This window comes from Cajanus cajan, chromosome 2 (assembly GCF_000230855.2).
Source record: "Cajanus cajan strain Asha chromosome 2, NIPB_CcT2T_4, whole genome shotgun sequence".
NCBI lineage: Eukaryota > Viridiplantae > Streptophyta > Magnoliopsida > Fabales > Fabaceae > Cajanus > Cajanus cajan.
Window position 1 is genome coordinate 57,356,369 of NC_138518.1, and position 144,179 is coordinate 57,500,547.

General features: G+C 32.4%; 9 protein-coding genes across 14 annotated transcripts; 6 read left to right on the forward strand and 3 right to left on the reverse strand.

Moving 5' to 3' along the window:
• The first annotated feature begins 25,403 nt into the window (after positions 1 to 25,403).
• LOC109811305 (aspartyl protease family protein At5g10770) lies at positions 25,404 to 31,838 on the forward strand. Its single transcript, XM_020375004.3, has 3 exons — positions 25,404 to 25,651; positions 29,881 to 30,330; positions 30,621 to 31,838. The coding sequence occupies exons 1-3, from the start codon at positions 25,480 to 25,482 to the stop codon at positions 31,448 to 31,450; spliced, it is 1,452 nt and encodes a 483-aa protein (XP_020230593.2). The 5' UTR covers positions 25,404 to 25,479; the 3' UTR covers positions 31,451 to 31,838.
• A 5,485-nt stretch (positions 31,839 to 37,323) lies between these two features.
• On the forward strand, positions 37,324 to 42,170 carry LOC109811309 (extracellular ligand-gated ion channel protein (DUF3537)). The gene is made up of 4 exons (XM_020375010.3): positions 37,324 to 37,835; positions 38,826 to 39,275; positions 40,468 to 40,789; positions 41,746 to 42,170. The coding sequence occupies exons 1-4, from the start codon at positions 37,425 to 37,427 to the stop codon at positions 41,880 to 41,882; spliced, it is 1,320 nt and encodes a 439-aa protein (XP_020230599.1). The 5' UTR covers positions 37,324 to 37,424; the 3' UTR covers positions 41,883 to 42,170.
• A 1,118-nt stretch (positions 42,171 to 43,288) lies between these two features.
• LOC109811265 (protein transport protein SEC13 homolog B) lies at positions 43,289 to 45,260 on the reverse strand. The gene is made up of 2 exons (XM_020374954.3): positions 45,098 to 45,260; positions 43,289 to 44,388 (listed from the first exon to the last, which is right to left on the reverse strand). Exon 2 carries the CDS (start codon positions 44,382 to 44,384, stop codon positions 43,479 to 43,481), a length of 906 nt encoding a protein of 301 aa, XP_020230543.1. The 5' UTR covers positions 44,385 to 44,388; positions 45,098 to 45,260; the 3' UTR covers positions 43,289 to 43,478.
• Positions 45,261 to 48,764: 3,504 nt separating this feature from the next.
• LOC109811322 (EH domain-containing protein 1) lies at positions 48,765 to 54,962 on the forward strand. Its single transcript, XM_020375026.3, has 16 exons — positions 48,765 to 48,980; positions 49,296 to 49,375; positions 49,699 to 49,767; positions 49,857 to 49,914; positions 50,068 to 50,120; positions 50,209 to 50,245; positions 50,339 to 50,394; positions 51,071 to 51,184; positions 51,618 to 51,720; positions 51,832 to 51,881; positions 52,779 to 52,907; positions 53,001 to 53,252; positions 53,353 to 53,432; positions 53,720 to 53,846; positions 54,317 to 54,460; positions 54,569 to 54,962. Exons 1-16 carry the CDS (start codon positions 48,896 to 48,898, stop codon positions 54,752 to 54,754), a joined length of 1,623 nt encoding a protein of 540 aa, XP_020230615.1. The 5' UTR covers positions 48,765 to 48,895; the 3' UTR covers positions 54,755 to 54,962.
• Positions 54,963 to 70,341: 15,379 nt separating this feature from the next.
• Positions 70,342 to 72,350, forward strand: LOC109811302 (SWIB/MDM2 domain superfamily protein). Of its 2 annotated transcripts, XM_020375001.3 has the most exons (3): positions 70,342 to 70,463; positions 70,582 to 70,802; positions 71,892 to 72,350. In XM_020375001.3, the coding sequence occupies exons 2-3, from the start codon at positions 70,629 to 70,631 to the stop codon at positions 72,018 to 72,020; spliced, it is 303 nt and encodes a 100-aa protein (XP_020230590.1). In that variant the 5' UTR covers positions 70,342 to 70,463; positions 70,582 to 70,628; the 3' UTR covers positions 72,021 to 72,350. The 2 variants fall into 2 exon arrangements, with proteins under 2 accessions (XP_020230590.1, XP_020230589.1); XM_020375000.3 differs by lacking the exon at positions 70,342 to 70,463 and having other exon boundaries at positions 70,470 to 70,802.
• A 3,913-nt stretch (positions 72,351 to 76,263) lies between these two features.
• On the forward strand, positions 76,264 to 79,724 carry AR192 (Co-chaperone GrpE family protein). The gene is made up of 6 exons (XM_020374992.3): positions 76,264 to 76,564; positions 76,836 to 76,995; positions 77,088 to 77,281; positions 77,397 to 77,564; positions 78,588 to 78,716; positions 79,061 to 79,724. Exons 1-6 carry the CDS (start codon positions 76,421 to 76,423, stop codon positions 79,145 to 79,147), a joined length of 882 nt encoding a protein of 293 aa, XP_020230581.1. The 5' UTR covers positions 76,264 to 76,420; the 3' UTR covers positions 79,148 to 79,724.
• Positions 79,725 to 82,636: 2,912 nt separating this feature from the next.
• LOC109811298 (uncharacterized) lies at positions 82,637 to 84,930 on the reverse strand. The gene is made up of 3 exons (XM_020374995.3): positions 84,569 to 84,930; positions 83,437 to 83,589; positions 82,637 to 83,061 (listed from the first exon to the last, which is right to left on the reverse strand). Exons 1-3 carry the CDS (start codon positions 84,824 to 84,826, stop codon positions 82,945 to 82,947), a joined length of 528 nt encoding a protein of 175 aa, XP_020230584.1. The 5' UTR covers positions 84,827 to 84,930; the 3' UTR covers positions 82,637 to 82,944.
• Positions 84,931 to 109,208: 24,278 nt separating this feature from the next.
• Positions 109,209 to 117,349, forward strand: LOC109811313 (65-kDa microtubule-associated protein 1). Of its 3 annotated transcripts, none has more exons than XM_020375016.3 (10): positions 109,209 to 109,616; positions 110,302 to 110,395; positions 110,637 to 110,840; positions 111,529 to 111,783; positions 112,445 to 112,660; positions 113,378 to 113,533; positions 113,846 to 114,157; positions 115,412 to 115,499; positions 116,344 to 116,492; positions 116,893 to 117,349. In XM_020375016.3, the coding sequence occupies exons 2-10, from the start codon at positions 110,324 to 110,326 to the stop codon at positions 117,181 to 117,183; spliced, it is 1,743 nt and encodes a 580-aa protein (XP_020230605.1). In that variant the 5' UTR covers positions 109,209 to 109,616; positions 110,302 to 110,323; the 3' UTR covers positions 117,184 to 117,349. The 3 variants fall into 3 exon arrangements, with proteins under 3 accessions (XP_020230605.1, XP_020230604.1, XP_082924621.1); XM_020375015.3 differs by having other exon boundaries at positions 109,210 to 109,500; XM_083068495.1 differs by lacking the exon at positions 113,378 to 113,533 and having other exon boundaries at positions 109,210 to 109,500.
• A 7,452-nt stretch (positions 117,350 to 124,801) lies between these two features.
• LOC109811319 (indole-3-acetate O-methyltransferase 1) lies at positions 124,802 to 132,567 on the reverse strand. Of its 3 annotated transcripts, XM_029273952.2 has the most exons (6): positions 132,424 to 132,567; positions 129,943 to 130,014; positions 129,481 to 129,563; positions 128,518 to 128,934; positions 126,845 to 127,120; positions 124,802 to 125,742 (listed from the first exon to the last, which is right to left on the reverse strand). In XM_029273952.2, the coding sequence occupies exons 3-6, from the start codon at positions 129,553 to 129,555 to the stop codon at positions 125,386 to 125,388; spliced, it is 1,125 nt and encodes a 374-aa protein (XP_029129785.1). In that variant the 5' UTR covers positions 129,556 to 129,563; positions 129,943 to 130,014; positions 132,424 to 132,567; the 3' UTR covers positions 124,802 to 125,385. The 3 variants fall into 3 exon arrangements, with proteins under 3 accessions (XP_029129785.1, XP_029129786.1, XP_020230611.1); XM_029273953.2 differs by lacking the exon at positions 129,943 to 130,014; XM_020375022.3 differs by lacking the exons at positions 129,943 to 130,014; positions 132,424 to 132,567 and having other exon boundaries at positions 129,481 to 129,797.
• Positions 132,568 to 144,179: the final 11,612 nt, after the last annotated feature.

Here is a 144,179-nt window from a genome sequence, read left to right on the forward strand (position 1 = left end):
ATCATCAAGCAGAGCATGGTAGACATCAGTCTCACAAAAGAGGAATTATGGATCTGAGCACAAATGATGCAATCTTAGCTCAAAACAAGTTGCTATCTCAACAAATTGAAGCCCTGACTAAGCAAATGGCCAAGATACCACAACAACTTCATGTTATTAATTCCCCTCCAGTTAAACCAAACCCTCCTCTTAGATGTGATTTTTGTGGGGGAGAGCACCCAAATGGTTATTGTGTAGAAAATTCTAATGAAGAAGTCAATTATTTGGGTAACCAACCAAAAGGAGGTAACTTTAATTCCCGCAATTACAATATTAACAATTATATGCAGGGAAACCAAGGCTGGAGAAACAATGCTAATAGCAACCAAGGTTATGGGTGGAGGAATGAAGCTGGACCATCTAATAGGCCACCACCACAACAACAACAACATCAAACTGCTTATCCCTCTATGCACGAGAGAGCTAGCAAATTGGAGGATACTTTGACTCAATTCATGCAGGTGTCCATGAACAATCAGAAAAATAGAGAGGCTTCTATTAAAAATTTAGAAGTTCAGGTTGGACAACTTGCTAAACAGCTAGCTGACATGTTTGGAGGCCCATTCTTAGCAAACACAAAGACAAATCCCAAGGAGCACTGTCAATCCATAACTACAAGAAGTGGGAAGGTGGTAGGTAGTGATGTTGGGGTGAGTGAAAAAAATGAGAGAGTGGAAGAAGAAGAAAATGATCAGTTGAGGGAGGTTGAGAAAAAGAATGAGAAGGAAGATGAAGAAAACAATAAAGATGAGAATGTAAATAAAAAGGAAGAGAGTGAAAAAGAAAGTGAAAAAGAAAAAGAACAAGAAAAAAATAGAGTAGAGAAAGGAAAGAATAAGAAGAAGGGCAAGGAGGTAATTTCTACGGTTCTTATCAAAGACTTACCTTACCCTCATGCTCCATCTAAGAAAGAGAAAGAAAAACAATTTGCAAGGTTTCTGGACATCATCAAGAAGCTCCAGATAAATATTCCCTTCACTGAAGCCATAGAACAAATGCCTACTTATGTTCGGTTCATGAAGGATCTCTTGACTAAGAAGAGAAGAATTCTTGAAGAAGAAACTGTGGAGCTTGAGGCTGGGTGTAGTGCCATCATACAAAAATCTTTGCCTCAAAAATCCAGAGATCCGGGTAGTTTTACTCTCCCCGTGTCTATTGGAAATCTTTCAGTGGGTAAAGCACTATTAGATCTTGGAGCCAGTATCAATTTAATGCCATTATCTATGCTGAAGAAGATTGGAGATGTAGAGGTACGACCCACAAGGATGACCTTGCAGTTGGCAGATAGATCAGTGAAGTTTCCACATGGTATAGTAGAAGATATGATTGTGAAAGTGGACAAGTTTATGTTTCCAGTGGATTTTGTAGTCATGGATATGGAAGAAGATGTAGAAGTTCCTTTGATATTGGGCAGACCCTTTATGAAAACAGCTAGAGTTATCATTGACATGGATGATGGAAAGCTGAAGGTTAGGGTCCAAGATGAGGAAGTGAGTTTCAACGTATTTGAAGAAATGAAGTTTCCAAAAGCCAACAAAGATTGCTTTAGAATTGATGTATTAGATGATGTGTACTTGGAAACCCAAAATGATTTCAAGAGTTCATCGCCATTAGAGAAGGCTTTGCTTATCTCTAATGAAGAATTGGATAAGGTCATTGGTAAAGCTTGTCACTTGCTTGTGAATTTGGAGCACAAGGCATTTTGGGCCTTGAAAGCCTTGAATTTTGATATGAAGGCAGCTGGTAAAAAGAGAAAAATTCAATTGCATGAACTAGAAGAAATGAGGTTGCAAGCTTATGAGTCTTGTAGATCTTACAAGCACAAAGCTAAGCTATACCATGACAAGAAAATTCTGAATAGGAACTTCCAACCTGGCCAACAAGTATTGCTATTCAATTCTAAAATGAAACTATTTCCGGGCAAACTCAAGTCTAAGTGGTCAGGCCCATTTGTAATTAAATCTGTCAAACCATATGGAGCAATTGAACTTGAGGAACCTGCCACTAGAAGAACATGGACAGTTAATGGTCAAAGACTCAAACCTTACTTGGGTGGTGAAGTTGAGAGGCTCACTACCATTACACATCTTCAAGAGATTTGATCATGAAAAAATGTCAAGCTAAAGACATTAAATTAGCATGTTTAGCATGTTCACATAATTAGTTATAGATTGAGTTTTAGTTTTTGCATGTTTGTGTTTTGCTAAGTTCATATCTTGGTTACTGTTTGTTGTGTTATTTTGGCTTCATGAGTAAATGGTATGATGTTACTAATGTATGTTTGAATATGTGGTATCCATGTTTCATTGCATGTTTTATGTTATATAGTGTCATGTTAGTTGCACTTGTTAATTGTGTGATTGTTTTGTTAATTGGGAGTTCATTATAGTTGTTAAAAATATAGGAGTGTAGGAACAAGTTCTAGAGAGGTTGAGAGTTATAAAAGAGTGAAAAGGAAGCAAAAATTTCGTGGTTCAAGTCTCAGAGCTGCAGCCTCATTCACGGCTGCAGCGGATTTAGCAGAAAAGCTTGAAATTTTTTTTTCTGATACGAGGGCTCAAGCCTCAGGTTCCAAGGCTCAAGCCTTCACTCTCTGTCTCACGTCCAGGGGTCCAGAGCTGCAGCCTCACCCAAGGCTGCAGCCTCAACTCTCTGCCAAGCTCCACATGAGAGCAAAAAAAAAAAAAAAAAAAAAAAAAAAAAAAACGTAGCTGCAGCTCTGATTTCCAAAGCCCAAGCTCAATATCTCTGCCACCATTGTAGGTGCAGCCCCGGGTTCAAATGCCTAATTTTTCCAAGTTATTTTAAGACCCGTTTTCCACTTCCAAGTTACGAATACACTTCTCGTCACTCTCTTTGCTCTCAACCTCTAAACCCTTCCCATTTTCTTCTACTCTCGTTCTCATTCTCACAAGTCTCTTTGCTAATAGAAGATCCTTATACATTTCTAAAAGTAAACTTTTCTTCTCTTGTCACCTCTTTAATCATAAAAACGTAAACTTTGCCATAGATTCTTCTCCTCTTCTTCACTCTCGCATTTCTTCTTCCTCTTGGAGGATAATGGGAGCCTTCATGTTTGCGTGTCTTGGTTGTTTAATGCTGATTGAATCTGTTCTTCATGCTTGTTGTGCGTTGGTGAACGAATATGGATGAGGCTTGATTCCAAGTGTTTTTGAAAATCTTCAAATTGAGAGTTGCATGCAAAGTGTTTGTGGAAATGTTTGCAATAACACCATGTGAAATTCAACTCCTTGTTATATTTTTTGGCACATTAATCTTTGCTTTTTGAAGTGCATATCATCCACATGGTTAATTGTGCTTGAAATAAACTGAAATAGGAGGTAGCCTCTATCCATGGCCTACTTTAGAAACCTTTGCTTACCAGATTTTATGGCCTGGGGACAGTCCTATTTCCTTAGGAGGGGGTGGAGTGCAACAGTCAGGAGTTCATAGTGCACAACCTGCTGATGAGCATGAGAAGGAAGAGGAAGTTGAGAGAGATGAAGAAGCAGAGGAAGAAGAGCAAGGAGAAGAAGAGGAATACGAGTCAGAGGATTTCTGAGACAGACTGTGGAGAAGAGTTCATTTTAATTTTCTGCAATTTTAAATTTTAGTATTTAAATATTGTGGTTTATTATTAGCTTGTTTAGTTTAAACTATCTGTTGTTTTGTGTTAATTAAGGTGCATGTTGTTGTTTTGACTTTTGGTGCTTAGGTCAAGTACTGGTGAACCTTTTGTGTTTTTTGTGGAAAGTCACTAGTTTGTGAATGATCACTGACTGTTGAAGCACTCAGTTCTTTTTGAAAGACAAGTTAGAGTAAAGTCTTGTATATAGTTAATATGATGACAACAGATGATAACAATTTTTTGGGAAATAGGTGGCAATTTTTGGGAATCATTAGATAATCATTCTTGGATAGTCAAGTTGTTTCAAATCAACAAGAAGAAAATTTTCATCTTTAAATTCACCGGAAAAAAAAAAGTGTTGTTAATACTCATTTTATGGTTGCCCTGTATCATTTATGCATGATCTTAGAATTCATGAGCATCTCTTTAGCTTGACATGAAAGGTCGGTGGTTGGATTTATTGAACCAAGCCAGTGAGTGAGAGCACCCAATACATACACTTATATGTTTGAGAGTCACCATCATAGCATATGTGTTTGCATTGATTGATTCTTGAAATTGTTGCTCTTGTATGAAATTTTGGAAAAGATCAAGGCATTGTATTGTTCATATTGAAAATCTGTTGAGCCTAGAACCAAACAGCTAACCTTCATTTGAGAAAAATCTTTGTTAAACCCATTTGAGCATTACCCTTTATTCAACCCTTAAGCCTATACCAACTGTAAATCCCTCACCCTGACCAAACCTTAGAGAGCATGATGAAAATGAATGTGGGTTAAGTTGGGGGGAGTGAAAATTGGCAAGGTTGAAGAAAAAGAAAAGAAATACCATGTTGTGAAGTGTTAAAGTGAGAATTACCTCTCTAATGTTATCATTGTTCTGTACAACTCCATTCAAAATAGCTTCTTAAAAAGTTTGCAAAAAAAAAAAAAAAACAAAAAAAAACAAAAAAAAAACAAAAAAAAACAAAAAAAAAAATCAAGAAAAGAGAAGAAGAAGCTAAGTTAATGTACAAAAAGTCTCAAAAGAGGTGGGATTCTTACAATTGAGTCAATAAATTATGAGGGTAAATATGGGAAAAGTGAAGGTAGAAATTGGGCTGAGAGATGTGGTTGGAGTTGAAAATTGAAGAGTGAACAAATTTTGAGTCTTGTTGCTTATGTTCATTGTGCTCTCTAGAGTTTGAACCTTGTTTAACCAGAAAAACCATATTTCTTTGTTAACTAAGACCCATTACAGCCCTCAAAAGACCTTGTGATCCTTCATCTTCTTTTCAAGAGTGGCAACGGAGAGATGATATCAATGCTTATGTTCATAGAAATGATGTGTGTAGTTGAGAGAAACACTCACCCAAGGAGAGAAACACTAGTGAGGAGTATTTATTCAATCACTGATTCATAGTGCTCAAGTTAGTGATTTGTTTGTGAATTCTTTGATTAAGTATGCTTGAAAGTGTGGGCACCTCAAGTGAGTAGGAATTAATTTGATGAAGGTGAATTGATTGATGATTTATTCTCTGGTTGATATAGAAGCAATTTGTGAATTGGAAAGTGTTGTCAGTTTGCAGTCACAGTGGAACCTTTGTTTGGGGACAAACAAATGAGTAAGTTGGGGGGAGTTGATAAGTGCTCAAATTGCATATTTTTATGCTTAATTTGACACTCTTTTTGGGAGAGATGTAAGTAATTTTGGTTGTGTTTGACCCTCCAAATAGATGAACTGAGATTAATCTAAGGAGTTACAAGAGTGTAGTTTCTTTGGTTGAAAATATTTCCTTTTTGTGTAGATTTTGATGAAGTTGGAAATCCAAGGCTATAGCTCCAAAGCCAACGCTGCAGCCATGAAGCCTAAACCAAAATGAAGTGTTCCAGAGAGTTAAGGCTATAGCTCCAGATTCAAAGCTGCAGCCACGAAGCCTGAACCAATTCCAGAGACTTGAAGCTTCAGCCATGAAAACCAGAGCCCCAGCCTTAGAACATTGGGCAGTCCAGAAATTCAGAGCTACAGCCCCCATTCCAGAGCTGCAACCTTGGGTTAAAAATCCCAACTTTCCCTTGGACAGGACGTATTTGAGGGCACGAAAGGGAGGAAAAAGGGGGACCGAACAGAAACAGAAAAATGAAAAGAAAAATAGAGAGAAAGATCACCCAGGAGAAGAGAAGAGCTTGAAGATTAGACTTGAAGATTGGCTTGCTTGGGAACGAGGATCCATCTTCATTTCTTCTCTTCTATTGTGTAATCTCAACTTGTTATTTGCTATGGCCCTCACCATGAGTGGCTAGTTTCTCTTGGGTTGGATTCAATGTAACTACTAACTCTATTTCTTCTTAGATCTATATGATATTCAGTTCTATTACTTGTGTTTGATTCTTCTCTTAATGCTTAATCCGGTTTGATCACCCGTTTTATGATTTTAGGTTTTTGAACTTTGTTGGGAAACATTTTCAAAACCCGAACTGAATCATTCACCTAATAATCTCTTGTTCTAGGAATAGACTTGATTTTATTAGCCATTTTGGTTCAAGTTATTGTCTTAATGCAAGGTGTTAATCTTAAATCATAGAGGAATCATGTTTAGGGTTAACCACCTTAGGGCTCAATTTTGAGGAATCTGGTTGAGCTAATTATTGAACATGGAAGTGATAGAAGTGGAATCATATTTATCTGATGAAGATTAAAAGAATTAGAAAGTACATTTGAATCCAATCTCTTTCTCATATAAGGTTTTTTGTTACATTCATTCTGTTATTTTAATTGCTCTAATTCAAACTTAAATCAATACTTCACTCATGTTCTCTGCAAACAAGAAAGGAAATTACTAGTATCACCAAATCCCTGAGGACGATATCAAATTACTATAACGAAGCTTAGTCCGCTTGCCAAGAGTGAAAAATCCTTCACCAGGGGATAGCTCGGTTTGGAAGTCCCAGTCTCGCCCATTGTGTGATGGGATGTATCTTGCGCGGCTTAGCTATCCCGACGAGACTCTGGTAGTATATCCTTCTAGTGAGAGTGCGCAGAGGGTGTGACCCGGCATGTACTCCTAGACTACTCTTCGTGTATTGCTAGCGGCAATATGCCATGTGATGTTTTACTGGCGCCACATGCATGATAATGTGAAGTCCGTGTCCATGCATGTGCATCCTTATTATTAAATGATGATAAATTACTATTTGTCTGACTTGGATGATTGAATAAACTATTGTTGTTGATTGATCTATGAGGAAACTGTATTGTTTGTGTTTGGCTATCCGGTGTGCGTTCCTACACCGTGAGCCAGAGTGAGATGTTTCTCACTCCCTTCTTTTGTGTTGTTTCTCTTGTTTGATATACAGGTGATCATCAGCGTGAGGTTGAGGATGTTGGTGATGAAACTTAGGCTTCTATGTTGGGTTTTGCTCTGATAGGACATGTGACATCGAGACATAGATAAGATTAGTTTAAAATGTTCTTATTAAATTATTTTGGAAAATTCAGTTTTATTTCTTTGTAATTTTACTGGCATGTTATTTGGATTAAGTTTATGAATGTGAACTCTTTACCCTTACGTGGTTGGAAATTTGATTTTTATTGATGAAAAATTCTATTTTTTTTATAATTACTGTATACGTATGTTGGGGTAGAGGGTGTCACGTAAAACAAAAAAATCCTGAAATCAGTTGGTGTGTGTTTGAGATATCAGTAAAAATTAGATTATTTTAATGATTATTTATAATGATTTTTTTGATTAATTAGTTGAAAACTAATTTTAAAATATTTAATTTTATTTCGATACAACAAAAATATTCAATTTTTTTGCATAGTAAAACAATTTTAGAAATTATTGAAAACTAATTATAAGTTTCAAATTTCTAGATACATGATGTCAACTTATTTTTTGAAAGAATTTTTTTTTACAAATTAATTTCAACTATTATTCCAAATACATAATTTATTTTACAAACAAGTTTTTCTTATTAAAAGCTTTTTTTTTTACTAAAAACTTTCTGAAATACACTCAGAATAAAGGTGTGATTAGAAACCTATTTGATTCGTGTTAAATAGAAATTTTATACATTTTAATTTAAAAATTATATAAGTATGACACTCTCTACCTCGACATACATATACAATAATTATAAAAACATATTCTCGAAGTAAATAAAATCTTTTGAATTAAAACAATAATTCCACTAACATAAGAGTAGAGAATTCACATTTGTAAACGTAAATCATGGTCAAATGTAGAATTTACAAGAAAATGAAAAATGGGTTTTTCCAAAACAAAATAACAATAATGAAATTCTAAACTAAGCCTAGTTATGCCCTGATGTCACATATCCTATCAGAGCACATCCAACTGAAACCTAAGCCTTATCACCAACATCGTCATGTTGATGATCACTTGCAACATAATTTAAACACATACAAAGAGCAACAGGGGAGTGAGAAACATCTCACTTAGGTTCAAGTGCAGAAATAAATGCTAGACAATACACACACAACAAACATAATACAAGTCACAAGCACAAATCACATATAAACAATACGCATACACAATCAGTATCACATGTACAATCAATTATTATGCAATGATGTCATGGATTCAACTCACAAATGCATGCATATGGCGCTAGTCACGTATTTCATAATCACATAACATGTGGTATTCTACCGAAGTAACATACCTGGAGTAGTCTAAGAGTACATGCTGGCTCAACCGCACACTCTCAACTAGAAGGATGTATTGCTAGGGTCTCGTTGGGATAGCAAATTCGTGCAAAATACGTGCCATGCACACAAGAAAGAAGAACTGAGCCTTCCAAACCGCGCTATCCCCTGGGACTCCTCCGAGATGTTTCACCTAAAGGACCTTCCCTAACGATGTACTCCATATCGTACCCCGTCACATAGATACATATGATGCATGTCACACATTCACATGTTCATGGACTCAACATTTCACTTCTCATATCTCATCATGTCACATGTTCTCATATCACATTATTGTACTCATAGTCACAAGGTCACATATAAGAGATTTTTATCCTTATCATGCTTATAAAAATAAACCACTTGCATCAACACCATAATAAGACAATTCTCACCCCATTAACACCTTCAAACATAGCTTAAAACTTATATGTTTAATTTCAAAATTATCTATTCCTCATAGGTTTCCCATAGGAACCCACATAACACCCTAATTCATATAAAAACTTATCTATTTTTGAAATTAAACACATATTCACATTCAGTAAATATTAAGAAAAACAACAGAAACTTAGAAGCCAAAACAGAAAACATTCAAAATTTATTTATTTCTAATAGGATTTCCCGCAAGAACCCATAGGACACTATAATTCATATCAAAACTTATCTAATCTTGAAATTGAACACATATATGCACACTTAGAACCACACAAGGAACACAATAGAAGAATCAAAAAACAACACATAAAACTTTTATAAAAAGTGTCTATTCCTATACGCATACATCAGGCAAGGAATTGGGGGTCAATTCGATTACCCAACAATTATTTCCACACCCTTGAGTGAGGTTTCTCACTCTCCCTTATGTTGATGAGTAGAAGACAAAGCGCGTACGGTTCCCGGTGACCTCCTCATGCTTCTTTTGAGTCTTCAGAGCATAGCGCGTAGAAAAGAAGGAGAAAGTGAGAAATGTGAAAATAACTTCTGACAACCTCCTTTCTTAAAAATAATAAAATAAATAATAATAATAATAATAATAATAATACTATTTAGCAAAATACCACTACGTCCCTCCTTCCCTTCTCATAAAATAATTAAAATAATTTAAAATATTTTCTCCTTTTAATAAATAACATAAATATAATTCTTGATAAAACATATTTCCATAAAAATAGTCTTATAGTAAATAATCTAAATATTAATTAAAAATCATGTTTTATATTAAAATAGAGCTCACATAAAATTGATAAATAATACAAAATATACTTCTCTCTTTTAGTAAAAATAACATGCGTTTTATATAAAAATAGAACCCATATCTACTAGCTAAATAATATTGAAAATCTTTCTAATAAACACTCTAAAATATTAAAATAAATGCAAACATATTATTAATAAAATACATTTCATAAAAGTTACCTATATATTACTAATCAAATTAATCATTATAAATCATGTTTCATAAATAAAATAAAGCTCATATAATTAATTAAATAATATCATAACTCTAAAATAACTATATTAAATATCAAAATAATTTTGAAAATATTATTTATATAAAGTATGAAAAATCAGGGTGTTACAATAAACAAGGTGAGTATTGAATTGGCATTGGATAAGGATTTAATTAAACTTTAAACCCAATTGATATCTAAATACACACTAAGCAAGGATAGACCTTCTTGATAACACGGGGAGCCACGGCTCCCTCAAAATTTTCTATAAAAAAATTATATATATATATATATTATATTTGTATAATTATTTCATGAAATAACTAGTGAATGATAATATTTTGTTAGATTTCATTATCACGTATGTTTATTTTGAGTAGAAAAAAATAAGAAATTTTGTTATTTTTTTAATTAGTAAAATATTTAATTTATATATAAAAAAATTAATTTGACACTCTCAAATTTTTTATTCAAGTTCTGTCACTGACACTGAGTATGCATGGTCAAAACCTGTTAGACTGCCTCATATTATCATATATCATATATTAGTAACTAAAATTAGGCTTCATATATATTTTTCCGAGCCTTTATTCAATAAAATTGTCTTTTAAATATCAATGAATTATCATATTATTTTAGTTTTTATTATAAAATGAGATCCTCATCACTTATTTAGTTGGAACGCACTTGTGGGTCAGCAGTTATAAGTACTGAAATCATGATTTAGGCTATTTTGCTAACTAAAACATAACATCTTAGTTGAATTAACCAAGTTTTTGATTGGTGATAAATTGATAATGAAACTATGGCCATGGACATTGATGGCCACTGCTTCTTATAGATGTTGGAACGCAAACAGACACCACAAAAACCTGTGAGTCACGCAACCTTGAAAAATGACGCATGAACAACCATGTTCAAAATATAGTTATCAACATAAACACGACGATGTCACATAACTGTACATATATGGCCCATGAGTGTGAATCAAGTCTTAATTTGCATGTTCATCATATATTGCCTTTATATGAGACTAACGAATCACACACGATTCATGAAATGATAATCACGATAACTAATTATTGGTGATTCAAGTTGCCATGATAGCAACATTCTTGGAAGTTCACTCCAAAACCAGATACCTGTCATTTTCTTCTCTGTATATATATTGAGGTATACTAGTTATCCTGATTCACATGTTACTCTGATTAAATATTTGTCATCGTGCATGATTTGTTATGTGATGAGTAAATAGGTTTAACATCTGTTAAAAAAATGTTTAATACATATATTTAAATTAATTTTTTAATATATATGATTTTAAAGATATTATCCGAGCAAAAGTAAAAATATGCTTATTATTGTAATAAATATAATAGAAATTATATTCATATTTTAATTTTAATAAAATTATCATCTAATTTGATTGTTTATTTTTGAAATACAATCAAAGTCTCATATTATTAAAATAAAATGATAAACATGAATTTATGTATATACAATTATTTTCATTAGTTAGAAATTTTTTCAATAATTACCAAAATTAAAATTATGAGAACTTTGATTCAACGTAGAAATATCCAATGTATAACATCTATATTCAAATTAAAATTCAATTCACGAGAGAATGTGAGATGAACAAAATAAAATATATAAATGAGAAATAATTATCACCTAAGACCCTTTACATGCAAAATCTATTTTATAACTAGAAAAGTGAGAGGATAAAAATAATGAATTAATGAGAGGATAAGAAAAATAAGAATCTTAATTAGATTATGAAAATAAACTTAATTAATTAGAAGTACATTTACATTAGCTTTAAATTATGCTAAACTTAGAGATATTTGGTTTTCCATTTTAATATTTTAAAATGGACTTTCACATATTTCGATGCTCCAAATAATAAAATAACTATACTCATGAATTAAAAAAAATGTGAGTTATGTTCAACCTAACATTTTTCCAAACACACCATTAGTTGTATGAAGTGCAAGGCCATTAAGGCAATTATTTTGTTTTAACTAATTAGTGTGTATTAGTTGGAAGTGTAAGTTTGTAAAATTAACGTGTTGATGGAAAGTCGTATAGTAAGTTTCCAATGACTCTTTTCAAATGTAAAATGTATCAAATATTTCTATAAATAGTATATATTAATCTTTATTATTATTGAGATTCAATTTGAATAATTTTAGTTTTTTTTTAATATGAAACCGTGCATTTTTTATTTTATAATTTTGAATGTAATTTTTTTTAAAACTTTAGATAAAAATAAATTATAAAATATTATATTAATTTTGTTTTTTTTTTTTTTAAATTTAGTAAACATTTTAATATTGATGGCCCTTGATTTACTTCTAGAATTGAAAGTATTCTAACAAAAATATTAAACTATATCCATAATATTAAATTCTTTTGTAAATGCATGCATTGCGTATATTTTATTATTGAAACTATTTCTAACAATTGTTATTGTTCAGAAGCTTTTCAAAATTTAAATTATTTGAATTTATCTAAAATCAATGTTATAAAATACATATTAAATGAATTAGTCATTTTATCAATCGAATGATATATTAAAATTACTTGATTTTAGATTTTGATGTCATATATGATTAAATCTACTTTTAATCCGACAATTTTATGATCGTGGTAATTTTAGTAAAAAAAAAATTTATTCATTTGATTTTGATATTTTTTTAACGGAGTAATATTAGTTCATTATTAATTTATGATCAATTTTGTAATAAAAATCATTGACGTAACATGATGTTAGTAAAGATATGACATTTATATTTTAATGTGATACTTATAATTTTTTTTAGAGACTAAAGTTAAACAACTATAAAATTATATGCATCGAAAGTAAATTGAAATTTAAATAATTTTACAATTCCACAAGATAATAGATTAATATAAGGATCGATAATTTATAATACACTAAATATCAAAAAATTTATAGGTAAGTTTATACGAGTCAAATGTTTTTGTTTTTAAATTTATTTAGGATGTATTGGTAAAACAAATTAGTTAAAAACTTATAAATTAGCTGAAAAATTATAAGATATTTGTTAAGAGTTCAAAGGTTGAAAACTTATAAGTTAATTGATTAAATTGAAAGTATTTAATTAGTAAGATTAATCAACAAGTGAGAGTTGGTTAATGTAAATTAAAATAAAATAAAATTTATTTATTTGATAATAAGAGTGAGAGAATGACTAGTAGGTAAAAGGATTTTTGTAATACAAAAGTGTTTGATTAATTATTATCTTTTAGCAATAATTGTGTAAATTGGTGTTTTGAGGTGTACTGTTGAAAGATTCTGGGAGTTAAGAAATTCCTTAGAAGTCTTTAAGTGTTTTAAAGGATTTCTCCAGACAGAGATCCAATTTAACCTTGATGAGAGAAATTTATAAGCTTGTTTTAGAATTGAGTTTCATAAGTTAATTTTCAAGTTTCCTAGTAAGATAAAGTAGAGAGAAGTGCTTTGGGATTATTCTGATTCTTCCTTTCTTGTTTTTAGGCTTCCCAAAAGCGTAGGAGATCACCATTAATTCGTGGTGAGTGTTGATTCAAAACTTCTTACTAAGAATCAAGGTGTGTTGTGTAGAGTTCTCAGCGAAGCCACCTTTTTTCTTTTTTCCCCTTCCTTTTTATTGCTTGGAGTTGAGGTAAAGGAAGCTAGAAATGATTTGTTGTTGGTTTGTAGAGTTACATTTGTCTGATTATTATTAAAAACATATTTATTTTGATGGATTTTAGGATGGTATGATGAAAATGTTGAACATAGGTGGTTTGGGTTCATGAATGTGAAATTTGGTGAATTACTTGAGTTGTGATTGCATGTGGCTATTTTGGTGTGAAATGGGTTGTGGATGATGTATATAGATGGTTTATAGTAATGCATGCTTGAGATTCTCTATTTTTTAGGTGATGATGATCCAATTCGCGAGTCTATAAGTGCAGAACTCAACATCCTATTGGACGCACCTTCAAGGCGTTGAGTGTGGTTTCAATAAGAGATCTTTGTCTTGCTCACATCATACACGAGATTGTTGACACTAAGCATGAGGAGAGAGAGAATTACCTCAGGTTGAAACCACATTGGGAGGGGTTCGAGTGACATCTAAGGTGAGAAAATTGCCTCGAGTTGGATTGGTGTTGGGTGCCAAAGGAGTGACATCGAGTGTAAGGAGAGAGAATTGTCTTGGGTTGGCCTGAGGTCGAGTGTGGTATTTTTCCACATTAGGCGTAAGGGCCCAGGGGTTCCTTACCTTAGCCATGCTAGTGTAAGTTGTTTGGCGTCGGATATGGATGAGACAAAGAACTCTTTGCCTTAATGGTGTTGTGAACAAGTTGTGTGGCACCGGGTGTGGATTGTTTTGAAAATACTTGTTATTTATATGATTACTTGGTGAACATAAACATGTTAGGTGAATCTATTGAATATTGTACATGGATTGGTGATGATGTTCTATGTATATTGATCTAGGATGACATATCTAGATGATTGTATGGTTGATTAGTTGATATGCATTAGTATGTTATAAATTGATGATGTTAGATCTATATATTCATTGACCTAGGATAGTGCATATAAATGATGACTGTAGAGGTGTTGATGCTAAGAATGTTGTAAGCATAAAAACATGTTGATTGACATAAAATTAGAGGGGACGATGTTTTTTTTTTAAGTTGAATATCCGATAGTATGGATATTGGTATGATGCTTTAGGAGGCCATTTGTTGAAAATCCCCCTTAAGTAGGTGATAACTCTTAGAATGGATTGTAGAATCTCCTCTAGGTCCAATGTTGGAGTAAGATATGAAGTTAAAGGCTAAAACTCTTAACTGATTACTGGAGAGGTGTGTGGTATTACGAGGATAGTTAGTGAGTTAATCTCACAAGTAACTTGGTTGATGCATGTCAGGGTCATGGTAGGTCTATACCTAAGCTATATTAGATTTAATAATGGTACTGGTGTTTCTTAGTTTAAGTAGTGATACTCGAAAAATCTGATGATAGAAATTGGTATCCCAAATTAGCTATCAATTTAATGGGCGCTTAAGGCATGAAAATAATCGTATTGGTTTGGTAAGATCAAGTCACTTAGACTAGTCAGGTATTATAGGAGATCTCCATAAGTGAATTCGAATGCGTTACAACACATTAGTCAAGATGTAGACATATGATGTGGTGTTTTTTGGTGTTGTTTATATGTGTTGAATTGCTTATTCATGTGAGGTGTTGAATGCCATGTTGAGATGATTGATAATATATATGCTTTTACTTCTATACTTACTATATGTTGTTCATTTTAAAATCTAATTTACCCTTACATGTTTCTTTGTGATTGGACTATGATAATTATGATTATTCATGATAGCAGAACAAGGCTAACTAGAGGCAGGTTCCTATTTTGATGACCATGCAGTGGGTGTGTGGCCCAGTGCTACTTGAGTAAATTAATAAAGATAAAAAAAATGAAAGAGAAAAATAAATTAGGAAGTTATAAGTTATAAACTACTTTAATTAACTCATAAAAATAAGCTATAAACTCTTATACTAAATAAACATTTTTTTAGTTAAACTAATTTATAAATTAGTTTAAAAAGGCTTATAAATATTTTAAATATATTGAGACAAACATTCTTACTCGAAAAGACTACAGACTAAATTATTTTTTTAAAACATCTTAAAAATAAATAAATTGACTTATTTAAATAACATAAATAATATTATAATATTATAATAGTTATAATATTATATTTTTATTATGATACTTTGAAATTATACAAGAATTAGTTTATTTAAAATAGTATATTAGTTGATTTACGTATAGACTTTGAATTTGAAATAAACTTTTAAATAATCTTTCAATTATATATATTACTTTTAAAAAAAGGAAAAAGGTTCAAACCTGTAAGCAAATCAAAGTTCCTTAAGACAAATAACATAATAGTATAGGTTAGAGTAATATTTATACAATCTTAAATTTGAATTTAATTATTGTGATTATAATTCTTATGAATTAAAAAAATTAAATATAAATAACCTAATATGGCCCATTTTCATCCCGGTAAAAGTAAATAGGACTTACACATTTTTCAGTTTTTATGTGTTGCAGTTTCAGGACTTAAAAAATGGAATAATATATTCTCGTTACACATCCCACAATTCTATCAACAATATTATTTGAAGGAAACTGTTTTTTAATTCTTATGAAGAAAATTTTAATATTAAAATTAAAAGGAAAACATTTTTATAAGCAAAATAATAGCATTTTAAACGTATCTTACTAATAAATGTTTTTATAATAATGCAGGTATCTTTTTAATATATTAAAAATAAAAAATCTGATTGTGGTTTTTTAAAAACGAAAACAAAAGATTAAGAAGATGAAAATTCAATAAAAACAAGTATAAAAAATACATTATTTTTATAAAAAAAAATGGGTTGCCATAATAGTCGAAGAACTTTTAGATTGACTAGTGCCGGATTATTTATTTATTTTATTGCCGTCCTGTTATTTCTAATTTTTAATAAGTACCTAATCAGAAGTATCATTATTAATAAGATTAAGATGTTGCTGCCATTTATTGTTTTACTCAACATTTCATTAATTTGTTGTTTTCTTCACTACATTATGGGCTACACAAAAAAGCATACGCCCACACACATTTTTAAATAGCATGTACAAGAAAATAAATAACTAAGACACGTTATCACTTACAAAGAATCACATGATATTTAATGAGATCTTTTATCTTAATCATTTTTTTTTATTTTACAAATTTAAATTCGGTCAGTCAATTCTAATACCATTTGAAAAATAAGGTAATTTTATATTTGTTTAAAAGACAAATAACAAAATTGGTTTTTTCTTTTTTTGCACTCAATATTAAGCGTGTCAAAGTACTTGAATTTATGTAGAGTTATTACATAATTTTGTTCATCTCTTTTGCATTCAACACAAATTTCATGCCTTTCCTCAAATCCAACTTATTATTAGGCAGATGATCACGCCACAATCAATGGTTTGTAAGCAATTTGTTGCTTTTCATCTCATTCAAAGTCCAATCAAAGCTTTTATGATTTGTTGATTGCCAACAAGTTGGAGCCATCAGGCATCAATATTCATGGAAGTTTCTTTGAGATCCAGTTAGAACATAGAAAACGTTAAAGGGATGATAAAACACATGGTAATGGACCCTCTTATAGAAAAAGTGACAAGGGTAACATAACTAATGTCAATTCCTCTCTTCTTTCTATCAAACTTGGTTCTTCACTTCTTCGTTTAGGTTACAGCTTTCTTCCACTACTCCAAGAAAGTTCATGTGTATTGTGGCCTACATCCAACGAAATCACATTCATGTATTATTATATATCACACTCAAGAGATTCCGGCTAATTTGCACTAATTCACCATACAATAATATTTGAAAACATAAACTAATTGTGGTCCACAAGCAATAGCAATTAGCAAGATTCCAATAATATATAGCACAAGTATGAATGGGGGCCTGTGGGGTCGACCACCTTTGCCCTGCCTATCAGAAGAGCATGCTTGTAGATAAGGACAAGTAAGACACACAAGTCCCTTGAAATCCTCAACTTGCATATGAACTATAAAGATATAGTACAACTTATGTATAACAAAGTGCAATGCTGTCCCTCAGTGATTATCTTATTAGGTATTGCAAAAATAGTTGCAATGATTGAGAAAATCCATTTAAAAGAAAATTGAAAGTTTTAATTATGATCCATTTTTGATACAATGTATGTCTTATTACATTGTAAATTTTCTCTCACACACACAAACAATAATATATATATATATATATATATATATATATATATATATATATATAATATTGATATAACTTTTATCAACTATTATATCATTTAATAATTTTATATTAAAAAAGAATTTTGTGATTTATCAATTTAATTGTTGATTAAATTTATGCTAAATCTTATTAAAATTGAATAATTAAAAATATTCAAATCATTTATATTTTAATATATTTTAAAACATTTATATATTACGTCAAGTTTGATTTATATGAATATGGTATCAAATTATTCATATTCCTCGACACACTCTACTCCACACACCTCCTAAACCAATAACTATAGCACAAAGACTCTCATCATGTATACTTCATGTACAAGATTTTGTGTGGCACTTTATCTCATGGATTCAACTCATATTCATCTCATTCTTTTAACATAGCATCTTCTTGTAAATCTCATGTACAAACATCATCATTGTTTCCTTTTTGGGTGATTTTAACAGAATTGTAAGGCTAACATCAAAGGCTAAAATTATCATGAAAGTTACAAAACCTAATTTGGTCATTTGAGTCTTCTTACAATGCTTATAACATACGCAAGTTACATTTTACACACAGAACAATAGGTAATTCATCTTGTAACTCACATAACTCTATTAATCTTTAACATTTTTTTTTTGTAATTTTTGAGTCTAAACTATCTCTCCAAATGTATACTTTCTAACTTAATAATTGGAACTCAATTTGATTAATCTTACATATAAATTACACAAATACCAAAGTATGTTCATATTAGAATTTTTAGATCAAAGCACAACTCACACCCAAACTCACTACTCTTAATCCAATTGGTAAAAACATATATTAAGGACTAAAATTACTATATTATACTATCAATTACTCAATTTCAACATTAATTTCAATTTTTCATACAATTAACATCAATCTTCGCCTTACTCTATAAATCAATGGTTTCCTATAGAAACTACAGATTCCCAAACAATTCAAATTATATGAAATTAATTATACATATAATTCAAACATCACATATAATGCATATAATTACATACTCATCAACTTCTCATTCTATCACCAAAAATGCATTCTCTCCATTGGAACCCACGAACAATCCAAGATTCATAAAATTAGTTTGATACTCAAAAGTAAACATACATGTACTTTCAAGACATTAATTAGAGTACTAAAAAATCACATGGAAGACAAAAATATAGTACAAATCACAATTTGAGATTTTTCCTTCGTTTCATCATACAGCAGAAAAGAGATTGAGACTCAATCTCAGTATCCAACAATTATCCTACACCTAAAATGAGATTACTCACGATTCCTTACCTTGATGGATGTCAAATGTTGGGTGCGAATCTCTGAGATTGTCTCTAGTTGCCTCTGGCTCTCCCTCCTCGTTAGATCACAAGAGCACACGATAATGAGTAATGTGAGATAACCCTAGCCTTACTAATGTATTTATATAAGGAAATACCAAACCCTATCGCATATGTAACATGTTAGTAAAAGTCTGATATACGCTATCAATTATTCCTCTCTTGAAATTCAAACAATTATCTATAATGATTAAACTAGAAAATATTCTTTTATCAATGACTCTCATTATCAGCATAATTCAAATTAATTAAATTAAAAATCTAATAGATAAATACATAAGATAATATCTCTTTAAATAAAATGATTCTGAAATCTTTATTTTTCTTATCTAGAAACATTCTTATCAATAAAATCTCTCCATTAATCAAATTTTAATATTTGTACTTATAATTGTTTGTTGTAGGTAAGATCTACAAAGATCATTCATGAGTAAATTATTTTTCTCACTTACATGAGAGGCTTTTTTTAATTAACAAATCTTGTTTAAACGTGAAATTATAAATAATTGTTTGTTGTAGGTAAGATCTACAAAGATCATTCACGAGTAAATTATTTTTCCCACTTACATGAGAGGCTTTTTTTTAATTAACAATCTTGTTTAAACGTGAAATTATAAAGAAACTTAGTGTAAACAATACTTCTTTTGAACTTAATTGTGAAAGGGTTATGGTCTATATAAGAGGCAGTAAAAATATTTGTACAAGTGTTTGGTGATTTAGTGAAAATCCTTCTAATGTAAGAAATAGACGTAGTTCTTAGATTTAAGAGTGAATTGGGTTATTTGTTGGCTATTCTTCTTCAACCCTTTTGATTCAATTATTGTCTTTTATTTTTAAAATTCGTTTTGTTTCTATTTTTTTCAATAAACTTGATTTAAATCACATTTTTAAACAATTTAAAAAAAAAATCAAAAGTTATTGCGAGCAAAAATCAACTCCCTACTGTGTCTACCTTATTTATTTCACCTAAATCACCAAATTTGTACGTAATAATTAAAAGAAAAATGGTAAAATTAAATTCTCATTTAAAGCTTGAAGATATAATATCAAATGAACTATTTTTTTTACATAAATAGACAAAATATGATTTTATTGTTGCGTTATTATGCTTTGAAATTAATTAATTGTATGGTTGTATATATAAATGTAATTAATTAAATATATTATTCTTGTGAAGTAGGTAAGTACTCTTATAGTTTTCGAGAAGTTAGGATAATATTAAGGAGGATTTCATTCACTATTAATATTTTTCATCATTTCTTCTTGTTTCCATTCCTTAGGACTTGTTAATTAGGAAGCTTTAACACCAGTTGGACTAATTATGGCTCATCATTAATCTTAAAAAGTAGAATATAAGTAGTTATATGAAAAAGTAATTACATGTTATTCTTAATATTTATGTTATCTATTAATTCACTTTCTTGTTAGTTATTTATCACAATGTTTGTAGGTCCTCATTCAAGATTACGGGAGGATGAGTTAGTGGAACTAACTTGTTTTCTGCAAAGATACACATGCATTTGGAAATCATGGATTTTTTTTATATACCCTTTAACTTGTTTATAACCCTTAATGTAGGACTTATTCTTCAATTCCCTTCTAAAAATTTGAATTAATGAAATTATGTACCAAATGAAGTATTTTAATTTTTCTTATAATAATCGTTTCTTTAAATATTATATAGTAGCCTCAAGTGGTAGACGGAAATACATAATCTTTCCAATTGAAAAATATGGAAGGTGACATAATTGCATCATGGGATAAAAATATTGGATTTAAAAAAAACAAAAAAGAATGCAATTAAAATACGATATATTATAATAAAATAAAATTCACATTATGCAGATAAATGGACTTGGCACCTGCATAATTGGATCTAGCAGAAGAACTTTAGCAAGAATTAAGATGATAACTAGATTCTTTAAACCGTGTTTATCTTAAAAGAATCTTCAGATTTAGATGACTAGGACAGGAAAAGTTGAATTTTAAAATGTATCTAGATAAAACGTAAAAAAGGTTTGTTGCCTACTAAATAAGCATGATCGAGTATCAAATATTCACAAACTAAACTATTAATTAAAATTTTTAGTGGACATGATCCAGTATTACTCAATGAATTAATATTGGAGTGTGTACATATAAATGCAAATTTATGGCCAGTATCATTACTCGAGTTATTTTGTTTATACATTTACTCAAGTTATTTAAATAAACTGATTAAGTGTCTAATTAAAGTTATTCCGGTGCTCTATAGAATAAGATCAATAAATAAAAAGATAGTGAGTTCAATGAGGTTAATGGCATCATAAATAAATAAAAAAGAGTTCATGACTAGAACCCAGCAAAAAATAATATTGGATTGAGATTTTATATAATTTTTTTAAAGTATAAAAAAGTCTTATAAATTTTAAAATACTTTGTAAAAATATAATAATTTTAAAGATTTTTTTAAAAGAATTTTTAATCAAATTTTTTTAATATAAATCTTAATAGGTTTGTATATTACAAATTTATAAGATTTTAAAGGACAATATGAGTTTTTAAAAAATGATACAATTTCTCTAAATACATAAATAACAAGTTTAAATAAGAAAAATAAAATAAATAAATTTTTCAATCTTTTAATAAATACTTTATTCTAGTTTCATATTCTCTTAGTAATAACATTTCTCTACATATAGTTTTTTATGTATTTATATTTTCTTATTAGTACTATTAAATTTGAATAATATGTTCAAATTTATGATATTTATTAATGGATATAATTGTTAAAATATATTTTTAATATATGTTTAAAAAATGATATTTAGTATTAAATTTTATTAAAAATAAACCTTTTTTAAATTTAAATTATTTTAAAATTTAACAATATATATTATTTAATAATTCAAAAATAATTTTAAATATTTAATAATTAAAAAAATATTCATAATGATACATCGATTGATAGATAAAAGGTTAACCAAAAATATTGATAGATATAAAAGGTAGGAGAAAAAATAGAGAGAAAAAGAAATAAATGATAATGATAGAGATGAACACAAAGAAAATAAATATGAGATAGAGAAGACATGAGAAGAGAGAAAGAGAAAGAGAAAAAGAAATAGAGAGAAGAAGAAGAAGAGATAGGGAAGAGACAAGGAGAGTGAGAGAGAGGGAAAAAAGATTGAGAAGCAAAAAAGGTGAGAAAGAAAAAAAATAAATGAGAAAATAGTTATATGAAGTCTCAATAGTTTTTGTGAGATTGTTGTTGAGTGAGTGAATTATATATGAAAAAAAAGTCTCACAAAATCTATCTATTAAAGTAATTCATTAAAATCTTTATACTTTTGAATATCAACAAACATTTTTAAGTAAAAAAAAGAATCTTACTTAATATCACTAGATTTTAATGTATTCTTAAAAAATCTTAATTATTTTAATTGAATACTATTATATTTTAATGTAGCCTAAAAATATTATATTTATGTTTAAAAAAAATATAATTCTCTTTTTGATAAATATAAATATTACATTTATGTTTAAAAGAATATAATTCTGTAAATTTAAATAAAATGAAGAGTGGTTAATGAGATATAAAATAGGGGAGGAAGAGATGAAAGAAGAAGAATATATAAAAATAATAATTTTTCAAGTAAAATTTGTTTAAAAGAAAATAAATCAAATGAATATTTAGAACTTTTTGTATTTGAGAAATAAAAGATTAAGGAGACATGTATATATATATATATATATATATATATATATATATATATAATTTGTCAAATAAGTTAAAAACTTTTAAAATAAACTATCACATCAAATAAATCTATTTCATCAAATACTTGACAAACATACTTTACCAAAATAAAATAGAAGTTAGACAAGTAATATTTTTGTATCTTAGAAAATGGTTTATTTTTTTTCACATAATTATTCTTAAACGATTTTTCTTAAGATGATGGATCAAATAAATATAATTATTTTAATTTTTATTCCGATAGTAGTATGTACATAAATTTATATTTAAAATCTATGACGTCATTGTATAAAATTAAAAAAAATAAAATAAAAAAACTTATCGCAGGCGTTTGACGTGTTGAGATTCATGAAGCTAGTTGGGTTGCTTGCAAACAAGGCAATGAACTTGTAATTACTAATTACTAATTACTAATTACTAATTACTAATTACTAATTACCTAACTTATCTTAACCTGCACTTAATTAGCCTTCCAACTTCTGTAACAGCCACCTCCTTCACAATCTACTTCATGTCTCTTTCCTTCATACCCTCTCTCCTATTTATTTTATTGCCTCTCCGTGTGTAACCAAGACACTAAATAATAATAAATTAATCAAATTATGTATTATAAAAACACACGTTATTCTTTTGTGTGCCTATAGATAAAAAGAAAGTTTTAGATAATACAAGTTTATTAAATTATTCTTAGAATAATAAATTTGAACTTAATTCAACTTTACAAAATTCATTTATAAAAAGAGAATTATTTTTTATTTATATATTTTTAATTATTTTATTTTTAATCGATAAAAGAATTAAATTTTTTTAATATATTCTCTCACTCTGCGTTCCGAGAAGGAAATTTCTATGCAAAGATAATAATTAACATGAAAGTCATCATTACCACAAACCCATTAACCCTCCAACACAAATCCCACATCCACAACCAATAACACATTACTACCAATGGAGTACAAGCCCTCGAATGTCGTTGCCTTGTGGTTGGACAATATGTTACATGTTTAAAATTAAATCCATGTAAAAAATTGTTTTTATATCATTTCAAATTAAAATCAATATAAAATGGGTGTCTACGTACCATCACATATTTTAGAAACCAAGTTACTTTAAATTTCACAATATAATCCCCAACTATCATAAACTTAAAAAAATTTATTAAAAAAAAGTATAGTCGAAGAGATTTAGCTCAAGCAATATATCAATATACGATTCATTCTATAGGCTATAGCCATAGTACCTAATAACCAAATTAATCAAATAGTTATGTACTCCCCTATAATCTTACTAGCATGATATATAATCCAAAAGTAGTGGCTAAAGACTCTAGGTGGGTACAGTGAGATATTTCTTTCATTGATAATAACATGTGTCATTCTCATTAACAGGTATAACCAGAATCCTTTTATTAAGCAGTTAAGTTGATCATGAAACCCCCTTTTAGTTTTTCTCCTTTTACCAAATTGGTTCTTTTTGCATCCTACTCAATAATATATATGTAGACCCGGGAAATTAAAGGCCATGAAACTATGGACCTTATTCCTCAACATTAACTCGAACTTGCATAAAAATCTGCGTTGTAAAAGAAAGAATAGGAGGGATATCTTAATTATGAGTTCATTTCGTTGAAGGTTCTTAAAAGTGAGTGAGAGAAAAATTGAGCATTAACTAACTTCATTGTGTTCCAAATGATAATAATATTCGTGAAGAACGGAATTATTTAAAAGGATGTTGTTTTGTCAATATGTCTCCATTCTCGTGAAGGTAGATATATAGATAGGAGGAGGGTCACGAGTGCTGCACTTCGATTCAACATAGTGGATTCTACGTAGGACAAATAGAATTCTATATTGGCAACTAAGTAAATAAATAAAAGACAATTTTTATATAATTTATAGCTGTATAATTTTCTCTCTTTTTCTTTAACAATTTATATACTATTTCAATAAAACGTACCCCATTCTTTTAATTTGGAAAACCCACAGTGTTATTTTTATTTCATCTCTTAGAGAGCAGTATGTGAACTTAATCATGTGTGGATAATATTAATATTCTTTTCTTCCAATCAGCAAAATAGTTTATTGATCATAATAGAAGTCAACTGTACTCACAAGAAGTGCCATATACATAGATTAGCAATAGAAAGTCTGAACATAAGAAAATGCATGCCTCTAGGCAAGTCCCAATTAAGATTGTTTTTTTTTTTCTTGTACAAATGTATCTTTTTACGAAAGATAATTATGTTCAAGTGAGATAGAAGTATTATATAATTCAGATTTTCTCTTTTATAACATCACTAATTAAGATAAAACGATCATGTACTAATTGGTGAATGCCATCCATGGTAAATTCCATTAGCATTAATGTTCCTAGTTCCACTCATGGCACCAAAATGCGGGCCAGCACTTGAAATGACAAAAATACTCTCTGTATGATGTGTTTTTGTTTGGTCAATTTCGTCAAATTCTGTCTTCATGATGCCAAGCAATAGTGCATGTTGACATTTGACAAGGAATGAGAAGCTGATGAATATGAATGAATGAAATAGTGCATAGTAATTTGTTATATAGTATTTAATAAGTGGCGTGCAAGAATTGATAATCTATTGGACCCCCATGGATGGAATTGGCCTATAAAGGCAAAGCATAAGGACAGAGAGTGCATTGTGTAGCTAGCTAGGCTTAGCTATTTATCTTCACTCAATTTCTTTCTCATCACCTCTTTGGCATGGCCTCCCAAATCTCTTCTTTTCTCTTAGCTTCTCTTGCTGTTTTCTTCTTCCTTTGTTCCTTGGACAAAAGCTTTGCAACAAGGGAGGACAAGGAAAGAAGCAACAATCTTCATCTTGTTCATCTCAGCTCTCTCCTTCCATCATCTTCTTGCAGCTTTTCCACCAAAGGTCGTTTCAATTTTCCCTCTCCTGTCTCTCTCTCATCTCATCAAATTGATATCAACTTGTAGTATCTTGAATATTTTGGTAGTGTTTTATCATCAAAATTAAGATTTAATGTAAATTTTTGTTACATTGATTATCAAGATTCAAGTGTGTGAAAAATTGTACTAGTTAAGCTTAATTTCTTTGCTTTAATAGCATAAAAAAATTATGCACGATGTATAACGTAATTGATAGATACCTGAGTTTAACTTTTAATTTGGTCAAGTTTGTAGAGAAAAACTTTGTTAAAAAAGATAAAAATCTATTTTGATGATTTTCACGGATAAACTAAAATTTATCTCAACTATCAATGAAGGATATTTTATATGAAAACAATCGAAAAATAGAATAACTTTTTTTTTTTACACATTCAAGAAATTAAATATTAAGATAAAAATATCTTTTAGGTTTTTTTTTTAGTATAAAATTGTATGATACTTTTGATTAGTTGGTTGGGCTAAAATTGTTTATATTATTAGTGTAATATATTATTTTCTCGATCATCTAGTTTTGTCTGATTGGATATAGTAAGCTTTATGGAGTATATTTTGACATGCATGCATGATAGCTACTCTAAACCATTTTATATGTGTATAAATGGTATATAGCACAAAACATTAATCCCATATTCTAGGCATTTTGATGTTCAAGAAAATTAAATCCTGCAATAGCTTTGACTTTGGGTGGTGAAAATGGGAAATTTTTGGAAGAAAAATAGAACAAATGAGTAATTGGGAATTGATTAAATTACTGTATATTTGCCTTTGGGTTGTGGCACGAGTAGTTTCTTTCAAGTTTCGGCGATGGGTCACATAATTGTCACAGAGAATATTCACATGGAACCCCACCATACCACACATGGTCACATATTCGAGATAGAGAGGGATAAAGGAAAAGAAAAACCAGCAACCACTCACATTTTTCAATAATCGATTATTATAGCAAAATATCTTGTATATCATGTGAATATTTTATATCAATTCATGTTTTTAAATTTCTGAAATTAATTAAAAAAAATTAGATTAAATTTAGAGTTAAAAAATAAATTTTAAAGAGATGAAAAAATTTGATTTCAGGTTAAGTGATTGAGGTTTCAAGTAAAAACTGATATTTAATATAAAAAGTAATAAATGGTATTTTAAAAATAAACTTTAATATAAAATAAAATTTTAAAAATATTATTCTAAACTTAAGTGATATGATATTTGAAGATAAATTTTTTTTTAGAAAAATATAAATAAAATTTATTAATGAAATAAATACCAATCACTCATTAAAATATATACAAAATAATTATATATTATTTATTTTTATTTTTATTCTTCATATCACGTCAATAAATATTTGTTATTTCATAATATCAAAATTTAATGATTAATAAATATTAAAGTGTTTTTTGAATTAAATTTCATATTAATAAAAATAAAAAAGATTAAACGTTTCAATTTTAAAAATAAAAAATTAAAATTATGGATTAAAATAAATAAAGAAAAAAGTGTAGTTTAACTATTATTTTATTATCACTTACATATTTATATTCTGTTGAATATTTAGATGCTTTAATCACACAAGTATATATTTATAAATTTATCATATTTTTTTATTTGAATCTATAATGATACTTTTACGCCAAAATTAAATTAAATTAAAAATTTTAATGGGCATGTTTAATAAGGCAAATACGTTAGTTTTTAATTTATTTACTAATTTAAAGTTTGTTTGACCAAATAACTATTTTTGTAAAGAAGTTAAATTTTCTAAATTTTAGTATTTTTGGCTGTAAAAAAACACTTGTAGTATTTTTAAAAAAAAATGTTAATTTATGTAGCACTTAATCCTACGCTCCTGAATTGTTATAATTTGTTTTTTGATTGAACACGCTCCTAAATTATTGTTATTTATTTTCACTGCATTACTATAATTTCTTCTTTATCCTTTTTATGTTCATGAACTCTTAACATCTATCTTTTAAATTTACTCTCATATTATTCATTCTCATTCTCATCAAACAACATGTTTTTTTTATCAAATTTATAATATTTTTTTTATATTATTTATTTTTAACTAATAAAAATATTTTTAAAATATAATGAAATTAAAAAATTATTATTCTTACTTTCAAGATAATTAATCAATTAAAACAAACTATAGTACGAAAAGTCATTGTAATTTAAATATATATTTGTGTATGTTTATTTAGTTAGTTATTTAGTAATATAATTTTCAAGTTATACTCATGTGATGTATGTCCTTTATCATTCTACACTTATGAATTTGTTCGATAACTAATTTTAGGAAATATTTTTAATTCAATTAATTACCTTACAAGACAACCTTTCAATTTTCAATTTTCAATTTTCAATTACGGAATTACCTTTTCAGTGTGGAAAGATTTGTTTAATCTATTGTCACGGGTCAGCAATCATATACTACTCAATGAGACTCATATTGTCACGGGTCAGAAAATCATTATTATTACTTAACCATGTGACTATGAAAGATTATGAAATTTCCGCAACAATTTGTGGACTTTGTATTTTGTTGTTTTGTTTACAAGAAAATCATTTTCATTCACGGTTGGCACTTCCCCAAACCCATTATTATAAATTAAAAAGGAAAAAAAAAAAAAAAAAGTGGTGAAGTTTACTTGTAGAACATCATGTTTTTCTACCCAACCATCTCCTTTGTCAAACTTTTGTACTGCTTAAGAAATTGACAAAATTTTGGCCAAAAATACCTTCATGAAGACCAAAGATGGAATCTTAACAAGTTTTTCCTATTTCAATAGCGTAAAAAGAAAAAGAAAACCTAAAGGTTTGGTCAATGATTTAATTAACATGATGGGGACACAACAGGGTCAGAATTGGATCTTGCTTTATTTCTCTGATGAATCTAATTTAAATCAAAGAACTTATACCATATATCAGCTTGAATTCAATTTAACCATATGTTTTAATAAAATACAAGTGACCTTTTTGCGTTGAATTAATTACTAGGTTTAAGAGAGAAATAACAAAATATAGTATGAGCATATATATGTAATGAAAAATTAGTTAGGCCTTAATTATATATATAAGTGCATGCATGTTTCATGGTACCCACAAACTATATATGATAGCCAAAAAATTTAGGTGATATGTTGCTGTCTGAAAATATGATTACTTGGACGTGTAGCACTCGTGACCCATGAACTCCTTGAATTAATTAAAGAATTTAACTGTATTTGAGTGCTTATCCCAACAATAGAATATGGGTCAGAAGTTTTTTTTTCTCATTTGTACGAAATTAATATTAATTCAATTAAGTTGTATTTTACTATTTTAGTTCTCTGTGTGGCCGTACCTAACTAATAATAGAGCATAACTATGTACATATAAATAACTACACCCACTAATTGAGATAGTGCTTGTTAACCAACCCTAGATGGGATTTTGTCATGAGACATTACTTCCAATATATGTAGCTTTCCCTTTAAAATTATTCAGTTGGTTGGCATTTTATACACACTCTTCTAGATAAAAGCACTCAATTATGAAGTATATATTCACTAATGTAAGAATTTGAATCTTAGGAGTGATGGGTGGGCTTGAAAGAAACGAAGAATTATATTTATTGAAAGAAATTGATATTATAGTTATAATGAAAGCTTAAATATGTTCCTCAAAATTTTGGAGTAAATTTATATTTTTTCTTAAATTTTAAAAAGTTTGTTTTAGTCCCTCCTAATCACATGTAGTATCATTGTCAAAGACAAATTAGATTAATTATATAATATTAATTAAATTTAATGTAATATTTTTACTAATAAAAATACTGGTGAGTGGATTTTGTGTTATAAGTTGAATATTAGATTAATTTTATTTGTTAAATTCATTGACAATATTTGAGTATAGTAATTGAATTAAGATTTTTAATTTTCCTCAAATTACATAAACTAAAATTCAATTTTTAAATTAAATTTTTTTTTTACATATTTTAGAAATCAAAAATATATTTAAACTTATGTATAAACATGTAATAAATTATAAATGATTAAAATTTGGTGTCCTTCAATTTTTCATTCCATATCCTCTTGGGCACTTTCTCTTCAAGTCAAATCTTTATGTTAAATCAAATTTATTATTCCCTTCACCACTATAGTTAGCCTTAACCATCCATGATTTGACACCACCAATTCTCCAATTATTCTTCAGGTCCCAAAAGAAAAGCATCACTGGAAGTGGTACACAAACATGGGCCATGCTCCCAAGATGATGGCAAAGCAAAGGCCACAGCAACACCACACAGTGACATTCTGAATCTAGACAAAGAGAGGGTCAAGTACATTCACTCCAGGCTCTCCAAGGAATTGGGCCAGGCCCAAGACGTTGGGGTGAAGGAACTGGACTCAGCCTCCCTACCAGCCAAGTCTGGGAGCCTTATCGGGTCCGGAAACTACTTCGTGGTTGTGGGCCTTGGCACGCCCAAGAGGGAGTTGTCACTGATTTTCGACACTGGCAGTGATCTCACTTGGACTCAGTGTGAACCCTGTGCTCGCTCTTGCTATGAACAGCAAGATGCAATCTTCGATCCATCCAAGTCTACGTCCTATTCCAATATCACATGCACTTCTCCTCTATGCACTCAGCTCACTTCTGCCACAGGTAAACCGTTAATCAAATTTCATGCACGACATCAAAAACTTAACCACAAAAAAATTAGGAGTTAATCACGTATATACTGTCAGTGTAAAGTTTTTTTACATCGACAATCAATCATATCTTTTAACAGTGTCATGTCATTTACTTATTTAATCAAATAAAAATAAAATAAAATAATTTAAAAATATAATTTTTTTACACTCGTTATTTATGAATAATTAACTCCAAAGTTAAACTATTATTTTATTTAATATTTTTTTTCATTTTATATTGAGATTTCACTATCCATGCAGGAAATGACCCGGGGTGCTCAGCATCGACAAAGGCATGCATCTACGGCATACAATATGGCGACCAATCCTTTTCCGTCGGCTACTTCAGCCGTGAGCGCCTCAGCGTCACCGCCACCGACGTCGTCGACAACTTCCTCTTCGGCTGCGGCCAAAACAACCAGGGCCTCTTCGGCGGCTCCGCCGGCCTCATCGGCCTCGGCCGCCACCCCATCTCCTTAGTTCAGCAAACCGCCTCCAAGTATGGCAAAATCTTCTCCTACTGCCTCCCCTCCAGCTCCAGCTCCGTCGGCCACCTCACCTTCGGCGCCGCCGCACGCGGCAGTTATCTCAAGTACACCCCCTTCTCCACCATCTCCCGCAGCTCCTCCTTCTACGGCATCGACATCGCCGCCGTTTCCGTCGGCGGCACCCGCCTCCCCGTCTCCTCCTCCACCTTCTCTGCCGGTGGCACCATCATTGACTCCGGCACCGTCATCACGCGCCTCCCGCCCACCGCTTATGCAGCTCTCCGGGCGGCATTCCGCAAGGGCATGGCCAAGTACCCCACCGCCCCCGAGCTGTCTATATTAGACACGTGTTATGACCTTAGTGGCTACAAAGTGGTTGCCATTCCCAAGATAGATTTTTCTTTCGCCGGCGGTGTTCAAATTGAACTCTCACCGACGGGGATACTCTATGTGGCAAGCGCCAAACAAGCATGTTTGGCGTTTGCCCCCAATGGAGATGATAGCGATATTACTATCTTTGGAAACGTGCAACAAAGAACCCTAGAGGTTGTGTATGATGTTGGAGGTGGAAAAATAGGGTTTGGTGTTAATGGATGTAAGTAATATATTTTCTAACATAGTTCTTTTAACACACTTTTAATCATGAGTGAAACTTGTGATTGAGAATATGTTTTAAAGAGTGTGTTAAAAAATTATGTGATTGAGCTAATTAGAAAGAAATGAATTTTAATTAGCTCAAATTATTATTATTGTTATAGCAAAGTGTAATAGTTGAAATAGAAATGGAAAAACAATAATGTTGGAAAAATAGTGATTACTTGGAGACGGATATGTGGGAAATATGATGTAGCATGTAGAATGGAGGGAATGTTATGACTTTCAAACTGTGCGATTGCTTGCAATTGTACATATAAAGATGTGTAAAGTGACATAAATGTAAACTTATATTACAGGTTTGTTGAATAAATAAATAAAATGTCTTGACTTAAAATATTTGATATTTGATTTAGTTTGGTCATGATTAAATTTTTCTTTATGAGATTATAGTTCTGAGTATAAAATTATTTTATATTATCATTCGACATGACAAATTATATAATATAGTAAATTTGTAGATTTTTATTAAAAATAACTAAAATATTGAGTTAATAATAATTTTTAGTTGTTTGATAGTATAAAAATGTTTTGATTGATAGTGCATGATGCTTATTATTTTTTGTTGATATTTTTAAAATTAACCATGAGGTGTGTGTTATAAAAGAAAACTATATGCATTTCATAAATGTATACAAGATAATATATATCACATGAACCAATTAACAAGTCTATTGTCTGTGTGACTAAACTTGTTGTCTCTAAATAATGTCTCCAATTTAAGTCTTGTACATTAAAAAAAATAAAAAAAAAATATGCTGTTAAAAATGATGATATCACGTGAACTAATTAACTAACAAGGTTGAGGATTTTAAAGCTTCCCAAAGTTCGGAATCTGTATGGGCCTATTCACTTTTTTTATTGTTATTGGGCTAGCTAGGGATTGCAATATACCAAAGTTGCTACTTGCTACGCCACTTTCGAACATGGGCCTCTACATAGAATTTTGTAGCTGTCCTGAATTTTTGGTTCTTCAGCATGCCAAGATGGAAGGAAGGTTACATAAGCATGAATTACAATTTACAAGAATGAGGAACTGCACTTCGAATTTCCAAGCATGCCCATGAGAAGAGAGAAATCAAACGACTAAATTTAAAATCATAAATATCATCTTTATAAATAAATCAGAATATGAAAATATTTTTAAAGATTTTTTTTAACAAAAGTATTTTTATGAACTTTTTCTTTCACGACAGTCCTTTGAGAGATTGTTCTGAATTACAGTTAACCCTTTCGATTTATCTTCTATCTTTAAATTAAGTTTTAATATTTTAAAAATTATTAATAATTAAAAATAACTTTGTAGCACAGTGTAAAATATTTATCATAAATATAAATATAAGATATAATTTATATGTTTAAAAGTATTTAATTATTGCAAAATTTACTTATAATATAATTTATATATTCAAAATATTTATTTATGATATTTAAATATATAAAATAAGGTTAAATTATAATTTTAATCCTTCTATTTTTGTTACTTTACATTTTTTGTCTCTCCATTTTAAAATAAAGGCACTTAATCTCTTATTTTTTAAAATATAAAATTTTGATCTACCGTTAATTTTATGTTCATTATCATTAAAATTGATATTTTTAAGTAAGTGTCAACACTTAAGTAATATTTAGTAACATGATAAGTAGGAATAACAATTAAATATATCATATACCTCTATTTGTATTTACTTTAACGAGTAATTAATATTTATTTTATTAATAAATTTTATTTACACATTTTTTTTTAATTTCTAAATGTCATGTTACATCATATTACTTTAAGTATATATGTATAAATGTTAAAACTTAACAATTGATGGATGTTAATTTAACAAGAGGACCAAAATTTTATATTTTTAAAATTAGAGAGATTTAATATCTTTATTTTAAAATAAAAAGATAAAAATTACAAATTAATGAAAATAGAAAAAAAAATACAATTTAACCTAAAATTTATACTTATCATATGCGTTATCATAACATATTTATGATAAATCTCCTCCAAATTAAATAAATCCAGTCCCAACCAGGGGAATAATGATAAGTAATGAATCTCAATTGATTCTGTAAAACTTTCGGAATATATGCTCTTTTACAAGTTACAACTATTAAAGTAAAGCAACATAATATAATAATAATAATAATAATTACTATCATTGTTATTTTGAAAATATTTACTAAATTTTTAAAATTATATATTTCACTATTAAACTTACAAATTTTACATATTTTATTAGTTAATCATTTAATATCATCAATTGATTGTTAACGAGATATATGAACTGTTAATATAAAGTACTGACATGATCGATATATAAATAATAATATATTATAACATGTTATATGAATAATAAATATGATAAGTTAATAACCAATATTTTAATTAGCAATCAACTAAAGTAATTAGATGATCAACTAATATAATATAATATTAAAATGTTAAAATTTGAAAATTGAATAAGAAAATATACAATTTCAAAAATAAGATGGAAAGACTTACAAAATCATAAAACTTAAGTGAAAAAATGTAATTAAACTTAAAAAAAAGTGTAATTAAAAATAAAAAATTATATCTAAATATGTAATTGGATTAAATATTCTAAAAAAATTATTTATTTATAATAGTCTTACTCTATTTGAACAAAATTATAAGGAAAAAAAAATTAAAACTTGGGAGTAAAAACTGTCTTTATCATACATTATTTTGTTTTGAGTGCAATTATACCAAAATTTTACCACTTTTGTATAATTATACACGCTAATATATATTAACTTTAAAGTTAACTAACATTTCATTATAGTGATTATTATGACATTAACCATGTCACTGATGTACACAACAAAAGTGACAAAGAAAGAACATATCCACATGGCACAAGACTAGTAATTAATTCAGACTTTAACCTTTAAGGCAGCTATCATCCACAATCATATCTCTAAAATTTATATTTGGTGTAGTAGGTGTTTGTCATGATCAATTTTTTTAAATTTTTTCTATTTGATACTTCCTAAGAATGTGTTTTTGGTTAGCACAACACAACCACTTTCAAACATCCCAGTTGACAATCACAAAACGGCTCTAATCTAACCTGGCACCTTAGCTATAATGCATTATAATTTTGGGGGAATTAATGGAATGGCTCCAAAAGAAGCAAATCTTGCAAATGAGATTGATCCAAGTTTCAGCTTCATTGCTTTGTTTATTGCTTGTGATCTCATCATTTGCACACACAAGGAATCTCAGCTTACACAGTAACACGTATCAAATGTTTGTGTCCAAATATTAATATAAATTAATTGTTTGTATCCAAATGGTTGCATTCTATTGGTTCTCCTCATTCTTACTCTACACCTCCCATGTGGTGGTCCCACCACCAGCTGGTCGCTTATGTCATTTTTACTACAAAATTTATGTGATTCCGATGATTGAGGGGATGTGTTCAATACAATGATACATGTATCCCAATATCACCCAATCCTATATTTCATCAAGCATATGATTTGATTTTACTTGTTTTGAAAATACTTGAATCTACTTTTAACCACCCTATAATTTTGGTATCCAAATTTAATATCTTAATTTTTAAAATTCATCAATATGGTTTCACTTTTAACATGTTGTTTAAAATTAAATAAATAACGTTGAGGAGGATTCATGATTGTTATTGTTTCCGATTAGTTGGTCATGTAAAAAAATAGTAGTATTAAAATTAAAAATATTTTTTTTAAAAGGACTATAAATTTTAATTAAAATACAATAGAAACATAATATATTTGTAGAAAAGAATAATGTTTCTTACATAGAAACTAACATGACTAAATAATTATTAGATAATATTAGAAGTAGAAATAAATCAAACGACTTATCAAAACATGTGGTTTGATCTATTTAAAATCTAATCTATCATAATTTATTTATTAACGAAACTAAAGTTAAACTTTTTAGAAAGTTTTTTTAACTAGAAAATTTAGGTTTTAAACTTTTACAAAGGTTTAATAAATTTGATACACGGACCTATTTAAAATATAAAATAATATTATATATTAATTTATAATATATATATATATATTAATAATATGTTTAATATTTAAATTTATTAGCCTATTTATATGTCTTGTATAAAACAAATAATATAAATAGGCTTTTAAGTTAAGTAAAACTTTTAAACAAACTAAATCAAACATTAAAATAAAATACTTATAATAAATAAACAAATCAGGTTTAAACTTTGATAATTTTAATATATGTCCAACTTAAGTCTTCCAAACTTTGTCTCATCCTAACCTGTTTTTACTTTTAGGTACTGTTATTCACAAATACATCAACATATTTTTAAAAAAAATTTAGATGATACGTTAATGATGAATCAATATGTCTAGTTTTAAAAATAAGAAACTAAATTTACAATAAAAAAACTAGGGATTAAAATTGTATTTTCATAAAATTATAAGAATTAAAAAATAGGTCTAAAATCTTTTACAAAATAACGCGAGAGAGAAAAAATGAAGATATATATACAAATTTATAGGGTTAAATATTTTAATGTAAAAGAAGTGAAAAATGTCATATAAACAAGTTAAATTAAAGTCGGAAACCCAATAATAAAACTCATTACCCAATCTAAAATAACAGCCTATTTTAAATACTCAATCTAAATTGAGTTGTGTTGTGTTCAAATAATTCATATCAATAAACCAAATATTTGATTTGAGTTGCTTTCATTAATTTGACTTTGTAAATAACTATAATCATAAAATCTAAGTCATTCTAGTTTAATTATTATTATCGATTTCAAATTCTGAATATATAACTATTTTAAATACTCAAATATATTTTTTTCTCATACATAGCAACCTTATGACTCAAATATGATTATATCTAACGATGAATACTAACAATTTTTTTTAAAAAAATACGTATATCCATATAAACACCATGTCATGATATTATCACTCCAAATGGGAAATCACATTAAACATATGTAAAGATGCATAAAGCCCCGTATTTTGGTTGCTTATTCATTCGAAAATAGGCTATATTTGTATAATAACATATATTACACTCTCCTTTTCTTTACCACGTATATATATTTTCTCATACTTCTCCATCATATTTTCCTATCCATCGTTGTCTTAATAAAAAAATAAAATAAAATTGGTGTGTCCAAAATTGGTAGGTCCAGGAATTTGATAATTTAACCTTTTTATCAACTATCATATTCTCTTATCTCTCTTTTCATCACATTATATTACCTATTAATTTTTATTTTTTTGCTTATATTTTCTTCTTTTACCGATGTCATGTAGGAACTAGGAAGTGTAGCAGTCAAAGAAAAAAAATTGAAAAGGGAAAAGGGCAAACAGGACAAACCAACATATGTAAAGATACATAAAGCTAAAGCACTTAAGCACCTTCTTTTGGTTACTAAATGCTACTTCTTTCGCAAAATAGATGGGTTAAATATATTTTAAATTTCTTAAATTTAAATAAATTTATTTTTAATTTTTAAATTTTAAATTTTGATTTTAATTTTATAATATTTTAAAATCTAATTTTAATTTCTTAATCATCAATAATATATTTAAAGATAACAATAATTATATAATATCAACTAAATTTAACATAATATTTTTACTAAAAAAAATCAATAAATAAATTTTATATGATAATATTTAATGAATTCTATAATAAGATTTAAATATAAAAATTAACACATTTTTTTAAAAAATTATAAATATTAAAAAATGTTAATTTAAACATTAACAAACTATAAATAAGTTTATCATGATTAAAATATTTTAAAGCTTAAATTATTTGCATAATAACTTATGTTACACTTTTGTTTACCTCTTAATGATATGACTTGTATATATTTTTGGTCTTTGAAGCCCTCCACGGCAGAAGAAAGCATTTCCCTTCCCCATGGCCGACACCACCGCCGGCGCGACGGCGCTGTTGGAGCGGCGAGGGAAGTTTAGCCGCAGCGTGTCGCACGTGAACGACGAGTTCCACACGTTCCGCTCCTACCTCCGGTGGATGTGCGTGGACCAGTCCAACCCCTTCACGGCGGTGGTGTCCTGGTCGGTCTTCCTCCTCCTGGCGGTGGCCGTCCCCGCCGCCTCCCACTTCCTCCTCGCCTGCCCCTCCTGCGACGGCCGCCACTCCCGCCCCTACAACGCCGTCGTGCAGCTCTCCCTCACCGCCGTTTCCACCCTCTCCTTCCTCTGCCTTGCCGCCTTCGTCCGCCAGTACGGCCTCCGGAGGTTCCTCTTCTTCGACAAGCTTTGCGATGAGAGCGAAACTGTCAGAACCAACTACATGGCACACCTCAATGTATGTCACTCCTTATTTCCTTTTTTTTTTAATAAAAAAATATTATTTTTTATATGTTAATTATGTATACCTATCTTCTAAATTATATTATTTATTATGAATCATGATCACTTTTATTTTTACGTCATTATGATGTTTGTTTTTCTTTTGGATTACTCATTTTTGTCGCAACCAAGTTGTGGAAACAGGAACTTGTCTCTTTTGATTTTGTACGCTGTTTTACAATTCGGAGATCTTGATTTTGTTACCTTAGTAGAAATCTGATTTGGTCGCGTAATTTAGAACCATTCCTTCATTTTCCAACCACAAGAATATTTTGATGACCAACAATGGAAAATTGTGGAACTTCAACATCGACATAGCTTCTAAAAGAATGAGTTCTGATTAAGCTTTGGTTCTAGAAAACAACAGCTTTAACTATTAAACACTCATAATCACTGGTTCAAAAGAAAATCTACTATCCCACTATTAGCAAAATGAAACAGCTCTAATGCTAAATTAATTATTCTGAGCTTCAAGAACACATCTTCTGAAATAGTAATTTTCTTTTTTTATTTTAGATGAAAATGGTATAAAATATTGACCATCCTATTTGTTACATAACCTTATAACTATTAAAGTATCAAAATCACAGACACTAGAACAATCTATAGAGTATTGATTCTCAATTATAAAAAGAGATGAGAAAAGGGTCATCAATGGGTTTGTCCAGCCATAGAATCCACTAGAAATTTGCAAATGGTAAAGGAAACTGTTCTTTAAGAGCTTTAAATTTTACTCCACATTGATCCCAATACAATGAATGAGAATTGGATCGATCGGAAATAGAAACAGAGTCCTCCTATGTTCGGTGCTATCATTATAATTTTAATAGATAAAAGTAAAAATCAATGAAACAAAATTTGAGACTTGCAAGCTAAACTTAAATAAAAAGAATGCAAATATAAAGTGACGTATCCTTAAGTTGTGAAGCTTTTGTGTGGAATACAGAGGTCATTGAAGATTATTTCGGTGTTTGTGGGGCCATGTTTCGTGGCGGAGGGTGCATACAAGATATGGTGGTACGCATCTGGAGCCTCGCAAATCCCATTCCTGGGGAACGTGTACGTCAGCGATTCGGTAGCGTGCATACTGGAACTGTGGTCGTGGCTGTACCGGACGACGGTGATCTTCATCGTGTGCGTTCTGTTCCGTCTGATCTGTCACCTCCAGATCCTGCGGCTGCACGACTTCGCGAGATTCTTCCACGTGGACTCGGACGTGGCTTCTGTGATGTCGGAGCACCTTAGGATCAGGAGGCACCTGCGAATCATTAGCCACAGGTTCCGCGCGTTCATCCTACTCGCGCTGCTATTGGTCACTGGAAGCCAGTTGGCGTGCCTCCTGGTCACAACCAAGCATCCACACGATATGAACATCTACAAAACCGGTGAGCTGGCGGTATGTCCCTACTCCCTACCCTACCCTTTAGCTTTTTATTTTTTTTAGTATTGTTATTATTTTGTTAAAAATATAATTTATTGACTTAAGATAAATTTATTTTTTGTTTATCAAATTTAAAATTATTATTTTTAGTCTCTGTAATTTTTAAAAATCTTGTTTTAGTCATTTAGATCACCAATAATATATCTGAAAAATGATAAATTAAGATAATTATGCAATATTAATTAGATTTAATGCGATATTTTTACTAATAAAAATACTAATAGATAAATTTTATATAATAATATTTTATTAATTTTGTTAACAAAATTTGAATATAAAGATTAAGATAAGATTTTTTAAAATTACAAGAACTAAAAAAAATAATTTTAAATTTAAGAGATAAATTTTTTTTATCTTAAATTTGAGAGACTAAAAACATATTTAAACTTAATTTATTTGATTTTTTGATTGATTACATATATTGGCATTTTATTTTGTGTAATGTATTAGATAATTATTTATTTTATATAACTAAATTATATTAATTGAATTATTCTTTTTTCTTTTCTACAAGTCAATTAAAAAATCTTATATTTTGATTACTTGATTCCATTTATAATTTGATCAGAACTAATCTGCCATGGTTAACTAGATTAAGTAGCGAACAAATATTTTTGGGGTGTGATTTTTTAAGAAGTAATTTAAATATATTAACAATATAGATATTTTTTTACCTTGCTATACAATCATCGATTGTCCTATATAATATGAATATTAACTTTTCTAATAACAATCGATTTAAAAACTACTTTTAGAGTAATTTAATTAGATAATACCATAAAATTTATCAAGAAGGTTTGATAATTGATAAATAATTGAGTTTCTTAAACATGCTTTTACATGTTAAATTGAATTAGACTTAATTGTAGGGACCGACCTCTTAGCTGTAGATATACAAGATTTCATCAAGCACAATAAATAAAAATTTATGGGATTGAAATCATTGTTACTAAAACGAAGACGTGTCCAATTTGATGCAATTGTAACTTGCTCCATGTTCCCTTGGTCAAGTTAGACATTGGAACATTATCGTATTATTAAAATAATACCGAAAAAGACAGGAGCAAAACATTTATTAATGAAGGGAAACAAGGGAAACCAAAACAAACGGGACCTAACTTAATGTGGGGGTTATATTCCGGTGCAGCTGTGCTCAGTGACGCTCCTTTCGGCGCTGTGCATCTTGTTGCGGAGTGCGACGAAGATAACGCACAAGGCGCAAGCGATCACAGGGCTTGCTGCCAAGTGGCACGTGTGTGCGACGTTGGATTCTTTTGATGGAGTAGCGATGGAAGGTGAGACACCAATGGCTCCTCAGAGTTCCCATGAAACAGTTTTTCCTAATGTGGGAACAGATGGGGAATCGGAGACCGATGAAGCAGGTGATGAAGAAGATGAAATTGATGATACCAAGTTCATCCCATCCTATGCTTATAGCACCATATCATATCAGAAGAGACAAGCTCTTGGTAAATTTCTCACATTTTCTTATATCTTTTTTTATACAATTTAGTAATATATCAAGAATTTAATTTTTCCCTACTATGTGTGTTTCAAAATTTGTTCGGTTAATCTAGGCTTCTCTTTACTCGTATGTTTCTGCATGGAATATAGTAGTAAACTTCATATTGAAATGATGCCAAACCCACTCTAAATAGAAGGATTGAAATCAAATTAATAACATCGAACACATTATGATAGAAATCACAGTTAATATATTATATGACATGATAGCCCGTTGACTATAGTAGTACTTTAGTCGCAATACGGAATGCCAATGTGTCAAGACTCAAGAGCGAATCACTCTCATAGAATATATTATATACACCTGTGTTTATTCTATAAGCAAGTAACCTAAAATATAAGGTGCTAATGTTACTGCTTACGAACATCAAAAGATGTTCCAAGACAATTTCAAGAATTTTTATACTATATATATTTTATTCTTTTTTTAAAATAATGATGATTTGTACTCAGTCTTAGTGTAAATCTGGAAAGAAGTTTTACAGTGTTATGAAATAATGTGTTATTGTAGACCACAATTAACCCTTTTTGAATTAAAGATTCAACACATATTTAGATATAGCTTCATTTTGGAAGAAGAAAAAAAAAGTATTTTTAAACTTTTAGGAAAATAGAAAAACGACTGTTTATATAAAATAAATTAGACTAATTCAAGGATAAATGATACATCTATCTTTTGATGAATAGCTCATCCTTTCTCCTTTTGTTTTAGTTAGATTTTAATTAATACTAGTAAAAAGATATGAAAAAGGGACTAGCATATTCTACTATACATGTAACCCAATAAATTGTGAAGTAATATTTATATAGAGAGTAAAAAAATGTTTTTCATCTATCAAAATATTTCAGAATGTTTTTAGTCAAAGTTTAATACGTTTATAATTTCTACATTTTTTTGCAGTAAATTACTTTGAGAATAACAGAGCAGGGATTACGGTATATGGATTCATGTTGGATAGGAGTACGCTCCACACGATATTCGGCATTGAAATGTCACTAGTTCTTTGGCTTCTCGGGAAAACCATTGGCTTCTCTTGAAGAGTCTTATTTGGTTTATTTCATTATAATGCATCAAGCAGAGCCCCAGAAAAGAAGAAAGATAGCTTGTGATTTGTGAATCCCTTATCTTTGATCTATTGATCCCAGTTGCCTGCTGCTCGCACTTTAAATTGGATGACAAGTTTGTCGTGCATTCGTTTTGTAATTCTATTTATATTTTGATTATTTTATGATATTTTATTTTATTTTAAAAATAATAGAGTCAGAATGTCATCATTTCTATAATTATGAATTAAAAATAATAAATAACATATTATTGCCTTATAAGTGTCTAATATATTCTCGCTTTGGTTTTCCCTTGCTCGTATGCATGTAAACCATAATTATGTTTCTTCAACGTTTGAACGTAAACACAAGATTTTTTTTTTTTTTTTTGTGTGTGGTATCTATACTCAATTAAAACATATTAAAGAAAACCTTTAATTGTCAGTTTAGAATATCACTAAAAATTGGATAAAAATCTGCATGAATTCGTAGTATACATCCAACAGTTTTGTCACATGTGAATTCGTAACTCGTTTACAAACCGAAGAGTATTTCCCTAAAAAGAGTTAAGAGCAAAAAATCATATGGAATTTTGCTTTAAAAGCTCCTCACTTAAATTTTCACATCTAGTTTTTAAGGGTATGGCTGTACCAAAGTGGTTAATGTGCATGCTGCGGCATCTACTAAAGATAGAAATTAGTCCTATGAATAAACAAAAACGGGAAGTTTTCTTCTAATGCATAGAGAAAACCAAACAATCTTGCCTTAACAATCATATAATTCCTAGAGCAAACAACAGGCATGAATTTGTTCACTCGCTTGAGAGATATCTGAGGAAAAATTCATTATATCATTCTTTTACCATACATCAAACTCAGTTCTGGGAGCTAAGGATCCTTGCAAAGAGCATAATGTGTTATTAATTTATGAAGTACTAGATGAGCTGACGCACTTCGTGCCTCTATTAGTTACACATAGACAAATATTAGAAGTTACGTAATATTATTCAAAAAGGATATAATTTTTTTTTTACATCCAAGGAACATAACAATCCACTAAAAAGTGAAAATCAAAAGAGTGATTACCAAAATATATTCCTTTTATAGATATAGAAGATATAGATTAGCCATATATATTGTAAATAGAAGATATGATTTTTACCTTGATATCCACTGGCAACAACAATAAAAATACCCTAATCCCACCAGCTAAGTATGATTACATGGATCATGTGATATTATTAGGCTTGGTTAAAAACCAAATTCTCCATGGGATTACACACTAATGGTGATTGATTAATCACACGAGCAACCAAATTAGATGCAACAGCCATTGATTTATGCAACTCCCAGAATAGAAGATATTATCACATTATATACTTGCAAAACATTCTTCTGATCTTAAAACAACTCAAACTAATCAACTTCATTCTTTCACGCACAAAATACTCAATGGATCACAAACGTCGAGAAACTAATGTATTATGAAGCACAATTAATCAACTGTATAATATGCAAAGAAACAAGATGTCAACTATATTTCAAAACGAAAACTCTAACCATTTTCAAATTAATCCTGAAAAATGACATTCTACGGCTCCACTGTTGACACCTGTTGCCATTCCCCATCTACTGCTTCCTTCCACAATGTCACATTGTTGTTCCCATCAGCCACAGCCAGTATGTTTCCTGTCAATGACCATGAGACCCTCCAAACAGGTGTCTTGAAATCATTCAAAACCTTGCCTTCCCACTGATCCCCCTCTTTTGCCACGGTCCATATAATCACTTTACCGTCCTGTGATGCACTAGCGATGGTGGATTTAGGAAGCCCTAAATTCGGTGCCCAAGCAACATCTCGAACCCAATCTGTGTGCATATTAAGAGCAGGGAAGCAGTCCATCTTCCAGGTTCCATTGGTGAGCTTCCATACCTTCACAGTGTTATCACAACCAGCAGAGCACAGCTTCTGTACAGGATCAAGCAATCCTGCACCGACAAGGGCACCGGGTGCCATTGAGGGTGCCCATGACACCGAAGTAACACCAACTGGGTGAGCTTGATCAATCCTCGCTGTGTCCCAGCCACCGTCTGTTCTTACAGTGAAAACAGATATATTCCCATCAGATGAGCCACAAGCCAAGCAGAGACCCAACTCATGCGGCGCCCAAGCAACTGAATTCACAGATGACTTGTGGTCATCAAACACATGAGCTTGAGTCCATTCATTTGGGTTACCCTCCTTCCAAACAATGACGCGCCCGTCAAAGGAACACGAAGCAAGTAGAGAACCGAACTTAGGGTGAGCCCACGCCACTTGCCAAACAGGTCCTTGGTGACCAGTCAAAGTTGCTAGATGCTGAGAGGCCGTGTTGCTCACCCCAATTATCTTAATTGTGTGATCCGATGATGCCGTGGCCAGCCTCTTACCATAGTAATCCATCGCAACATCATGGACCGTGTCTTGATGACCCGTTTCAACCTTTTGAGAAGGCATATTTCTGCAATCAACACACACAGCATATAGCAAACAGTTAGTTACAAACAACCATTTGCAAATGAAACAAACCAACCTAAATTAAACTAAACTAAACTAAACCCTTTGTTAACTAGTCACTTCAAATGTTAAAAAGGCATAACAAATCGTAAATAAAAAATATCGAAGGGTCAACGAAAGCATAAGCGAAAGATTCAATACATCATACAGAAATAAATAAATATATAACATTTTCCAAGTAAACAACTTACTCAAGTCTCAAACAACAATTTACTTTACATAGTTATGAACCCATCAACAAGAACATCATACCCAAAAGTAAAACCCTATTATTCACAAGCAGATGAAAAACAGAAAACCCGGCAAAGGTTTTTAATTATACACAAAATTTCACCGAATTTCACATTGGGAAAAGTGAAAAGAAGATTCGTGCGAATCATGATCGATGAATGATTACAAAACCGCAAGAAATTCGCACAATTAAAAGCACCAAACACCCTAAAAAATGAGAATGAAAACAAGTTCTTTGGAAAAACAGCATCTGGCGAAAAATTGGGGAAATCCGCGTAACAAAGCTTAAGTGAGAAAATCAGCCCTAAAAGAGAGAGCTTTAAAATGAATATGAAGAAGCGCGAAATGGGTACGAAATCTGAAGATCTAAGTTGAAATTTTAACAGATCGAGAGAAAGAGAGAGAGAGAATCGAGAAGGGACCTGTGAAGAAGAGAGAGGAAGTGAGGGAACAAAAGGCGGTGGCCGGAGCTTCGGTCGACGGTGGGGCGAGATGGACTCGCCGGTGAGTGAAAGATGAGATCTAACGAAGAAAAAAAAACATGAGAAACTGAAAAACGGGAGAGAAGAAAAAGAACAAGCGTTACCGTTTCGTTCTTTTTCTTTTGTTTTTATTGGGCTCTCACTGTCCGAATCATTTGGGCTTTCGGCCCAATTACACCACTATTTTTTGGCTGGTGATAAACACACCTCCATTTTTATGTAAATACACCCTTTTTTTTTTTTTAAATATATGAAATCCTTAAATTATCCTTATTTGCACCTCTCTTCTTCTTCCTTCTCCGCACGCACACCTCTCTTCTTCTTTCTCCTCCGCACACCTCTCTTCTTCTTTTTTTCAAACTTGTGCCAATCTGTAAACCTGGAGCAGTAGACCCAGGATCCATTATTCCGAATTAAAAACATAAGTAGACGGAAATTGCTTGAGGTCATACATAACAACAAGTTGGCATTTAATTTTTGGTATATTTCAAGAATACCCCATGAATGAAAAACAATTACATTATTGAATAAACGAAGCTTCCAACACTACTTCGACCACCGCCAATCAAGCAGAAAACCAACATCCAATAAAATAAATTAAAAATACAGAAAAAAAAACTTGCAGAGAACCTTATGATTTGGAGGGAAAATCTCACAAACGGCCCACATTGCGCCTAAAAAGTCAAATGTTACAGCCGAGGGTAATGAGAAAAAGCAGACCCACATAGTCATTTGAACAATAAGGAAAGATAATGAAGTTGTTATCTCAACACTGGGTTGAAAGCAATGTGTCTAACTTGCTTATATTCTTGTTGCAGAAAAGGGGAATAATAGGAAAAATTTGTTGCAGAAAGTACTTTCTGGAATAATCAAGTTTTTATTATGAAAAGAATTTTCTGGAATAATAAAATTTTTGAGAAGAGAGGTGTAAAAAAAAGAAGAGAGGTGCAGGGAGGAAAAAGAAGAGAGGTGTGCAGAGAAGAAAGAAGAAGAGAGGTGTGCGTGCAGAGGAGGAAGAAGAAGAGAGGTGCACAGAGGAAAAAAGAAAAAGAGAGGTGTAAATAAGGGTAATTTAAGGATTTCATATATTTAAAAAAAAAGGGGCGTATTTATATAACAATGGAGGTGTGTTTATCACCAGCCCTATTTTTTTTCTTCGCACCCATTTGTTTTTGGTGTTTAACTTTTTTTTTTTTTTTTAACAAATTACTTGTCCAAAAATTAATTTTCATGACATACTTTGAAAAGTTGTGATGTTACCAAAATAAAAATCTTACAATATAACTATTTTTAGTATATTATATAAATTAGTTTTGTAAGATTATTGAAAAGTGAAAAGAAAATATTCACGAAAAATGATGAAAACAAAGCAAGAGAAATTGAGGAAAGGTGCATATTCGGACATCAAAAAATGATTTCTTTCATGAAGATATTGCCGAGTTAGAGAAGGAATGTAATGACATGGGTTGATTTTTGTAATGACAATTTCTTGTTTGCTTATCAGGTTTTGTTGTAATATAATTAATTTTTGGTGATTGGGTTTTTCTGATTGCTACAAATGATATTTGACATAGGTTAATTGCTCATTATATTGGGCTATGTTGCAATATAATGAAACAAATTTTTGTTTGAGTAAACCATCAAATAATGATATTTCAAAATAATAGGCATTTGTTCTCTCTTTGTCTTATGTTGTTGAGCTTCATCAACAAATAATAAAATTTGACATTAGTAATTTATTTTCTAATAAAATTTTTTATTTTACCAGCCAAAAAATAACTTTCATTAATTAAGGATACCAATTATGCCCAATACAAAAAGGATAAGAAAAAAAATTATATCTTCTATGTGCTTATTTCATATTAAATGTTACCTAATGATTTGCACAAATCTCCTTTTGAATTTTAGGAGTTGTGTATATGGAATTTTGAGGGAGTATTTTCTAAGATACTTTGCAAACTTTTTCATTATAACTAGCTAAAAGCTTTAAAAGCTCAATAAAATTATTTTTATTTTAATAATCAAATGTAAAGTGATGTCTAAATTTGGAATTGAATAAAAGTAAATGTTTGGCCCTATTTTTTTTTTGACATATAATAAACAGGTGAGAAAGGACAAGAAATGTCTAGAAAAAAAGAACCTTGATGGAGAAGAAAAAACTCATTGATTTATTTTTGTCATAATGTTAGAAAAATGTTGCATGATTACATAAATAGAGTATGAATGATGAGAATTATTTTAAATATACGATATACAATTAGTTCATCAAGTGTGTTTATCACATGGTAGCAACTAACAATATTTAGTTTCATGTATGATTTTTGTCAGATTAGTTTATCAATCATTGAGTTTTTTCCTTTTGAATTATTTACAATTCTTTTTGTCCTCTAACACCTTAAGAAGCAACTAGCTACCTTACTATTTGGTACAAGTATTGTTATATGCAAAAGGCACCCTAATATCACTCTTAAAGAATGAATACAAGACTTGTAATCTTCTTAGTTCAATATGTGAGCTTCTACATATAGAATCCATCGTTTTATAAACACAAAGTATAAACTCATTACAATGGCACAAATGAAGAGCATTATGTTAATATCTTGATGGACAATTAATGGGAGGAAACAAATAATCAAAATCTAAAAGTTTAAAGGCATAAATTGCAAGAAAAATTATTTAGTGGCAAAATTTTCCCAAAAGAAAAAGTTTGAGGACATAGTGCAATTAAGCCTCTATTAGACATGCTATGCCATTCATATTATCCACGTCAAGCATGTCGTATTAACACTTCGTTAGTATTTTGACTGACAATTAATGGAAGGAAACAAATTGCTAAAATTTAAAAGTTTGATGGCAAAATCCACAAGAAAAGAACATAGGGATAAAATTGGCTAAAAATGTGAGAGTTTGGAGCACAAAGTGCAATTAAGTCAAATGGAAAAAAAAATTACTCACATTTATAATTAAATACTACATTTGTCTCTATATATAAGACTCTTTTCACTTTTTTACCTGTTCCTTTATATAAGATTTATTTTTAATTATAAGTTATATTAATTATATATTCTTTAAACACCCTTATTTAATTAACAATTTTTTTAAATAAAGATAATAAATGCTTAAAATTAATTAGATAAAAACCTTCTTTCTCTTATTAGGATTTGAGAAGATAAATAGACACACAGATATCTCTTTTTTCAAAATATTAATTAATTAAGTGGAAAATGATTAGGTCAAAAGAGAAGTTAAGGGTAATTTTGGAAAATTATTTTGATAATTTTAATATTATTAACTAAATTAACTAATTTTCATAAAGGATGTAATTTAGTTGAAAGGGTCTTATAATAAGGGACGAGGGTAATAATAAAATCAAATGAATATTGGGATAAGTGTCATTATGATTGGGTGTCACACAATGCATGTTTAAACCTTGTTTCTAGTGGTGATGTGGTTCCCATTTCTAATTTTAAGAAAACACCAACACTATTCCCTTTTTTATCGCATTCATCTCTAGTTATTAACGAAAATTTAAACTCTTGATTTTCAACACGTTATATTTTGATGGTCAACATAAACATCAACATTACCAATATAAAAGCCCCAAATTTGTGCCAATTCTAGTTTTCAACACCAATGGAATCCCCTCTCATGTAACCAACCCTCTGCATGCATCTGTAGCCCCTCTTTCTCTCTTACCCCAAATTGTAAAAGGGAAAAAATTGCTTTATTATTCACATCATGGAACTTGCCATAGTACCGTTCGACTCAAGTTCCAAAGAGAATCAAACACTTTATCAAGAGTGGTTCAATTATGCAGATGCAGGTTGTTCTTTCAAACAAATTTGTAATCCTTGTTATCCTTTTATGAAAGTTGAAATTTATGGGGTATTAATTTTAGGATATATTTGCATTCACAATTTTTCAAGGGATTGATTCCATTCCAATCTCTTTTACAAAGAAAAAAGACAAATGTACATAAAAATAAAATGTTAAAATTTTTGTTCTTGTGTATAAAATGGTGATTAAGATTTTATTATTAATTATCTCCTTCATCCCTTTATGTGTTTTTTATGCAAAATAAAGTTGTTTGTATAAATTACTCTTTTGTAAGTAATGTTATTCATTTGGATGTCTTTAGATGGGGATGGTCGTTTTACGGGGAATGAAGCTATCAAGTTTTTTACCATGTCAAACTTGTCTCGACAAGACCTAAAACAGGTTTTCTATTTGATCTATTTTGTGCATTGGAGCAAGGTGTAGATATAAATAAGAAAAATGTATTTGCCAATTAAGGTTAAGGTACAATATTTTGTTAACTAGTGATAATTATTTTATCAGTAGCCAATCAATTATGAACTCTTAAAAAAAATCATCATATCTAGTCTGTTATGTTGCCATTTGTCTCTATTGTATATGATTAGGTATAAATTATGGATGGATTATTTATAATTGTCAAGTTTGATATTTTTTATAATTTTTTTCTTAATCTTTTTTTTGTTATAACTAAAGTATTGCTTTGTTGCGTCTTTTACCAAAATAAGGTATGGGCCATTGCAGATTCAAGACGAGAAGGATATCTTGGTTTCAAAGAATTTGTCATAGCTATGCAAGTAAAAAAAACACATTTATTTTTAAGAAAGTGTGTTTTTTTAAGCATGATTCTCATAAATTAACAAAATCTAATTCATTTGAATTATAGCTCATTTCTTTAGGACAATCTGGATACTCAATAACACATGACTTGCTAGATAGTGAAGGTATGTTATACACAATTATGTTTGTTTTTCTATTATTTGGTTTAATAATTGTATTTTCTGTATCATTTAAAGATTTTACAACGCACATTTTTGTTGCTAGTTATAGTGTTTTTTGTAGAAGCTATATAACATATATTAATTTATTTATTTTAGTTATGGAAATTGTAAAACCACCCCAAATGGAAGGTTTGGATGCACAACTTGCTGTAAGTTTTTATTTTTTATTTTTTATATGTCAATACTTTGTATTCATTTATTGAAAAGAGTTATTAATACTTGGTTTTATGTGTGCAGAAGAAAAAACGCAAACAAAAAGATAAAGAATTAAGTGGTAATATATGCTCACTTTATTGACTAAGGAAATTTATATTTCTTTTCTTTTTTTGTCTTGAGATTCTAAATTTATTCACCAGTAATCATACAGTTAGTCCTCAACCATCACCTGCAAGTTATTGGTTTTCTACAAAATCAGTAAAAAAAGTAAGTCATTTTCTACTATTAGCATATGTGTTTGTGCACATTTTGCATTAGTATGATTTGAGAATGATAAGGATAATATTTTTAAAAAAAAAATCTTCATATTTTTCAAGTTTTAGAATATATATAATAGCTTAATCATGTTCATTTTTACTATCTTTTATTTTTAATATTTTTATATAAATATTTAGAACCTAACATGTCACATTGACGAATATCTAGAGGAATCAATTAAATGATTTATTTGATCTATGAATTGCGTATTATATTGTTGCAATTTTTACTTGGTATGAGAGCTTTAAAATTTATTTTGAACTTTAGTTAGTTATTTTATGATTGCTTTTGAATTGAGCTAAAAGATATCAATATTGAAAATTGACATGACAATAGGAATTTTTTTTGAAATGTTCATGCTTCATTTACTTTGGGTTAAGGTTTGTTAGTGGAGGACTAAAATCATTGGTGTCATTGTACTTATATCTATGTAAGCAACACAAATCATTTCTAGATTTTTTTTTATAATTAACAAAAAAGATTCGATGTATCAACAAAGAATTGTATATACTTTATTTTGGACTAATATGTTTTCTTTTCTCACACTCGTCTTATTTGTTTAAAAATATTTTTGTAAATGTTTTAATTTGGTTTTGCTACTTCCTTATTATGCATGTGTTCATAGGTGTCAGCTTCATCAGTGACATCAATTATAGATGGTTTAAAGAGACTTTACCTTCAAAAGTTGAAACCGTTAGAAGTTGCTTATCGCTATAATGATTTTGTTTCTCCTATATTGGTAAGTGGGTGACTTTATTTGTTTTATTTAATTGAGAAATATAACTAACTACTATAGATTCAAATCCATTTTTTTATCCAATCACCACAAAAAAAATCATGAAGTAATACATACTTAATAGTGATACATCACTAAAAAATACTTTTACATATACTATAGATACAATGTATGTTAGTATATTGTTAAAAATGTATGTATAGACTATAGTAACACACAATATATGTTATTAAATATTATTTAAAATAAACATTAAAATTGTGTGTAACTTTATGTTAAATAGATTTATGTCTATATATATTGATTTATAGGGACATTTATTATATCATTGCATGTAACCTTTTTTTTTAGTAAATCGTGTAGTTACTATGATTTTTATATTCTTAACAATGTGTAATTAAGTTTTTTATTGATTGTTATTCCTTACTCTTTATAGACAAATAGTGACTTTGATGCCAAACCTATGGTTCTGCTTTTGGGCCAATACTCAACTGGGAAAACAACATTTATTAAACATATGCTTAAAAGTAATTATCCAGGCAAGTGATTCTCCAACATCAACTTTAATACGTGTAATATATATGTGGTATTGCTCACACTTGTTGTGTAATATATTTTATTGATTTTTCTTTTTTAATAAATGTCACTAGGAGCTCATATTGGACCAGAGCCAACAACTGATAGGTTTGTTGCTGTAATGGTATGTATTAAAATAGTTAATCTACATTACTACTAATATGAATTTGAATATCTCAAGACTTCATAGGTCTCCTATTTTTGAATTTACATATTAAATTTTATTGATTCTTACACAATAACATATTTTTAATAATTTATTATTGTTGATGAAAACAATAATTTGTTTTTTTTTTTGTATTTTTAAAGCTTTAGTTAGTGATCGCAAACTTGGTATGACCATTCTAAATTAAAGTGAAAATTATGATGCATAATTGTATGTTCAAATAGAATGTGGAAACTTATTATTATAATTAAAGTCTATAAATGTATTACAATGGTAGATTGAGAAATAGTAAAACTTAGAGATACTAAGTAGGATGTAAGAAAAAGAAGATTTATTGTGCATATAAGTTTTTGACTTGTGAATATGAAAATGTTGTTAGGAATATCTTTTTCCTTAAAGAGTTTTCTTTTTAGGGAATAAATTTTTACATTGTCTCGTGTTATTTGTTAGAAGAATAAGAAGAATACGTGTGTGTGTTTTCCATGCAATGTAGTGAAAACTCCATGATAAAAGAGAACTTAGAGAAGGATATATATTTTAAAATTATTTCATGAAATTTTTTGTAGGCATACATTTAAGTCCTTGATCTTGAATATAATTTTGTTTCAAAGATATTATATTTTGAAATAAAAATATTTGAAATATATACTGTTAAACTTACTAATTATTTACTGAGTTGATAAATTAAAATGCTAAGGCTGCTAATAAGATTATTAGGCACTTTGTGATAAGTGTATGGTACATAGTTTGCACATTAACATTAGTGTTGAGATTGATATCTTGAAATGATGGTTATTTACGAAAATTGGTTGTTGTGGTGGTTTTAAAGGACTTATGGTTGTTTTATTTACATAGTCTGGACCAGATGAAAGAAGCATTCCTGGCAATACTATTGCTGTCCAAGCAGATATGCCATTTTCAGGCCTTACAACTTATGGCTCAGCATTTTTATCCAAATTTGAGTGTTCTCAAATGCCTCATCCTGTAAGTTTTTTTGCATCAAATTAAAACAAAATTAAGAGATTTTCCCTTTAAAACACGTGAAGCTTACCTACTTTTTAAATCAATTTTTCGAAGCTATTGGATCACATTACATTTGTTGATAGCCCTGGAGTTTTATCTGGAGAAAAGCAAAGGACACAAAGACAATATGATTTTACAGGTGTAACATCTTGGTTTGCCGCTAAATGTGATTTAATACTTCTTCTATTTGATCCTCACAAACTTGATGTTAGTGATGAGTTCAAACGTGTGATATCATCCCTTAAGGGACATGATGACAAAATTCGAGTGGTTTTGAACAAGGCAGACCAAGTTGACACTCAACAAGTAAAGACTTACGTTACTCATTATTTGTTCTTGACAAATTTATTGTAACATTCTTAAACAAAAACCCTAACTTGTATATCTGTGTAATCTAATGTTGCAGTTAATGAGAATATATGGTGCATTGATGTGGTCACTTGGGAAAGTGTTAAATGTTCCCGAAGTCATGCGAGTATATATTGGGTACACTACTTACATTAGTTGTATGCGTATGATTGTCAATCTTAAAAAAATTGTCTCTAACAAGAAGAATTGATTTCTATTTGCTTTTTTTTTTTGCATTTACATTTTTTGAGTTTAGTTTTTGGCATATCATGAAGTTTTATTATTTATGCTAATTAGAAGGACTTTTTCTTTTGATTTTACTATACATTGTACACATTTTTGTGTAATTTAGATATGATTTCATTTTCTTTGCCTTGGTTATTATATGGGATTGTCTTTTTTTTATATTAATTTTATTTTGGCAGCTCCTTCAACGACAAGTCTATAAATGATTCTGTTAGTGGTCCACTTGGTAATGAGCTCTTCCAAAAAGAACAAGAGGACCTTCTTTCAGATTTGAAAGATATACCAAAAAAAGCTTGTGATCGTAAAGTAAGCTTTTAATTACATTATTTTTTTATCATATATAATTTATTGTTTCAACTAAATTATGATTACTTGTGCTTTAATATTCATATATTCTAGCAAAACTTTTCATTGAGAACTATTTTGAAGTTTATCATTTAAAATTAAAAATTAATTTGATGAAAATATAAACACAAGGAATCATTTTTTATATTTGAGAGTGTGAAGTTTTTTTTACAAACTTTATTTTTAATGTATTTGAAGGAAATATTATTTTGGCATAAAACTAACATTCTTAGCAGTACTAATGTCATATCATGCATACAAAAGTTTCATACAATATAATCTTACTTTTTGTTTTGTTATTAATTTTATAACTGTTATCATAGGCTATTATATGATCTCTTGAATTTTAGTATCAAGTTAATAATTAATTATGTTTTATTTATTAAAGTTATTTCTTTTCATAATTAAGATATCATCTATTTACATTGTAGATCAATGAATTCGTAAAACGAGCCCGAGCTGCAAGGATACATGCTTATATCATCAGTCATCTTAAAAAGCAAATGCCTGCTATGATAGGCAAAGCTAAAGCTCAACAACGACTCATAGATAATTTAGATGCTGAGTTCGTAAAGGTATGACTTTTGACTCTATATTCTTTCAATCACATGCATTTATATTTGTATAAACTATGATAATGCTAGAAAATCAAAATGCTTATGTGTAATTCAAATTTGAAACAGGTACAAAAAGAGTATCATCTACCACCTGGTGACTTCCCAAATGTTGAACATTTTAAGGAGATCTTGAGTGGTTACAACATTGACAAGTTTGAGAAATTGAACAAAAAAATGATACAAACAGTGGATGACATGCTTGCTTACGATATTCCTAACCTTTTGAAGACATTTAGAAATCCATATGGTTAAGTTCACAAGCAACTTTTGAAAGGAGAAATGATTCAAAAAAATGTGCATGCCAATGAGATCTTGTGTATGTATATTATTATAAATATGCTTCACCACTTAAAAAAATGCAATGGCTCATCGATGTGGCTCTACTTGATTAGATGAAAGTCTGTAAAACATGTTATAATTTGGTACATTTTAATGAGTAGAAGGGAATTTTGTTGTTCAATGATGGTGTATTTTTCACTCTTTAGCAATTAAATGTAAAAATTTTAAAATGAAAGAAAAAGTAAAAAAAATATAGTTGTTTTCCTCATAGAAGTTTTGTGTTGCCTGTAGCTAAGTATAATGTAATACATAACCTAGCTATTTACAATTTAGCAAATCTTGTTAGCAATGATGATGCATAAAGAAATAGGGAATGAGGATTGTAAAATTACTTTTATCTTTGTCATTTCTTTCTTATTGTAAAATGTTTCCTTTAGACTTGGATTGGTTAATAGGTAAAGTGTAATTGATTGAATGAATTAGCATAGGATTTACTACATTGATATAAAAAAAAAATAATCACAAGTGATAAGTTGATTTTCAAAATTAAAATAAGTCAAGTACAACATAAGGATGAAAATAGAAGAGTATTTAAAATAGGGTAATCAATTACTATATTTATGTAATTTATTACATAGGGAAAAAATGTTTTACTAGATAAACCAACCGTTATGTTTTAATTGATTACAAAAATCTGGAATCGCTTACTTTTTATTATATTTTCAAATATTTTAATCAATTACAAAGACTTTCTTCATTTTGGAAAAATAATGTTCTTCCTATGTTATTTGATTACGAGGAAATTGCTTTCAATTACAAAGACTTGATAGGTTATATAAAAATATGAGGTCTCATGTTTTAATTGATCACAAAAAAATCAATTGATTACACGGTGTGTTTGTGAAAATATGACATCTTGTTTTAATTGATTACAAGAAATGTATAATCTATTACAACTATTGTTTCTACTAGTCTAAAAGAATTAAAAACTCGTAGTAATCAATTATCATATAGATATAATCGTTTACCATATAGATGTAATCAATTACATGTTGTCATGAAAATTTTGTTATAAATACTTTTGAACCTCTCATTTGTAAAACAAGTCAAAAATTATTTTTCAAAGTTTTAGATATCTGAAAAAGAGTATTTTCGTGACATCACAATAAACCATCTACCTTAGGAAAATAAAATTTTTCAAAGAAGATTAAGATCTCAAGGTAAAAGAGCAACGCAAGTTGGAACATTTGCATTTTTCTAGTGTTTTCTTTTTCATTCCTTTGGTGTAAAAGGTGTATGGAACATCCATGGAAAGTTTGAAGCACTTGCAAAATTTTGTTGGTGTGACCAAGAAGCAAGTTCAAAGTCTACTAATGGGGTTTTAGTAGCATTTTCTTGAATAGTCTTGTTCCGAACTGGAACCATTGTAAGAGATATTCAAGATTTATAGAATCTTAGTGGTTAGTTGGGAAATTGGATGCGATTCTTAGTGGTAGATAGTGAATCAATATAAAATCATTGTCTCTTATCTCTTTAGATACCTTATTTATTACTATGATATTGCTTCCCACATTTAAGATTAGTAAATAATAGATATTTGATTGTTGTTTATGACATGTTAGATCAATAAAGTCTAAAAAGATTCATTATGGTCTTCATTAGAAGTTTTTAAAGATCCATTGGACAAATTTTTTTTGTACTAAGTTAATTCACTCCCATCTAGATTTTGTTATCTATGTCAACAAATCTTACTTAGAAAAAATGTAATGGCATCTTAAGTCATTTTTTTTTGCTTTAATATCACCCAAAGAAACATTTGATCAATCACATTTAAGCCTAAACTGGTTTCAAAAATTTCAAAAATTATAATTAATTAATTATTACTTATTAATTATTCAAGATAAACATATTTTAAATCCCATTTCTAATTCTCAAGTTATCTTACTTTATCAAATCCTATTTTTTCAAATAATTCAATTACAAAAATCACATTTTAAAAAATATAATGAGTTATCTAGTTGAACTATATTACAAATATATTATCTCTTATTTTAATAAATTCAACATAATACTACATATAAACCTATAAGAATCTTGACAAACCACCTCCAATTGATTTTGAAAAAGTAGTGCTTGGAATCTATCTAGGCATGGTGCCTTGAAGCTTCCTAAATACTTGATCGTTTGATAAGTTTCCACATATGAAACCTACCTATCCAAATCATGATATCATCATCATCTAACACAGGATAGACATTAGACAAACAAAATCTCAAATGATTCTCTTCCTCAAAATAAAGCTTTTTATAGAAGTTAGTAACTAGCTCCTCCAACTTTTGGTGATCAAATACCTATATACCTTCCTCATTCTATAAGAGATCATATTTATTTTTCGTCTATTGAAATAGTTGTAAGAGTATGGATGTTTTTTGTATTTCAATCGCCCAAAAACCATCTATTTGGAACGGGGCTTTGGTACATTAATTCTTCTTACGCAAGTATCTTTCTGTACTCTTCTTGCACCCTTTTATAATTAGCATGGCACTTGAGAAGGGGTACAAACTCCTTTGACGATCCAATAATTCCAACCTACACATCAAGGTTCTCTTCTTTTTTTAATGCATCCAAATGAAAATATTTAGAAAGTTTTTTTTTATTTGTATGATTATCTTCTTCATTATAGTTTGTGCATGAGTCTACGTTAGTATACATAAGTATGCATGAGTTGTACCTTAATTAATTTTTTATTTTTTACTTTAAACTCTAAATTTTAATAATCATAGAGTATATTTTTTATCATGCAAATTAAAAAAGATTCATCATGCAAATTAAACAAAGACTCGTAATATATTTAAAAATATAATGGTTGACTTATTTAAAATTAAATTTATTGACTTATTTAACATTGTCAATGCAAAATAGACTTTTAAATAAACTAATTGCAAAGTAGGTTTTTAAATATGCTAGTAGGTCATGCCAAGCTTTAAAAAGGTCAAGCTTGACCTATTCCCACCCCTATCCACCACCTAACATGTCCAAACATCTACACCACAACAAGCCCTACCAACACCATTAAGCCAAACACAAACCCAAACACCTACCTTCCCACCAAAAACAGAAAATAAAAATCATTCAATCTCACTAAACACCATATTCCATCACTATACATGACTCATCATCAGACTCTAATGGTAAACCTATTTCATTTTATCTTTCACAACCATAAACCACTTTTTCTTATCCACCTAGACTGACCTTAGAAGCTCCCTAACCTCCAAAATCCAAAAGACCTTGTCTAGTGCATGGGCTCCCTATGCCCAAGATGAAGCTTCACGAGGACCAAGGTTTGAAATATGCAAAGCGTCTCTCATAGCAAGAAGAGAAACAAATGCAACTGAAGAGGGCCAAGATGGTCATTAAGGAAGAATGACTCTTGTAAGAAGCACTTTAAGCATCTATTGTTGAAGCTACTAAAAAGCAACAAGAACCGGAGCTGGAATAAATGTTGGGAGACTTGCCAATGGAGGGCCACAAAACTGTTTTTGTGCGTAAGGCATTCTCTAAGGTGACATACGACATGCAACATCCTAGGACAATGAAGAAAGCTCAACATCCTCTCACCATAAAGGCTTTTGTAGCCATGTATTCTTCCTCCCTTCTTCCTTTAACTCTACGATCATTACATACCAGAGCATTTATTGTTGCTAAAAATGTTTCTGGAGTTCCTTCAACACCCTTCAAGCCCAAGAAATCTCACCAGCACCATCTACATCGTCTGTTGAAACTATCATTCCATATGTAGAATAATTTGTTGAATGAACAGGTATTGAAGAAGTCTCGCTAATTGAAGAAGAGACTGTTGGAACAACCAATGCCATTGCACCACTCTCTACTATTCTAGTGCAATTGAGGTTGAACTACTAAATATGGTCATATCATTGGTAGAGTTAGACCTAAGAAGTCTGGTAGACTATGCCTAGATGATTCCACATAGCAAGGCCCATGAAGCAACATGTTTTGCCTTTGTAGATATGGAGCATTTGATAGAGGAGATTACATATGAGGATAATAGTCCAAACTTCATCCTTGTAAGCGATGCTCCTCGAAGATCATCTTACTACAACATAGAGGAGTACTTATAGCTCTGCCATAAAGAAGGGTGTATGGTTGCTTTCTATCCTCGCATTGAAGAAGTGTTAGAGATCTAGCCCTTTGATATGACTGGTTCACATTGTCCAAATGACCAAACCATGGAGATATTTAAACAACTCAACTTTAAGCATGAAGAAACTTGTCAAACATAGGTCACCATGGAACTAGGTTTGAAGGTACATCTTACAACCTTTCCATCATGTTTGGTACACCTAAAAGACTATGTCAAATTGAGCCTGGACCAAATTCTTTCAAGTCAAGTCAAGACTCAAGGATGTGTAGCATTTCATTTGCAAAGGGAAAGAAAAACATGCCATACATGTCAAGTACATAAGGTATTTGAGTTATGTTAGAGCTCATCAGTCTAGAGCCTTTAGAGTTAACAAAGATTACCCATCATCACCATGGGACGTGACGTTCTTCAATCTCCAATACATTTATCTACCAAGTCTTCTGCTCACAATGCTCTCTACCAACCATGCTGCCATTATGTTTATTCATATCTTTTTTATTTTCATTTTATTATTATTTATAAATATGTGTTTCATGTATACATATATTGCCCCTACCTTTGCTCATGTTGCATCTCCCTCTACTACATAGGAAGAGCAAGTGTCACCACTTTCTTTTGTTGAAATCTCTAAAGTGCTAGAGATAGTCTTGAAACTGAACATATTGGGCACTAAACTAGTCACAACACTCCAACAATCTATTTTTCAACAACATCACTCTAACGGGAAATATTAAAAGTTGCTTAACAAACTCTATCTGGAAGTTAGCTTTAATGATGAGTCATCCCTGGACTAGTGGCTCTGATATGTTACTTTGGTCGCAACTTTTTCTAGTACTAAAATGGGGAGTAGTATTCAGTTTTTGAACTTATATATTTTATTTATGCTCCATCTCAAGGGGATTATACAAAACACTTGAATTATTTTTTTTTTCTCTGATAATTTTTGAAGCTATGCCCTGATATTTATTTATGCCCTAATAATTTTACTCTACTCATGCTTTAACAATTTTTTTCCTTGAGTAAAACATATGCTTTGATATATATGCTTTACTTTTGCTCTGGTTGACTGTGTGAAAAAGATATATAGTTTGTCTTAACATGTCATAAAATCCTTTTGCTTTGATATATTGCTTATTCGTCTTAGAATCAAAATCGACTAAATCTGATACACTTAGAAACTTATTCTTTTCAAAAATATGTTTGTCATCATCAAAAAAGGGGAGATTGTTAGATCAAAAGATGATCTTAGATCTCTTAGAACATAAGTTTTAATGCTAATAAACTTAGACTTTTTGTTAAAGAAATGTTTTTCAAATCACATATTACGAGGAATCCAAATAGACAATTGGTTTTGATGATGTATAGTCTCTCAAATGAATTACTTTGTCTGTCTAAGGCAAATGTATTGAATATGTATATCATTTAGGATGTCTGATAACTAAATCATATTTGTCTATATTATTCATTAACAAGTCGAATGAATAAAAGTTTCTTTAGTACTCGAACTTCAGAAAAAATTGGAGATATGTTTTTTTTTTTCAGTGAAAGGATAAGTAGATATCTCAAAATGTGTGAAGTCTTGAATAAAGTCATTGTCAACTGTCGCATGCAACAATTCCTCCCATTTTATATATTAAAGGTGATAGTAGCCTTCTTGCTTAGATAATAAGTGATAATTTGGTGAAATGCATTTAATACACCAACAAACACTTCTTTTTACAAGGAAGAAAGACGAAGAAAGACAAAGCAAGCCTGTGAGAGAAGCTCAAGGAATTGCAATGGTCATCTTTATGAAACAACTATATAAAGAATCTTGGAGACTTAAAAAGAAAAAGGATAAAAATATATTGAAAAAATTCTATTCATTCTTGTTAAGTAAAAAAAATGATCTTGGATTGCTGAAGCTTTCAAAATTTTAATGATCACAAATGGAACTATACCGTATGGTGGCTGACTAGGCTGAATACCCGAGTTCGTGGCCGACTAGGCCGAATACCCGAGTTCGTGGCCGATAAGGCCGAATACCGAGTTCGTGGCCGTCTAGGCCGAATACCCGAGTTCGTGGCTGACTAGGCTGAATACCGAGTTCGTGGCCGACTAGGCTGAATACCCGAGTCCGTGGACGACCAGGTCGAATACCCGAGCCCGCCGACCACTCACAATCTGAATGGAACGTGTCGGTGTGCTCGGCCAAGTCACGAATTTACGCCAGGGGTTGTATACCGTATGGTGGCTGACTAGGCCGAATACCCGAGTTCGTGGCCGACTAGGCCGAATACCCGAGTTCGTGACTGACTAGGCCGAATACCGAGTTCGTGGTCGACTAGCCGAATACCCGAGTCCGTGGACGACCAGGTCGAATACCCGAGCCCACCGACCACTCACAATCTGAATGGAACGTGTCGGTGTGCTCGGCCAAGTCACGGATTTACGCCAGGATAATTATGGAGAGGTTAATTTATGTAATGCACCAGATTAGCCCCCTAATTTCTCGGGGCCCAGTCCTTAATCGCGGCCCAATAAAATCACTATAAATAGGACCCCAACGAGGTACGTAACTAACTTTCAACTACCGCATTTATTACGTCGAGCACTTACTTGAGTGTTGGAGTGTCTTTGCAGGCACACCCCCCTCACATCGGACTACCCGGATAGAAATGAGAAGACCGAGACCCAGGATCAGACCCGCTACAACAAGGATAAGTGAAGTGTGTATCCTAACACAGGAACATTTGGCGCCCACCGTGGGGCCGAGGAGACGTTTTCAGCCCCTTTTAACTCTACAACTGAGACCGAGATATGGTAGTAACACGCAAAGGACCATCGACATCGACTCAACCGATCCCCAACCCCAAGAACAATCCCGTCATGACCGACCAAGAACGATACCATACGGAATGCCTCAGACACAACCAGAGCCTGTGATACAAGAGGTCCGGCCGAACGCCGACGGAGCCTAGCCCGACCTCCACGATGACTTGCGCGCATTGCGCGAGGAAATGGCAGCCTTCCGAAGACAGAGAGAAGCCGATGCTAGGGATTTGGCCGAACTGCGCCGACAAAACGCCGAGCTCCAAAGTCTAAACCAAACCTACATGCCGTCAACTCCCACACTCCTAGAGGAGTCGGCCTATCATGCCCCCACCGACCATGTAACCCGAACACCGGTTACTTCTTTGATTGGTGGCAAGATCGACACCACCACCCACTAGTTGAGACACCCCTTCTCCCGAAGGATAATGGAGGCAACCCTGTTAAACCATTGGAAGAGCATGTCGATCGAGAACTATGACGGGTCCACCGACCCCGAGGAGCACTTGAACGTTTTCCTGACACAAGCGTCCCTCTCTACTCAAGATGACTCGACCTTGTGCCGGATATTCCCCACATCGTTGAAAGGGAGGGCTCTGAGCTGGTTCACGCGTTGCCAAGCTCTTCCATTGACTCGTTTAGCGAGCTGTCGTCCCAATTCGCTCTTCAGTTCACGACGAGCAAACCGTACAGGACGACCTCACTAGCATTGGCGGGGGTTCATCAGGAGAAGAAGGAAAGTTTGAGAAGCTTCATGGACTGATTCAACAAGATCGCCATGGAGATCGACGACCTTAACCCAGCCGTGGCAATGGATCGGCTGAGCACTGCCCTCAGGCTGGGGCCATTTGTGAATAGCTTGTGTAAGAAACCGCCCGGTGATATGAACAATCTCTGACGCCGAGCCAAGAAGTACATGCAAATGGAAGAATTAGAGGAGACTAGAAATCAGGCTAGAGCCGAGGAGGGATATGGACGAAAAGAACCGGGTCGAGACCCGATGAGAAAGGCGAATGCCGAGCCCTCAAATGCTCGTCCCCCAAGAGGACCACGTTACACAATGTATACAAGACATTTTTAAATATTTGTCATGTCGTTCCTTATTTTAATATATATATATATATATATATATATATATATATATATATAGATTTAGGTCGCGCTCATGCAGGTCCAATCTCGAATAACGCACACGCCGACGCCGAGTAATCCTCGGCTGATCACTCAAAAAGTACGCTCGAGCTCGACAGGTTTCCCTCCCGAGTAACCTCCTCGGCTAAGGATGTACCTAGGCCGAGCATTACGCACATACGCCGACGCCAAGCAATCCTCGGTCGATCACTCAAAAAGTGCACTCGAGCCCGACAGGTTTCCCTCCCGAGTACCCTCCTCGGCTAAGGTTGTACCTAGGCCGAGCATTACGCACATCTGCCGATGTCGAGCAATACTCGGCCGATCACTCAAAAAGTGCGCTCGAGCCCGACAGGTTTCCCTCCCGAGTACCCTCCTCGGCTAAGGATATACCTAGGCCGAGCATTACGCACATATGTCGATGCCGAACAATACTCGGCCGATCACTCAAAAAGTGCGCTCGAGCCCGACAGGTTTCCCTCCCAAGTACCCTCCTCGACTAAGGATGTACCTAGGCCGAGCACTACGCACGAACATGCGCCGACGCCGAGCAATCCTCGGCCGATCACTCAAAACGTATATTCGAGCCCAACAGGTTTCCCTCCCAAGTACCCTCCTCGGCTAAGGATGTACCTAGGCCAAGCACTACGACACGCGGCGAGGCCGAGCACGCTTAGACCGAATACTCTCAAGTCGAGCACTCTCGCGGATCAAATACACCGCGTATCAAATCGCGTGATCCGACTCCGAGGCTGAGCATGCTTCGGCCGAACACTCTCAAGCCGAGCACTCTCGCATGCTCCAACACACTTCGCGCATCAAATCGCGTGACCCAACATTCCGGGGCCGACCACGCTTAGGCCGAACAAGCTCAAGCCGAGCACTCTCGCAGATTAAATACATCGCGTACGAAATCGCGTGATCCGACTCCGAGACCGAGCACACTTCGGCCGAACACTCTCAAGCCGAGCACTCTCGCAGATCAAATACACTTCGCGTATCAAATCGCATAATCTGACTCCGAGGCTGAGCACGCTTAGACCAAATACTCTCAAGTCGAGCACTCTCGCGGATCAAATACACCGTGTATCAAATTGCGTGATCCGACTCCGAGGCCGAGCACGCTTCGGCCGAACACTCTCAAGCCGAGTACTCTCGCGGATCAAATACACTTCGCGTATCAAATCGCATGATCCGACTCCGAGGCCGAGGACGCTTCGGCCGAAGACGCTCAAGCCGAGCACTCTCGCGGATCAAATACACCGCGTATCAAATCGCGTGATCCGACTCCGAGGCCGAGCACGCTTCGGCCGAACACTCTCAAGCCGAGTACTCTCGCAGATCAAATACACTTCGCGTATCAAATTGCATGATCCGACTCCGAGGCCGAGCACGCTTCGGCCGAACACACTCAAGCCGAGCACTCTCGCGGATCAAATACATCGCGTATCAAATCGCATGATCCGACTCTGAGGTCGAGCACGCTTTGGCTGAACACTCTCAAGAAGAGCACTCTCGCGGATCAAATACACCGTGTATCAAATCGCATGATCTGACTCCAAGGCCGAGCACGCTTTAGCCGAACATGCTCAAGCCGAGCACTCTCGCGGATCAAATACATCGCATATCAAATCGCATGATCCGACTCCGAAGTCGAGCACGCTTCGGCCGAACACGCTCAAGCCGAGCACTCTCGCGGATCAAATACATTGCGTATCAAATCGCATGATCCGGCTCCGAGGCCGAGCACGCTTCGGCCGAACACTCTCAAGACGAGCACTCTCACGGATCAAATACATCTCATACCAAATCGCATGATCCGACTCCGAGGCCGAGCACGCTTCGGCCGAACACGCTCAAGCCGAGCACTCTTGCGGATCAAATACATCGCGTATCAAATCGCATGATCCGACTTCGAGGCCGAGCACGCTTCGGCCGAACACTCTCAAGACGAGCACTCTCGCGGATCAAATACACTTCGCGTATCAAATCGCATGATCTGACTCCGAGGCCGAGCACGCTTCGATCGAACACTCTCAAGCCGAGCACTCTCGCGTGCTCCAACACACTTCGCGCATCAAATCGCATGACCCAACATTCCGGGGCTGACCACGCTTAGGCCGAACATGCTCAAGCCGAGCACTCTCGCAGATTAAATACATCACGTCTCAAATCGCGTGATCCGACTCTGAGACCGAGCACGCTTCGGCCGAACACTCTCAAGCCGAGCACTCTCGCAGATCAAATACACTTCGTGTATCAAATCGCATGATCTGACTCCGTGGCCGAGCACGCTTCGGCCGAACACGCTCAAGTCGAGCACTCTCGTGGATCAAATACATCGCGTATCAAATCGCATGATCCGACTCCGAGGCCGAGCACGCTTCGGCCGAACACTCTCAAGACGAGCACTCTCGCGGATCAAATACACTTCCGCGTATCAAATCGCATGATCCGACTCCGAGGCCGAGCACGCTTCAGTCGAACACTCTCAAGCCGAGCACTCTCACGTACTCCAACATTTCGAGGCCGAGCACGCCTAGGCAGAGCACTCCTGAGCCGAACTCACACCAAGCATTAATCCGCGATAAACATGAATTTAACCCCCCTTCGGCCTAGCATACCATTCGGTTGTGTTTATATTACTAGGCGTTAATGAATATGACAAAAAATTGGAAAGTAAAATATTTCATTAAAGTATGGCCGATCAGTACGGCTACTTACACAAAAAATCATCTTTGTCCACGACGCCAATGGCCGATCACAAAAGGCACTAATGGTCTGATTACAAGCAAGCAAAAAATCCTAACCTTAACCTACTACCACGAGAGTCAACCTCTTACATTGCGGCTGAGTCCTCTGGATTCCTATCGTCGACCACATCAATGATCGGCTCCTCCTCCCTTGCCGGTGGGGCCTCTTCGTCAGGCAGGGCACCTTGAGGGAACTCGGCGTAACTTATGAACTTTCCACTGTAGAAATCCTGACTAACATCAAAATTGAAGTTAGCCGGGACCTCACAAAAGTAGAAGACCTGTCGCATAGCATGTTGGAAGCCGGCATCGTGCTGGTCGAGAATTTTTCTCGGTGGCCTCGGCTTCGAACTTGGTAGCGGCCTCATTTAACCGAGCAATCTCGGTAGCTACAGCGGTGGCCTCGGCTTTCATTTTCTGGACCGTCAACTTCAAGTCGTCGGCCTCTCTCTTATGGGCGTCGGCTGCCCTCTTCAGTTCTTCGGCCGACTCGGTGACCTTTGCATTGGCGGTCAATGCCTCCTTCAACGTCGCCTCAGCCTCCTTAAGTCGCCCCTACAACCTCTCCTCGGAGACAACCGACCTCATCATAACATGCTTAGCAATTAGGGAGGACGTTTGACACATGGAAATTCGAACCGGCCACGACCACCGAGGTTAGCAAAACCGACTACACTAGGAACATGCACACTACTACTAGCGATCGGAAGCAACATCTGCCATTCCACACCGAGAACCACAACCCTATACAATTAAAACGTCTTCGTCTTTCCCATCCTCGACGCTGCGGGGGTTGTATACCGTATGGTGGCTGACTAGGCCGAATACCCGAGTTCGTGGCCGAGTAGGCCGAATACCCGAATTTGTGGCCGACTAGGCCGAATATCGAGTTCGTGGCCGACTAGGCCGAATACCCGAGTCCGTGGACGACCAGGTCGAATACTCGAGCCCACCGACCACTCACAATCTGAATGGAACGTGTCGGTGTGCTCGGCCAAGTCACGGATTTACGCCAGGATAATTATGGAGAGGTTAATTTATGTAATGCACCGGATTAGCCCCCTAATTTCCCGGGGCCCAGTCCTTAATCGCGGCCCAATAAGAATCACTATAAATAGGACCCCAGCGAGGTACGTAACTAACTTTCAACTACCGCATTTATTACGCCGAGCACTTACTTGAGCGTTGGAGTGTCTTTGCAGGCACAACCCCCCTCACATCGGACTACCCGGATAGGAATGAGAAGACCGAGACCCAGGATCAAACCTGCTACAACAAGGATAAGTGAAGTGTGTATCCTAACACAGGAAGAGGAACATTTTTCTAACAAAAAATGTTTTTGAGAAATACAAATAAGATGAAACATAAGACACAAATCATTAGACAAATGATGTGTCATTAGATGAAGCATATTGTTTGTCTTTATATAGTCATAAATGCCTAACATTTATAAAGACTAATGACTACTTGTTGCATGTCTCAGTGATTCCTTAATAGATCAAACTAAGAAAACTCTTTGGAACTCACAAATCTATTAAAGAAAAATAAGTCATGCTTTATGCCAGAAACAAGAAACAAACGAATCCCATAAATCACAGAGAAAGTTAGTAAAAATTGATGTAGAACTTATTCCTTGTTGACACACGTTATAAATAGTCTATTTAGTATCTTAAAGATGATAAGTAGCTTACTTGATCAGATAAGAAGTGAAACACATTTAATGCATCAATGAACATTTCTCACATCAAGGAACCTATAACAAAGATAGGCGAAACAAGCTTGTGAGGAATCCTCAAGATTTTGCAATTGTCATCTTCATCTAGGCTACTATATAAGAAGCTTCACAATAAGAAAAACATGATAAGAAAAATAGGGAGAGATATACATATAGAAGAACTTAATTTTGTAATAAACATATTCTTTCTGTAAAGCTCTTATACTTAATTTGTTGTATCACGTCTTGATAAGAAGACGAAACAACTTTGTAAACCTTAGTAACTGTAAGTTATTGGGTTTGAGCTTAAAGAGGCTTATCTGTAAAAGAATACTTATTGTTTGAGCCTGGAGAGGCTTATCTATAAAATAATACTTGTTGTTTGAGTCTAGAGAGACTTGTTTGTAAAGAATACTTGTTGCTTGAGCTTGGAAAGGCTTGACTGTAAAAGAATATTTGATTTTGAAGCTTGAAGAGGCTTTGTGTGAAAAGAATACTTGGGTAGGTTGCTTGAAGATGCAATTCAAAGAACACTTAGGTTTGAGCAAAAAATGACTTGATGAAATAATACTTGTATCTTATTTAAGGTAGTAAAACTCAATCTGGTTGGATTAAGAATTGGACATAGTCTCGATAGTTAAGACAAACCAATATAAAAATATCTTTTATTTCATCTGCTTTCTCTTCAACATTGTTAACTGTTAGCATTACTTCTTCACTACTTGAAAAAATGCGAGTTTTTGATTGACACTATTCAACCCCCTTCTAATGTTTATCTTTTCTCTACAATTTTTTATGTAAAAACTTTGTACTCAAATTGGTTGTATCACGTATTAAAAATAAGACTAAACAAGTAATTTTTCAACTTTAACTTTGTATTATTGATTGAAGCTGAAGTGACTTTGTTGTAAAGAATACTTAGTTGTTGAAACTTATTGAGACTATTGTTTAAAAAATACTTGTTGCTTGAAAAGGTAAGTAAAAGAGCACTTAGGTTGAGCTAGAAATGGTTTGTGAAATAATATTTGTTGTATATTTATGAAAGATAGTTAAACTCAATCAGGTTAATCAAAAACTGGACGTAATTTTCGTGATTGAGATGGACTAGTATTAAAAATATCTTGTGTACTTTATAATCTTCTTTTCGTCAATTCTCTTACATTCTCATTACCAATTCATAATTTAAAAAAAGTGTTGAATTTTTAATTAATACTATTCAACCCCTTCTAGTGTTTTTCTTTTCTCCATATGTTAAAATAAAAGTTTTCTTATTATATATACAATTGTTAACATTTAGAGTAGTTTTTTTGTCAAAAACTTTGTCCAAATAGAGAATAATTAAGGAAATTTTTGTTTGCTAAAAAATTAATATATAAAGAGAATATCCTTTTAGTAATTATTTGATCTCCACATTTATTAGATCATTATACTCTTTTATTATTAATTTTTTTTAATTTTTTTTTTTCAAATTTGAGACTTGAACTTTAATTAAACCAGCATACATTTATTACTTAATCTTAATTTTTTATTCTATTTTTAATAAAGACACAAAGTGTCTCAACCCTACTAATATAATATAAAAAAAATTATCATGTAAATTCCACATTAAATTACTAGTTAAACAAAATTTTTTTAAAAAAAAAACTTAAACAAATTGGCTTTAAAATGAGGCGCTTACTACGATGGGCTACTTCAACGTATGGGTCAAGACATTGTAACTCTCTTCTTCTTCTACACCATGACTTTATTTCGAGGTTTTGGCCTTATGGAGTTTGATTTAGTGAGGATTCATATTAAAGACTTTTCTTTTATTCTTTTGGAGTAACCTCTCTCTCGCGTAGTGATTTGTGAACTGAAATGCTTATAGTTAGTTGTTCATACCAAACAGGGATCCATCTCTACTCATTGTTGTTGCTTTCTACTTTTATTTTTCGACTTATGACAAATCTAGATGTTTCCCTTCAATTTTTTCTTCCCACATGACAATAGAGTTTCTTCAAAGCATCGCCAAAAAACACATTTTTCATTCCTCTTTAAACGAGGGCAACTTAGAAATTTACGTTAAAAACAATTACTAAAAGCATAAAAATCAAATACAAATAACATTGGTAAGTGGTAAATGATAATTCATCCGAACCATTTTTTTATTTATCTAAAGATCTAACGGTGTACACAAGGTTCACAAGAGTGAACCACGTATTTGACGGATTTTTATTTATCTAAATATTCTCTTCAATTTTTTCTTCCCACATATTAATAGAATTTTTATGAAGTATTGCCAAAAAATACATTTTTCTTTTCTTTTTAAATAAGGGTAACTTAAGAATTTATGTTAAAAACAATTACTAAAATATAAAAATTAAATATAAATAACACTAATAAATGATAATTCATCCAAATCATTTATTTATTTATCTAAACATCTAACCCTATACACAAATTTCACAAGAGTGAACTAGGGATGACAACGGGACGGGACAGGTACGGGTTTCATGATACCCGTTCCTGTTCTCGTAAGTCAAACACATTCCTGTCACCCGTTTCCGTACCTGTCGGGTATGTGATTTTCATCCCTATCTCCATCCTTGTCGGGTATCGAGTATACTCGTACCTGTACTCGTACCCGTCAATTTTTTTATTTATTTTTTTTTGTAAAAAAATATGATATTTTTAAAATTTTTTTATTATATTATAATTATAATTAAATTATTTATCTATCTCATATTATAATAAATAATCAAACATAAAAAGATATTAAAATTCTTTAATATAATTAAATTGAAAGTGAGTATTAAATTAAAAGTGAGAATATGGAAACGGGTACGGGTACGGGTACGGGGCGGGTAAGTATATACCTGTACTCGTACTTGATTTCATATATTAGATTTTACCCTTATCTATACCTGTATTCAGTTAAATCAAGTATTTCCTGTCAAAATTGGGACAGATTTGAGTATTATCCGCGAGTAAGAGTATATTTACCATCAGTTAACCGTGACTTTGAGGGGCTGAATGTGATAGTAGATAGTGCCTTGAAATGATTTTACCCTCTTATCCTTTTCAGTTTTCGTGTGACTCAATAATCAATACTCTGTTCTACAAGTTCAAGTTCAGACTTCAAATCCCTTCTTTTTTACTTCTGCCATTTTCATTCATTTGGTTGCATCTTTCAAAACCCATCCACGCGACCCGTTTCTCTTTCTTCATCAAGCTTTGTTTTTGATAGGTGCCCAACTTTGCTTAGGCATTGGATTTCAGGGATTCAAAGCGAAAATGCTTCCTCAGCGCATGAAGAAAGCAATCACTGATAACCCTAAGAAGCTTGCCAACTTGATTGACCTCATCAACCTTCCATCCACGCTCAGAGAATTCGTGGGTCAGTCTCAGATTTCTCGCTTGGGCTGTTTCAAGTGCGTTTGGTCCTACATCAAAACCAATAATCTTCAGGTTCCCCGTTGTTTTTTTGTATATAAAAAAATGTTTTTTTGCTTGTTTGTTTAAGTTACATTCAATTTTATCTTGTTACGATGTTGGATTTTGCCATGCTTTTGAAATTTTGCAAAATTTATGTCAAGGTTACTTGTAATGACAGAATGATATGAATTGTTTGTTACTTTGTTTAGTGTTTATTGAAGAGGGAGCGTAAGATGTGAGTTTTGAGCCAAGTGTTTTTCTAAACCATTCAAGGGGTTTTGGTTTGTGACCTTGTATTGGATCAGATTAAGTACTGTGTTCTCTCCTTTGTGGAGAGTAGTAGTGATGCAATAAGGTAGGAAGTAGAAATAGTGAATGATTGGAATGGAACCCTTACACGGTAGTTGAGCAATTCAATATTGATATACCAAGGCTATTTTTTAACATGTAACGGTAAATGGAATGGATTGGAATAAATTATGGTTCTATTGGTTGGATATTTTTACAATGAAATGGGAAAAAAAAAAAGGTGGTAATCTATGTCCCCCAAATTGAAAGGGAAGAGAAGGGTATTTGATTGAATGGAACGGAATGTATTCTTTTATGTTCCATTCGATTTCATCCTATTTTAAACATGCAATTCGTAAACAATGGAACCTAGTATTATTTCATTTCGCTTTTTACTCCATTTCATTATTTTCCATTAATTTAAACAGTAAACATAGACCTATAGTTGATCTTTAGGTGTTAATTTGGCTAAGATATGCTCCCTTGCAGTTCTAATGATATAGTACAACTTAGGAAAATGTTGTGCACTTGTTGTATGCATGGGTTGAGGTAAGACAAAAAATGACTAGTTTGTGTTCCGAGTCTTGGTTGAGTTATACGCACTATCAACATATGATTCCAAATTAAGATCTCCTGATGTTTTTGAACTGTTATATGATCTTGTATGATACTTACATTTTTCTAATTATATAAATGTAAGTTATAAATTTGTAAAATGCATGTATGCAGTTGTTAAGTTGGCTGTGATGTTTTATGGTTGGGTATATTTATTTTGATATATTGATATGCAGCCCTCATGGACTGACTAAGATGAGTTGCGTCTTCATTGAGCAGGATCCGAACAACAAGAATGTGGTCAACTGTGATGAGAAGTTAAAAAGTATTTTGTTGGGGAAACCTCAGGTTGACTTAGCAGAACTTCCTGCACTTATCAAGATGCATTTTCCAAAAGAGCCCAAATGATGTGTGATTAAATTAAGATGTCTGTCTTATTGGAGAGCATAGCCTTCCTCGAGATGAGTCTCTGAATTTATTTCCTTTTTCACTTCCCCCTTCAAACTGTAATGACATAAGTGTAGGAACCTAGCTATTGAACCTCCAAATTGGCAGTTTTCTTTATGCTGTATGGATGGATTAATCTTATTACATGTAATCCATCGTAAAAGGTCTTGTTTCACGGCATGCTTTTGCCACTTTCTAAATTTTGTAATTAAGAATTTTGTCTGTTAGAGTTTTGATTTTGTATGCATAAATACTATGTTTTATCATTTATAGCAAGTTATTTTATGAGTCCTTAGAATTGTTTTTCTGAAAAGAACTCCAAAAAGTTACTTTATCAGAAAGGTAGCCTCTATCAATGGAAGTAGTGATGCTGTTATTTACCAAAATCATTGCTAAGATAAATATTGTCATGTCATGATTGGTTTAAAGTGAGCACTGATGTGGCTGCAAAATGGAATTCACATAATGCAGTTGTGGTGGTGTCATTTGAGGTTAGCATTGTGAATGAATTAAAAAACCAGACTTGTTAGTTAAAATAATGGTTTTTTTGTTTTCATTACACATGATTATAATAATTTTTAGTATCCATCTTGCTGTATAAACCATCTTCAGCGGAATGTTTTTCATATAATGATTATATTAGTTATTGCTTACTCAATGTTCACAGTCAGGTGATTAGCTTTGTGATGGCTGAAGCACATTTAAGTTATGAACATTTTTACTGGGAAATTTTGTGTTTTCATTCATTTTTGCTAGGTTCTCTTCTTGTAGGCTTAAGGAAGGAAAACAAAAACTAGTTGGGTCCATCTTTTTATTCATTTTAAGTAATGAACATTTTTCCCTTCCCTTTTTTGAATTTAATGAAAATAAAATTAATCATTCCTATACTGCCCGTGTAAAGTTTTTTACACTGGCAACCAATCATATCTTTTAAAGTTACTTATTTTATTATTATTTCATTAAATAAACAACTGACATGTCACTATTAAAAAATATGAATGGTTGTCAGTGTAAAAAGACTTTACACTGACAGTGTATAGTGATTAACTCAATAAAAAATATCCCTAATTGGATTTATTTTCCCATGCTTTTATCTATTGTGACTCCTCACTGTTCAACTAACACCCACCCATCTTCGTCAGTATTTCTAGCATTAGCCACCTTCTATTCTCTTATCTACTTTGCATTTTGAATCATCTCTGTGTTCTAAACTGTGAACCATCAACCTCTTTTGTTCTTTTCTTTCTGCAACACCCACCCTTTCTTTTTATTGAATGTTTAAGATGTCTTATATTTGAATTTTGAAATATGATTATGCCTTTAATTTTGTTTGTTTTCTTCACATCTATTGTTATTTACTTGTATGTTTTGATTAAAACATATGACCTTTTATTGTTAATTAAGAATACGTCATGAATGTTATGTATTTTCTTTTTAAATTAGCATTTATATGTATATAGTATAAATTATTTAATCTGCATAAAAAATCAAAATAGTGGTCATCTCGCTATTTGCTACACTGCTATAGCATTATTTGGGGTCAGTTGCTACAGGTTGTTATCCGAAATTAATAACTGTGTGGCGGCTATTTGGATGGAGCTTATCTACTGGGGTAAGTAGTTTTGTTTTTTAAAGCTAAAGGTAGTGTTTGGATTAGTTTCTTATGTCAACTTTGAAAGCTCTTAGAAGTGCTTATTTACTAGCTATTTTGGTTTGTGCTTTTCATGATGATTTTTTTGGTTTTGCACTAGTGTTCTAAGAGTTGTTTTTGTTAAGGATCAAACTCGAACACTGTCCGAACAATTCAACCTTAAGTTCAGTACATTAACTATTTGTGTCTAACTTCTTGAATGTGTTTTTCATGATGATATTAGAACTATGTACATTAACTATTTGTGTCTAACTTCTTGAATGTGTTTTTCATGATGATATTAGAACTATGTTCGAACAAAAATAACCCTATCAGAATTTCAAAATTCCTAATGCATGCTCATAAAAAACTGAGCAATGTGCTTCTATGGGATAGAACATGGATATCTTCTAGTTTCTACTTCTCATCTTGAATTTTGGTTCCTTTGATGTTTTATTTCTGCTTTTGTGAAATTTGCTTCCATTTTTCTTTGTTTGATTTCTGCTTTTGAAGATGGAAGAAACTTGTGATCGTTCATTTTCAACCTTTTCATCAACAACATATTTTTTCCCATCTTAAATGTTAATCTATCTATTTACTCTTACTTGTACAACTAAGAATAAATAGATGGAGGTTACCATAGTCTACCTTGATAGGTGATCTATGGTGATCAATCATTTTTAACCGTTATATTAATCTCCTAAATATAGATTATACTATACGTGAATCATATACATCAGATTATACTCTCTTCCTCTTCAACCATTCCTCAATAGCCCCTGCTCTTACTGTAGCATATTGTTGGTCGCAATGCTTAATCCATGGCTTCCTCTACCTTCCGTTCCACATGATGTTGTTCCCCTCCCACTCATCACTTCCTCTAACCTAACCTCACCAAGAACAATTAATATCCTAGCCTCCATCAAATAAATATCCTTTTACTTTTTACTGTTCACATATGATGGGATATTAATAAAATACTAAATCTTGCTAATGTGAAATTTTACTAATTAGTGGTTAGGTTAATGATATATTTTTTTTGTTAAAATATTTTTAAATTCTACATTAAAAATAACACTGACATTTAGTTAATAAGTTTGCAGGAAATAACTGTTTAGTAGTTCTTCGTTTACTCTCTAAAATTATAATGGTTGGTCAAATTGATCACTTAAATTAATAGTTAATATTTGTGTTTAAGTATTTCGTACGATTTTAATCTGATTACAAATTGGGTACAGTAATATCTAAAAGCAATATTTTTTTTAAAGATATATAGTTAAAATTTAAATAATTTATAATTTTAAAGATAATATTTAATTATCGATAAATTATTATATGTGTATATTTCTCTCTCATATAGACACAACATTTTTTTAAGATAAATTAAGATATCTCTGTTGAAAATAAAAAATTAATCTTCTGAAGTAATTAGATCTATTTAAAAGGAATTAACATATTTCGATAAATATCTTTTATACGTATTTAGAAATCAAACTCTTAAATACATGCTTAATATACAAGTTTATCTATGATAAACCTTGTTAGTAACATATCATAACATTAAAACTAAAAAAAAATAAAAAGTAGGACGGCTTTGTAATTTCTTACATCACATGTGCATTTATCTTTTTCGATCTACTTAGTTTTGTCTTAATTTCTAAAATAGATTTTAATAACTTTTTAAAAATTATCAGTAGTTTAAAATTACAATTTAAATGGTTTTGCTTATAATTTTAAATGTAATATATATACATATATTTATTATTATAAATTTTAGATATAATATTTTATATTTTAAAAATACTTATGTATCGTAAATTTTAATTATTTAAAATAAACATTTGTTTTAAATAATGTACATCTTAGAATGTTAATCAACAATAAAGATTAATGTGAGGTTTTATTTATAAAAATTGTTTATTTATACGATTGTTCAAATATGCACGATCTTTAATCTTAAGTGTGTGGTTCAACGGTAGGGGTTGATCCACCCTTAAATAAGGTCAGGGGTTCGAATCTTGTTTTATGTATGCAGTCGCGTTAAATCTTGGGACTAACTATCTCAACTATCCCATCTTTTGAAATACCTTAAAAAATATGCTCGATGTTTGATTCTCACCCTTATGTCATGTACTTATTTAAAAACCTCCGTAGTACGTTTTTTTTCTCCTTCCTATGTTCCATTGTTCCAGACTAAATCCAAAGAAATGGAGTAGCATATAAGATCTTAGCCTAAAAAATTGGATAATTATGGTCTTATCATAATTTTCACTGAATAAAAAAAATCTAAAATGAAACTAAACCTTTTCAATAAAATTATGATATGAATCATTTCAAATTCTTTTTATAATAGACTAAAGTTTATAAAAAAAAGTACACATTTTTATAAATTTCGCCATATTTAATGAGGTGGATAATAAATTTAACAAATCATGTTAGACATAGAATATCGAAGAAAGTGTCCCCCATTATAGTTCTCTTATTAATTTTTCTCCAGATCATAATGATAAAAGAAAACACTAGATTCCAAATTCCAAACCCAAAATAACAAGGGCAATATCGTCAACAAAGAAATATTCCCCATAAACCCTAACCCCAAACTCCCCAACCTAAGACAAAAGCACTTGTTTTCTTTCTGTCCAAGCAAATTTTCCACCATATATTTTCCTCAGAAATCATTTCCGCTCTTCAATCCCAATCCAAATCCCTTCTCCATCAATTCTCTTCCGTCATGTTCGCTCACAGGGTCTTGTCCCGTTCCTCTGCCACCCTTTCTCGAAGCTTCACCCTTTTCTCTGTTTCACGAAATTCCCAACCTTCATCCACCACCCTCTCCAATCATTTCCATTCCCTCCTTCACCCATCACCCAACAAGGTAATCCCACTTCGAAAACCTGATCAAAATTTGATTTTTCGCTAATTTCATTTGTGGGGGTTTAACTAGGGTTTTAGGGTATATTGAAAACTTTGCAGTTTTGGCGTTTTTTATTCCATGTATGAGTTTAGTGTATTCTGGTATATTTTTTGACTATGAATTATGTCAATTTTATGATTGTTCCATATTGCTTCTTACAATTTTGTGGAGTAAATTTAGTTTTGGTTGATATAATTTCTCATTGAGTTTCGTGTGTTCTCTGATATTTCAGCTGATTCCAGTTCAAGCCAGTTTGCTGAATCCAATGAATTCATCTTTGACTTCGAGATTCGGATTTTCTTCAACAGCCTCACCCGAACCTGCAAGTGAAGAAGCAAAGGTAACTGATCAGTCTGAACAAGCCAAAGCTGCGGATCAAACCAAAGAATCAGGTTCTATTTCAGAATCACAGTCTCAACCTTGATTGGTTAAAAGAAATATTAAGGAATAAGGAGTTTTGAATGAACTGCATTTTCTGATTCAGATATAGAGAGTGAATGTGATCTATCCAGGGATGACTTGATAAAGCTTGTTGCTGAGAAGGAACAACTTTTGAAGTTGAAGCACAAGGAAATTGAGAAAATGCAGGATAAAGTTCTGCGAACTTATGCAGAGATGGAGAATGTCATGGACAGGACAAGGCGCGAAGCAGGGAATTCGAAAAAATTTGCTATACAGGTCTGAGTTTTAACCTTTTGTTTTTAATTCTTATTTTGTGATTCAGACCCTTTGGCTCTTGCTCCATTGTCAAATGCTTTTCAATTGGTGCTGACTGGCTTCATATTTGATGTAGAATTTTGCGAAGAGTTTACTAGATGTTTCTGACAATTTAGGAAGAGCTTCCTCAGTTGTAAAGGACAGCTTTTCGAAAATTGAAACTCCTAAGGAGTCTTCTGAAGCAGCACAACTCCTGAAAACACTTCTAGAAGGTGTTGAAATGACAGAGAAACAACTTGCAGAGGTAGACTGTTCTACTTTATGGTGTGGTTGTTTATTGTAATTGTCAATGCTAATATAGTGACCTATCATGTATACGGTTATGTTTCAAATTTGTATGGCTGTTTTTCCTCTTGTTGCAATGTTCAGCATTTATATGGGTAAATGATAGGGGCTGGGGGAGTTGATTTACCAGAAAATAGGTGGTTTTTGGCCTGGCTGGTGGCTGTCAGGGTGTTGTTCATACTTTCTAAGACTAAGATTGGTTTTAGTTAGGGAATCTTAAAACAGGAATGAATTTGGCTAAATTGGTTTTGGTGGGGTGAATTGTTCAGATTGTCTGCGAGGAAAGTAGCTTTAGTTGTAAAGAAAATTAAAGGAAACACGGTAGAAGTGAATCGAAGAGAAGTAAGGAATCACACCTTGGGTTCGCTCGTGCATACATCATCTAGAAGATAAAAATTGTTGTGAATTGTAATAACTTGCAAGTCAATTAGTGTGGTTGGATTTTTGTTTGCAATACTCCATATGTCTATTCAAGTGTTCCAAGACTTAAAACGAAGTAAATATATCGATGGATTGAAAAAAAATAGATTATGTTCAACCTAAAATTTTCCAAATACACCCTTATTCTATATAAGGAAAATCATTCCCATTACTTATTATGATTAGAATCTTACTGTTATGGTCCAATTTATTTAAAATCATAATAGAAACTTGGACACAAATTAAAGAACACATTAAAACCCAAGATAAGCCCAGTCCAAGAACAAACCAATACAAGAAAAGTGAATGCATAGTTAAGCTAATACGTAAGTAACAAATAACAATGATCTAGTAAAATTGATGGAATTTTAACGTCAACCCCATAACAATAGGTTCATGTTTAGGAGAGTAAAGTGGAGTATAGTGGTTCATAATGGTGCGGAAGTGAGACTGGGAACATTTTATATTCTTTGCATCTTTTTTTTTGCTTGATTTAATGTGCTTCAAAGGATAGTTCCCATGTTTAATCTTATTCATTTTGGTTAACAACTGCTGCTTACAGGTACTTAAAAAGTTTGGTGTAGAAAAATTTGATCCTACAAATGAGCCATTTGATCCACACAGGCACAATGCCATCTTCCAAATCCCTGATGCTTCCAGGGCCCCGGGCACTGTTGGACTTGTTCTGAAGGTATTCTACATGTTTATTCGAAATTGTAATTGTAATACCATGTATGACCCCCCGAATGTCAACATTTGCTTTGTCCTTCAAAACTGTTTATATTATTCAGCCATTCTGATTGTTTCCATTGATGATTATCAGAAAGGGCTTTACTTTCTAAATTCTTAGTTTTGTTTCTCCTTATGTTGGAATAAATTTGGTCTTGCTCTTGGTTTTGCTTGATGGTTCACTCTTAAACATTCAAGCAATGCCACCATTTGTTACTTCCTTCTTTTCCATCCCTTTACATCAAAATTCCAACATGACATAAAGATTGAGCATGGATTAAAACAATACTATGGTCATATTTGCAGGCAGGATATATGCTCTATGATCGAGTTCTTCGTCCAGCCGAAGTTGGTGTCACTCAAGAAGTGGAGGATAACAAAGCATCTGAGTGATGATGGCATGAAGAAATGCTTGAGTAGTGGGTTCTTATTGGATACCATTCAATGTTTTTCGCAACATGCTTTTTCTCAACACTAGTTCTCTTTTGCTGGACTCTATTTTGTCCTGCACGGGAAGGAATTCTTTTCTCCTACTATTGTTCGGAATTTTAGTTTTCAATAACTAAATACCATGTACGATGAGCTTGATTCCATGAGATTTTGGTAGTTGTATACATGCTATTTGCATGTTCATTATAGTAACATCTTTTGTAGTGGGACCTCTTCATACCCGCACTCAATTCAGGAGTTCTAGTTCCTTTCTCTTTGCAAATCATAATTTACATGTGGTGAAGAACACTCAATTATAAGATTTGAAGATAGTCAACAGGATGCAGCTGCTTTTTCTCCTATACACACACACACACACACACACATATATATATATATATATATATATATATATATATTAGATTTTGTTTGTTTTTTTGCATATCATTGTATTTATGAATATAAGTAGGATGCATTGACAATGTAAGAATTTTTTATATTGTCATCTTATTATAGATTATCTATTATTCTCCTTTTTCTATTTCAAGAAAAAAAAAATTAATTTTACGCATTAAAAAATTAATTATCTGTATTAAATTTTATTAATTTCATAGTATTCTTACTAAATAGTTCATATTATAAACATAAAAAACAAATAGTACAATTGAAAGATCATATATTAAAGAAGAGATATTATAGAAAAAGACAAAAAGTATGTTAAATGAGGTAAAAAAAATTAGTTGTAAATTGCTTATATTCAAAGAAAAAAAAGTATATTTTTTTTGCTTATAGTTGAAAAGAGACAAAGTATCTTGTGTGGTAAGATTGTTAATTTTTGTAATAATTACTTAAGGTGTTTTTAATTGAATGGTAGTGAAAAAAATAGCCTTAATATCTCTTTGTTCTTGTTATTCTTGTTGACGAGGAAAGAAATGTAGGAAAAAGAAAATAAGAGAAGAAAAATGTAGGAAAATAAAATAGAAATAAAATTTGTTTGGTAAAAGAGAAATAAAAGAAAAATATAGTGGAAGTTTATTATTTGTATGGATAATTTTGTTTAAAAACAAATAAATATATTATTATTATTTAAATAAATAAAAAATTTTATAGATAATTTTATTTAAACATAATAAATATTTTTATTATATTTATTAATTATAGTTATATTATTTTAATAAATAAATAAACATAATGTTTTTAAATAAATTTATTTAAAATATAAATTAATTTTTTATTACTATATTTATTTATTGTTATTATTTTTACTTTATTATATATATACATATATATATATTACAAAATCACCCCTTTATTTTAAAAGGCTTAAATATGTTTTTAGTCCCTCAAATTTAGGGTAAATTTGTTTTTGGTCTCTCAAATTTAAAATTGTTATTTTTAGTCCCTGTAATTTCAAAAAATCTTATTTTAGTCTTTATATTCAAATTTTGTTAAGAAATTTATCAAATATTATTGCATAAAATCTACCTATTGGTATTTTTATTAGTGAAAATATCATATTAAATTTGATTGATATTGCATAACTGTCTTAATTAGTCACTTTTAAATATGTTATTGGTGACCTAAGGGACTAAAACAAGATTTTTGAAAATTACAGGGATTAAAAATAATAAATTTAAATATAAGGGACTAAAAATAAATTTATCTTAAATTTGAGGAACTAAAAACATATTTAAGCCTAAATAAAATTATATTTCTTATTCATTATTTATTATTATTAGTATTATCTAATATTACTATTATGATTATTAACGTACAAAAGATATTTCGTACTTTCGTGAATATTTAAAAAAAAAAATTATATAGTAGTGAGTAGTTATTAAAAATACAGGCATAATTACTTTTAAAGTGAGATAAGTTTAGAAAATAAAATCTATATGAGTTAGAATAAATTATAAAACATGTTTACTATTTTTGGTTTTTTCAATAAGAAAATTACTTAAAAAAAGCTTTATTTTGAAAAAAAAAAGTTTAAATTTGTAAATAGTTTTTTCTTTAAAAAAAAAGACGGTATTCTTATCAAACTAAAAATTCAAAACTTATGATTATTTTTTGATAAGTTTCTTTTCCTTCTTAATCCAATTCACTACACAAACTAATTTGATTTTCCAACTCCAAACAAAATTAAACATTTTAACAAACTTATTCAAATAAAATTTCATTATAATTATAATGGATTATCACTATAATCGATTATTAATAATCTAATTTTTACAACTTTTCCAACCACACTCTTAGTATCTATTATAAGAGTAATTACAAGGTTAAAGTATGATTTTAAAAAAATAATTTTTAGTCTTTATAGTTTCACTCATTTTATCTTTTGGTCTTTATAATTTAAAAGATCTTTTTAATCTTTATATTAATCTTTTTCAATCTTTTTCAATCATTTTTATGTCTATTGCTTAAGATAAATATTTTTAATTCTTATATTTATGATTTTTTAATCATTTTGTAACATTATCTTCGTTTATATTAATGTAATAAAAGTATTAATTCAACTTTGTATGTTTAATATCAAATTTATTTTATCAGAATTGGTCTAAATTAGGTCTTTCTATGTCGCATCTTTTTTATGCTCTTACTTGTGACACTTATTGTTGAAACATCTTTTTGTTTTACTCACAAAATTAAATACCCCTATAATATTAACATAAAAAAGGCATTACAAAAATTTAATGACAGACTAAAAACACCTACAAATATAAAAACTAAAAATACAATTGTCAAAATGAATTTCGACTCGTAGACCAATCTGATTCACCTTAAAAACGAGCAAGATCGAGCCATTTTTTTCTTTTCATAATGGGTCAATCATAAAACTCAACTCAGCCACGTTCGACCCGACCCACCCTGGTGGAGTCCGTGGTGAACCAAACTACTCAACTAACAAACTTACATCTTCATAAGTCCAACCCATCAATAATGTACTTAACCATTTATTATTTATCTATATTATTTTAATAAGATGTTATTTTTTTTAGATGAAAATAAAATTGATGTTAAAAACATAAAATTATTTTAAATTTATATGCTTAATGAAGTTTAATATTAATGAAAAATCGCTCCAATGACAAATTTTGTCCTTTTGTTTTGATTATTTATATTTGTACACTATTTTAATTAAATTTAATGTTATATACAAGATGCTTAGTTAAACAATTTTTATTTTAAATTGAAAGTTATTTTATGAGGAAAAATAAAATAATTAACGAGACTTCAAATTTGTAACACCTTAAATTTTTTGAATCATAGGTAGTATTCAGAATGGTTGCAAAGGGATTTCTCATTTTTTTTACTCCCTTTATAACCAAAGAGTATATGTTTATCTTTCTTTAGTACCACCTTTATTACTCGGATTACCAAAATAAAAATTCAATTACAATTGAAAAATAATACTAAAACTAGGGTGATGAAAAGTACAATAGTAAGATCTTGGGATGATATCGAGAATTTATATTTATATATATAGTACATCTCCTTAGTATCCTCACATGATTTGTGCATATGATCCATCACGAAATACCAGCTATCATCCTAAGCTGACCAAAACTAGTTATTTATCATTTCTATACTACTGGCAGCACTACTTGAGAGCTAATTATTTACACAAGATTACTACTAGCTACATTCTATGTGAATGTAGGATGGTAGGTACTAGGTGATACAACAGGGCATATGTACTAGCACAGTATTTCTAGAATTAACACTTTGCTGCCACAGCTTGATTTTCTACTCGAGTATCATGGATCGCCCACTAGATTTTGTTTATCCGATTGTTCATCACTGTTATGGCTGTTCTCACCATTGTTGCTTTGGAAGTCCAAACCAAGATCCAAGTTACTACCCATGTTTGAATCCTGCAACACCAATGTTAATAATTATTATAATGTTGTAGTTGTACCCAACAATAAGAATAAGTAGCAGTCTTTACATTGCACTAAGGTTCACTACATACACACACATGAATTGATCATTCCTGAATGTTAAACCTGAGGTTTGTGTCTATAATTGTAAGCAAAGGATAATCTAAGGGCAGTCTGATACAAGTGAGGAAAAGATAAATTTGAAGCACATGAAATCCTATGTCAACTTTGAAAGTCCAAAAATTGAAACCAGAGAAATGTTCAAAACCACTCAACACAGGAAGAGTATTAGCATTTAACAATAGACTATTAACAAGAGAGTGTTGTTAGCATTTCTTAAACAGGAATGGAGAACTCTGATACTTTTACCTTGGCTTCCTCCAACATTTCATTCATGTTCAGTTTCCCTTGCATCTCATGAGTCACATTCGTCTGTCTAGCTGCTGATTGGTCACTCTCGGTCGTGGGCTCATCTTCAGCCTTAACAACCATCATCTTTTTCTGTTCTTCTAGTACAGCAATCTGCATCATGGAAATGAATAACCCTCACTTGTGAATCATGGTGAAATGGACTCGTTTGCCAATTATTCTTGATTAACGCTAACTAGACTTATGTGAGATTGTTTCTTCCCCAATTCCAACTAAAGAAACCTACTAAAGTCATAAGAATGATCCTCCCACACACCAACCCATGCACAAAATTATGACTACCCTGGTCTACCAACAAAAAAGATACAAATTTCAATACTCAATGGAACCACAATCTCCACCCAAATAAGGACTAAAACAACCTAATAAACATATATAATTATATACTGTCGTCCAATTATAAACAAATTCCCATATACGATAAACTTATTTCACTTTTACAATAATTATCTAAAACTGATTTCTAATTATTGTCCGCATAGAAATTAAACTAAAATTAACTCTTTACTTTCCCTTCAACAAAGAACAAAAACAACCTCAATCCTTATGAAAAATGCTAAGAACACGATTTCTGATACACTCTTTAGACCACAACTCTTCTAATTAATTAAAATTATTGGAAGTCACATAATTTGGTAAGTTTAACACTATTAAACAAACCTCTGTCGCGATTTTGTAGTTTTCAATGAATTTTAATAAACAGGGTAAGAGAGTGGGTTAAGAACGGTGTGTTTCTAACACTCCTCTAATCACTATTATCCATCTTCTCTGTTTTCTCTCTTCTCTTCCTCACATACATAGCAGTACCCAAACTCAAAACTCATATAAAGCAGCTTACAAACCATCTTTCCAACACCCCAAAACCCAACTCATGCCACATGCAAACAACACCCTTCTTTCCACAGCCAAATCCCCAACCCCACCAAAACACCACACACCATCAACGCAACCCAAGAACAAAAATCGAAACTTTCCACCACAAAACAAAACCCCAATAAATTATTTCTCCAAAAACCCAAAAGGGCAACCAAAAAAAGAAAGAAAAAGAAAAGACAGAGATAGAGACACATACAGGGGTGTAACGGAACTTCCTCCTGGGAGGCTCGTCGGCGACGTTGGCGGCGGCGGCGTCGTCGGCAGTGGTGGGGGTCCAGCGGCGGAGAAGGAGGCGAGAGGAAGAGTTGGGGGTGTTAGTGTGAGAGTTGTTGGGAAGGGAAGAGGGCGTGACGTGGACCCACTTCTTCTTCCACTTCCTGACGGGGCCGCTGAACACGGCGGGGGCGCCGTAGCGAGAGGAGGCGCGGCTGAGTCTGGAACCCACCGCCTCCATTTTCCGGCTGAGGAAGAGGCTTTGGTCGGAACAGGTGGCAGAGTGAGGAGTGACTTTTTTTGTCAGAAGAAATAGGGATCCGTAGCTTTCAAGTATCAAGATTATTCATGTCATACATAATATAGATATATAGTGAAAAAAATACAAATTTATTAATTCATAAACAAGTTATTTGGGTTCCCTAGACTAGTAGCATGTTTGTTTTTCTCTATTTTCGAATTTCAAAAGTCTCGGTTTAACGTAATTTCACTCTCTTGTAATTTTAATTTCGAATAGAATTAAACGAAAATACAAACATGCTCTAAATATAATTTTTTTAAAAAAAATATTTTTTACTCAAATTTATAAAGTTTAGTTAATATTGTCTTTTTAAAATAGTAAAATTTTCTATTTGGGAGCACAGTTCTATAATTTTCAAAGTGAAACTCATCTTATGACACTGAAATATGTTTGAACTAAAAAAGGCATAAATATGGACTGAACAAAATGCGTGGAAAATGAATTCTACAAGTAATCGTAAGAAATCGAATATTTGATTTTTCATTTTTTTAGATTCACTTTTTCACTTCTCAAACGATTTTCATTATATTTATCTGGTTTTATTCGAACACTAATTAAGTTTTTAAATTTTTCAGACCTTAAATTAGTTAATAAAAATTATTTAAATGTGTGTCCTCAAATTAAAAACGACCAATATTTTATAAGGATAACATTAATTCAAAATTAAAAGTTAAAAGATTTAAATAAATATTTTGAAAATTATTTAAAATCAAATAGATAATTGTTTTTAACAAAATAAGAGACTTAAAAAAATATACATAACTTTTAGTATAAGTGATTATAAGTTCAAAATTTTGAATATGCATTAATATTAAATGAGTGATGTTATATAAAAAGACGTCGAACCATCTTTTGAATTAATAATTAAGTGATGTGTAAAAAAAATATTTAAAATATAATATTTGCTATGCTTATTTCGGTAATTTTTTTGGCGATTATATTCAAAGAGTTCAACATTTTCAATAGTAAATATTTAAAGTGAAAAAATTATTTTTTTATCTAAATTTTAAAGTGATTAAATGTGAATTATGAATTGACCCATTAGAATTCATATGTTTAATAATTGAATTATTGTAGACACCAGATTTCATCCACTTTATCCCATTAAGGACGAAAGGTCACTAAGACTTGAAGAGCAATTTTCGAGGGCCCAATAAAACATAGAAACGAATCAAGACAACACCATGAGGTCTAGAAGACTCAAAGCTACGGTTCAAGACCTAGAGTGGTCATTCCCAATTCAAATTTTGTATATGAAATCCTAGTTGGGAACGACTTACCCAAACTTGAAACGGTCGTTCCCAACTGAAAATTTAATCGACAATCCTAATTTAGAATGACATGTTCCCAAAAACCCTCTTAGTGCTATTTTAAGGCCCAAAATGGTCGTTTCAGTCTTAAGAACGACCATTCCCCATCCTTGAGTGCTTATATAAGTATGTCCAAGGTTCAAACTCCCACATTCTACACATAGTTGAGAGATTCCTGTCAGAATCATTTTCTTCTCTTTCTTTACATATTCTTGAGTGTCTATGAGGCTTTTTATAGAGCGAAAGGTTGCCAAAACACACCCTTGCACCACTCTTTAAAAATTTGTTATAAAGTTTGCTTTGGAGGTTCTTATTAATTTCTTCTCTCTCCTTATTTATTTAATTGTTTTATTCATAACCTTATTATCACACGACAATCAATAACCATATAGATAATAAGTGTTTAAATGACTAGTAAAAAAGGGGTAAATATTTAATTATGTTTATTACTATACTAAATTCATCATAAGGTACCGAATCAAGGCACTATGGGGTGTGTAATACCTTTTTCACGTGTAACCGACCCCCGAACCTTAATTCTGTCTATAAAGGTCATTATTAGTTTATGAAAACCCTTTTCTTTTTCCTACGTTTTGAGTAAAATGTTGGTGGTGACTCCTTCAAACTCTTTTCAAAAATCATTGGTGAATGATTAGTCTAATCCTCGGGCATTCCTAAATCGATGAGATTTTTAAAACGAAGTCCAAATCATCTATGGACAAGGTCGAAATTTTTTGGGTTCCAACAATTATTAGTAGCAAAAAACATTCAATTATCTATGATTGATATATAAACAATTATATATATATATATATATATATATATATATATATATATATATATGTACCAGATCAGGAACTAAATACTAATTATAAGTTGTCAATCAAGCAACTCAACTATATTAGTTACATCAGAGTAGTCCAAAAAGATTAGCTCCACCATCACCAACATAGCCTCACAAAACATTTTCTTTGACCTATCCATGTCTTATTCCCATATAAATATGATCATCGTAATCCAACTATTAAGAAACATGCAAGGGTAAGATAGTATACAAAAAAATAAACATATAACAAGTATATAAGTAAAGACAACCACACTACCAACTTCAATATGTAAACCATACAACACAACAATAATAACATGGCTTAAAACTAATGTAATGATTCATCCTTTTCCATACTTAACGAATTACAACAGTCAACAATAAAAAAAAACTAATAACTTAAAGTTATAAGTTTACTCATAACTGAATATGTACTATATATCATTCATGTGAAAGTGAAAGAACTATACAACCATATGTGATATAAATACAATAATCTAGTAAAAGTAAACTAAATAATCTAAGTTTTCGATTAAGAAATTTCTATTCAAAGTATTACAGTGGTAACATCCAAAAATATAAATAACATTGCCATCCTCTTGATAGACACATCAGTTGCAACACCTCATACCTATCTTTGTTATACTTTCATACCACTATGATCATTGTAATCCAAACCTCATGGAAGACACGAAAGGGTAATCTAAAGTTTAATGAGATAACATATAAACAACATGAAACATCAACAACATTAATATATCAACACATCTTCCTTGCACCTTCAACAATATCATCATATAGCATCACAATACACCAAACATATATCAATATGAACACCTCAGTCTACTACAACACAATATCAATTTAAACATCACTACATCAATAGCTCAATTTTTTTTTATCACAACAACTACATGTGTCGTTAAGCATTTCAACTAGAAGATCTCCTACAACATAAGGTGAGAAATTCAAGCGGCTTGATCCCACCGAACCAACAACACATGATGATCTTTTTGGCTTGCTAGATCAACAACAAATTAGGTATCAATCCACATCACATTAACTTAGTTTCATGGATGTCGCCACTTAAAAAAGAAGTCTAGTACTAGTGTCAGGGTAGAACAACTGGGTATAGGCCTATCACGACATTAGCTAGCTTAACCAAGCCTCCTATGAGATTATTCCACTAGTTACCCTCCAAATACTACGTCTTTCCAATACTCAATTAGGAACTAGTTCTTGACTTCATACTTTACTCAATTGGTCTCTTTACACATGTGTGCCTTGATTTTGTCCGCACACGGTATCAACTAAGCCCTAAAGGAAATTCAACTATCCTCTTTAAGGTTTAACTTCCTAAGAAGGGTTTTCATTAAATTGGGCTTTTAGAGCATCATAACACATATCTACACACTGGAATATGCAACTTTAAATTATTTTCTCCTCTATTCCTAGGTTGATCAACACAACTCAATAACATCATGCCTAAATGCCTAAAGCATCATCAACATTCATCATCTCAACAATTACACATGATGTTATTGAGTCAGACTCTATCCAAAGGGACATCCACCCTTGATCATGAGCAATCTGAAATGCATGAATGACTGTTAAAAGTTTCGCCTCCAAAGCCGATTGGACCACTTTTGACTCAGCTAAACATTCAATCATATTAGCCAAGCTATCCCTGAAGACAATCCCACAAGCAGTTGAGGAATCATAAGTAGAGAAAGCTCTGTCTGTATTGCACTTGATCCATCCAGGCGAAAGAGGGATTTAACGAACTTCAGTAGTGGATACAACTTTTCTTGACCTACAAGGCAACATGAAAGCTTTCAAGATATTAAATTCCTAAATGTTAGGTTTCATAGAAAAAGTAGTAAAAGAACAACAAGAATTCACTAAAGAAATAATCTTATTTTTCAAAAGATCAATTTTAAGAATTTTTTTTTGAATTTTATTTGATTTTGACTATTCCATATTTCAGCAACAATGAAAGTAACAACAACTAATAACACAAAGTTAGCTAATTTACTCCAAGGTTTGTTAAGAATACCCAAAATATTAGTAATATTTAATCTGTTATCAACTAACTTAAAGAGCCAATCCCAAAGACTAAGGGCAAAAGGACATTCAAAAAATACATGAGTAGTAGTTTCATAAGCATTATAACAATGTGAACATATAGAGGTGATAACAACCCCCTTTTTCCAAAGAAAATCCTTGGAAGGTAGCTTATCATCTATAAGTCTCCATAGAACAAAAGACATGGAGGGGGTAAGATGGTGATTCCAAATCTTTTTAGCAAGTTAAGCTTAGGCTTTGATTGTCTAATAAAAGAAAAAACTTCTTTAAAAGATAGATCATGATTAGCAAAGGAAGTCCACTTAATAGCATCATTATACTCACCAGAGGGAAGGACAATGTTAGAGATTTGGACACCAATCCTGTTTTGAATAAAAGAAGGAAGATGCCAAGACCCATTCCGAATGAAGCAATCTATAGAGGATCTCAGCTTAGAGTGCAAAGGGACATCATTATTTAGAATATCAACAATGGGCATAGAAAGCCATTTATCTGTCCAAAAATTAACTTTTTTTACCATTTCCTATAAGCTAGGAAGAATTAATCTTAACAATTGGATACACATATCTTATACTAGCCCAAGTTGAAGATGCTAAATAGTGAACAACTTTGCCATTTTTATTATAAACTCTACTGGCTAAGACAGAAGCCCAATCCTCATCTCCTTTGACAAAATTCCAACAAAGTTTTAACATATATGCATTATTGATATCAATAGGAGATCTGATACCAAGGCCACCTTCTTCTACATCAGAGAAAACTATATGCCATGGAATAGTATTAGGTTTGGAACAATGAATAGCAGCTGTTGGTTTAACACTTGAGGTTATCTTTTTTTTTTTTTCCTTCTTATTACTAAGTAATAAGGTCACAGTCAGCTGGAAATCTGGTTTAGAGGCTTGAGCTATGAGTGTCAAGTCTTGATGCACTAATTCAATAAAATCTTCCTCTAATGGATGCATTTCGTCCAAAGAATTGCCAGGGGAAGCCTAAACCAAACCCTGAACATGACTTGCTTCCAAATTGGTCTAAATCTAAGTTGAAACATTAGTTGGACAAGCAGAATTTGGCTGAGAATGATTCAGACCAGCGGGTTTCAAAAGAGCTTTTTTAGGCTCTTGAATCTGCATAGAAAAGTTTAGAGAATCAGTATTTTTTTTGTTGCAATGTAGCATGCAAAAATTTAGTAGAATTGGAGGATAAAGAATCTGATTTTGAGCATGATTCTGAATCAGAAGATCTTTTTTCCGCAATAGGAGAATTCTGCTATAGAGTTGCTACTATTGCTTTGGTTGTTGCCTTGATGACTATTGCCAATTCCACTCCAACATCGGTAATTAATTCATCCTCTTTAGCAATTATATTCGAAGCTAACTTTGCATGTGGAATTTGTTTTTTAACAACACCGGCTATCTCCATTAGAGCAGCAACATTAACCAAAGCTTCATCCTCCTTATCATTCGTGCCAAGGATAGGCTTCTTGGAAAGTTTGGAACAAAGATCCTCATTCTTGACCTGTTGAAGTTTCCTGCAATTAGCCACAATGTGACCAATATTAAAACAAGAAAAACAAAAATCAGGGAGATTTTCATACGTAAAGGAAACATAGAAAGCATATCCTTCCCTTTCAACCAAGATTTGATCCAAGAAGTCTCTAGCAAGGTTCACCTCCACTAAGACTCGAGCAAAATGATCGTATGAATGATTCAAAGTTGCTTGGTCAATTAAGATTAGATCACTTACTCCAGCAGCTATAGAAAAAAGAATTTGTGGCATCCAATATTCAAGGGGGAGATCAAAGATTCTTAACCATACTTAAGCATAAGAAATGTTTTTCATTCTTGGGTTAAAGTTAGATTTCCATAAGAAAAGCCTTAAAATTCATGGGTTAACCATCCAAGAACTAGGTGCTAGCATGGTTGTGACATCCTCCTGCTTGGAGAAGATGAATTCGAAGAACCCTCTCCCTAAAGAAACCATTTTCTAGTGAGCAAGATTGTTCCACATTTGCTCCAGCTTAGATCATAGGTCAGCAAACTTGAAGGGCATTTGCCCTTTGACAAGAATGATTCTGCCATAAAGTCGTTTCTTGCAAGAAGCAAGACTCTCTTAGTATGCTTCCTTAGGTATTTTAACAGCCAGAGTTTCACCTTTCTAGCATGGTTTGGGAAGGTTTGATTCTACATGGATTGCCTTAGATGAGGATATCACTTGAGCAAAAGACAGTTTAGAGGTTATCTAATGTGGACTATTCATCGAAAGGCATGGCCACGGATAGGAAAAATGGTCCATCCCGAGACCAGTTTCAGTCAGCTTCAAAATGACATCACATTATGTTTAACAATATGATCAGGTAAATAATCTAGTCTGCATAAGAGTCTAGTAGTGAATTTTGAACAAGTCAATTTGTTATATTAATTATTAGAGATAAATATATATTTTATTTGTTTTAATGTGTGACACCCTCTACCTCACATATCATAATACATGAATAAATAAAAATAAATAGAAAAGTCTTTCATAAATAAAATCTAATGTGTTCAACATAGAAGATATCACATTTTTAACAAAACAAATTCAATTAAAATCCCAATGAAATCTATTACAAGAAAACTAACAATTATCTCAAAATATGACAAAAAAAGATAATTCCTAACTAAGTTTCGATGTAACATTCTATTGTAGTATAACCCTTCTATGTGGACTAAGTGTCATCATCAACATTCTCAACACCATGTTGAAAATCACTTGCAACAATTGTTGAATTTTTCAGGCAAGCGCACCAAGTCTCTATAATATAGGGAAATCAGGATTATCGAACCTTAGGGACTTGTGAGATAAATATGATTTCCTTTATACTAGTTCATACTTGTTAAAATAAAATTTATAGTAGTTTGGATCATCATAATTTTTACATAAATACAAAAACAATTCAAATGCAAAGTAGTATGCAAATCAGTTTGGAATAGAGAGATGTTGATATATAAAATTGTTGGGATTAAATTTCATCGATCCTAGTCTTATTCATTCCTAACCTTTCTTACATCTAGATTCTATTATCCAATACCATCGAGTTCTAAAAATTCATTCTAAATCAATTCCTTGATAGTTAGAAATTCTAAAGTGTCTAACTTAATAAATGTTTTCTTACTTTATTAAGTTGGATACTTCACATTAAGAATACGAACTATTTCAACTAATGATTCCAAATCTATTCCTAGCCTTTGAAACTACTAGGTGATTTTGATTCACAACTAGATTCAAAAAATATTTTCCAACCAAAATCTAAATATGAAATCAAAGATAAGTGATCAGTTTATCCAAGCATTAAGAACAAAATCAAAATCACTGATACTGAATAATATATCATTAAGTATATGAGTCAAAAGGAATACATAAGAATTTGATGGTTATATTCAATCCCAACTAAAAGAACTTAGCTCCTCATGGTGGAGGAAATCACTCTAGAAAACATAAAGGAGAGTGTAAAAGAAGAAGAAAAATCCCCAAAACCTTGTCCCCAACTGTTCTTCGACTTTCTGCTTTGTTTCTTCACTCCTTTGTGTCTTTGAATATGTCACCTTTTCTTTCCCAGGTCTTATATATATGCTAAAAATAAAACAAGGTATGGAGGAGAGAGAGGGAACCGCTCACCGCTTGGGAAACAACTGAGCGATTTAGAGACTCCTTCATCTTGAAGAAACCCCAAGGGTTGAGCCTTTATAATAGTTGAGAGCTTGGGAGGCTGAGGCTGAAGTCCACCATTGGACCAAACCGCTCAGGCCTTTTAAATGGTCGAGCCCTTTGGTCCCCTGTTCCAAAAATGCTTGCGGCCTTGAAAGCGCTCAACCTTTTCAAAGGGCTAAGCCGTTTGCTTCTAGAGTTCTCTAAAGCTTCTAATTTCCTATCTTGCAAAACAAGGAGCAAATTAGTTACAAAAATCATCAAAACCTTTCAAAACCTTTTGATTCTATTTACAATTATCTAAGTTTAACTACCTTTTTCATGATAAATTGATAACTCCTTTAGTTAAACTTGACACTTATCAACAACATACAAGAAGAGTAACACAAAACAAAGGGTGTGAGAAACATCTGACTTTAACTTATGGCGTATGTTGTAGCCAGGCAACCAAATACAAACAAGACATATATTAATATAACATAAACATATCAATCATATAACATGCAATTCATTCACAATATAATAAGTTAGCATTAAAATGCATTATGCCATGAACATAGACTGCATGTTAACATGCATGTGGTGCTAGTAAAAACACCACATATCACACTTGTGCATTGTTGTTAGTAATACACGTAGAGTAGCATAGAAATACATGTCGGGTTACACCCTCAACACATTCTCACTTGGAGGATATACTTTCAGAGTTTGGTCAAGATAACTAAGCTACTCAAGATACATCCCATGCTCACAAGGACAAGATTGAAGCTTCCAAATCGACCTATCCCCAAGTTTGGTTCCCAAGTTTTCATACAAGGGACCTTTCTTGATGGTGTATTTCATATTGTACCCTTAAAAACACTTTTATGCATATGATGCATGTCAAATAAAATTTATGATAACAATTCATATGATCTCACTAATTCACATATCACATGTCTTATCATATCACATTATCACATCATTTCACTGTCAAGTGATCCCGATATAACAATTAACAATTTAATTATATCAATTAAATATTAGCATATATCAATTAAATATTAGCGGCTAAAAACCTAATTTGGTCCCTTATAATTTTTTTTGTTTCAATTTAGTCCCTCATTAATTTTTGGTCTCAATTTGGTCCCAAACTAATTAATTGGTTTCAATTTAGTCCCAAATTAATTAATTAGTTTCAATGTGGGACTTCCATCCAAATTATTTAAACGGAGTTAACTTTTGGCCACGTGGATGCCACGTAGATGCATACGTGGCATCCACGTGGATGAGAATTTTTTTGAAAACACCTGGACCGGAACGGCCCGTTCTGAAATCGGAACGGGGCCGTTCTGGTTGCAAAATTAAAACACCATCAGTGACGCAGAACGACCCGTTCTGAAAACAGAACGACCCGTTTCTGCTTTCAGAACGGGCCGTTCTGGATTCAGAACGGCCTGTTCTGCTTTCAGAACGAGTCGTTCTGGATTCAGAACGGCCCGTTCCAAAACTGTGAATAAAATATTCTTTGCTTAATTGTGTTTTTGATATTATAATTATGCAATTTTGATCTCTAAAGTTTTAATTGAGTAATTTCAGTCCTTAAAAGATTATAGTTGTATAATTTTAATCTCACAATTTTTAATTGAACAATTTTAATCTCTTAAATATCATAATTGTTCAATTTTAGTCTTTCTCATTAAAAATTTAATAATTTTATAATTTTAATATATATATATATATATATATATATATAATGTTTTAAAACTATATAATTGTTTGTTTATTTAAATTAACGTATATTATTTTTTTTTAATGTATCAAATGATATATATTTATTATTACTAAATAAATAAAATTTATATATTAACGTTAATTTGAATAGATAAATAATTATTTAATTTTAAAACATTATATATATATATATATTAAAATTATTAATTTTTAATGGGAGAAACAAAAATCATACTATTATGAAATTTGAGGGACTAAAATTGTTCAATTAAAAATTAAAGGACCAAAATCGCGCAATTGTAATTCTTTAAGGACTAAAATTATGCAATTAAAATTTTGGAGATCACAAAACTGCACAATTGTAATACTTGAGAGATAAAAAATGCAATTAAACCAATATTCTTGATTAATTTTATTAAAAAATATAATAATTTTGAAAAATATTTTTTTATGGTAAAAATTTTAAAATTACTTATTTTTATAAAATATAATTATCTTATAAATAGAGTAATAATTTTTTCTTTCTCTTTCTGTTTGAAGAAATATTTAAATATCACTTTATAATTTTTTGCAACTTATTTAAGATTAAAATAATAAAATGATAAAAATTAATAAAATAAACATAATAAAATAAAATATAAAAAAATATTAATATATTTATTTTATTAGATATAATAACATAATTAAAATATAATTACTAATATATATTTTATAAAATTATTAATATTTTATATATATAAAAAATAAAATAAAACCGGAACGTCCCGTTCTGAAACCAGAACGGGCCGTTCTGGTTGCATTTTCGGTGTGTTAATTTTGCACCTGGAACGGGACGTTCCGGATGCAAAATTAACACACCAAAAGTGCACCCAGAACGGCCCCTTCCGGTTTCAGAACGGGCCGTTCTGGGTCCAGGTGTTTTAAAAAAATTCTCATCCACGTGGCATCCACGTATGCATCTACGTGGCGTCCACGTAGCCAAAAGTTAACACCGTTAAAGCAATTTGGACGGAAAGTCCCACATTGAAACTAATTAATTAATTTGGGACTAAATTGAAACCAATTAATTAGTTTGGGACCAAATTGAGACCAAAAATTAATGAGGGACTAAATTGAAACAAAAAAAGATTATAAGGGACCAAATTAGATTTTTAGCCAATATTAGCAAGCAATGACATAAGGAGTCATGTCTCTATAACTCATACATAGCTTGCAATCATAACACTAGTATACCCATATATCACATCTAGTTATTAATATTAATTAGTACAATAATTACACATGGACCAAGTCTCATTCCATTTGCAGCATCCATTCATCATAACATCACAATTTCATATTCACTCATCATAGTCAATCGTATCTATCAATTAACACAAGGATCATTATGAAACCATTTAACCACATATGCAAATCTTAGTCATAATCACTAAGAGATCATCATCAAATTAAACATTTACATTAATAACTTAACTACCCTAGCAATGTTATTGATACCACAAATTGATTTCTTATGCATTGTTATCATCAAATGCCTGTCATTAACAATTAACTTACCTTATAGCTTATTCACAATTGTTTCCTCTCATGATTTATGTTTCCTAGACATTAATATAGGTACTTCAAGCCATTCATAAGATCAAACACTTAAAGGAAAAAACTATTCATCATCACCATTCACAACTACATTTTCATAACTTAATCTTTTAAGACATCATGTGGTCCAAACACCTTATCTAGAGCTATATACATGCTATCAAGTTGATATTAACTATTAGAAAGCTAACACAATTATCTATAACTTGTATGTTGACATTAAAAATTAATTTTCCCATCTATTATTTTTAAAAATTATAAATCCACAACATTTCATCCTAAACCTGACAGTCTGACCTTTGCTCACTAATTTGATCATAACTTGAGTTTTAAACCTCATTTTTGGATGATTTTAGTGTCACTAGAAAGCTAACATTTAATTCTACAACTCTTATGAATAACATGAAACCTAATTCGATCATATAAGGGCTTTTGCAATGCTTATAAGTGTTAGGAATTATGTCTTGCACACAAAATGTGAGACTCATCTTGTGACAAACATAACTCACTCGTTTCTTAACATTTTTATGTAACTATTTGTGTCTAAATTGTAGCCCCAAATGTATACTTTATAATATAATAAGTGGAACTCAATTTCATTAATCATATATAGAGAAATAACATAAATACAAAGGTATATTCATACAATAATTTTTAGAATCAGGCACAATACACATTCAAACTCTCTTCTCCAAATCCAATTGATAAAAACATATATTAAAGCCTAATATTAGTCTATTATACCATCAATTACAAAAATTTAATCTCAATTACACAAATTCAATATCAATTTTACATAATTACATACTCATAACATCTTCTCGTATAATTATCCAAATGCATTCCCTTAAAGTTTTCATAAGAACCCACAAACAACTTAAATCATATCAGGAAACATCAATACACAAAATTAACCATAGATAATCATAATCACAATAATTATAAGAGTAAAAGAACCATAACGAAAACTAAAATTCAAGAACAGAAAACATTTGGAAAATTTCCATTCATACCACACATACATCAAACAAACATTAATATACAAAATTAACCATGAATATATATAATTAATGACAATTCAAGAATAGAAGAATCATATAGGAGACAAAAAATCATAAATAAATATGAATTATATAAAGCATACAACAAATAAGGGGTTGAGACCAACTTCACTACCTAACAATTATCACACATCGTAAAGCGAGATTATTTACTCTTCTCTTATCTCGATGAATGCTTGATGAAGGACGTGGATCGTCGAGATGATCTCCCATGAACTCTTATTCTCCTTTCCATATGCACAAGAGTTAAAAGAGAAACGTGAAATTAAAAACTGATATAACCCATCTTTTAAAAACTTAATTCCTCACTAGTCCAATAGTTAAAATATTTTAATCTCAATTACAAACCCTTCCCTTACTTAATAAAATAAATAAATTATTTAATTATAAAAACTTATAGGCTAAAACCCTATTTTGGTCCCTTATATTAATTGTTTGTTTCAATTTAGTCCCACTTTTATTTTTGGTTTCAATTTGGTCCCAACCTAATTAATTAGTTTCAATTTAGTCCCAAATTAATTAATTGGTTTCAATGTGGGACTTCCGTCCAAATTATTTAAACGGAGTTAACTTTTGGCCACGTGGATGCCACGTAGATGCGTAGATGACAATTTTTTTTGAAAACACATGGACCCAGAACGGCCCGTTCTAAAACCGGAACGGGCCGTTCTGGTTGCACTTTTGGTGCGTTAATTTTGCATCCGGAACGGCCCGTTCCAGGTGCAAATTTAACACACCAAAAGTGCAATCAGAAGGGCTCGTTCCAGTTTCAGAACGGGCCGTTCCGGTTTCATCCTTTTTTATATATAAAATATTAATAATTTTATAAAATATATATTATTAATTATATTTTAATTATGTTATTATATCTAATAAAATAAATATATTAATATTTTTTTTCTATTTTATTTTATTATGTTTATCTTATAAATTTTTATTATTTTATTCTTCTAATTTTAAATAAGTTGCAAAAAATTATAAAGTGATACTTAAATATTTCTTCAAACAGAAAGAGAAAAAGAAAAAATTATTACTCTATTTATAAGTGTACTATCCGTACCGCGTAACCGAGCTCCGAGCTCGGCACCACAACGCAAGCCGACCTCGGACGCGCATCGCATGACATCAGCTCGGCATTTAAGTGAATCATAACCGATTCCCGAGGATCTCGCCCCAAACGAGGTCTGTTATCTAATCATATTACATCTTATCTCAGGCCCAAGGCCCAAAGCAACCCTAATTCAGACTAAAGTACGTGCATTACTTATACGAGATTCATACTCCCACAAACACTAACTTTAGCATCAGAGTCTCTTTTGTAGGTACCACCCCCATCTTGGAGCACCAGCGTACCCACGAAGGAGGCTCACCGATCTTACCTAGCGGATCAGCTCTACAGCAGATTTACGGTAAGAACATTTGGCGCCCACCGTGGGGCCGATCAAGACAGCTCTTATTGGCCACGCTTATGGTTCTCACCAGAAGCCATAGTAGACGCACAACAGACGACACAAACCTCTTAACTACCATGGATAACGAAGCAGCGTTGAGGAGACTAATTGACCAGGTCGAACAGATGCGCCAGCAACACGCTGCCGACCTACAAAACATGAGTGCCAAGCACGACACTGACCTAGCGGCAATGCGTACCGCTAATGAAGCCGACCTGGCAGCGCTACGCGCCGAGAACGAGCGAATCCGCGCTCAACTACCTCGACACCACTCCGATCATCCTCCTCATACGAGCAACCACAATGAGGAGCAGGAGCACTCAATCTCCCAATCCCGGACTGCAACTAGGGTTCCAACCCCCAGACCTGCTTCACATCGATCCCATGCACCGACGCACAAGCCGACCCATGAAGTCAGCAAGGCTCATACTCATGCTGCGGGGGATCAGGCAAACTTCCGCCGCCACCCTTTTGTGGATGGCATTATGGAGACACCACTCTCTCATGAGTGGAAGCCTCTCCACCTCGACTGCTACGATGGCACGACGGACCCGGACGAGCACATCGACCTGTACACAACACAGGTAAATCTCTACACCAACAACGACGCTATCTTGTGTAGGGTTTTTCCGACCTCACTTAAGGGGGCCGCGCTCAACTGGTACACCCAACTGCCCCCCGAGTCCATCGACAGTTTCGGCACCCTAGTCAGGAGGTTCACCGTGCAATATGCGATGAGCCGACCTCATCATGTCACTTCAGCCGCCTTGGCCAGTCTTAGGCAAAACGACGACGAACCACTCCGGGCATTCATGGAACGGTTTGTTGCCACCTCGATCAAAATCAGAAACCTGAATCCCGAGGTCGCCCTACATGCCATGCTCATGGCACTCAAACCGGGGCCATTTGTCGACAGTCTGTGTCGTGAGTCCCCCCGCGACATGGACGAGCTCCGCGCCCGCGCGACAGGGTACATCCAGATGGAGGAACACTCCGCCTTCCATGACCAGGTTCGCAGAAAGGGACCAGCAAAGCCAGAACAGGGGCACAACGACAAGGTCAAAGTCAACAATGACAGCCGGTTCAAGAGGTCGGCTAAGGCAAACAGAGGGGGGAGATACGACTTCTACACCCCCCTGAACGCACCCAGGGTCCACATCCTGGAAGAAGCCAGCAATAACAACTTACTCGCCCTTCCACCACCAGGCCACACTCCCAACAGCGCCGACAAGTCCAAACACTGTTGGTATCACAGGAACCACGGTCACACCACGGAGGAGTGTCGCATGCTCCGAGACCGCATCGAAGAGCTCATCCAAGCAGGCCACCTCGGCCAATACGTCCAACGACAGCAGGGTCACCGAGGAGGCTATGGTGGTCGGAGGCGTGGCAGAGGGCGAGGCTCGGGAACTCGCACAGATCAACCCTCCGGCTCCCAACAAAATGTCGGCGGCGCAGTGCAGGCCGAGGTAAGCCAGGAGACAGGGTCAGCCCCCCTACGAGGAGTGATTAACACAATCGCAGGTGGTTTCGCGGGGGGAGGCACCATCAGCTCGGCCCGAAAAAAGCACCTACGGAATGTCAACTGCATCCACTCTACCACCTCGGCCTCGCACCAAAGCTCACCGCCGATCTCCTTCTCTGACGAGGACTACGCAGGTGTCAGCCCTAACCAAGATGACCCCATGGTTATCATGGTGGAGGTCGCCAACTGGGAGGTACAGAAGACACTCATTGACCAAGGAAGTTCGGCCGACGTCCTGTACTGGCCAACGTTCCTTAGGCTAGACGTCCCCCATTCTCTCATCCAGCCGCACACGGAGCCCTTAGTCGGCTTCGCAGGAGAGCGAGTTCTCACTCGCGGGTACATAGACCTGCTGAAAACTTTCGGGGTACCCCCAGATACAAGGAGAATCATGGTTCGATACCTTCTCGTGGAGGCCAACACCTTCTATAACATCATCATCGGGAGACCAACCTTGAATCAGCTCGGAGCAGTGGTGTCCACCCCACACCTCACCATGAAGTTCCCAGGGAATGACGGCAAGGTCATCTCCGTCAAGGCAAATCAGAAGACAGCTCGGCAGTGTTACGCCGAGAGTTTGAAGATCTCCTCATCCGGAGCAAAGGGGGTCCCCCCACCATAGCTCATTAGGTTCTACTTCTCCTTTCTGTATGAACAAAATTGTGCACTCTTTTCCCGCCTCAGTCCTTGACTGAGAGGGTTTTTAACGAGGCACACAAAAACGATCAATAAATATTACCCATTTTTCTCAATCCATTTTCTTATTTAGTATTTGTATGAAAAACAAAATCGAACCAATCTCTTTCACCAAACCGAGGTCGAGTACGAACCTCGACAAAATTCATTTTACTCCAAAACAAGGTCGAGTACGAACCTCGTAAAAATTCGTTTTACTCCAAACCGAGGTCGAGTACGAACCTCGACAAAATTCATTTTACTCCAAAACGAGGTCGAGTAAGAACCTCGGAAAAATTCGTTTTACTCCAAAACGAGGTCGAGTACGAACCTCAACAAAATTCGTTTTACTCCAAAACAGGTCGAGTACGAACCTCGGAAACATTCGTTTTACCCCAAAACGAGGTCAAGTACGAACCTCGGAAAAACTCGTTTTACTCCAAAACAAGGTCGAGTACGAACCTCGGCAAAATTCATTTTACGCCAAAACGAGGTCAAGTACGAACCTTAACACTCTTAACCGAGGTCGAGTACGAACCTCGACAAAATTCGTTTTACTCCAAAACGAGGTCGAGTACGAACCTCAGCAAAATTTATTTTACGCCAAAATGAGGTCGAGTACGAACCTCGAAAAAATTCGTTTTACTCCAAAACGAGGTCGAGTACGAACCTCGGAAAAATTCATTTTACTCCAAAACGAGGTCGAGTACGAACCTCGACAAAATTCGTTTTACTCCAAAACGAGGTCGACTACGAACCTCGGAAACATTCGTTTTACTCCAAAACGAGGTTGAGTACGAACCTCGGAAAAATTCGTTTTACTCCAAAACGAGGTCGAGTACGAACCTCGGCAAAATTCATTTTACACCAAAATGAGGTCGAGTACGAACCTTAACACTCTTAACCGAGGTCGAGTACGAACCTCGAAAAAATTCGTTTTACTCCAAAACGAGGTCGAGTACGAACCTCGGCAAAATTCATTTTACGCCAAAACGAGGTCGAGTACGAACCTCGGAAAAATTCGTTTTACTCCAAAACGAGGTCGAGTACGAACCTCGGAAAAATTCGTTTTACTCCAAAATGAGGTCGAGTACGAACCTCGACAAAATTCATTTTACTCCAAAACGAGGTCGAGTATGAACCTCGGAAACATTCGTTTTACTCCAAAACGAGATCGAGTACGAACCTCGGAAAAACTCATTTTACTCCAAAACGAGGTCGAGTACGAACCTCGGCAAAATTCATTTTACGCCAAAACGAGGTCAAGTACGAACCTTAACACTCTTAACCGAGGTCGAGTACGAACCTCGACAAAATTCGTTTTACTCCAAAACGAGGTCGAGTACGAACCTCGGCAAAATTCGTCTTACCCCAAAACGAGGTCGAGTACGAACCTCGACAAAATTCGTTTAACTCCAAAACGAGGTCGAGTACGAACCTTGGAAAAATTCGTTTTACTCCAAAACGAGGTTGAGTACGAACCTCGGCAAAATCCATTCTACTCCAAAAACGAGGTCGAATACGAACCCTGACGCACTCATTCGAAGTCGAACCCGAACCTCGATGAAACTCATTCTTACACAAAAACTGAGGCCGAGTACGAACCCCAAGACAATTCATTCTACGCAAACCCGAGGCCAAGTCCGAACCTTAGGACCACCATTTGAGGTCAAACTCGAACCCTTAATACAGTCTACCCTACTCTAAAAACAAGATTAAGCTCGAGAAGGCAGAAAAACAATCAAATCTCAACGAGCAATATATATACAAAGCCCACTCTGAAGCCGGATTACCAAAACCACATCCAAAAATACAAAAAATGGCAGTAGCTTGGCAACGCACACCGACAACCGCCCGAGTCTCTCCACCACATGATGCCGGTGTGGCCTTTCTCCCAATAAGGAATGGATACCCTCGGACCATTCCCCCCCTGCGAAAGACCAACTAAAGTTCCTCCTGGTAGCAATCGACTACCTCCCCAAGTGGATCGAAGCATGTCCACTCGCCAAAATCACCACTGCAAACATGCAGAAGTTCACCTGGAAGAATATCATCTGCAGGTTCGGAATCCCTCACGCCCTCGTTACCGACAACGGTCGACAGTTCATCGCACAGGAACTCGAGGACTTCCTCCGCGATCTCGGAATTAAGCACCTTTCGACCTCGATGGAACACCCCCAGACCAATGACCAGGCCGAAGTCGCCAACGAGACCATCCTCCGAGAACTCAACAAGTGATAAGAAACGCCAAAGGGCAGTGGCCCGATGAGCTCCCCAGCATCCTCTGAGTGCACCATTGCACCCCCTGGTCAAGCACACAAGGGACGACTTACAGGCTGACCTACGGAGCTAACGTGATGATCCCAGTAGAAGTAGGCAAAAAATCCCACAGACGCCAAGTCTTCAATGCCCAAGAACTGGCGGCTGACCTCAACCCAGTGGACGAGCTTAGAAACGAAGCCCAAATCCACGAAGAAGCCTGCAAGCTCCGAGCTTCCAGAAGATACAAACACCCGAGTAAAACCTCGCTCATTCCGAGCCAGTGACTTGGCATCATTCCAGAAGACATGGGTTTTGACTGAGAGGGTTTTTAATGAAGCACACTTACATAATCAACAAAATGACCCATTCCACTCAACTTACATCTTTTTCGCATCATTTTACGTCTAACCTCAAATGAAGGTCGAGTCCGAACCTCGGTTCATTAAGGTCAAGTTTGAACCTTCACGGAAATCTAAGGTCGAATACGAACCTCGGTTTATTCAGGTCAAGTCTGAACCTCCACGAAAGTATAAGGTCAAATCCGAACCCTCATATAGCTCACTCCACTTCAATTCGAGACCGAATCTGAACCTCAGGCCAAATTCGAACCTCTCGAAAGATTCCTTTACGAAAAACCAAGGTCAAGGTTTAACCCCAGCGTGACCAGCTTGGATCCACAAAAACACAAAACAGGCACCGAGCGTATACCTCAAAACGCGCACAAAGCAGAAACAAAGCGCAAACACATAAAAAAAAAAGAGGGGGAATATATATATATATATATACCAGCAAAGTTCCCAGAGTTCAACACTTGAATCCAAAACAGAAAATTAAACTAGGCTATTACAAAATTGGCCTACACAGAGGCATTTTCGCCGGAGCTATCCTCGACGTCGTCCTCCTTGACCAGCTTCCCAAAGCGGACAACCTTCTCCACATGCATGAGGAAAAGTCGAACCCGGGAGCAAGGAGCCGTGCCTGACGGACAGCCTTGTGGAAGCCCCTCTTGTGCTCCACCACAACGGAGCGCTCGACCTCCGCAAGCCTCCCTTCCATGGCCGCCCTCCCCGCCGCCAGCTCCGCAAGCTCCGCCCTCAAGGTGGCAATCTCGTCCTCCCCACCACCAAGAATGACCTCGCTACGAAGGCGCTCCTCAGCCGCCGCCGCCAACTCTCCTTTAAGAGAGGTCACAACATCCTCCAGAGCCCGCACTTGGCCACGAGAAGACGTCACCTCATCCTCCAAAGAGCGGGCGCGACCCCAAGAGAAGGCAACGAGCTCCTGCAACTCCCCCACCTGGGAAGCATAAGCCTCGTTGGATCGCAAGGCGATCTCGAGAGACTTCTGAACCCGTGCAAGGTCGCCCCGCGCGGATCGAAACTCGGCCTCCTGCCGCTTTGCCTCACCAAGGGCAGCACTAAGAGGTTTGTTCTCCTCCCTCAGGATCTTATTCGCATCCTTCCAGGGTTGAAGCCGGCCCCTCAGCTTGGCCAGGTCCTCTTGCTGCTTGGCCAGGTCCTCCTGCTGCTTAGCCCACCGAGGCTTCCAGTGACCCAAGATGCCCATAGCCCTCTACAGAAGGACCTGGGCAGCGTCGAAACTATCCTCGGGGCCGGCCTCGTCTATCAACCCCTGGTCCTCGAAGCTCAACGAGCACTGAGGAAAGAATTTCTCGGCGGTCACCCCCACGCTCCACAACGAGTTCATGTCAGCCGAGGCACTCACGTGGTCCAGCCGCACCTTTGAAAGGCCCTTCCCGAAGCGATGGGTTAGGTATCAGCTCCGGGAAGCCCCCTGTGACGAGCCAGACGGCGGCGCCGAAGCTGCAGCGGTGGACGGTGGAACCTCACGACTTGGACCCCCTTCACGAGCCCCAACAGAGGCGGAAGTCAGCGTCCCCTGCTCGGCATCTAGAAGGTCCGCAATAGGAACCTCCGACTTTGCCTGCGAAAACCAGCCCTATGTCAAAAAATAATTAAGGTGACATACATAAAACCACGAAAGTCAGGGAACACCACTTACCTCAGCAGTAGGAATAACTTGCTCGGCTACCGGAACCGCCACCTTGGCGGCCTGAACCACCTCTTCAAAAGCCACCTGAGGGGCCCCCTTGGGCGGTGGACTCTCGGTAAGGTCCACTGCACCAGCATCAGTAGCCTTGGAGGTCACCTCCTCGGCGTCCGGAGGGGCAGAGGTCCCCCCGACCTCCTTCACTCCCCTCTTCCTCTTCCGGCTGACCTTCAGAGAGGGAACATCCTCCTCTTGAGGCTCGGGGACCTCGAGCTCGGTGACGTTGTAGCGATGCTTCAGCTCACGCCACAGGTTTTTCCCCATGATGCCTGCATCCACGAGATAAAGCACATCAGCAAATGAAATTTACACAAACCCCAAACCACCAAAAAACCAAATACTCACTCTCCAAACCCCTCTCCCTGAACGCCGAGTTCGCAAGCGACAGAACGAGCTTGCAATCCAGCGGACGAGGAAGCGCGGCGAGATTCTCAATGGCAGCCGCCTCCGAAGCAGTCAGCTTCAATTGGCCCACCCCGTGAAACCTACAAGGTCGGGGGCACCAATAGAAGGGAAATCTTGGCAGCCCCCCGAAGTAAAACGCCCCATCTTCCGAGGGGTCGATGTTCACAAGAGCAACCCGGAAAAACTCTTGTTTGAAATTTTTGTACGACTGGGAGTAGAGAGTAAACAAACCCCCATCCGTACTCCCACTCAAAGATGATATACCGTAAGGTGGAACGCCTAACTTCAGTTGATAAAAATGAAGGAAAACGGGAAGAGACACCTCTATCCCCAAAACTGTACACAAGACTTGAAAAGCCCTCAAAAAGCCCCAACTATTGGGGTGCAACTGACAAGGAGCCGAGTTGACATAGTTCAAGAAGTCACACTCGAATTGAGTGAAGGGAAGACAGACACCCAAATTCCTAAAAAAACAATGGTACATATAGAAATGAGGAGGGTCGGAAGACCTCCCCATGTACACGCCCTCACCGGCCTGACAAGGCTCAAGCCGGATCATTCGGGAGATAGAAGGGTCGCAAACCCTACACGACCTCGAGATCCCATTCACCTCAAGAAAGATCCGAAAGACGCTTTGAACCCCCGCCATCTCACGCTTGACCCAGTCGTAGCCAGGGATACCCGGCTCCAGGTCCTTAGGCGGAGACATATCCCTTTTCTTGGCAGCGGCCTTCCTAGTAGCCGCCGCCTTGCCGCGCGCCTTGCCCCTGGCAGGTGCAGAAGAGCCGGCACCGTTTCCACCAGCCATCAAAGAAACGAGAAGACTCAAAGAAGATTTGAGTACAAGAGAAAACAAAATAGTAGAAGGGAAGTATCTGGTACTCCTCGTCAGATAATAACCCTAACAATGATGGGGTTACCGGAAACGATGGCGGAAACGGAAGAAATCAAGAGTGGAAGATGAACAGGCAGGCAAAGGAGACAACGTGCTCAAGAAAACTGGAAGAGTGAAAAATGAGTAAAGTGAAAAGGGGAAGAGGCGCGAGGGAGAGAAAAAGGTCCTTCCCACATTTCAAAACCGCCACGCCACGTGTCGACCAGGGGACATGCCTGACAACACAATTAATTGCAAGACCATCATTACATAACCGTCATCTCCCATAAACATGCCACTTGCACATTCCCGGGAAAGGAACAGTCGCGACACATGGCACCACAACGAGCAAGCGTACGCGAGAGGTCACCTCCCCCCAGCGAGCTCGGTCTTAACTCCTCGACCTATGGTCTTCAGAGCTCGGGGGGCTAGTGTACTATCCGTACCGCGTAACCGAGCTCCGAGCTCGGTACCACAACGCAAGCCGACCTCGGACGCGCACCGCATGACATCAGCTCGGCATTTAAGTGAATCATAACCGATTCCCGAGGATCTCGCCCCAAACGAGGTCTGTTATCTAATCATATTACATCTTATCTCAGGCCCAAGGCCCAAAGCAACCCTAATTCACACTAAGGTACGTGCATTACTTATACGAGATTCATACTCCCACAAACACTAACTTTAGCATCGGAGTCTCTTTTGCAGGTACCACCCCCATCTTGGAGCACCAGCGTACCCGCGAAGGAGGCTCACCGATCTTACCTGGCGGATCAGCTCTACAGCAGATTTTCGGTAAGAACAATAAGATAATTATATTTTATAAAAATAAGTAATTTTAAAATTTTTACCATAAAAAATATTTTTCAAAATTATTATATTTTTTAATAAAATTAATAAAAAATATTGGTTTAATTGCATTTTTTATCCCTCAAATATTACAATTGTGCAGTTTTGATCCCCAAGATTTTAATTGGGTAATTTTAGTTCTTAAAGAATTGCAACTGCGCGATTTTGGTCCTTAAATTTTTAATTGAACAATTTTAGTCCCTCGAATATCATAATAGTACGATTTTAGTTTCTCCCATTAAAAATTAATAATTTTAATATATATATATATATATATATAATATTTTAAAATTAAACAATTATTTATCTATTCAAATTAACGTATATTATAATTTTCGATATTATATCAATAATATTATTAATATATTTATAGATAAACTAATAATTTGATAAATATAACTTGTTATATATTAATATACTTTTACAAAATTATAAGTATATTAATTAGAAATATATATATGATCTTATATATTTATATTTTTGTAAAAGTATATTAATATATATTAAGTTATATTTATCAAATTATTATTTTATTTATAAATATAGTAAAAATATTATTGATATTAATTTATCAGTAATATTAAAATATTAATAATATATAAATTTTATTTATTTAGTAATAATAAATATATATCATTTGATACATTAAAAGAATTATAATATATGTTAATTTAAATAAGAAAAAAATTATATAGTTTTAAAACATTATATATATATATATATTAAAATTTTAAAATTATTAAATTTTTGATGAGAAAGACTAAAATTGCACAATTATGATATTTGAGAGATTAAAATTGTTCAATTAAAAATTGTGAGACTAAAATTATACAACTATAATATTTTAAAATTGTGAGAGATTAAAATTGTTCAATTAAAAATTGTGAGATCAAAATTGCATAATTATAATACTTGAGCGATCAAAAACACAATTAAGTCACGAATATTATATTCTCAGTTTTGGAACGGGTCGTTCTGAATCCAGAACGGCACGTTCTGCTGCACTGGTGGTGTGTTAATTTTTGCATCTGGAACGGCCCGTTTCAGTTGCAAAATTAACACACCAAAAGTGCAACCAGAACGGCCCGTTCTGGTTTCAGAACGGGCCGTTCTGGGTCCAGGTATTTTCAAAAAAATTGTCATCCACGTGACATCCACGTATGCATCTACGTGTCATCCACGTGACTAAAAGTTAACTCCGTTTAAATAATTTGGACGGAAGTCCTACATTGAAACCAATTAATTAATTTGGGACTAAATTGAAACTAATTAATTAGTTTGGGACCAAATTGAAACCAAAAATAAAAGTGAGACTAAATTGAAACAAACAATTAATATAAGGGACCAAAATAGAGTTTTAGCCAAACTTATATTATATCCATATACAAATAAAATAATTATTAAATATATGTATATATATAAAATATATATTTCACCCAACACAATTATAATTAAAATAAAATATAAAAACAATAAAAATCATAATAAAAACACATTTTTCTCTAAATACTTATTATAAACAAATATCATAAAGCACATATTTTTTTAATAAAAACATTACAAAATAATTTTTGTAAATATTTATTATTTAATTAAAATATTCATAATTATTAAAAGTCTCTAAATATTTTATAATTTTTAATTAATCAAAATATTCTTTTAATAATTTTAAAAATTTATGGATGTTAAATTATACACATACAACTCACACAACAAAAGTTGCCAACAATTTAATGATATGCGATGAGAAATAGTTGATACTTTAATTAGCAGCATACCAAATTTTCACGGCACTGTGACACTAGTTAATGATAGAGAAGTCAGATTTTATGAGCGAGTCAGTAACTTTGAAACAACAATTCATTAATCTTCGAATCAACCAACACACGTCGTTAATCAACAACTGAAGTATCCTTAACATGCATAAAACGACACAATTTGTTTGTTTCGATTCATCAATTTAAGCACTCTATTATTCAACAATGTGGCACAGTGTCAGACGCGGGCAATAATGTAATTGCAGCACTGGACTCTGATGATCTTGGTCCTGTGTCCTTGCACACAAAGATTGCATACAAAGATTCTTTTTTATCTCTTCTCACTGAAGTGAACTCACACAAACACTTTGTCTTTAACTCACTTTCTTACAATGTGTGTGTGTGCTTTTGAGTAATGCTTGGATATGAAACCACAAAAGTTCAACACCTTAACTTTGAAAGGACAATTGGGTAAACATTTTCTCTTTCTTTTCTGCTTCTTCTGTTCCCTTTTTCTGTTCTTCTTCTCCTGATCTTCCACACCCAGAAGATCTACTTATTTCCTTCTCTTACTTCGTAAATGAAAGGTGGTAACTTGTTACTTCTGGATTCTGCATTGTGGTTCAACATTTTTACTTTTTTACTTGCTGGGGTTGTATTGTTGTGGTTTCCATTGTCATTGAGGTTGTCACTGTGTTCATTTAGAGTCAAGGATGATTGTGAATTGTTATCCTTCTCTGTTCTTGTTCACTTTTGAATTTGGAGTAATTATTTTCTGTTTTCTGTTTTTAATACTGGGAGAATGCTTCAGAAATGGGTGAAATTTAGCAGCTTTAAAAGTGGGTTTGATTGTTGCTAGTTACTGAGAAGAGATAGTTTTTCTGCACGTGTGCATTCGGTTAAAGGTTAACTCATTTTGTTCATTTGTTGTGGTCCTGTCAGCTATATGTTGTTTATTTTGTGTAACTGAATGATAGTACCGTGAGCGTTTGATATATCTGTTTGGAGATTTTCTTAGCAGATGCAATGCATTTAATTAACAATGTAGAATCATTTCTTTAAGAAAACAGTTTAGAACATTTTTGATGTGCCATTTTTTCATAAGAATCTTATTTGAATTCATCATTTAGACACTTCCATTTACTGTTTTTCTGTCTGTGGAATTAGATGTATCAATGGATACCTGCTTGTTTCTTGTGTCTGTTTTCAGAAGTAGATGTGTTTGCGGAATGAGAAAGGAATTTCATATGATTATTTTCCCCTTTTGTGCAGGCTAGGTAGTGCGTGAACTTCAATGGCGGTGACAGATGCTCAAAATCCTCTTCTTGCTGAACATACTTGTGGTTCCTTGTTAAATAAGTTGCAGGTAACTTTATTATGCTTTAAATATGGGTTACTTCAGATGTGCATGTGTTAAAAATCTCACGTGGACTAGTAGTATGATTAAAATAAAATATATAAGTAAGAAACAATCTTTACTATTGAGTTAAGTCCATTTCTACATTCTTAAGATGATGTCATTGGTTTTATATGGTTAAGTTAGACCCAATTTCACATTCTTAAAAGCATGATATACAAAACAGTGAAGTTATCATTTTTTAATGTAGGAAATATGGGATGAGGTTGGTGAGAGCGACGAGGAGCGAGATAAGATGCTCCTTCAGATAGAGCAAGAATGCTTGGATGTGTACAAAAGAAAGGTTGAGCAGGCTGATAATTCTAGGGCACATCTACTTCAATCCTTGTCTGATGCTAAGATTGAGCTTTCTAGTCTTCTATTGGCTCTTGGTGAAAACAACTTCATGGAAATGGTTAGTAACTAGTTATTTTTTGATAACCATGTTATTGGTTGTGATGAGAAATGTTCAATTTTTCATGCTCGTGCTAAATTAAGTGATTTTCTTTGCATAATTTGTTGAAGCCAAGAATAGAGATAACTTCTTGCAAAGTATTCACCAGCTTTGTTGGTGACTAATCTTTGATAGAGAACTTGATTGATTACTTTTAGTGGGACTCTCCTCTTAACTATGTTTTTTTCATCTACAAAACTTAAATTTAAGACTTGGTTTTAGGGAACCGAGTTCAGTTACATTCGGGCTAACGACTTGTTAATATCGGTCATGTGTCCTAATATTGACAGCAACCAACTATTGCAGATATAACTTTATTATGCATTTAAATACTAAACTGGTAAACTAATTTTCTGTTGCATATTTTGTTAAGAATATGCCTAAATATCTTTTGTTTAAAAAAGGAATTTAGTTTTTTTAGGAATCTATTATTTGTGTTTCAAATCTTTATGATGTTAGTTAGATTTAAAGATATTAACTACTTGTTTTCAATCTTTTAGGATTTGAATTTTTATTAGAATTTAACTCTATATATAGAGTCAAGAAAGAAAAGCTTGATAAGCTCCTCTGCATAATATAGCTCCTATTCTTTTGAAATATACTTATCTACAAAATAATGAGAAAAAAAAATATTTTGTTTTCTTTGCAGCCTGACAAGACTTCAGGGACTATTAAGGAACAACTTGAATCCATAGCACCAATACTGGAACAGTTATGGCAACAAAAAGAGGAGAGAATAAAAGAGTTTTCAGATGTACAGTTACAGATCCAAAAAATATGTGCAGAGATAACTGGGGACTTGAACCCTGAGCAGGCAGGAACATTTGCAGTTGACGAGTCTGACCTGTCCTTGAAGAAGTTGGATGAATATCAATCCCAACTCCAAGAACTTCAAAGGGAAAAGGTAACCTTGCTATTCCATCAAAAAATGCATCAATTTTCTGTCTATGTTAAAATAATGATTGGTTAGCAGAAGTCGATTAGCCCTTGGTTGTTAGTTTTGGGACTATTGGAAAAAATTTAAGTCTCACGTCAACTAGAGATAAGGCAATTAAAGAGTATATAAGTGGAGAGAAATCCTCACCTTACAAGTTGGTTTTGTAGGATTGAGTTAGGCTTAAATCCACTATTTTAAGATGGTATCAGAGCTATCCTAGATCCTTAAAATGAGCCATCCACCATTGATACACGTACCATGGGCATGAGGGGGTGTATTGAGAAAAAACTCAAGTCCCACCAATCCTAGATCATTAAAAAGGGCTACCTACCATTTATCCACGTACCAAGCCCAATAGTGTTGGATGTGAGGGGGTGTATTGGAAAAAACCCAAGTCCCACATCGACTAGAAATAAGGCAATTAAAGAGTATATAAGTGGAGAGCAATCCTCAACTTACAAGCTGGTTTTGTAGGGTTGAGTTAGGCTTAAATCCATTATTCTAAGAGGGATATTGCATGAATCATGTTCATAGACCAAAAAAATAATAAAATAATGTATAAAATGAATGTTTTGTTTGATTTGCTAATCAATATGTTGAGATTTTGCTACTTTGTTTTGCCTTGCAGAGTGAGAGGTTGCACAAGGTTCTTGAATATGTGAGTACTGTGCATGATCTTTGTGCTGTCCTTGGCATGGACTTCTTCAGCATTGCCACTGAAGTTCATCCAAGCTTAAATGAGTCTATTGGTGTTCATTCCAAAAGCATAAGCAATGGCACACTAGCTAAACTGGTTAAGACAGTCTCAACATTGAAAGAAGATAAAAAGCAGAGGCTACACAAGGTAATGCATTTAAAAAGCCTGTTAGTTAAGTTTTTTCGTTTCCTTCATTCATATTTTTTTTGTTGTTTTATTTTCTACATTCATCCTTGTGCAAACTTTTGAACTTTATAAGGGGTTTAGGTTAGTTGGTTGAGTAGGCACTACGAATTAGTGTTAACTCTCTTAATACCAAGTTAAATTCTCATGGATAAAAGAAATTTTTTTTTTGAACTTTGGTCTTTAATCGAGTCAAATGGTGTTGTCTGTTCCATTGTCATGTAGCCAATCTCACTTAAGGTCTATTTGGATAAACTTCTCTAAAAACACTTTTAGGAGAGAAAAAATATAAAGAAAACGAAATGAAATTCTCCATAAGCTAATTTATAAAGTTTTCTTTTATTAGCTTATTCAAAATCTTAATTTTAACTGATGCACAAGCTAACAAGATAGTTTTAGTTTATAGAGAAACTTATTTTAATTTTCTTTCATATTTTTTTCGCCTAGAAGTGTTTATGGAGAAACTTACTCAAACAGGTCCAAGAGTGTTACATAGTTATGGCAAACCAATGTTTTTATTAATGATTGCATGATATTACCAATTACTGTATATAAGTTCTAACTTTGGCACCTCAGCAATGACGATATCATCTGCAAACATGGTGTATTCAATTTTGCTTGACTTATATAAGTAGCAGGGTGTGTACATATATTTGACTTTAACCCGATTATCCTTTGCAGCTCCAAGAATTAGCTTCTCAGTTAATTGATCTGTGGAATCTAATGGACACCCCTACAGAGGAAAGGAGACTATTTGACTATGTTACTTGTAATAAGTCAACTTCGGTGGATGAAGTCACTGTTCCTGGTGCCCTTGCTCTGGATCTGATTAATCATGTACAAATGCCTTTCTTATGTTTACAGACTTGTGTTCCATAAGTGATGCTAACTGTTATCTTTTTTAGTAAATTATACCGACACTCCTTGTTTTTTTAAAGTTCACAGTAACCTCTTACAGGGGATGATAGTAGAATGTTTTTAAAATAATTAAGGGGATTAATGTAATGCCTAAAGAATATTAGTGTAATGTTTTTCTAAGAGGGCTACTGTAAAGTTAGAAAAATTAGGGAGTGTTTGTGCAATCTCTCGAAACCTCGAGAATGTTTGTGTAATTTACTTTTTTTTTCATCTTGCTTTTGTGTTATGAAGGCTGAAGTGGAAGTTGAAAGGCTTGATCAGCAGAAAGCTAGCAGGATGAAAGAAATTGCTCTCAAGAAGCAAGACGAGCTTGAAGAGATATATGCCTGTGCTCATATCGAAATAGACCCTGAAGCTGTTCGAGGGAAGATTTTGTCACTGATTGAATCTGGAAACACTGAACCAGCTGAACTACTGGCTGACATGGACAAACAGATAGCTGCAGCGAAAGAAGAAGCTTTAAGCCGAAAAGACATATTGGACAAGGTTGAGAAATGGATGTCAGCATGTGAAGAAGAGAGTTGGCTTGATGACTATAATAGGGTACTTATAAATTTACAATCAACCATTTTCATTCTATATTTGAGTTGTGTGGTTACTTCTTTGGTTGGAAAGTTGAAATAGCACCATTTTGATCTTGACATCTAGGATAAATACAATCTTTAATCCTTTAAACTGATATCATGGTTATGAGAACTTTGACAGATATATTGAAGCAAAAAATTTAAAATGGTGAATTATATCACTCCAGGGCAACAATTTCTTTATGAGACATGATGATGTTACTTGACTGTCAATTTGATTTTAATGCGTCAGCAAGAATGGAATTTTAATGTCATCTTATATAATACATTGATTTTGCTTTTCTTTGTTGTTCTTTTACAAGAATACTGTGCACTTTTTGACTAGCATACCCCCTCACGTTTTAATGAATTTTGCTTTAACTTGATAGACAAGTGTCAAATATCCCATTTTACTCTTCTTTCCCATAAGACAAGGGTTAAAGATTCTATTATACCTTTTTTTCCAATGAAATTCAGTCCGAGTAAATTAGGTGAGAATCTAATTTCATTTCTATTCAAGACATTTATTTCTGGTAGATCTTTAATGTAACCTTTTGGGTTTAACAACCAACGTAATATTTGGTACTAAGGATTTGATTGGATAAACTTCTCTACAAACACTATTAGGAGAAGAAAAATCAAAATAAACTTCTCTATAAGTTAAAACTAGCTTATGTACGAGTTAAAATAGATTATACGGAAGTAAATTTTTACAAAATAGCTTAGGCATAAGTTAATTTTAACTTCGGAGAAGTTTATTTTATTTCCCCTTTCTATTTTATTCTCCTAGAAGTGTTTTTGGAGAAATTTACCCAAACAGACCTTAAATTATTTTATAGTGCACAATCTTTGAGTCTGCATGATTTCCAATTTGATTGGATAAGCAAAGTGTTTTTCCTTGTAGCCAGGGCCGGCTCAAGGGTAAGGTTACTAAAACTCAAGTTTTAGACTCACTAACTAAAATTTATTTGCTATTAAATTTTGTGAAGCAAAAAAGGCCAGATATATTGATAAAACGTCCAACATACAATTCTTTTATTTTAAGTATAAAAGCCTCTCTCAAATTTTGTTTGAGGTACCCGTCATTGTTGGGCCGGCTCTTGTAGCCATGTAGGAAAGTATATGAGATTTAGCTTTAGCATTTCTCACAATTGACTGTCATTATATACAAACAGTTGTCATTATGCTCCTCAATTGAATTGTTGATTTCCCCTGACACTACATTGTAAAACAGGATGAAAACAGGTATAATGCAAGTAGAGGTGCACACTTAAACCTCAAACGTGCAGAGAAAGCTCGGATATTGGTGAACAAAATTCCAGGTATTTGTTAAATGAACATAAACAACCATCAGAAACTATTACTCTATTAGTATCTATTTGATCCATTATCAGAATAAAACTTCTTACATGATTAGCTCAAAAGAAGGTGAAATATCATTGGAGTGGCAAAATATTTCAATTGTAATAACAGATTTTAATTTTTTTGAATTGGTGGCTCTGTATGGCCAAAATGATGGTGTAAAATTTTTTATTCATTCAAAATTAATTTGTTACCATTATTATTTTCAAATTTTGGATGAATCATGAAATATATTTTAACATTTTCACTTGTAACTGTTTTTTTTTGTGAAATAGACTTCTTTTCATAGTTCATTCCATTTTGTTTGAGGTTTAAGGTTTTTGCCCTGGTATTAAGGAATGCAATTAATATCTCAAATTTCGTAAAAGTTATTATGTGATTTTTCTAACATACCCTTTATCTTTCATATTAATTAGATTATCTCTCATCTATGCTTCTTTTTTTTATTTTTTCTTTCCACAATAAATAGTTAAGGATATAAAGAAATTTACATATATTGTAAAATGACAAAGAAAATAGAACAATTTTTGTTGTTGCTAAAATGTCTTACAAAATGAAACAGAGGGAGTATTGTACTTTATACTAGTCAAGATGGATTGTTATCATTTGGATTGTCTTGATTTGATAACTAAGGACATTGCATTGATTCATATTTTCTTGAACTTAAAACAATTGACTTGGTGGAAGATGGAATTACATGAACTTGTAATCTGTGGCTGTCTGGCAGATAGTAGTGTAAATCACGGTTTCTTGGCATGCATGAGCAAATAATGATCTTATTCTTATTTTGGGTGAAAAATGCAGCTTTGGTTGATACATTGGTTGCTAAAACTCGTGCTTGGGAAGAAGTACATGACATGTCATTTACATACGATGGTGTTCCTCTTCTTGCTATGTTGGATGAATATGCTATGCTCAGGCATGAACGGGAAGAGGAAAAACGAAGGATGAGGGTAAGTTTCATCGATTTTATGATTAGAACAACTGATTTTCAAACTAATTTGAGCACTTTCAAATCAGCCAGTTGGTAAAAATGAACTGCCAAGTTTGTCTCTTTCGATTAGGTGTGTGCAAAAAAATTGAAGCAAACCACTTTGTAAAAATAGTTTGGATAACTATACTACTTTTATAAAGCGATATGGTTCGGATCTTTGGAAAAATCAAACCATATTATAAAGTGAATAACTGAATTACACTAAATCAATCTAATTTGAAAAAGAAAAAAAAAAAAACTATTTTTAGAAAAAACTGAACTGATTTAATAAAATAGTCATGAACATCTCTAATTGTCTGTTCATTCTTATATTTGCTGAATACTCTTGTACTGAAAAGAGTTCATATAATATTCTGTAGGACCAGAAAAGGTACCATGAGCAGCAAAGCACAGAACAAGAATCTGTGTTTGGTTCAAGACCTAGCCCTGCAAGGCCACTTGGCAACAAGAAGGTAGTTGGCCCTCGTCCCAATGGTACTCCTAACCGACGGCTATCTCTTAATGCTCACCAAAATGGAAGCAGATCCATAACAAAAGATGGAAAACGGGATAATACTAGACCAGTTGCTACCCTTAACTATGTATCAGTATCAAAAGAAGATGCTGCTTCCCATGTTTCTGGTACTGAACCAGTACCAACATCACCCTAGTGAAATATGTACTTTCAACACCATAATATGATGTTTGTATCATTGTCACGTTACTAGTTATAGCTGTATGAATATGCTATGTTATTGACAGGTAAGTGGAGAGGAACTGTTCTGAAATGTGCATCTTATATGTGCCATATAGAGGTTTTTTGAACACGTTGCTTTATCATTTGAATTGACGCATTTTCATATGAAAGGAATGCAAACATGATGGTAGGTATAGTCTTGCCTTTTGAATCACAAGGTTCCTACATCGTTGGCTTCTTTCAACTTTAATCCAATGTTTGGCCTAATATGTACGAAATTATGGTTTTTTTTTTTTTATCAATATATTTACCATCCAATCGTTTTAGTTTATGGTCTTGCCTCGAGTCATCCTCAAGTTTTGATTTTCTTTTCTTTTCAAAAAATGAATTATAACAAAGAGAGTTGTGTTTGATGAGTCAGAGCTAACTGCTATGACATTCATTTTACATACTTTGCATATGCGACATTATTCTATGTCTTTGTTTACTGGAGAATTTATCACATGGTTCGAGACCATTATGTGATCATGATATTGGTCAATCTGTATGTGTTTTACAATTGAGTTTATTTATAAAAAAAAAAAAAGGTTTAATATATGATTTAATTTTTTATTTTTTCTTGAGTTAATCACTTATACACTGCCAGTGTAAAATTTTTTTACACTGACAACTAATTATATTTTTTAATAGTGTCATGTCCAGTTGCTTATTTAATAAAATAATAATAAAATAAAATAATTTAAAAAATATGACTGGTTGTCAGTGTAAAAAACTTTATACTAATAGTGTATGGATGATTAACTATATATATATATTAAGTATATTTCGTGAAATTTCATGAATCATAAACAAATTTCAAACCTCAAAAACTAAATTAAAAAAAATAAAAAGATGAAGAACTTAATTACAGCTCTTTTTATTTAAGGACCCAATTTAAAAAATCCTAAAAAGTTTAGGAGCTAGCTAAATGATGGATTAAAAATATGCTAAATTATACTTTTGGTTTTTTATTTTATTTTTATATTCATTTTGGTCATTTCTCTTTTAAAATTTTTATTTTGGTCATTTATCTTCTAAATTTAGGTCAATTTAGTCTTTTTGATTTTTTTTTACCAATTTAAAACTTGAAACTTGTGTCATAAGATTGACTTATATAAAAATTATTGAATGCAATTGAAGTTCACATCAAATATGTTATAAACATGGTAAAAATTAAAAAATTTTAAAAAAATAAAATTTATATTATCTTCTAGTTGTTTATGGAATATATTTTTTACACAATTTTTCATTATGTTTATAACTTTTTTGGATTTAACCATCAATTGTATTCATAGTTTTCATAGATGAATCTAATATTAAAAGTTTTACATCTTAAATTAATAAAAAAATTGATTCAAAGTCATGACAAAATTGATTTAAATATAAAAAAATAAAAGATTAAAATGAATATTTTAATAAATAAATGATCAAAATAAATCTAAAAAAATAAGATAAAAAAATAATTTAACTTAAAAAATACTCGATTATGTGTTATGTTGTGTGGAGATTAACATAACATGATAGTTCTTCTAAAAAGAAAGACATAACATGATAGTATGGGAGCATGTAATAAATTATCGTCTACTTGACATTTAGAAAGCAACTAAATGCTTATACAAAAAGCACAACATAAATATAGTTTATTTGGCAGTTAAGACAAGCAACAACAGAACATATTCCATGGCCCAAACATAAATGAAGTGGGCTGATGATATATGTATCTTCACTTCCTCCTTCTCTTCATCTTTATTTATTTATATAAGTACACGTCTTTTATTATCTTTTTAATAAATTCCTAAAATATCTTTTTTTATGATTTTTAATTTTACATCTTTAATGTGAACAATTTAACACTTTCTCCTTTTGCACACATCTCCTTTTTTCATCTTTTTAGTTTTTATATGCATTATTTTATCTTTCTCACACTCTCCACCTATTTTAGTATAAAATAGATAGTTTTAATTCTTTTGATTTTTACATTATTTTTTTCTCATCTTTCCTTTAGTTTTCATATTATCACCTTCTCTGTCTTTCTCTTTTAGTTTTTACACACATCCAAAACATAGAATCAGTGCTTGACAAAGTTTTAGGCTTATGTGGCTTTATCGATAATGTTGAAAATGTTGAGTCTAATGTGCATTTTTTCTCCAAATACTTTTTCATATTTACATATTTAGAAAGCACAATATTAAATCTAATATTCAAAATAATTTTAATTTTTTGAAAAATACTTTTCAAAATAGTAAAGTTATTATTTTGGAAAGTATTTTTGAAAATTGTTTTTTAACATATTTTCAAAAAGAATACTAAATTTACTATTTCAAAAAATATTTTCTAAAAATATGTAAAAGAACACAATTCCAAAAAATACTTTTCAAAATACTAAATTTAATGTTAAGGTTTTTGAAAGTGTGAAAGGTGAGAAAATGTCGAAGCAAAAATGTCCATCTGGCCATGTACCTTCAAAAGTGTCGAGAAAGCCGCAAATGTTTATAATCTCAACACGCACCAATTCTACAATTCAGGTGCATGTGAGAATTGAAAGAAGTGAAGGAAAATGGGAGTAATGTAAAAATCGAAAAGATTAAACAACATACTAAAATAAGTAGAGAGTGAGAGAAAGATAAGGAGGTGTATGTGAAAACTGAAAAAAGAGAGAAATAAGTATGTGAAAAAAAAGTGTTAAATTAAAAGTTGAAGGTGTAAAATTAAAAAAAAAAAGTAATAAATGATTAAGGATATTTTAGAATTTTTTTTAAAATAAAATAAAATAAAACATGTGTACTTATAAAAACAAGAAAATGCATATATCATGAGCAATGAAGTAAAGATTTCAATTCGGGTAGCCCTATAGGCCAACAAATCCCAGAACGTACACATTTGTTTTTTCTCACTTAGAATCTAGAATTGGAATTAAAATCCTTATATATTTACATTTTCTTAATTATGAAACTAATGATTTTATTATTTTATGACTTAATGGAATATTTTTATATAATAGGAGTCTAAAAATCTAAATTAAAAATCATGAAAGAAAGAAACAATAGAATTATTTGCTAGTAAAAGAAAATGAATCCAATTAGGAGGAGAATAATAAATATATACACACCCTTAAAAAAGTTGGAATCCACGTTTAAAAAACCTACCTGTCCTGATTTGCTTTCCGTAAAATGCGTTATTTTATGAAATTAGAAATGTGTTTTATGAATTTATGGAAGTATTTAGGCAATGTGTTTTTTTTTTTTTTAGGGGAGGCAATGTGTTATTTTGCTATAGATTTTGTTAATTTTTATTGCATACTAGTATATGTATATATGTCTAGTGATCCAATGATAAGTGAATTTCAATTAAAAAATTGAACCAAATCATATATACCTTCTATGTAACCTTTGATGATTAACATGATTCCATAGAGAACATTATGTGATAAATGGCCCTAAGGGGGAGATTTATGACTTCTATTAGAGATATGTCTAACGTAGTATTTATATTATAAGATGGCAGCCTTCATTTTACAAACAATTTTGTTGAATTAACTTAAACTTTAAGTCCAAATTTTTGGATGGAAAAGGAGTTTGTTGTATGCGGTTTAAACCTAGAGAGAGATTTTTCATGGAGTTTCAACTATTTACTTCCATGTATTTTTTTGGTAAATAGTTATTAATTAATTAATTCAGCATGCAATAGAAGTGTGTGAGGAAATTCAGTAAACATGATTTGGATGAAAATTTTATATATATCTACATCACAGCCTGTGTTAATCTCATTAATTTATCGATGTTAGAGAGATCCATTTTTATTGATATAAATAGGTGTAACATTAAGAAAAACATTGTAAACTACTGTCATAATTCCTTTTTCTGTAAACAAAGTGTTTGAGTTATTTTGACAAAATAAAATAATTTCCTTTGCATCTATCCTTCTAGAATTTAGTGTTAATATTTTGGCAAGTTGAATGGAAGGATTATGATTCTGCTGTCTGTTTACTTTTTATAATGATGTCGGACAAGTGCAAGAACTCATGCATGTTGTGGCTGCATTAGTACACAGTGACAGTGTTTGCATGTTTTGGCTCTTGAAAGAGTGAACAAGAATCAACTATCCTCCAAAATTCTGATACCAATGCAACCCCAGGTGCTTACTCGTTATCTTATTGAATCCATCCAAAACAAAACAAGCAGAATCTTCTCTCCCAACTTCATTGCTTTGAGGGAACCATTATTGAACAAAGCTGCTACACCTTGTTGCACTGGGGAACCATAATATATATAATCACTCCCTTTTTATGGTCCAGGATGCGTAGTTACGTTGCATGCGGATCATTTTGCCCTTCTGATAAAGCCTATATACCCTTTTGAGAGACAAGTGAGCCTGTTACATTCTTATCACCTCCTTTTTGTCTTTCTTACCTTATGAACTATATTATTTTCAATCCATCTCTGCATATTTTAGTATCCAATAGTTATGGTGTACTTTTTAAGTCATTTTTTTTTGTTTAAAGGATAAAAACTACTATAAAAACTAAAGGTTTTTAAGCTCTAATTATGTTTAATGTGGTATAATAATATCCTTTAATACACTCAATTAATTAATAATAACACTCTTTTCACACATTTGTGAGTCCAATTACTTATTTAATCAATTCTACTCGGGCTTAAAACTTAGTTTACATGAACTACTACAAATGTAGAACATTTGACCTCTAAAATATCTTCCCCAATCCAGAGGACCACACTAGTGGATCGTGGCTCTTCATTCTAGACATTACCCCAGAGGTATAACCACAAAAGTTCATGGAAAACAAGACAAAAAAACTTTATATCAGGCTGAAAGGCTAAGGAATCTCCACAGTACATGGACCACCAAGAGTCATCTATACTGGGTCATTGATTAAATGTTTGTTTCAAATATTGAGGTGCTGACTCCTTATCTTCAATCTGTACATATTTAAAGTACCTGAGATTTTTCATCTTGTCTAGGTCATCTAATGTACCAATTCCATTTTTTTTCCCTCATATATAATGAATAAATCAACAATTTAGTATTATCTTTTTCTAAGTAGTCTTTAAAATAATTAAATCATATAAGTAGTCACTAAATTATTAGATATAATGTTATAAAATCATCTAAATATGGAAAATTTCTTCATATTAGTTTCTTAGTAAAATATATCAATGTATGAACTAAATTAATGGATTTTCAATGCTTTATGGACTACTTGTATAAATTTATTAATTTAAGAAAATTAATAATTTATTCTTCATATATTCTTTCTCTGATTCTGAATATAAGCAAAAGAAATTAATATCATACTTGATGTTAAATATAAATAAATTTTAACTAATTTCACTCTATTTAATGTTTTTATCTCTAAAATACCTTTTCATTTAATTGAGATAATTTATTTCTAATATTTTTTTTAATTTTTGATATCAGATTTCAAAGAAAGATAGTTAGAAAAATAAATTATTTTTTAGATAAAATTAAAAAAATTAAATAATGTAAACAATGTTCCTTAATTAGAACAAATGATTTTTTTTTTGTTATATTTAGAACCAGAAGAAGTATAATACTAAGATGTAAGGAGACATTTTAGTCCTTAAACTTGGAAAGTATTATCATAATTGTTCTTAAAATTAAGAAAATGTAAAGTTTAAAATTCAAAGACACGTGTGATTAAAATGATAATATATATATATATATATATATATATATATTCAAAGACCAAAATAATAATAAATAGTAAAATTTAAAGACCTATTTAATATTTTAAAGACTTATTTGACATTTTCTGGATTTTAGAAACTAAATTGTTGACCACTTTTAGGGAGAAAAAACGTTTATCATGGTTCATATATATAAACATAGACGGACCATAATACCATTGATGTATATATGCATGTAAATTGAGGGTGCGAAAATTGCATTCCCAATTTTTTTATTTGCATATTAGAAGAGAGCTCTATACAATTAACAAATTTGGAAAAGGATATTATTACAGTTTTGACTTTTAAACCTTGCTTTGACAATGATCACCCTTCAGTATCTACAGAAAGTAATTGCATGTTTTTCTGACTAGTGACTACAGTTTTTCTTTGGAATAGTGATGCTGGTGAATGGTTATTAAGTTATAAGAACTTGCAGTTTCATTATTTCAAATCTCTTACTTATATCAGTTGTGATTAATATGTACATTAAATATTGCGAGTGAAATTACAATCAGAACATTAGATGAGTCACTTGTGTATCTATAAATACTCTTTGTACATGTGTCATTAAAACCAAATGAATACATCAAATTTAAAGTGAGCTCACTGAAGTTTTTTTTTTTTTTTTATTCTTCTCCACCAAAACTCTTTTACTTCCTTAAAACTATGCCTCTGTCTCGGCACTAAATTTTCTTTCTGAATAAACCTTTGAAAGTTGAAAAGGTTGATGGTTGACGTTGATGTAAAAGAAATGGGGTTTAATTTATTGACAAAATATCAAGAAATAAAAAAGGATTAAATGGACACAAGAGTCAAATATTATCATTTTGTATACCCCAGTAGAGGATTTTAAAGAGTGATTTGTGGTACAGTAGTTTCTTTCTTCTGATTCAACATGAATTGTGAATTTAGTAGAGACATGTCTATCTATAGCATTTAAAATGTCAAATTTGTTTAACATCCAAATTAACTTCTATCAACTTAATGTGGAGGTTTGGTGAGGAGTGTAAAAAGCCTTGAAATTGTGCCCTTTTAGTGGAGTGTGGTACCTTTGGATAGATATTTTTTCCTGTTTCTCATTTAAAGGACATAATACCCTTTTTTTTAAAGGAAATTTCAATATGAGTCAGCTGATGTTAACTTGTTTTCTTTTTGCATAATTTGTTCTTTCTTTCCAGATATTTTCTGGTTTGTTCTAGAGGATTTCTGGTCATGCTGTTTTGTGTTCATCACTTCTTTTACTGAGGTTTTCTCTAAAAGTTATATGTATATATAATGTATACAAGGTTTTGTTCTACTCAGAATAGCACAAAAATATGGTTAATATGCTTCTATATATAACATGTGAAAACAAAGAATAATTCAAAGCCTTTGTAAAGAGAACCGCATGTTTTCCACATTTCAATTATAACAGCACTTTACTAACTAATATTTATCCACTTATTAGTTTTGTTTTTTTTTTGATATTGACTTATTAGTTTGGATGTGTTTGTGAAAGGAGTTAATGTTATTATGTTAGTCATACAACCTTATATGGATAATCAATACTGATTTACTTAAATCTAATCTTAACTTCATTATGGTTATATGGTACAGATCAGTTCCTCTTATGCTTTCATCTGATACACACTTCCTATACACAAATATGAAAGAACGAGTAAGAGATAATTTTTAGTTTTTGACCAATACCACTCAATCTTACATACATGATAAGATTAACTTTTCTCACTTCTAGCGTTCTGATATGGTTTGATATGCCTCCTATACAATAGACAAAATGTTATTGGTAAGCACATGAAGGAAAGAAAAAAGGTGATTCAACAAATGGCATATTCGACACTCCAGTTTGTTAGGTACAGAAGGCACACCGTTGAATTCATGCTACTTTCACAAAATATGGACATGTACATTCGCACTATGATAAGCTATTAAGAAAGCGTTCATAGTTTAGATCCAAGGGGACACAAGTCAGAAAGCACATGATGCGTAGAAAGTAGCTACTGTCATCAGGAACACACAAAAACACTCATAAGAGGGAGAAAATTAGAGATAGCATAGTAAGTGTTGAACCCTCTTTTGTGTCTCTCTCATGTGTGTTTTGACTCTTTCTATGCAGTGAAAAGTGCAAATAACAACACACAAAAGAAAGAGAGGGATAATAAGAGAACTAGATAAGCCCTTTTCCTTTGTCCTCTTCAGGGCCTTTTTCAGACCTGTTTGGATAAACTTATTTAAATATACTTCTAAAAAAATAAAATAAGAAAAAATGAAATAAATTTCTTCATAAGTTAATCTGTAAAAATCATAAATTAGCTTGTGCATAAGCTAATTATAACTTATGGAAAAATTTATTTTATTCTTTTTTCTTATCTTTTTTTTCTTAGAAGTATTCATGCAGAAATTTATCTAAACAGATCCTTTGTCTCTTATCATAGAGCAAAAGAAAGGGATGCAACTATGTGAAAGAACTGTAGTTGCTCTAATAACTCTTTTCCATGGCTTGTGGCTCTATGTTCCACTCTCAGAAACAGCTCCTCACTGAGCTTGTCACCAATGTGAGCATCAACAAGGACACCAGACACACTCCTGCAGCTGTTAGCAAAGGCCCTCCCTACTTCACTATCATCATCTGGCTGGTTCACCACAAGAGGGCTTCCCCCTTTGAAAACTTCAAGCTTGTTAATGGTAAATGAACCATCAGCTTCAACCACCTCCTTGAAGTCTTGCAGGCTTGGTGCATAAACTGGAATGTTAAAACTGTCTCTTTTCTCACTGCTGATTAGTCCCTGTCATTAAGAATATGATTTAGTCCATGTACCTTAGAATAAATAATCATATATATGCTTCTGAATTATGTCATTCCTAACCTGTTTTTACATAATATGTAATCAAATGTTATTAATTAATATTCCTGTACTACTTAATAATTTTTCATAATTAACTTAAAATATCAAAAACATATATAAAAGGAGATGCTATATGCTTTGATTGGTTGAAAGAGCTTAGAGGAGACGATTGACCATTCTAAACCCAAATTGCAAACAGAACACCAATGATCTCATGCCCCTTAATCAAAGTTTTGGTTCAGTTAAGAGTGTAAGCAATGAAAAAAATTAAAAAGTATTTAATATAAAGTACAACATTCAATGTATTGAAAACTTAAAATAAAAATTGTTTTTCATTTAAATGGTTGGTAAATTACATTGAAGTTTTTGCTTTGAATGAAAGAGGTTTGCGCGCCCAGCAAAAGTGAGTTAGAGAAAGGTCCTATTTTATGAGCGACGTACAGAATGTAGAGTCCTATTAGAAAGGTGTCACTGTAGTTGTACTCTCTTAATGACTATTGGATGAGTAACACATTATGGTAGAGGATAATGTACATGACTTCGTCTTTGGCTCCATTCATTGTACATACAAATAATCATTTGATAAAAATAGATGAGATGAATGGTAACATATCCTTGTTGTCTTGCTTTAAGATACGATGATAATTTTATGTGTTCTAAACATCCAAAACCTAATTGTTGGCTAATATTATGCTAGCTACCACCTAATTATTATTTCTGCCGACATGATGATGAATGTCAGGATGGCTACGTTGATCAACTTGGGTGGCCATCAAACGGCTGAGATCAACTCGTTTGAATCATTACAATTGTGAAGTGAAAATTGACAATAATTACCTATTATATTATTGTGACGCCTACAACAATCGATTGTTAATGTCTTTTTTTCTCTTCTTTTCTTTTCATCGCCCTAATGTGTCTAAAAAGTCCTTTTTGGTCTGCCAATGAGAAATGCACTAGGCTATGTGGTTATTGTGATGTGCATGCACTATTTTGACACAAAAGCATTATTCATAAAAATGTTGTGAATATGAATAATTACCTCTTGGACAAGATCATCCCAAGCATCCTGAAAGTGGGACCCAAAGAGGAGGCCAGCCCCACCTTGGTCTGTGGGATCCACAGAAGTTCTGCCTAGGCAAACCAAAAACATGGACCCCCCTCTCTTCAATTCCACTGACCTTGAGCTCAAGAAGCTTGCCAAGTCAGTTTGGAATTGTTTTTTGTAAGCATTTGCTGTGATCTCATTAGCACCATGGATAAACACCCTGCCCTTGTTGTAAGCACTTGACCTCTTGTCCATAACAGGTTCCGGCACCTGTGCCCCAAACCAAAGGAAAATTTAGTAGTGCATTAAGACAAGTAGTATAGTCTCTGTTGGTAATTAATTAAGAAAACAACAAAATTAAAAAAATATATCCATCAAAATTAATAATGACACCAGAATTCGAACCTAAATTCTTATAATTTCTAATCTAAACCTCTCCAATTGGCCAAAATTTAAAGGGTTTAATTGTTTTGAGTTTGATTTAAATACAATTATTTAGATGTTTTTATTACTATTTTCTAATCGAAATTAGATTTTTCAGCTCATAGAAAAAGTTTGTATGATGTCAACATAGATTAGTGGAGTGAAACACAAATTCTGATAGAACAATAACATTAAAAAAAACAAAAAAAAAAATTAACTATGCCTAATAAGTTTTTTCCTGAAAAAAATACACCCGGGCCCAGATGCTATAAATTATTTAAAAATGACAATGCATGGAGTTGAATAAGGTTATGTGCTTAATTAATTACTATGCATGCATTGAAAATTATAGTCCAAATACGTCACTATGATCCTGAAATAATAATGGCTTTAAAGACCATGGTTTTGTTGCATCGACTTTTGACCATAAGTTAAGACTTTGGCCTTCAAACTAATGCAATACACATGTAACAGTTTTATTATGTTATCCTCGGGAAGTGGCAAATATATATTTTTTTGTTTTTAATTTGTCGTAGAAATTGCTGCATAGAGACTAGTAAATAGATTCTTTGATGGGTGGGGTGGGGGTGTGAATGAGACTTTGAAAGTCATTAAAGGGAGAAAATGGTTAGAAGTATTTAGCAAACTAATATGTAATCGTTATTCACTTAAAGTTTTCAAGAAATTTATGGTACCTTTAAGTTGAAATTCTAATCAAAAGCTTTACAAAAGAAAGAAAAGTAACAGCATGATTTGAAATCTACTATTAATTTTGTGATATCAAATGGTTCAGGTGGAATAAAACGTTCAAAAGCAAAATGATTAATTTAATGAAAGATATTAGGATTAAAAATGAAAATATTCATGTTACCTTTTTCTTTTAAAACAAACATAACAAAAACAAAACAGTAGTTTGAGATAATTACTTTAAACTGAATAATGATGAACTTTCAAATGAAAAATATCAAGTGAAGAAAAAGACAAAAATAGAGAGAGAGAGAGAATGGTACCAATTAACAATTATTCCTACAATTAGGAGAGAAATTAAAGAAATAAAAAATGAATAATGTGACAAAAAAATTAATAAAGAGAAAGACTTATTCTGAGTTTATTAATTTATGCATGTCCTCATCACTCTAAGACATCTTTACATAGATGTCCAATAAGATTCAATCATAAAGAGTTGAAAATTAAGTATTATATATAAAAAGTGTTACAACTTTTGATTAACAAGAGTCAATTACCTGAGACAACCAATGCAAGGAAAAGGCTGAGTGGAAAACATCAATGAACCTCGCCGGAAAAAGTCTCCGGTAGAACGAGCCGGGGACGCCGGCGGCAAAGTAGGCACGGTGGTTGTTGGCGGCGAGGCACTCCTCCATGCTAACTCCATAGTTGGCTAAGGGAGGAAGTAGCTGGAAGAGGGTGTTGAAGTCATTGCTAGGAAGGTCAGAGAAGAAAGCTGAAAACTCAGGAGGGTCCAATCCTAAGGCCTCATAGCGTTTGATGATGTGTTTGATGATCACATCCACCACATTGATGGTGTTGCTTCCACATGAACACCCCAAATCCACCACCACAAAGGGGATGTTAGGGGCTTGAAGTTGAACTCCATCTAGGGCTTCTTTCAGAAGGTGATGCATGGACTTGGCATGTATGGCCTGCATTTCATCACATACCAAAAAAATTGCCACAATATATCATCATTCTATTACACATATTGACATGTATGATTAGATACCATAATGTTAATTAAACGATAAATGTTTTCATGAAAACTTCTAATGTAATAATAACCTATACAAAAATAATTTACTCACCATTAAATCATGTAACATTGTATGATTAATATTATTAATTATTTTATGAGAGTAATTCTCACTTAATTAATATATTTCACACATATGGATTTAATGATTATATATTATTACTATAAAAAAAATTATATTGTGAATTAATCAGATATCATTATTGGCATAATTTTCAAGATAATTATTATAAAAAGACTTTACATTATTAGTGTGTATATAATTTTGTTTTTCTCTCTATGTATATACTTGTATGTATGCTTACATGTATGAATATCTAAATATCAAAATCTTACATTGAGGGTATCTAAAAGAAAAAGAAAAAACATGTAAAAGGTGGGCTTGGAGGGTTGATTTTGGTAGTAAATGGTGAGAAGAGAGAAGGGATGGAGGGTATACCTGTGCTTGGGAATTGTTGGCATAGCTACCCTCTCCTTTGCCTCCTTTCATGCTAAGCAACCTCTCTAGCTCCATGTTGGACACTACAACATTGTCTCCCATGAGTGGAAGTGAAAGGAAGTATTCTTGAAGAAGAGATGAAGAACTATGTGTAACTAAATGAAGGAAGAGAATGCTTGTGAGTGTGTGTAAATATGTATTATATGGTGGTGGCGATTGTGTCTGTGTGATATGTAAAATGAGAGACAAGAGAGTTAATATATATAGACAAAGGAGGAGGAGACTATTAACAATTATGTCTGCTTTTGTTTATTCTATAGCCTCCCTTGCTGCCATCTAGTAAGTAGTAAGTAGCAAAAGCAGCAATAATTATTATTAATATGCACAATTCAGAAGGGAAAAGAAAAAGTATATCATAAAAGAAAAACACAAAAAGTTGAAACCATAGAGTATGGGCCTCACATGCAAATGCAACAACGAAGGCCCAAGATTGGCGCCGGATTTTTTATTTTTATATAGCCACCAAGCAACTTACTGCAAAATTTGAAATAAATGAATAATTTAAGAGTTTAACATGTATTTATTGTTAGTATAAATACTCAACCAATAAAATTTATGATAGTATAAAGTATTTTGCAATGTAACTGTATATCATATTTACTCATAAATCAACCCTGTGAGTTAAATCACTCTCTTGAGAGCTTTCCTCCATTCATGTTTTGACCAATTCTATAGCCCCAGCAAATGAACATCATAATTTCAAACAATCTTAATAAATTGATTTTTTAAATAACCACGATCACTGTTGTTTTGAATTTTATCTCATTTTGAATTGTAAATTGAATTTTATTCAATCAGTCAGAATAAGCTATCTTTTAAGTTTTACCAAATTAGATTGTTTAATGAACTCAATTTACAATTTTTATTCAATAAAAATAATATTTGTTACTATCATTTGGTCTGACTGTTACTGCAATTGGTTTTTAAATATCAAAATGTTGAATTTGAGCCTTGAGTTTAATAATAAGAAAAAAAACCCTTATAATCTAGGGCTCTAGAGACTAATACTCTTACCATTGTCATGATAAAAAATAAAATAAATTTCCTAATGGTTAATGGGATGTCTATTCCTTATTTTTATTAGATTGGATGTATTTATTTGAAATAATAATATTTTAAATTTATTGCATTATGTTGATTTATTAATTTATAATTAACCTAGTTGAGTTACCGTGTGATGCACGAGATTTTAAATATTTTATTTTATAAGATAATATGTATTAAAAAAATTAAGTTATAAAATAAGTATCTAAGAAAAAAATTGATAAAAATGCATGTCATAATACTAATTGATAACAAAAAAAAAGTAAAATGATTACTGAATGTATTGTATCAAATATAACTAAAATTAAAACAACAATTGTATGCAAATATAAAATAGGATATTTTCAAAAAAAGAAGTACATAAAATTCAAATAGGTTATGTTTTGGTCCATAAACCTTTACATAATATCTCAAAATTAATAATTAAAGACTAATTTAAACTCATGATACTTGACTTTTGATGAGCTAATATTATTTTAATATTAGAGAAAATTAAATTTAAAAACACCAAATTAACTCTCATCCTAAAACAAGCCTTACAATTACCAAACTATCGAGCCGGATCAAAAGGCTTGTTACATCAAATTTTTGTTAAACAACATGATAATTTTTTTATTTTTTTTCCTAATCTTCGTATCGATGAGATGCGTAGTTGTATCTTCAAAGGATTTGTGCATGTAACATTAAAGTCAATTTATTAGCTTGACAAAAAAAAATTCATTCAGCCTTCAAATGTGTCTCGCCGGGACTCTCCTTAAAATTTCTTCACTCTTTCTCTTATATGTGCAATGCAAACTTTTCATGTTGTTTCTTTAAATAAATTAATAGTCGAGCAAAATGGTTGGGAAGATTTTTTATAAGAAACAATGGAGTTAAGAAAAATTAATACAATACAGTATTATATATAATGATATATTAAATTTGGTAGTAAGATAAATACCATATTGTTTGTTTTAATATGATTATTAGTTAGTTTAGCCAACTAGAATGAGAGGTTATAGAATTTCCTACGTCTATATTATTAATAAAGAGATTGATATACACATTTCTTAAATAACTTTATTCCAATGATCACCTTTCTGATCACTATTCTTTTTCTTTTTACTATTTTTCAAAATCAACCCTTATAAGTTATAATTATATTTACTCAAAATTTTATTATTAACTACTTACTTTTTTAAAACTTTTTATTTTTAAAAAATACACAAAAAGTGTCTTTTTTCACACTAATTATATATAACAACGATCTAATCTTGCTGCCTCGGAAGTCTCGTGTCGATGGACATATTTAAAGATCAAGAATTTTAGCAGGATTAGCACATTCAATCTTGATGAAGTTCAAGTCCATTACCTTAATTTTAAATTTATCACCACCTTTGAAAATTAAATAAACTCAACCTCCTACTTCTAAATTATACAGATTCATTACATTGTTAATTTCATACATTAAACATCCTTCATTTTCAAATGTTTGTGACATCACATAAATTTGACTCCCCTCATAATCAATTAAGCATACTGTTGAAGGTAACTTGTTTTAGCTATTTAAAATGAGGCATAAAAAGTTATTATTACAATACTGAATCCAAACACAAAAGAGATAGATCGATAGAAAACATAATTGGATGAAGGTAAAAGTAGAATAGGTAATTAAAATTATAGAATGGAAGCCGATTAGAAGGTAAAAACAGTTGCACAATTGTTATAGTATGATAATGTTGAACCTGATTGATTCTTCCAAATTATTCAAAAGCAATATTATAAATGATTCTGTATATCGTAATATAATGAAGATATGACAGTATAATAATTGAAATCCTATAAAAGAATATTCATTACCTTGAGGACGTTTGCAGAATTAGAGATGAAGTTTTTTTCTTCTTTTTGAGTTATCCTTTTTCGCAGGTGATTCAATGATATTAGGTAGTCACAGATTATTAAAAAAAAAAAAAAAAAGGAAGAATTTGTGTTGTAGTTATAGCTTTGAGAATATAAACGATTTCTTTAGCCATTTCAAAAGGTTTACACAGTTTGATATAATTGGGAAAAAAAATCCTTCTTAATCACAATAGTTACTTACCAATTATAATCATCCATATAAGTCATTATATGTGTATTAATCTCATTGTCTATTTTCAAAATATACCTTTAAAATACATAAAAAGACAAGTACTGTTATAAAGTATGTCAATGAACGGTTACCATTCTCTAGGCTTAAAGTTTTTAAAATCTCAACTATTTTTGGGTTTAAAAAAGTTAATTCTTTTTTTTGGTTCGTAACTATTTTTTGGGTTTAAAAAAGTTAATTCTTTTAAGTAAAAGTTAAAAATAAGAGCATAAAAAAAAAAGTCGTTTCTTAGCTTTTACTTTTTTCTAATTTGAAAGTACCCTTTTAAATTGAAAGTTGTTTCATAAATAAATTACAAAACATACATTTAAAATATACCTTTAAAATACATAAGAAGCCAATTACTATTATGGCCAGGAAGTATGTCAATGAACGATTAACATTCTCTAGGCTTAAATTTTTCAAAATCCCAAAATCTCAACTATTCCTGGGCTTAAAAAAGTTATTTCTTTTAAATAAAAAATAAAAATAAGTCTATAAAAAATAAATAAAACTTGTTTTTACTTTTTCCTAATTTAAAAACCCATGTAAATTAAGAGTTGTTTAATAAATAAGTTAAAAAATACATTTATATTTTTTATGTGTTAAGTTTTAACTTTATTTAAAATTATTTATTTTATTTAATATAAGAATATATTTTGTAAAATAAAAATGTTGTATAAAGCATCTTCTTACTTTATTTTTCAATAGTTTTTATAAAGAATTACAAAATTATAATCTTGATGTTAACTTTCTTTATTTCAAATATTTTCATATTAAAAAATAATTTTCTATATGAATCTTCAAGCATAAAAAATAAAAAATAATATGGTATATCTATAATTATTTGTAAAGGTAGTAATAATGAAAAATTATTCTGAAATCAAATAAAACTTTTAATGTATTTGTCATTATAAATATATAATTATTTTCATTGTCATTATAATTATTATCGTTGTCGTCCTTGCAAAATTAATAAGCATGTTTCTAGTTCTTATTATTCAAATGAATTTCATGAACTCTCAAGACTTTTAAGAGTTCGTTCAGTATAAGAGTTTTGATGTCATATACTTCTGATATAGTGGTGGCCTTAGGATCCCAATCTTTGAAAGACTATCTATGATCTTGAAAATTGTTCTGATATAGCATTGGCCTTAGGTTTTTTTTGTAGTTTGAGTGTCAAATAAACTTTTTATTCCTTTTAATCTATTAAGGAATAACATAGGCAAATATAATTTGATTATCAGAAATTATAAATAACATATGTTAAATGTATTTGTCTTATAGATGAAGTAATTTATCTAAAAGACTTGATATCAAAATAATTACTATTTGTCTTAGTAAGATCTGAAGAAAAAAATTCTCTTGAAAAATATCTTGAGTTTATTACTATTAAAACTTTCTAAGGAATTCAAAATCGTACGTCTTTTGATTTAACATCCTCAACATTCAAAATTCATCATTCAATCATTAACATAGCCACGTTTTAAATGTAATCCAACAATCATACAACAATAAAATCAATTAAGATCCAAGTTCTAGCTTCTCTTGCCTCAAAATGTAACATAAAAGAGGAAGAACAAAAATGAGCTCTAAGTTAACTTTGAAAAGCTTCGCATAGCTCAATCTCACTTCTGATTCCTAGCTAAGGAGTTAGGATCACTACTCGTCCACCAAGTTTACACAAAAGGAAAAAGGGAAGAAGAAAGGTCTTGGATCCAAAGTATTCCTCTCTAACTTCTCTATAGATTTCTTTAAGATATGAATTTATGAAACTCAAGTCTTAAAGTAAACCTTATATATATCCTCCCCTATAGGTCAAATTAGACCTATGCTCAAAGACACTCATAGAGAATTTCTTAATATTTTAAAATTTTTCAACAATCAAAACACTAAATCATCATAACATATATTTTAACTAAATCAACAATAGTTTACCTTACAAAGTTTACCTTACAATCCACTAAAAACAACTCCATAGAGAAAGGGATAGCTTGCTTGTTGAAATCAGAAACTGTCCATGCACAAATTGTTGTGTACTAGGGGGGTTACCACATATACACATGTCTCCACATTGGTGAGATATTATCCGCTTTGGGCCTAAGCCCTCACGGTTTTGCTGTTGGACATCACCCAAAAGGCCTCTCAACCAATGGAGATAACTGTGTGTATATAAACTCATATCCATCCTCTTGTTTGAACGATGTGGGACTTTGCTTGCATCCCAACAATCCTCCCCTCAAACAAAGGACCACGATTTACCCCCTCCCCTACAGCGAAAACTACAAGTATTATATGATGGTGGCCCCACAGAGCTCACTCACGCTTTGAGTGCTTGCACCGTCGCTCCATCATGACCTCCTTCATGACAGCGGGACACGCCTCCTAACCCTCCATCGTTTAGGAAGACTTTCGACACAAGGGATCTCAAACTTGGATCCACCTACCAACCATCATACTCGTCGAGCCGGTCACCTGATCAGACCATCAACTCTGATACCACTTGTTGAGAACCGAGGGGGGTTACCACACATATACACATGTCTCCACATTGGTGAGATATTGTTCGCTTTGGGCCTAAGCTCTCACGATTTTGCTTTTGGACATCACCCAAAAGGCCTCTCAACCAATGGAGACAACTGTGTGTATATAAACTCATGTTCATCCTCTTGTTTGAACGATGTGAGACTTTGCTTGCATCCCAACACAAATTACCCTTACCCTGATTTTCCAATTTTCCTTATCAGGACATAACTCAGAAACTATGTTGAATTGGTTGGCCATGGTTTTCAAATGACAGAATGTTGCTTGCACAACTCTCCTTAGGACAACACAGTTTATATAGCCTAAGAAGTAGGTTAGTAGAAAAGTCATGCATTCAAAATTTATAATAAAAAATCTACGGAATTCAAATTTGAAATGTGATAATTGAAATATAGCAAACCAATTAATTAATGAAGCTTACTGTCATAAACATGGACTATACTACGTCCTCGACAACACAAAATATTCCCATTTCTATGTTTATCAAAGCCCTAATGAGGCAGAACAGACATTCAAATTTCAAAATCAAAATATTAAAATGATTCATTTCGAAATATGAAATTTGCAAAGAAACCCTATACTTACATATTCAAGCTTTTTGTCATACACCTGCAAGCTACGACCTCGTTGAGAGCCCAAATAATTGCATTTCTAGTGTTTATTCAAATCCTGATGACAAAACCAAAATCTGGGGACAGTCGCAAAGCTATAAAATTGTTCAACAAAAGAAAAGTAGGGAAAGCATAATCTTTCTTCTTCCATGCTTAGATGGATGATGTGTTGTATAGGAAGACCTCGATAGGCCTGATATTTACCTTATTTAGGACCAAAAGTAAGCAAATCACATTGACGATGCCAAATACGTGTTTCGTAACTATCAAATACATGTCCATTAATTTGCCAAATACGTGTCAACTCACTTTTTGCAAATAAGAAATGAATGAGCTGGAGAATGAGAGTTCAAGATATGGCACAGGAAAGGAATGATTTGGGCTTATGGCTATACGAAGTGGGTTTCATGATTTTGTCCAGGGTTGAATTTTTGGACTTCAGTTTCGTATTTGTTTCCTTTTTTTTCTTTTTGTAATTAATTTTTGAACTCCCTTTCCTTTGGTGGTTTACTCTGCTAGTGACACGTGTTTATTTTTTCCATTTGTGATTCCTTCAATTATTTATATTATAGATAACATGTAACGTATGATATCAATGTCAATGTCACATCAATGTAAGCTTAAAATATGAGTTAAATTTTATAATAACATTTATTTTATATGCACAAAATATCAATTTGTATATATGCATGTAGTAATTATTAGTATTAATTTTATACTTGTTTTATTGATTTTTTACGTTTTAAATTTTAATATTAATTTATTTCATTTTTATAATAACATTATGTAGAAAAGTTTTGAAAGAAATTTTTGGAGGGAAGAATATATTATAGAAGTTATTACTTTTATATTATTATATGTTTTAAATGTGAAAATGTAAGGAATTGGGAATTAAAAAAATACAATAATTGATCCAAACTTAAAATATTAATTTATTTTTATAATAAATTTTATTTTACATGTGCAAATATCAGTATAATAAAATATTAGTTTATGTGTAAATGTAGTAGTTATTAATATTGATTTTATACATTTTTTTTGTAGATTGGTTTTATACGTTTTAAATTTCATTATTAGTTTATTTTTAATTTTATAATAACACTATATAGAAAAGTTGTACTAGATATGGTCAAGTAATAAAAGAAATATAAGGAGAATAGCATAATGCAATGTCTGACTATTACTCGTTAATTATTAAAGGTTTTAAATACTTTTTATTTCTCTCACATGAAGAATAACATATCCTTTATTATTTATATTCTTGCACTTTGTCCTCTAAAGGGATACTTTGTCCTTTAAGGACACTGTTAGGAGAATTTAAAATTTGGGTGTTCCACATTTATGTCCTTGATAGTATTTTTATCATAATAATAACATAAGTTGATTGCGCAATATTCTTGTAATTGACTCTGAGACAAACGTTTAACTGGTAAGGATTGAGTAGTTGTTAAATGTGTAGAAATTGGCATTGAGGAAGTAATAATAGGAGGGCTGTAGTTTTTATTGAAACAAGGTTTGGAATCCTTGATCTTTGCTTCAACAAGTTTGGCAAGTCCAATAGCTTGTGGAAGAGATACTAGTCGAAGGATGGTCATTTCACGTTTAATTTCTAAATTTAAAGCCTAAAATGAAACTATTGGAGAAAAAGATACACATTAAAAAGGGGGTTGAATAATTATATTAAAAATTTGCGCTTTTGTAGTGAAGTAGTAATCAAATGAAACACTGAAATGTGATCAGATGAAATACTGAAAGCAATAGACGAAGTGGCACAAGTATTTTAAATTGGTAAATCTCAAACACAGAAACTACATCTAGTTCTCAATCTAACCAGATTGAGTTTCACTATCTTGTATAAGATATAAGTACTCTTTCACAAACTACTTCTGGCTCAACACCAAGTATTCTTTCAACAAGTCTCTCCCGGCTCAAACCCAAGTATTCTTTCAACAAGTCTTTCTAGGCTCAACACTAACACTAGTGGAAAAAAGGCTTTTAAAATCGGTTATTTTGGACTTTTAAAATCGGTTATCGAACCGATCTTAAAAGAGCCGATTTTGAAAAGGTAGACTTTTAAGATCGGTTATCAACCGATTTTAAAAGTAGACTTTTAAGATCGGTTATTTTACAACCGATCTTAAAAGTATTGACTTTTTAAATCGGTTATAAAACAACCGATCTTAAAAGTCTACTTTTAAAATCGGTTGTTACAGAACCGATTTTATAAGTATTCTTTTGCACAGGCCTCTCCATGCTCAACACTAAGTATTCTTTTGCACAACTCTCCAGATTCAACCTTTACAAATAAGATTGATAAGAGTTATAATTATAGTTTCGTCTCTTCTAAACATGATGCTATGAAAATACAACTCAAATAGACTATAAAGAACTATATACAAGATCTATAATGAAGATCTTCCTTATAGTGCTTCAGCTCTGTTCTCGAAATGTTTGATCAATTTGAACTACTCAGTGAATGTTGAACTTTTATGTACAACACTTTTTCTTTGTAGGTGTATATTCTAAAACTATCACTACTGCTTTATAGTATGGAGACTTGATCCTTATATAGTAGTTTTACAAAAGATGGCCATTGTAACAACGTAGGATTTAAACATTCAAATTTCTTCACAGGTTGCTTCGATTGTCTTCCTTACTGATCCTACAGATTTCCATTGATGCATTAAATGCTTATCAGCAAGACGTGTATCTCTTATCTGATCTAGGCAGCTACTTATCATCATTTCCTTCCATTTTGAGTGTAGTAGAGAAGTATTAGTACAAAGCAGTTGGGACTAGTGTAAAACAACCTTTTTTCAGTACCTTTTCCATGATATGAGGGATCTTACTTTTTGCTTCTCACAAACATTTTGTCTTTTTCCTTTTTATTCAATCTGCTAAGGAATAATACATTAAATGAAGTTCAATGTTAGTCTTATGAAATAGTGTTCATTTAATGTCATTAGACGGATTGTATACTTTGTATGGTTTCTTTAATCTTACAGATGATATGTATTTTCTCCATATTTCATCTTATATGTTTTATCTTTGAAGAGTGCTGACTTTTGCTTAAAGAAATTTTTTTTTATTATCATTAAAACTTAAAAGGATCGTATATTATCTTAAGACAATTTTTTTTATTTAATAGAAACAATTAAGAAAAATTTCAACAATAAGACCACAAGTACTATTAGATAAATTTTCAAAATTAGATTGGTCTTAAGCAACAGAGCCCCATTGGTAGAGCTTGAATAACTCCTTTTGATGGTTTTCTTAGGTGGAAGGGCCAAAACGCAGCTCCAAAGTGTGGGCGAAAAAAACCCAATCTATCATTTGTTGATTCTGATCCACATCCATTTGAACCAACTGAAGGTCTCTTCTTTCATGTGTAAAGTGATGAGTGAAATACTTTGATCCCATGGAACCATGTGAAAGGAAAAAGAAAAAAAAACTAATATGATCAAATTAAATAACCAATCTAAAGGGTCTGATCCATCAAAGGCATTGAGTTGTAGTTTAATGGGTGGATAAGGATGCACCAATGGAGAATAAAATTGAGAATGATTGGTTTAGGGGTAAAAAGGTCCTTGATGATTAAACAATGGAGGAGGCAACAATGGGGGTGGGGGAAGAAAGGGTGAAAGTGGTGGTGGCTAAAAATGTGGTGGTGTGGAAGAGGATCCGTGGAGGAAATGAAGATCAAGTGTTTATGGAAAAGAAAAGAAATTGAAGATTAAAAATTATAATATTTCATTCATGATCAGAACTCTTACATCCACCAAAATAAATAGCTAAAGAAATAACGATCTTATAATACCAACCATACATGTGTCTCAATCTAGACTTTTAATTGAAAGTAAAAAATCTAAGAACAGAGGTCCAAAAATATGAATCTCGTTAATAAAAGTCTTGCAACCACAAGGGATCAAGTCTTCCTTTTAGGTTTGGTGGGTATTTTGTTATGGGTCACGAGATTAGTAACAAATTCTCATTCTTGAGAATACACCCCAGAAACTTCGAGCACCTGTTAAGTTAGGTATCGAAGTTTCTTTTGCAGATACAATCACCAATTTGGAAATCAAAGACCAAAGATCGAAAACTTCCCGTGAATAGGGAAGAAGACAAGTATTTCACCGAGCAAGTACATTTGACACCTACCGTGGAGTTGTAGAAAACTTTTCTACAGTCACTTACATTAAGAATTATTAAGAATGACAGGCAACAAGATCTCATTTGACTAAATGCTCTCGGATGCAAGTTAAAAGTCAAGTATAAAATCTTGGTAAAAAAAATTTCATCCAAGTAAATACTCTGGCATGCAAGTTAAACTTACGTATAAAATTTTGATACAAAAGATCTTATCTGAATAAACACTCAAATACAAATTAAAATCTAAGTATAAAATCTTGATAAAAAAAAAAGATTTTATTTAAACATATCTTGTTATAAAAGGATATCTCGAATTACGATACATATATTTAATTATAATTACAAGAAAGGAACATATTAAGAACACACGTTTTGAAGAGTATTTAAAAGGATATCACTAGTACCGTTATTTACTATATATATAATGAGTTAATCACCTATACACTTAGAGCTGTCAAAACGGGTTAGCTCAGCCTGTTTGGCCCGACCCACCTCGACCCACTTTATAAGTGGGTCAACCCGGCCCGGCCCACCAAATTTATTATGCAAATTTTTCTAGCCCAACCTAGCCCACCACGGGTTGGTGGGCTAAACAGGCCACCCACCAACCCACCTGATTTTTTTAAAAAAAAATTATAATTTAAAATAAATTTCAATATAAAATAATATCTAATCTAAAGTAAAAATTATCAAACTAAGTATCATGGATACAACATTAAAATTAAATTAAAAAGTGTACAACTTTAAAAAATTAAAACAAAAAAATAAAAATTCTTTCATGAAAGTGATTATTCATCAATATTAAATTTTATTGGAGGTTTGGGTAGATAAATTTATAGCAATTTTATATATATTGTTTAACATTGATTTTATCTTTATCTATAAAAAAAAGTGATATCTTATTAAAATAATGTATATATAATAATAAATAGTTAAGTGAGTTGTTAGTTGGTTAAGTTGATGGGTTGGTAAGTGAGTCAGGTGAGCTGCCCGGCCCACCACAGGTTCAACCTAGGTGGGCCGGGTCGAAAGTGAGCCAGGTCACATTTTTTGACCCATCATAAATTTTTTCATTTTTTTGGCCTGGCCTGGCTCAGCCTGTTTTCAAGGTGGGCCCGGTTGATCCACGGGCTGGAACCCACTTTGACAGCTCTATATACACTACCAGTGTACATTGACAACCAATCAAATCTGTTAACAGTGCCTTTTTATTTTAATTTAATTAAATGAACAACTAACATGACTATTAACATATTTGATTGGTTATTAGTGTAAGAAAATTTTACACTAATAAAATATAAGTGATTAACTCATATATAATACTCCTAACAATGTTTCTTAAATCACTTCAAGTTAGTTCATATCAAGACCTCAAAGGAGGGAACAATCATGTCAATGACTTAAATACTTTAATACAAATAGGGATAAGTGACCTATAGGGGAGATTCAAAAATTCGACATCATTATTACACCTATGTTTGTAGACTTAACGATTCAACTAGTAATATTAATTCGTTGCCTAATGTACTAATTTTTACGTTGTGAGTAATCTTTAGCGTAGTAATTGTTTACGAATGTTTTTATGGAAGAGATAAAATACTATTGACTTTTAATGGCATTTAATATGACTTAGTGGTAATAAAAATTGTTACAAAATTTTTTACCGGCATTTCACACATTAGCTATTATATGCAGTGTCGTTAAAATATTTACTAACAATTATTCTATATGCTAGTAAAGACCCTCATAATGGTTGGAAAAAGTGTATAACTTTTTGTGTCATTTGTTACTGGCATTTAAAATTGCTGCTAAAAATTAAAAAAAAAGATTTATAATACTCTTTAATTAAGAAAAAAATTATAATATTCTTTAATTATCTTATTTCTAGTCGATGTAGGACTTGTAAGATAAGTACAAATACTCTTTAGTTATCTTATTTCTAATTGATGTGGGACTTAGAAGATGAAGGTTATCTTCTAACTATATATTCTTTAATTTTTTTAATTATCTTATCTCTTAAATATCAACTTAGAATAGTAAGTTATAAGTCTAACTCAACCTTATAAAACATACTTGTAAGGTGAGAGTTATCATTCACTTATATACTCTTTAATTATTTTATTTATAGTTGTTGAGATTTCCGTTGAAACACTTTTGTTAATATTTGTAAATTCGTTTAATTCTATCAACGGTCTCAAACACGGCAAGTATACCGGCCGTTCAAGTAGTAAAAATATCGTATCCACAGGGATTAGAAGGTAATATAAGCATTTATTGACTATTCGTGACTAAAGAATAATTCCAATTTCATAGTTTGTGCAGTGAATGCAAAGTTGTGACTATTGGAATGAAAGCTGTAAATAAATATTGTTTTGTGAGTGGAAAAGGTAAGGAATGGTATTGTGGTATTGTGAGGTTGTGGGGGTCAGATTTCACCAAACGTAACACTAATGTATCCTTAATCTCTTGTTGAATTCATTGCTTAGTCAACCCATAAGTTTACTCAAACCTAATCCCTTAGAGAAAGAGCCTAGGTGCGGATATTGAATATCAATCCCTTGAGTACCCAATATCTACACCCGCATTACGGGCTAGGGTTTAAGACTACTAATGGGTCAAACTCTATCCCTAGATACAATCACCACTAGGCATATGTTTCAGAACTAGTTTCAAAGGTTATTTTCCAATACCCATGGAACCTTAAATCATGCAAAGGGTGATCAATCCAAAGCAAGCATTAAGAATAGAAACAAACACAACAAAGAATAAAACAACATGTATATATATCATTAAAACCGTAAAGATTACAATAGAGTACGTTGGTTACATCTAACCCCACAAAATGGGTGAAACCACTCAACAAAGAGGGCAAATACAAAATAGAGATGGAAGAGGAAGTGAAGAACCGAAGGAAAGATCCGCACACGGACGATCCAAAGCCCTGGGAATCCCTTCCGCAGCTCCTGGAGGCGCCCAATGTGAGAATGGAGAGAAAGATCCCCGAAAATGGCTTCAAATACGAGCCTGGGAGATCAGATTAGGGTTCTGCGCCCGGCGCACAATTCTTCGCGCCCGGCGCAAGTTCTTCCAGAGAAGTCAAGCACTCTCTGTCTCAACACAAGCCCGGCGCAATTTCTTTTGCGCCCGGCTTAATTCCTTTTGCGCCCGGCGCAATATAACTGGCAGAGATGAAATACTCTGTTTTTGTCACGCCCAGCGCGGGTTATATTGAGCCCGGCGCAGAACCTCTTCTCTGCTCCTTAGCTTCTTAGGTTTCCAATCCTAAGAGTCTTCAATCCTCAAGTCACTAGCTCAATACCTGCACAAAAAATGAGGTGTATTAAGGTATTGTTAGCTGAATTTGGGTTAGTTATATCTACACACAAAATGAACCAAAAAGAGAACAATTATATTGCAATGGTTCAGAGGATGAGTGTAATTTGTTCAATAAGTCTCATCTAAAAAGAAGTAAAATTGAGACTTAACAACTCCCCCAAACTTAGAACTTTGCTTGTCCTCAAGCAAAAGGTAATTCATCTAGCAGATAACAAGCAATGCAAGTGAGTCAATTTCTACATCCTAGTTCACTTGTATCTTCTTTTCGCAAGCATGAACCTCAGATGAATTTCCAATCACAATTATTGCAATAGAACATGACAAGGTGCAAACAAAGGTTTCAAAAGAGATCAAAGAGCTGAGAAGAGTAATGACTATCTGTGTATGCATCCTCACTAGGAAAATGTTTCTCTCTATGCACACTAGTGTATCAGGGTGAGTGTTTCTCTCTAGTCTACTACTCACGCCACATAATTCAACTTTACTCTTCGTTTCCAAATTAAACCAGTGGTAAAACAAATGCACACACTTATCACAAGGTCTTTATTAGGGCAATCTGGGTCAAGCAGGGTCAAGCGGTAGCAGTTTTATGGTTTTTCAAGGATTGAAGGTGCTATAGCTTAAGAGAGCAAATAAGATTTTACAATGATGTCCCTCTCCATACCCCATTACAACAATTTGGCACATGCCCTTTACCTGATCCAAGCCATTAGCCTTTATGAGATGCATATTTACATTTTTGCATCTTAATATTTTTGTTTTTGTTTTGCTTTGTTTTTCTCTTTTTTTTTTATTATTTTGTTTTGTAATGGCTGACCACATACTTTCTTCTTCCCAAAATTCCCCAT

Bases quoted from the DNA above. Each gene is read 5' to 3' on its own strand.
- LOC109811305 (XM_020375004.3), top strand. From the start codon at position 25,480: ATGGCCTCCCAAATCTCTTCTTTTCTCTTAGCTTCTCTTGCTGTTTTC. The intron at 25,652-29,880 runs GTCGTTTCAATT...ATTATTCTTCAG, and splicing joins TTGCAGCTTTTCCACCAAAG to GTCCCAAAAGAAAAGCATCA. The intron at 30,331-30,620 runs GTAAACCGTTAA...CTATCCATGCAG, and splicing joins TCAGCTCACTTCTGCCACAG to GAAATGACCCGGGGTGCTCA.
- LOC109811309 (XM_020375010.3), top strand. From the start codon at position 37,425: ATGGCCGACACCACCGCCGGCGCGACGGCGCTGTTGGAGCGGCGAGGG. The intron at 37,836-38,825 runs GTATGTCACTCC...TGTGGAATACAG, and splicing joins ACTACATGGCACACCTCAAT to AGGTCATTGAAGATTATTTC. The intron at 40,790-41,745 runs GTAAATTTCTCA...ATTTTTTTGCAG, and splicing joins TCAGAAGAGACAAGCTCTTG to TAAATTACTTTGAGAATAAC.
- LOC109811265 (XM_020374954.3), bottom strand. From the start codon at position 44,384: ATGCCTTCTCAAAAGGTTGAAACGGGTCATCAAGACACGGTCCATGAT.
- LOC109811322 (XM_020375026.3), top strand. From the start codon at position 48,896: ATGGAACTTGCCATAGTACCGTTCGACTCAAGTTCCAAAGAGAATCAA. The intron at 50,246-50,338 runs GTAATATATGCT...GTAATCATACAG, and splicing joins AAAAGATAAAGAATTAAGTG to TTAGTCCTCAACCATCACCT. The intron at 53,433-53,719 runs GTACACTACTTA...TTATTTTGGCAG, and splicing joins GTCATGCGAGTATATATTGG to CTCCTTCAACGACAAGTCTA.
- LOC109811302 (XM_020375001.3), top strand. From the start codon at position 70,629: ATGCTTCCTCAGCGCATGAAGAAAGCAATCACTGATAACCCTAAGAAG. The intron at 70,803-71,891 runs GTTCCCCGTTGT...TTCATTGAGCAG, and splicing joins TCAAAACCAATAATCTTCAG to GATCCGAACAACAAGAATGT.
- AR192 (XM_020374992.3), top strand. From the start codon at position 76,421: ATGTTCGCTCACAGGGTCTTGTCCCGTTCCTCTGCCACCCTTTCTCGA. The intron at 76,565-76,835 runs GTAATCCCACTT...CTGATATTTCAG, and splicing joins TTCACCCATCACCCAACAAG to CTGATTCCAGTTCAAGCCAG. The intron at 77,282-77,396 runs GTCTGAGTTTTA...TATTTGATGTAG, and splicing joins CGAAAAAATTTGCTATACAG to AATTTTGCGAAGAGTTTACT.
- LOC109811298 (XM_020374995.3), bottom strand. From the start codon at position 84,826: ATGGAGGCGGTGGGTTCCAGACTCAGCCGCGCCTCCTCTCGCTACGGC. The intron at 83,590-84,568 runs GTATGTGTCTCT...TCCATGATGCAG, and splicing joins GGAAGTTCCGTTACACCCCT to ATTGCTGTACTAGAAGAACA. The intron at 83,062-83,436 runs GTAAAAGTATCA...TTGGTGTTGCAG, and splicing joins AAATGTTGGAGGAAGCCAAG to GATTCAAACATGGGTAGTAA.
- LOC109811313 (XM_020375016.3), top strand. From the start codon at position 110,324: ATGGCGGTGACAGATGCTCAAAATCCTCTTCTTGCTGAACATACTTGT. The intron at 111,784-112,444 runs GTAACCTTGCTA...TTTGCCTTGCAG, and splicing joins AAGAACTTCAAAGGGAAAAG to AGTGAGAGGTTGCACAAGGT. The intron at 112,661-113,377 runs GTAATGCATTTA...TATCCTTTGCAG, and splicing joins AAAAGCAGAGGCTACACAAG to CTCCAAGAATTAGCTTCTCA.
- LOC109811319 (XM_020375022.3), bottom strand. From the start codon at position 129,582: ATGGGAGACAATGTTGTAGTGTCCAACATGGAGCTAGAGAGGTTGCTT. The intron at 128,935-129,480 runs GTATACCCTCCA...GATGAAATGCAG, and splicing joins CCAACAATTCCCAAGCACAG to GCCATACATGCCAAGTCCAT. The intron at 127,121-128,517 runs GTAATTGACTCT...TTTGGGGCACAG, and splicing joins CCTTGCATTGGTTGTCTCAG to GTGCCGGAACCTGTTATGGA.